Raw genomic sequence first — 129,547 nt, 5'->3', positions numbered from 1 at the left:
TATATGCAATTACATTAATTTAGTTTTTTTTTGTTTTCTTCCCTCCACCTAAAAGATTTCAGTTTGTTTTTCAATTGAGTGGTAGAGTTTATTGGTCACATTAAAGGTGGAAAAAGTTCTGAAATGATTTATCTTTGTCTCATTTTTTTACATCACAGAAACCTGACATTTTAACAGGGGCGTGTAGACTTTTTATATCCACTGTATAATGTATTACATATTAACATAGTTTATAAGGTCGAATATAGACATCTGTCCATCCAGTTCAGCCTGTTATTCTGCAAGTTGATCCAGAGGAAGGCAAAAATAACCCTGTAAGGTAGAAGCCAATTTTCCCTACTTTAGGTGAAAACAAATCCGAATATCTCCCTGGATCAACGACCCCTCGCTAGAAGCTATAGCCTGTAATATTATTACACTCCAGAAATACATCCAGGCCCCTCTTGAATTCCTTTATTGTACTCACCATCACCACCTCCTCAGGCAGACAGTTCCATAGTCTCACTGCTCTTACCGTAAAGAATCCTCTTCTATGTTTGTGTACAAATCTTCTTTCCTTCAGACACAGAGATTTTATCTGTCTCACCCATCTGAGGTACCTGAGTGGGAAAACATGCCTTCCAGCACTGTTCACATTACACAACCCATAGATGAATACGTTAAGGGGTCTAGTTTTCAAAATGGGGTCACTTTTTTTTTTGGGGGGGGGGGGTTATATTATTCTGACAGTTATAAGCCTCTGCAAAAAAAAATTAAACTAATGTTAAAATGGTAAGTCTCCTAAATTAAAATAAAAAGTAAAAGTGCAGCCAAAATAAAGTAAAGATGTGGAAATATATTTCTGATAAAAATATTGAATAGCATTTATGTATGTATGTGAAAATAGGGAAATTGCCAATTTACAAAGTTTTTTAATAAAGATACGCATATTTTATCAGTAAAATTTTACCATCTAAGTAAAGTACAATATGTGACGAGAAAACAATGTTAGAATTACTTTGATGTGCAAAACCTTTACAAAGTTATTCTCTGCTAAAGTGACACATGTCAGATTTCCAAAATCTGGCTTGGTCATTAAGGCCCAAACAGGCTTGGTGACTAAGGGGTTAAGGATTTACAATGATTTCTGGAGCAATTTCTACTGAAGTTTTAAGCAGAGATAATTGACTTTGGTATTTCCTCATAGTGAAAAAATCGGAACTCCCATTTACAACAGTTTTATGGGGGAGTTTTATCGTCTCCCTTGCGCCAGAAAAGTGTCTTTAAAAAGTCGCAATTGAATCTTTTTACACTGCCCTTGCCACTTTTTCAAAGAAAGGGTCATGGCCAACAGCCGAGACAAAATTTATCTTTATTTATGCCAGTATTCTGGTGCAAATGAACCTAGAAATCTACGGCAGCTATGAGATGCCGCAGATTTATACTTACTCGCATGGACAACCATATGATGCACCAAATTTTTGCGCCCCGTCATAAATTAGGTACATCCTCTGGCTGTGCTGGGGATATCAAGACCAGCAAGAAATCACTGATCTTAATAAATCTCCCCCTATGTTCTGTCTATGGAGTAGTTGACATGAGACTTCCCTGCTCTGTCATTACTACGGCTCATAGATGGAATTATTTTTATTGACAGAAGTACTATGAAAATAAAATCTACTCCCTCAAAGGTGTCCCATATTATTTTATATTTATATTACAATATATTTTATATAAAAGGAACCCAAGAAATCACATAACAGGTCATTATTACTTTTAGAGTACATTTAGATAACTCATGGTATAAATGAAATACAGATTTGCTAACTTCTTGAAATTCATTTCATATCGGATTCATATTTGCCTACAAATTGGTACTGAGGTCTCATAGGACTCTTTTTGATTTTAATTTTTGTTAATGATTATTTGCTCTCTCTCTCTCCTCCACCCACCCCCCCTTTCAAGCTCTTTAACGCAATGACAGCAATAGCAAATAATGTCAGAATGACACCTATAGCTATGACTAAATGCATAGTTGACAGTGTTAAAAATCAGCCTGTTTATAAACACACTGGGCTGTTACATGTGTTTTGCTTTTTAATATTAGAAAGCTTCCAAAAATTGTTACTAATCGGGGGCAAATGGTGTTTAAACGCACACGGTGTTAATGGCGACCAAGCATACAAAAAGATGTGTTAACTGAGGTAGAATGCCTGCCCGTATTTACACACACACACAGATGTTAATTGTCATAAGAAATAGTGGCTTGGCCGTAATAAGCTTGAAAAAATTCTCCCTTAATTTGAAGCAGCAGCAGTACACTGTGGATGTGGAAAGAGTAGGGTAATAGTGCCATGTGGCAACAATAGTAGTGGCAAAAGTAGCAGCACAGCATGAAACAGACAAGGCAGTAGCTATGTGTAGGGCTGTTTAGGGTTAGTAGTAGTAGCACTGACAGCTGTATAGCAGTAATGGTAGAGGATAGGGATGAGCGAATCGAATTTGGATGAAACATCCGTAGTCGATTCGCATAAAGCCTTGTTCTAATACTGTACGGAGGAGGTTTTTTAAAGTACAAATTAATTTATGAAGCTATTGCAGCAATAACTGTGGCTCATTGGAGCCAATACTTTCTAATACTGTAGGGAGCTCCTGCTCCATACTGTATTAGAACAAGGTTTTATACAAATCAACTTCGGATGCTTCATCCAAAGTCGATTCGCTCATCCTTAGAAGAGGCAGTAGGGGCAATGGCAGTGGCAGTAGAGGAATTAGCAGCAGAGAGTAGCTCATGGATCCATCCCATCCACGTTGACAAAAGTGATGTTTTGCACAGAGGACAACTTTGTCCATTTGGGTGTTTTGATGTCACCCCCTGCTCTGAAAACCCTCTCTAAGTAGACACTGGAGGCTGGACAAGGCAGTACAGAAAGAGCAAACTGGGCTAATTCAGTCACTGTTCCAGTCTACCTCCCCTGAAGTCCATGGGGTGAGGGAATATGCCAGGGAGAAGACCACAGTCACTTAGGAGATGAGAAAATTTTAAACAATTCTTTTTTTCAAATACTAATAACATACAGCAGAATTACATTTTGAAGAAGGTGCAGAACGGGCCACATTTCCATAATGATGAGATAATTTACACTGACGCCTGCCTAGCAAAAGTCCAACTGATGGCATACAGGAGAAATCAATTTTAGAGGAGAATTAAATTTTGGTGAAGGCATGGAACTGCGCCACTAAGGACACCCGGCCAAAAGTTGACAGACAGGATATGGCAAAAACTGCAGAAGATGGGATAGAGAAGTATTCACTTTTACAGAAGAATTACATTATGGTAAAAGCGTGGAACTGTGCTACACTACGGACAACCTGGCTAAAAGTCCCAGTGATGCGATATGGTAAAAACTGTGGCAGATGATGTAGAGAAGTATTTAATTTTGCAGAAAAATTACATTTTGGTGAAGAAGCATGACTGCAATACTATGGAACCCTGTCCAAATGTCTTGGTGACGGGATATGGAAAGAACTATGGTTCATGACATACAGTAAAGAAGAATAGAATTTTGGAAAACTATTAAAGGGGTTCACCAGGAATGATTTAGGCCAGGGATGCTCAACCTGCGGCCCTCCAGCTGTTGCAAAACTACAACTTGGCTATGTTAAAGATAATACAAACGGATCCGTTCTGATGCAGACGATTGTATTAACTGAACGTATCCGTCTGTGCAGATCCATAATGGATCCGCACCAAACGCGAATGTGAAAGTAGCCTTAAAGGTCTGCCAGCAACCTGTCCTAGAATGTGAGCAGAACTGGTTGTCTCCACTCGCAGAGCTGTCTAGAGAGGCACAGGGGTTTGATCTCACTACACACTATGCTCTGGCACTTGCATATACTACATATTGGTCTTCCTGTCAGGCTGCTCAGCCATGATGGCATATCATAGGCGGGGTCACATCAATAACATCCATTGTATTGCAGTGCAGTGTGTAGTGAAGCCCAACCTCTCACCCTCCTAGGCAGCTCTGCAAGTGGAGACAACCAGTCCTGCTCACATTCAAGGACAGGTTGCTCATGACCATTTTAAATCATTCTTTGAGAACCCCTTTAAAATATGATAAAGGCGCAGAACTGCACCATTATGGATACCTGACCAAAAGTCCAGCTGATGGAATATGGCAAAAATTGCAGTTGATGACATAAAAAAGAATTATATTTTAAAAAAGGATTACATTTTGATGAAAGTTCAGAACTGTGCCACCAAGGACACCTGGTCAAAAGATGACATGTCAAAAACTGTGGCTGATGGCATACAGAAGAAATAATTTGTAAAAATAATAAAATGTTGGGGAAGGTGGGGAACTGTGCCACATTTACCACAACTGATTGGTATAGCAGCAACTGCACCACAAGCAACTTGGCCAGGTTTTCTTAATGGAACAGAGAACAAGGAGAAGGAAAAGGAGTGTCAGTGGGAGAAGAAGCAGCTGATGATGATGGCGAGTGCACTATACTGCTTGGGGATTTAACCAGGCTGCCATAAAGAAGACTGGGAGAAGAACAGACTTGTTCAGATTGAGAATGCTAACGAGTTTTTTTTTCCTACAATATCCGTGATGCCACCATATGTGCTGCAATAGAGCTCTGGTACCTATGTTTGTGTTGAATGCCATGGCTTATTTTAATCCTACAGATTTTGCACACGGCTGTGGTTTTGTGTGCTGGCCTTATGGAGAAAAAGCTGCCATATGGAAGTTGCTGACACAGAGATAGAGACAGCCAAGCTTGGCTTAGGTAATATTTTGAACTTGCACCCACAGTATCAGTGGCATAAACAGTTCCTGAGCTGACCACAGTAAAAGCAGATCTGGCCCTGCCATTTTTTTTGTTTGCAGGTTTTGGACGCACGTTGCCTCTGTTCTATTTTGCCACAGCTGCCACCACCCTTCTCATCTGGTGTCTCCGCCTTCTCCTCAGTACCCCAATCCAGTTCCCAGCTCAGATCCAACACATAATCATAATCATAGTCCTCACCCTCCCTGCCACTTTTATCATACTGCAATATGCCTTCGTGAGCTCCTTGGTCCCCTTTCCGAATTCCCTGCTCTGTAGTTGCCCCTAGTGCCACTGTCACTACCAGTGCCCCTACCGCCACCACCATAGCCACTACTATCACCATCACCAACATAGCTATTAGTAGAGTCCCTCACCACTGCCTGAACATCTTCCTCATAGCTGTAACAGCTGGTTCCAAGGTACGGTGTCAGATTCAGAGGTGATATTCACATTATCCTGTTAGAGAAGGAGTGAGTCATCCAGCTCACAATCTCATTATCTTCATCCTCAAAAATAATGTAGTGCCTGTTGGAAGGCAGGGAGAACTGTAGCCTATTGCTACTACTGGCTGAATGGCTGGTACTGCTACTACCCACATTCTGACTCTTGGTTGACAAAGCCTGGGTCTTTTGTTTTGCATTCTTCTGTTATTCATACATTTTATTATGAGGGCTAAAAAAATAAAAAAAACTCATCGGTTTGACACACAGATTTTTAAATGGTACTAGCAAAATTGCAAGTGTTTTTTTTTCTGTAATTTAAAGACAGAAGCACAATTAAATGCCCTCCCCCTTCTACAAACACACTGCACACTGGTATTGACAATTTACTTTGGTAATAATGGAATGTTTGTGGGGAAATATCTTTGAACCATGCATTCAATAACACAAGTATAACAGAGATGAGCGACAAAGTGGAATCCGATCCGAATTTCAGGAAAAATTCGATTCGCACCGAAGCCGAATTTCCTTGCACTTCGTGGTAACGAATCACATTTTCTTCCTAAAATGGCTGCTGCCATTAGTACAGGGAGAGACGTCAGCAGGTGCTAGGGACAGTGTTAGAAAAAACTTCATTGTGCTGAAATTTACAAGCGATTTACAAGTGCAGGGAAAGATTATTTAAAGCGTAGGGAAAGGATAGGGAGGAATCATTCCACAGTGTTTATGTTGAACATGTTTCAGTAGGGGAGGTTACAGCCTGGGTAATAGGAACAATCCTAGTACACTTTGCTGCACTGACTGGGGATTTGCCATTATACTGCTCTGTAATTCCAGCAAACCGTTCTTGTTATTGGGGTGCAAGTGCTTTATAATACAGCCGTTAACAAGGTTTTTTACAAGGAAATATTTATATGGCTTATTTGCCCTTGTGCAGTTATATGTTCTAAAGCATTTTTTGGCTTGTATTAGTGGGAAAAAAGGGCTTATTAGCTGTTGTGTGGTGAAGTGTGAAAATTACAGCCCTTTTTGTTGTGTATTAGCGGCAAAAGTAAAATATATTTGCCGGTCAGCGGTGCAGTTATATGTTTTAAAGCAATTTTTGCCGTGTATTAGTGGCTAAACAAAAATATATTTGCCGGTCAGCGGTGCAGTTATATGTTTTAAAGCCAATTGTGGCGTGTATAACGTAAAAAGAAAAAGTTTATTTGCCGGTTAGCCGTGCAGTTATCTGTTCTAAAGCCATTGTATTAGTGGCAAAACCAAAATATATTTGCCTTTCAACAGTGTAGTTATATGTTTTAAAGCCTTTTTTGCTGTGTATTAGTGGCTAAACAAAAATATATTTGCCGGTCAGCAGTGCAGTTATATGTATTAAAGCCTTTTGTGGCATGTATCACCGTAAAAAGAAAAATATATATTTGCTGGTCAGCGGCGCAGTTATCTGCTCTAAAGCCATTTTTGCTGTGTATTAGTGACAAAAAAATATATATATTTGCCTTTCAGCGGTGTAGTTATATGTTTTAAATCCTTTTGTGTCATGTACCACCTTAAAAAGAAAAAATATATTTGCCGTTCATCAGTACAGTTATATGTTTTAAAGCCTTTTGTGGCGTGTATTAGCGGAACAAGGAAAAATATATTTGCCGATCATCGGTGCAGTTATATGTTCTAAAGCCCTTTTCTGCCATGTATTAGTGGCAAAACAAAAATTTATTTGCCGTTCAGCGGTGCAGTTATATGTTTTAAAGACTTTTGTGGCGTCTATTAGCGGAAAAAGAAAAAATATATCTGCAGATCAGCGGTGCAGTTATATGTTGTGAAGCCATTTTTGCCGTGTATCAGTGGCACAAAAAAAGCATTTGCCATTGTGTGGTAAAGTTAAGAAATTACAGCTCCTTTTGGCATGTATTAGTGAAAAAAAAAAGGACTTATTAGCCGATGTGTGGTGAAGTTAGAAAATGACAGACTTTTTGGGGGTGTTTTAATTTCCTTTTTATTTTATTTTTTTATCTAACAGTATGTCAGACAGAGAAGCGCCAGGCCCTGCACAGGGGAGTGGCAGAGGCCTAAATGTTTCTGGCACAGGCATAGGTCGCAGCAGAGTAAGGGGGCGTGGCAGCAGGAGTCGCAGCGAGAGGCCTGAGTCGGTGTCATCTAGCTGTTGTGTCTTTTCCAGCAACCCACAGGTGTTTGAATAGTTGACTCGGTCATCCATTTCCTCCCAAGTGACATCAGACACCCTCAGCCAAGAGTTGGTGGGTTCATCAGACACAACCCTTAGTTGGCATGCCCCTGGAGCAGGCCCTGTGCCCTCACCTGTCCTCAACCTGCCTCTGCCCTTTTCTGTTCCCTTTGCCAGAGAAGTATTATATGCTGTGGGCTAAGCCCTACTATACAGCGAGGACGAGCTACTAAAGGACAGTCAGCAGCTACTGGCCAGCCAAGATGTGGCGGAGACAACCACCCACTTTGCAGGAGCCTACCTGCCCAGAAAGTAGTGATGCACGGGTTCACGGAAGCAGCGGAAGTAGCAGTCAGTCAGTGCATAGTGTTGGGGGTAAAATCACCTACTTGGCGATGTGGCAGTTTTTTGTTAAGCCACCGGAGGAGGTAAACATGGCCATATTTAGAATCTGTGGGCAGAAGGTGAAACGTGGCCAGGGTGCCAATGTTGGCACCACGGCCCTGCATCAACATATACAGCGTCGCCATTAAGTGGCCTGGGAGAACCGTGGCTCCAATGTGGTGGTCCAGCCTGCCGCAGCAACCGCTGCCTCACCCAGAGGCACGCACCCGGTTTCAGGCAGTAAAGGCTCCACCACCTCAGCCGAAGGGAGCTGTCTTCCCATCATCTGCTGGTCCTGATGCTCCTGCTCCTCATCAGTCATTCCGCCAGCAATCGATCACTGAAGCAATTGGCAAGAGACAACAGTATGCATGCACTCATCCAATGGCTCAGAAGCTGATTGTGCTCCTGTCCAAGTTGCTGTGCTGCAGTCCCTCCCTTTCCAAGTGGTGGACTCTGCACCTTTCAAGCGCAGATCCACTGGATTTGTAAAAATAAGTGCACCGCCGTGGGAGAAGCACCTACTTCATTTGCATGTGCAAAACCGTACACTGCGCGTGCGCACTCAGGGGTAGGTAGATTTTTCAGTGCAAAATGTTCCATCAGATCTCCCTACCCCTGAGTGTGCACATGCGGACACATCATCTGAAGCAGTTCAGCCTCACCACATAGCAGTTTCACGCATGCAAATGAAGTAGGTGCTTCTCCCGTGGCAGTGCAATTATTACTCTGCTGCGACCTATGCCTGTGCCAGAAACATTTAGGCCGCTGCCACTCCTCCAGCTGATTCCGGTGCGGCCGCGTCACTTCCGGGTATAGCATTCTGCCAAGGTATAGGAATCTGGCTGAACACCGAGCCAAGGTGGAAAGTCCCAAGCCATAATTTCTTTGCCAAAAAGGCAGTACCAGCCCTGCACACACATGTAGAACAGAAGGTGGGCCAGTCCTTGAGCCTATTGGTGTCTGCCAAAGTGCACAACAGCGCCGACATGTGGAGCTGTAACTACAGTCGGGGACAATACATGTCCTTTACGGCACACTGTGTGAATGTGATTCCTGCACAGCCACACCAGCAACTTGGCCAGGTGACGCCACTTCCGCCTCCACGTTCTCACACCATTGGTCCTGTGACAATTTACGCCTCTGCCTCCTCATCCTCCTCCGTGTCCTCCACAGCACTGACAATTCACAGGGCCCCTCCAGAATACTACATGTGCAGGGCACGGTGGTGTCAGGCTGTTCTGCACCTCGCTTGCCTGGGCGAACGGAGTCACACATGGGAGGAACTGCTCCGTGTCCTTCATAAAGAAATCGAATCCTGGCTTTCTCCACGACAACTCAAAATCGGAACCATGGTGACCAACAACAGGAAGAACATGGTGTCGCCGATGCGTCAAGGAGGACTGAGCCATGCGCCCTGCATGGCACATTTGTTCAATCTGGTTGTCAAGCGATTCTTGAAGTCTTCCACCCATCTGCAAGACATCCTAAAAATGGCCAGGAAACTTTGCATGCACTTCAGCCACTCATACACCGCCAAGCACACCCTCCTTGAGCTGCAGCGGCAGAATGGCATCCCCCAACATAGGCTGATATGCAACGTTTTCACCCATTGGAATTCCACCCTTCATATGTTGGACCGACTGTACGAATAGAGAAAAGCCATAAACAATTTCTTGATTATCCAAGCAAACAGGAGTACTCCTCTGTGTCTCCTTCTCATGCGTGACACCTGCCGTTTGCTCAGGCCCTTTGAGGACACCACTTTATTTGTCAGTCTCCAGGACTACAGGATAAACAACGTCATTCCACGGCTTCATGTCCTAGAACAGATGCTGGTAAATCTGGCTGGTCAGGGGACTGGAGATGTGGTGCCTCTATCTCACGGCCACATGAGCCATGTGGGGGCTGAACTGGAGGAGGACATTGGAGCACAAGCAATGTGTAGCGAAATGGGTAGTTTTTCTACACAGGTGACAGGAGATGAGGAGCAGGAGCAGCCAGAGGAGCTACAGGGCGATGAGGAAGACGAGGCAGAGGACCCAGACACACCGTGGCAGTATGCCGTGGAGATGGAGGCAGGGAGTCCCTCTGGGTCACCTGCACAAATGGTGGGATGCATGCTCACCAGCTTGTGTAGTGAAAGCCGAACTGTCACCATTCGGCAGAGGGATGACTTCTGGCTCTGCATTTTGTTGGACCCTTGCTACCAGTCCAAAATGGTGGCCTTTTTTACACCCGCTGAGAGGGAAGACAAACTGAACTACTATAGAGACATACTATGAAGTCAGTTGGCAGCTGCCTACCTGCACCATCGTCCATCCTCTCGCAGGTCTGATCGGGGGGGGGGGGGGGGCCCCCTCTATGCTCACATTCCTCTGCCATGGCTGCTGTGGCAGGGCGGGGGGGGGGGGGGGTGTAGGAGCAGTTCCAGCTCCATCAGCAGAAACTTGAGTCTAGAGTCGCTGATGAGCAGCTTTCTTCACCCGCCTAGTGAAGAAACTACTCATCAGCAGCTATACCTGCAGCAGGACCTGAACCAGCAGGTGGTGGCATACTTGGACAGCACCCTACCACCCCACATTGAAGATCCGCTGGACTACTGGGCAGCCAAACTGGATTTGTGACTGCAACTGGCAGAGTTTTCTCTGGAAAAGCTGTCCTGCCCGGCCAGTAGTGTGGCATCAGAGTGGGTGTTTATTGCAGCGAGGACCATAGTTACCCCAAGAAGAACTCGCCTGTCCACCCAAAATGTGGAGAGACTGACCTTTGTAAAGATAAATCAGGCGTGGATCAGCCAGGATTACCACCCACCAATGCCTGATGCATCAGACTAGATCATCCATGGTGCCACACCAACACTTTGACAAAAGAGACCGGTTTCTTCTGGCTACGTGCCTCAGCTACTATTCTCATGCTGCCACCCGCCTGATGCCACACATCTGATGACAAGTGCTCCTTTTTTCACCCACCATCTTCAGCGGGTACTGGTATTGCCACGCACCTCCTGTCACCTTGCCACTCTGTGGTCTCCTCCTGCTGCTGCCACCTCAACACTATGTCACCTTGCCACTCTGTCATCTCCTCATGCTGCCACCTCCATACTATGTCACATTGCCACTCTGTGGCCTCTTGATGCTGCTACCACCTCCACGCTATGTCACCTTGCCACTCTGTGGCCTTCTGATGCTGCTGCCACCTCCACACCATTTAATCTTGCCACTCTGTGGTCTCTTCATGCTGCTGCCACCTCCACACTGTCATCGTGCCACTTTGTGTCCTGCTGATGCTGTTGCCACCTGTACACTGTCATTGTGCCACTCTGTGGCCTCCTAATGCTGCTGCCACCTCTACTCTATGTCACCTTGCCACTCTGTGGTCTTCTCATGCTGTTGCCACCTCCTCCCTATGTCACCTTGCCACTCTGTGGTCTCCTCATGCTGCTGTCACCTCCACACTGTCATCGTGCCACTCTGTGTCCTCCTAATGCTGTCACCACCTGTACACTGCCATTGTACCACTCTGTGGCCTTATGATGCTGCTGCCATCTCCACTCTATGTCACCTTGCCACTCTGTGGCCTCCTCATACTGCTGCCACCTCCACAATGTCATTGTGCCACTCTGTGGCCTCCTGATGCTGCTGCCACCTGAACACTCTGTCTTTGTGGCACTCTGTGGCCTCCTGATGCTGCTTCCACCTCCAGACTGTCACCTTGCCACTATGTGGTCTTTTGATACTGCTGCCACCTCCACACTGTCATTGTGCCACTCTGTGGCCTCTTGATGCTACCGCCACCTGCAGATTCTGTCATTGGGCCACTCTTCGGTCTCTTCATGCTCATGCCACCTCCACACTATGTCACCTTGCCACTATGTTGCATCCTCATACTGCTGCTACCTCCACACTGTCATTGTGCCGCTTTGTGGTCTCCTGATGCTGATGCCACCTCCACACACTGTCATTGTGCCACTCTGTGGCCTCCTGATGCTGATGCCACCTCCATACTCTGTCATTTGGCCACCCTGTGGTCTCCTCATGCTGCTGCCACCTCCACACTATGTCACCTTGTCACTCAGTGGTCTTCTGATGCTGCTGCCACCTCCACACTGTCTTTGTGCCACTCTGTGGTCTCCTGATGCTGCTGCCACCTCCACACCATGTCACCTTGCCACTCTGTGGCCTCCTCATGCTGCTGCCACCTCCACACTGTCATTGTGCCACTCTGTGGCCTCCTTATGCTGCGCCATCTCCATACTCTGTCATTGGGCCACTCTGTGGTCTCCTCATGCTGCTGCTACCTCCACACCTTTTCATTGTGCCACTCTGTGGCTTCTTGATGCTGCCACCATCTCTAGACTTTGTCATTGGGCCACTCTGTGGTCTCCTCGTGCTACTGCCACCTCTACCCTTCGTCATTGTGCCACTCTGTGGCCTCCTAATGCTGCTTCCACCTCCACACTATGTTACCTTGCTACTCTGTGGTCTTCTGATGCTGCTGACAGCTCCAGACTCTGTCATTGGGCCACTCTGTGGTCTCCTCATGCTGCTGCCACCTCCACACTATGTCACCGTGCCACTCTGTGGCCCCCTGATGCTGCCGCCACCTCCACTCAGTCATTGTGCCACTCTGTGGCATCCTGATGCTCCTTCCACCTCCACACTGTCATTGTGCCACTCTTTGGCCTCCTCATGCTGTTCCCACCCTCCCCGCTTCATGACTAGGCCACTATTTTGCCATTCGGCCTGGCTGACATCATCATTTATTTGATGCTTCCTCTGATCTGTCAGAAGAAAGGAAAAATGAAACGCACAACGGATCCTGTCTCTGTAGCAGCTGTAAGGTCTGTATGGCCCCATTAGAATTGGCTTGTGATTTGGTAGCCAAAAGCAAGAGTGGGTACAAAACACAGAAGACATGCAAATATTCCATTCACGTGTCATCTCTGATTTGGATCCACTCCTGTTTTTTTGGGCATTAGCAATACTGATGGATTACTGACCAAATGCTGACCGAGTGACGGATCAGAGGAAGGGCAACATAATCAGTGATGTCAACACAAACCTACTGCTGACACCCTCTCCACTCTCAGTGGGGCTCTACTTGTATAAGTGTTTAATAGAAGTGTGCAGTGATTCTAAGAACGACGCCTGTCATCTGAATGTCATACTGACTCACAGTATTATTTCACTACCAAAGCAGACTCCCTATGCGTGTTACTGCAAGACACAGTGTTGTACACCACTATAAAGGCTCTCTGCAGCCAGGAAATAGCAATTTTTTAACGCAAATAAATTCCTATCGAACCAAATTTTTCCAAAAAATACTGCGAACCGGCCGAATCGAATTTTTTAAAAATTCGCTCATCTCTAGAAGTATTACGTTCAATAGCATACAGCAATGTAATGTAAAATGTCTTTGAAGTATGTGTTCAATAACACCAAAAATTGTGTTTTTGCCAAAAAATGCTTTTGCTACAATGCAACTCGTTTAATAATAATGATTTCGTGGCAGGGGCAATATTCGAATTCGCAATATTTTGCTAATATTTTGTAGAATATTCATCATATATTTGTGAATTCGCGAATTCGAGATTATATTCTTGATTGCGAAAATCGGCAATGTATTATTCGTGCAATGCGTTCGAAATACCGGCGTGGGGTAGGCAACTTTTCTACTCGTTGCTAGGAATGTTGCTAAGCTGTGACAAAGCCTTCTCATTGGCCCACAAGCTAGAAGAAGGGAGGGATGATCACTCGATATGTACTGTGCTAAAAAAAAAACTGAATATTCGTCATTACGAATATATAGCACTATATTTGTGAATTCTTGAAGTGCCGATATTCGCAAAAAAAATTGCTTTTCGAATATTCGTGCTCAACACTATTTAATAACATAGATGTAATGCAAAAAAAGTGCAATTGCTCAGTGTTTGCAGCAGAATGCTATTGGTGTGATTGCAATAAATCTATAAACTGTAGAAACTAGAATTTTTTTTTTTAAAGGCTGTCTGCTTATTCATATACATTTGTTGTGGGGTTTGTAATGTACAAGTATCTGCCAGCAGCAGCTGTAATAAATACAGTGTGACTAGCCCATCAATTTCTCAAAGCTTTCCCTAGTCAAATTCCCCCAAAATCTGCTCAATTATATCTTCTTATTCTCTCCCTATACTCTGTTTATAGTGTCTCTATCACACTGTATTAGTGGTTTTTGTCTGTAGCAGCTTTTTGGTCAGACACTGCCACATAACACTCTTCCCTGTCACAAGCTGATGACAGAATGACAATTCTTTTGTTGCCTACTCACTGCCTCCTGATTGGCTGATCCAGACTGTCTTTCAGCCTCTTAGCCAATCATGGCAATCCATGCTCCCCCCCCCACACACTTTCTACCATGTGATTGCCATCTTCTTCTTTCCTGGTATCACACTAGCAGTCCATGCCCGCCGTGGTCTTTCTGCCCCTAGCAGGCATGGACGTCGCTCTACTCTTCCTGTGTGTATTGGGATTAGAGCTCTGTGAACGTTCTCCCTGCCCCTTTCCAGGTGCTGGTTAAGTTGTTGATTAGTCTCTCTATTTAGCTGGGCTGCGGGTACACCTCCTCACCTGAGCTTTGAGATTATTCCTTGCTAGTAACCAGTGAAGGTGATCTTGTCTGGATATCTGTGTACCGAACCTTGTTTGTCTTCCAACTCTGCTCCTTGCTGCCTGCCCTGACTTTGGAACTGTGACCTGGATTACGCTTGTACTCAGCTTGGCCTGGAACCGCTATTTGGAATACTGTCCTGACTACTGGACCGTGTTCAGACTATTTTTTTACCTGTGTCGTTGGTGCTTTGCACAGGTGTCTCTGACCCCCGTGGGTCAGCAGCCAACTACACCAGGACTACTCCAGGAGGAGAAGGCAGCAACACCCTAGCGGCTTACCAAGCACAGTGCTATACATTGTATAGCGGATGTACTGTACTTGTTATTGCACTCAGCCTCATTTACTTAAATGGGACTAAGCTGCTCCAAGGCCATGTGACACATGAACGTGCATCACTCGGGCTAGGCTAAGCTGTGAGAAGGGACATGGCGTTTACAACACTGCTGCTGCCTTCTCAGCTGATCAGCGGGGGTCCTGGATGTCAGGACCCCCGATCAGATACTGATGACCTATCCTAAGGATAGACCAGTAAGAAAATGCCAGAAATCCCCTTTAATTGTATCAAAGAGAAGAGAGACGTTAACATGCTTTTCCGGGACTTACTTGTTCATGACCGCTATACTTAGACTATCGACACCGTAGTTTGCTAACATGCATTACCCATGGCCACTTAGGGGCTATGTTAGGCCCTTAGTCCTATTCCATTACACATCCCTGTGCCTTGTATAGTATTTCCAGTACACAGTGATCTACCATGTGGTATACACAACAGCCAAGCATTTGCCTTCTATGGTAAATCATTTGTTGCCAAAGGTATATGTAATGTTTTCTCCCCGTGACCCAATGCTTCCTGCATCAATCAATAAGGTTTCCCCGTTATTCTGAAGAGTCTTACAACAAAATTTTATTCTGGAAAACTGAATACAGATCTCAAGGAGACTACAGAAAGTGGAATAAGACATGGGGTTAGAATGGAAACCAAGCCAATCATCAAGCATTCATGTTGTGAACTAATGTGCTAGAGACGGGAGTCATGGCGAATGGGGTCCAATTCTGAGTTTTGCTTTAGGGCCCTATGGTCACTTGTTATACTCTTGATTAAAACAATAGGTTAGAGCCCTAAAATGAATCTTTAACAGTTTTACTATACTTCACAAGAACCCTGCAGTAAGTTTCATTTCACTCTCAGAAGTTCTGAATGTTGCATATGACGAATATGGGCAAGGAGGAGTTCTTGAGAAAAATAGAAAATCCGAGCTGATGCAATTCTTTAAGATTTAGTAGTTCTCTCTTCAAACGAATTTTCTAGCTGCAAAACAAACCAGTAGAAGCAACATGGGCCCAGCCACTTACAACATCTTCTTCATTGTCTGTGAGTATATGATCAGGGATGTAGCTTTAGGAGGTGCACACGTTGCAGCCCATCTAACACATAATAAGACACCAGTATTAGACCTTACACGTGGAAGGGGGTCTGTTACAGGTCTTGCAATTTGGCCAGGCAGTATCATGTTACCTCTCTGTATTTGATATAGTTCGCCGTGAGGACTTAAAGAGGTTATCCACCTTTGGGGCCCTTTTGGTCAAATCCCTCTATGTCACCGGGCCTGTGGAGGGAAACATATTTGCAATGTATTCAGAAAAATTTTGGGCACTTGATGTTTTTCAAATTTTGTTATGTTGCAGCTTTGTGCTAAAAATAGTCAACTTTTCACCATTATTCTGCACTCAATATCCTGTAAAAACAGAATGTTTGAAATCTTTGCTAATTTATTGAAAAGGAAAAACTAAAATATTGGATTGACATAAGAATTCAGACCCTTCACTTACTACTTAGTTGAAGTTGAAGCAACAGCAGTTACAGCTTCCAGTCTTCATGAGTATGATGCCACAAGGTTTATACTCTTGTGTTGTCTTCGCTGTGCACTTAGGGTCACTGCCATGCTCTGGTCCCCACTGGTAAACTTCCTGTTTGTTGAGGGAAGAACAAGTGGCTTCTGCTGCCAATGATGGTCTGCAGCTGTGACATGTTCCCCACATGTCATGTGACCCAATGACTTGACGCATACGGGACACACCACCACTGTGGACAGTCATTGGTTGCAGCGACTACATGGCCCCCTGTTCAACAGGAAATTTACCAATTGAAACCAGAGTTTAATAGAACGTTTCATTTATAGTTCTCATTCAGTAGACTTATGTTATTTAAGTTTTGTAGTTGAGAATGATATATGAAGGATTCTTCTTTTATAGTTATATATACATGTGTTTGTATTGAATTCTGAGGACAGACATTATTTTACTTTAAGAAAGAAAAAGATAAACAACTAGACCCGCGCTGATTGTTCAGTGCTGTATAATGATATAAAGATAATATGGATAACGCCCACTAACATATGTGAACCCTTAAACTATATATTCAGCAGTTATACACTATTAGAGATACAATGTATTAATTAGCTTTATTTTTAATTTTTATAGTGTATTTTATCAATTGTTAAGGTCTATTTTTTTCCCTGCTGCTTGATAGTAATGAAGGGGTTACACCAATTTAGGTTAGTGATCCGAGAGAAGCACACTACTTGCCTGTTTTGTTGCGAGCAGTGTTTCTCTAAACAGGAGCGGTGGCGCTATTTAGCTATAAGTTTAGCAGGTCTTCTGCCTCCACTGCCAGCGTGCGCGGTCCCGGCCGGAGACACGCGCTCGCGACGGAAGCCGTGCTAGCAATTCAATGGAGTGAATCTTCTGTGTGATGTCACACCAGGTATGGATGCCTACTTGGACCAAAACTCCTGCGATGCATTTCGGAACTGCCGAGTTCCTTCCTGTTCCAAAATGCGTCGGAGGAGCCCAAATTCACTCCATTGGATTACTAGCGCAGCTTACCTCGCGTGCACGTGTCACCGACCGGGACCACGCGTGCTGGCAGTGGAGGCTGAAGACCTGCTAAACTTATAGCCACCGCTCCTGTTTAGAGAAACACTGCTCGCAACAAAACAGGCAAGTAGTGTGCTTCTCTCGGCTCACCGACCTAAATTGGTGTAACCCCTTCATTACTATCAAGCAGCAGCAGGGAAGACAATAGCCCTTAACAATTGATAAAATACACTATAAAAATGAAAAATAAAGATAATTAATAGATAGTATCTCTAATAAGTGTATTACTGCTGAATATATAGTTTAAGGGTTCACATATTTACGTGGGAGTTATCCATATTATCTTTATATCATTATACAGCACTGAACAATCAGTGCGGGTCTAGTTGTTTATCTTTTTCTTTCTTGAATTAAATTGAGGGGTGAGGCAATTAACCCTCTCTTGAGGTACTCTTTCGAGTTTTAATTAGTGCAGCATTCTCCCTCTACTTACTACGGCAGCACGGGTACCATAGAACCTTTTAGACTGTATTATTTTACTTTAATTCCCCCAAAATGTGATGAGAGAGTGAGGAGGAAAAATACAGCTAAGCCAGCAGATGTAAGATGTGCTAATTTTCATATACTTTTCAGAGAAACGCAGAGGAGCATTGACTGACTTACAATAGTCCTCATGTGTAATCCTCATGTCCTCATGTGTAATCCAAAATAGTACCCCAACCAAGGCCTCTCAGGCAGCCTAGCAAATTTTCTTTGCTCAGCTCTATTAAAGGGTACTTACCTACTGTAGAAAGATCTGTGATCCTGATATGAAACACTCATCTTTCCTTTCTTTTTGGAAAGGTGATCAGTTTGCATGTCATGTCTCTTTTCCACACTTTATGTGGGGATACATGCATGGCTGTTGATAAAAAATTGTCATGAAAAAACAGTGACTGAACAGTTTGAGGATATCACCAGGGAAAATTTTATTATGAAAAAGCAGTGACTGAACTGTTCAATCAGTGCTTTTTGATAATACAAATTTTTATCTATTGATGTGCTTGTGCTTCATAGATCAATTTCCTCAGATTTTTATCCACTAAGTTCTTGGTGGTAGAATCGTCAAGATGTTAAATCAGTGCTTTTTCATAATAAAATGTTCCCCTGGTGGTAGCCTCAAATTGTTCAGTTAGTGTATTTGCATCATAAAACTTTTTGTTCATTGTCATTCTTGTATAAGAAAATACATAATGCTTCTCTAGAAAAGAGAAAAGCAAGCCAAAAAGAAAAGAAACCTCTCTCTTTCTAGGTAAGTACCCTTTAACAGAGCTGAGCAAAGAAAATTTGCATAGCTGCCTTAGAGGATTTGGTTGGGGTACTATTTATCTTTATGTAGAGTGCTGAGGAGAATGCATGTTTTAAGCCAGTCAATGCTCCTCTGGGTTTCTGGGGAAAATATATGAAAATTTGCATCTGCTGTTTTTCCTTATTGAAGGAATGCTAATTTGAATACCTTTCTCAGAAACCCAGAGGAGCACTGCCTCACTTACAGTACTCCACAAACCTACTACACATATTAGGCGCTCTCCATAATGAAAAAGAGTATTCTGTAGACAACACATACAGTATATATATTGCCCAGAAACCCAGAGTAGCATATTAGGCTCTCTCTCGCTCATGTCCCAGAATATTTCCAGAAAAAAAGGCCTAGGAGACCAGAGAGAGTTGTATACTAAACTTTAGGGCAATTGGAGAATATATGGATAATAATTCGCTCATCTCTAATATATATATATATATATATGGGCGAACTTTTGTATTTTTTGGACGGCAGATGAACCTGAATCTTTCCGGGTTCATTTCAGGCGAAAACACTAAAATGGCGCATAGAGCCATTTTAGTGCCCACGCCATTCTGTGCTGGGCTTTGAGAGAGGGTGTTGTGTGTGACAGTGTCTGCCAGGAAAATGATCTCAGAGAGTCATGAGAAATAGGGTAGCTGACAGACAGGGAAAGATGAGACAAGACCTGTGGATGTTCCTGCTATTAGAAGTGTAGGTGCACCTTAAAAGCAGCTACCTGCAAGCAAATACTTTCATTTTGTTTCCCCATTTTCACAGAAATCCTTTTTTTTTGTATGGTTCAATATAATTAAGCAGTGAATATATATATATATATATATATATATATATATACAGGTGAAAATGGTAGAATATTGTGCCATTTATTTCAGTAATGAAAATTAAAAGGAATTGCATTAATGCAGCTTAAAATTAGAATTTTGTGAAAAGGTTTAATATTCTAGGCTCAAAGTGTCACACTCTAGTCAGCTAATTAATCTATATCCCCTGAGCAAAGGGGACCTGAGATTGTGACTTTGGGGTTTCATAAGCTGTAAGCCATAATCATCCAATTTATAACAAAGCCATGTAAACCATAATCATCCAAATTATAACAAATAAAGGCTTGAAATACCTCGCTTTGCATGTAATGCACATATGTTAGTTTCACCTTTTAAGTTGCATTACTGAAATAAACTTTGCACAATATTCACATTTTTCGAGTTTCACCTTTAAATAAATAAAAAAAAAATAATAATAATATATATATATATATATATATATATATACATACACACACACTGTATACAGTCAGGTCCATATATATTGGGACATGGACACAATTCTAACATTTTTGGCTCTAAACACCACCACAATGGATTTGAAATGAAACAAACTTGTAAATGTGCTTTACCTGCAGACTGTCAGCTTTAATTTGAGGGTATTTACATCCAAATCAGGTGAACGGTGCAGGAATTACAACAGTTTGCATATGTGCCTCCCACTTGTTAAGGGACCAAAAGTAATGGGACAATTGACTTCTCAGCTGTTCCATGGCCAGGTGTGTGTTATTCCCTCATTATCCCAATTACAATGAGCAGATAAAAGGTCCAGAGTTCATTTCAAGTCTGCCATTTACATTTGGAACCTATTGCTGTCAACTCTCAAGATGAGATCCAAAGAGCTGTCACTATCAGTGAAGCAAGCCATCATTAGGCTGAAAAAACACAACAGACCCATCAGAGAGATAGCAAAAAACATTAGGCCTGGCCAAAACAACGGTTTGGAACATTCTTAAAAAGAAGGAACGCACCGATGAGCTCAGCAACACCAAAAGACCCGGAAGACCACGGAAAACAACTGTGGTGGATGACTAAAGAATTCTTTCCCTGGTGAAGAAAACCCCCCTCACAACAGTTGGCCAGATCAAGAACACTCTCCAGGAGGTAGGTGTATGTGTGTCAAAGTCAACAATCAAGTGAAGACTTCACCAGAGTGAATACAGAGGGTTCACCACAAGATGAAAACCATTGGTGAGCCTCAAAAACAGGAAGGCCAGATTAAAGTTTGCAAAATGACATCTAAAAAAGCCTTCACAGTTCTGGAACAACATCCTATGGACAGATGAGACCAAGATCAACTTGTACCAGAGTGATGGGAAGAGAAGAGTATGGCGAAGGAAAGGAACTGCTCATGATCCTAAGCATACCACCTCATCAGTGAAGCATGGCGTGGGCATGTATGGCTGCCAATGGAACTGCTTCTCTTGTATTTATTGATGATGTGACTGCTGACAAAAGCAGCAGGATGAATTCTGAAGTGTTTCGGGCAATATTATCCGCTCATATTCAGTCAAATGCTTCAGAACTCATTGGACGGCACTTCATAGTGCAGATGGACAATGACCCAAAGCATACTGCAAAAGCAACCAAAGAGTTGTTTAAGGGAAAAAAGTGGAATGTTATGTAATGGCTAAGCCAATCACCGGACCTGAATCCGATTGAGCATGCATTTCACTTGCTGAAGACAAACCTGAAGGGAAAATGCCCCAAGAACAAGCAGGAACTGAAGACAGTTGCAGTAGAGGCCTGGCATAGCATCACCAGGGGTGAAACCCAGCGTCTGGTGATGTCTTTGCATTCCAGACTTCAGGCTGTGATTGACTGCAAATAATTTGCAACCAAGTATTAAAAAGTGAATGTTTGATTTATGATTATTATTTTGTCCCATTACTTTTGGTCCCTTAAGAATTGGAAGGCACATATGCAAAGGTTGTAATTCCTGCACCATTCAACTGATTTAGATGTATACCCTCAAATTAAAGCTGACCATCTGCAGGTAAAGCACATCTTGTTTGTTTCATTTCAAATCCATTGTGGTGGTGTATAGAGTCAAAAATGTTAGAATTGTGTCGCTGTCCCAATATTTATGGACCTGACTGTATATAACCAAAGATAAGGATCTCAAAAGGTAGTGTTTTCCAAAATACTACCTGTACCACGAGCCACACCAGAAATGCAGCAGGGGATTAGGGAGGTTACCAAGTGGCTCAAGAACTGGTGTAGGAAGGAGGGGTTTGGTTTCCTGGAGAACTGGGCTGACTTCTCTGTCGGCTACAGGCTCTATGGGCTGCACCTCAATGGGGAAGGTGCAGCTGTTTTGGGGAAGAAGATGGTTAGAAGTTTGGAGGAGTCTTAAAAATAGGGAGTAGGGGGAGGGTGACTACATTATAGGAGGGGAAGATAGTGCAGATAGAGACCTGGGGTGAGGTAATGATACTGTGGGAGGAGTGGAAGGAGGACCAGAACAGTTTGAAAGGAAAGGTGTAGGGTACAAATTATACAAAAACCTCTTAATTGTATGTATAGTGTACTAATGTCAGAAGCCTGACTAATAAAACTGGCGAACTGGAAGTCTGAGGAGAACTATGACATACTGGCAATAACTGAAACATGGCTGGATGATAGCTATGACTGGGGGGTTAACATATAGGGTTAGAATCTGTTTTTGCTGTAGAAGCCACTGTTAAGGTAACAAGGTGTTGTGGAAATCACTGTTATATGGGGTACTGTGGAGGTCACTAATAGAGGGGCAACCGCTATGGAGTTCACTGTTAAAGGGGCGGGCTGCTGTGGAGGTCACTGTTAAGGGGGCGGGATGCTTTGGAGGTTACGGTTAAAGGGGTGGGCTGTTGTGGAGGTCACTGTTAAAGGGGTGAGATGCTGTGGAGGTCACTGTTAAAAGGGCGGGCGCTGTGGGTGGTCTCTGTTAAGGGGGCAGGGAATGGTGAAGGTCACAATTAAGGGAATGTTCCGCTATGGAGGTCAGTGTTAAGGGGTGCGGTGCTGTAGAGATCACTGTTAAGGGGGCAGGGTGTTGTGGAGGTCACATTTTAAGGGAATGAAGCTCTGTGGAGGTCACTGTTAAGGGGGAGAGTTATTGTGGAAATCACTGTTAACGAAACTGGTACTGTGGTGGTCACTAATAAAGAGGAGGGCGCTGTGGATGTTACTGTTAAGGGGGCAGGCCGCTGTAGAAGTCACTGTTAAAGGGGCGGGGTACCGTAGATGTCACTGCTCCACCAGCAGGACTACGCCTGGGGCCACGTCCCTTATTTGACGCTCTCCTCATTCTTAGCGTTTACCAACCAAACTAACAGATGGTTTATGTCAGGCGACAATGTAACCGCCAATAGTCAACAATTAAGTTCACTTACAGTAAGGCGGGGCCAGTGTCATAAAGAGAAAAATTTTCTTGAGGTCACACAATAGTGTGACAGGCGGACTTTATGCAATTACTTCACGGTCACAAAAAATGTTCATTTGTCAACCAACAATGTAACAGCAGTATTGACTGGTTGTATTGGACTGTCAGAAATGCAGCAAAGGCCGCAAATGTAGGGTCTTGCACAAAATGGGTGTTTTTTTTTTAACCAGAATATAACAGCAGTATTTAATGCTTGTATTGGACTGTCACAAATGCAGCAAAGGCCCCAAATGTAGTGTCTTGCACAAAATGGGTGTTTTTTTTTTTTTTTTTAAACTGAATATAACTGCAGTATTTAAAGCTTGTATTGGACAGTCACAAATGCAGCAAAGGCCGCAAATGTAGGGTCTTGCACAAAATGGGTGTTTTTTTTTAAACCAGAATATAACAGCAGTTTTTAACGCTTGTATTGGACTGTCACAAATGCAGCAAAGGCCCCAAATTTAGTATCTTGCACAAAATGGGTGTTTTTTTAAAACCAGAATATAACAGCGGTATGTAAAGCTTGTATTGGACAGTCACAAATGCAGCAAAGGCCGCAAAGGTACTTTTTTGGGGAAGAAATTATGATTTTTTCAACCACAATTAAACAGATGGATTTAACTGATTTTCTTTCACTATCACTAATGCATTACAGGGTGTAAATGTACCTTTTAGCAAAAAAATATATAATTTGTCCCCACAGAATCTAACAGATGGATTTACTTGGATGGTACTTTAAAGGAAGAAAAGGGAATATGTGACCCCCTGGGTCCCTGAACTCACAGACGGATTCCCTATATTATTTTCCCTTCCCCTGGTACATATGCAGTGCAGGTGCACTTAAAAAATGGGTATATGTTGCCCACTGAACTAAAAGAACAATGTTAAATTATTATCCCTAGCACATATGCTGGTGCACTGAACTTGCACAAAATGGCCACCGACACCCACCTAACTAACAGACGGATAAAACTTACTTTTCTGTGTCACTGGGCTCAGGGCAGGGTACAAAAATGTTGCACTGCACCCACAAAACAAAATCGCAGTAGATCGCAGAGTTAATAACAAGTTGCGATGTGATATCAGATAGATTATTTCTTTCCTATTGTCTCCCTCACAGTAGCAGCATCCTCTCCCTGCACTAGTAAGAGCAGAGTGACGTGTGGTGCTACGTGACTCAAGCTTATATAAAGCCCGGGTCACATGATGCACTGGCCAATCACAGCCATGCCATTAGTAGGCATGGCTGTGGTGGCTTCTAAGGACACACAAGTTAAACGCTTGTTGATTGGCTGCCCAACCTTTCAAAAGGCGCCATTAAATCGACGAACACCGAACCCGAACCCGAAATTTTACTGAAAAGTTCGGGTTCGGATCCGGGTTCCAAAAATCCTAAAGTTCGGTACGAACCCGAACTTTACAGTTTGGGTTCGCTCAACCCTACTCCTGGTTTTGGATTCCAAATGTGTATGCAGAAACCTGATCGTGTGGCTGTACCTTTAAGGTATATAGTATTTAGTAAATGATGCCCCATAGAAATTTTAGAAGCTTGTTTTTGAGATTTATGTAGAAAAAACAACTACTATAGAACTAGAAGTTACTTACTGAAGATAGTGATGCCATAGTTTCATAAGTCATGAGATGCAGTGTTGCCAGTTATATATAGTCATGTAAATCCTTTACACAGGCTATTTAGTGGGAAACGGTTGTTTTATTTTAAAGAGTGTTATCTTGTATATTACTTCACTACATATACCCATGAAATATTTATGCTGACACTGTTTGATTTCACAATTAATAAACTTCCCGTTCCCTGTTTTCAGTTCCTTTTCAGTTTTCTGATTATATAAGTCACTTGCTTTTTATCTTTCCACGGTTTACATCCTCTCCAGGGCATGATAGAAAAATGCAAACATACAAACAATATTCCAAATTAAAAATATCCAAAGCTCAAAAATGAATAAGGCTGAGTCCACATGAGCATTTAGCTTTCTGTTCTTCTGCTCCAATAGAAGAACAGAAAAATAAAGAGAATAAAATGGATCAGTTTTTTTGAGCATCAGTTAGGGTACTTTCACACTTGCAACAGAGGATTCCGGCAGGCAGTTCCATCGTAATCCAGTAATCCAGACGCAAGCATTGGTGGAATGGATCAGGATGCGGACCCGTCTCACAAATGCATTGCAATACCGGATCCGTCTTTCCGGTTGTCATCCGGAAAAACGGATCCGGTGTTTATGTTTCTCACATATTTAAAGGTCTGCGCATGTGCAGACTGCAAAACCGGATCAGTTTTTTCTGGAACATTTGGGGCTGGATCCGGCATTAATGCATTTCAATAGAAAATAATGGCAGATCCAGCATTCCGGCAAATGTTCTGGATTTTTTGCCAGAGAGAAAACTGCAGCATGCTGCGGTATTTTCTCCGGCCAAAAAACGTAAGCGGGACTAAACTGATGCATCCTGAACGAATGCTCTTCATTCAGAATGCAGTAGCATAAAACTGATCAGTTTTTTTCAGGTATTGAGACCCTGAGACAGAACTGAATACCGGAAAATAAGAACGCTAGTGTGAAAGTACCCTTATGAGCAATTTGTGTCACTTCCATCAGTGATCAGCTATTTTTGACAGAAGAAAAAGTCCTGCATGCAGTAGTTTTTCGCTGATCAAAAATAACTGAACTCTTACGGACGTGACACAAACTCAAACTGATCATAACTTAGGGTACTTTCACATTTGCAACGGAACTGCCTGCCGGATCCAGTAATCCGGACGCAAGCATTGGTGAGATGGATCAGGATGCGGATCTGTTTCACGAATGCATTGCAATACCGGATCCGTCTTTCCTGTTGTATACCGGAAAAACGGATCCGGTATTTATTTTTTTCTCATTTTTAAAGGTCTGCGCATGCGCAGGCCACAATACCAGATCAGTTTTTCAATGGAAATTAATGCTGGATCCGGCATTCCGGCAAGTGTTCAGGATTTTTGGCCGGAGAGAAAACTGCAGCATGCTGCGGTATTTTCTCTGGCGAAAAAACGTAAGAGGGACTGAACTGATGCATCCTGAACGGAATTCTCTCCATTCAGAATGCATTAGGATAAAACTGATCAGTTTTTTTTCGATATTGAGCCCCTAGGACGGAACTCTATGCCGGAAAACAAAAACGCTAGTGTGAAAGTATCCTTATGCTAAAAAAAAAGAAGGATCAGTTATTTTTAGTGCAAACTGATAGTAAGGCCTCTTTCACACGGGCGTCAGTTTTTTTGCCCGGATAAGAGCCAAGTGCGTTGCGGGAAAATGCGCGATTTTCCCGCGCGAGTGCAAAACATTGTCACCGGAGTGACGTCATCGAAGGTCCTTAAGCTCTATTTAATGGAGCAGCTCACCCCAGGTCCTGTTCATCAGCAGCGGAGACACAAGGAGATGCCGGGCTTCGCGAGCAAGTGGACTAAGGTGAGTTAAATTTTCTTTATTTTTTTTTAACCCCTCTAGCGCTGTTTTACTATGCATTCTGTATAGGGTTGCCACCTTTTATTCAAGCCAAACCCGAACAGAAGGGAGGGAGGGCCCCATTCCAAGCCCCACCCATGTCCCGCCTCCAGCCACGCCCATGTCCCGCCTACACCCCTGGTCGCTGTCGCACCGCGATCGTTATGCCCATGAAGAGGCTCATTAGCATATTATAAGTCTTTATTTTAAGAGAACGGCGGCAGCGGCAGGCAGGGCGTTATAAAACACAATGTTATGTACTGCTGACATCAGCCCATCGCTAATGTCAGTCAGCTACATAACATAACGTTTTTTCTGATGATTGACAGATTCAGAAATACCGTTATGTAGCTGACTGATATAGCGATGCGCTAATGTCAGCACTACATAACAGTATGTTTCTAACATTTGTCCCTGCAGCCGTTTTTGTAAAAAAAAAAGCACTTTTATTATATGCTAATGAGCCTCTAGGTGCTATGTGGGCGTAAAATCAGCACCTAGAGGCTCCATCCACTCACGCTTTATCCCACCCAGGTCCCCTGTTCTGTCCGCCCCGCTCCTCTTGATTGTTGGCACTGTTCCCTTCATCATTGACGAAATCCCTGCGCCGTTCACTTCTGTCTTTGGCACAGGCGCAATGAGTGAAAGCCGCTCTCCTGATGCCGGCTTCCTCACTGTGACGTAGTCGGCGCAGGCGCAGTGAGGAATCGGGCACCAGGATCGCATCATTCACTCACTGCGCCTGCGCCGAAGACAGAAGTGAATGGTGCAGGCGCGGGATTTCGTCAACGATGTGGTGGACCATGCCATCAATCAAGAGGAGTGGGGCGGACAGAACAGGGGACCTAGGCGGGATAAATCATGAGTGGACAGAGCCTCTAGGTACTGATTTTACGCCCACATAGCACCTAGAAGTCCATTAGCATATTATAAAAGTGCATTTTTAATAAAATCGGCTGCAGGGACTATTGTTAGAAACATACTGTTATGTAGTGCTGACATTAGCGCATCGCTAATCAGCTACATAACAGTAATTCTGGTGGTAGAAACCCTTTAAAAACTGTTACATTTACAGACTTCAAATGTTTTATATACCTTTTTAGATGTGACTATCTAGGACAGGTGTCAGGACTGTCTTGGTCACACACAGGTTAAAAAACCAGTCTGCAGGCAGGGCACTACTTGGGCAGGCTGCTGGAGCTGCACTGGAGAAGAAGAATGATTTCTCCCACGGAGCTCCCTGCCTCTCTCTCTGATGTCATTTCCTCTGGACCTTACTTTCTTATCAGAGAGAAGGAGGGAGGCAGGGGAGGAGCGAGGAGGAGGGAGGAGACCGGAGACTGAACAGTGAGTGAACACAGCGCTCTGACTCTGAGGCTGCGCTGCCTGGCATCACTATCACTGTAGAGGAGGGAGGGACAGCTGATCACCCGGCAGCTGCAGTGACAGCTTATGTGATCGCATCATCGGAGTCTCGGTCGGACGTCCACACTGCAGTTTGAATGAATCCTGTGCCCGGGTCTAAGAAAAGCTTGTACCCGGGCACAGGATTACAAACCCGGACTGTCCGGGACAATCCCGTACGGGTGGCAACCCTAATTCTGTATTCAGAATGCTATTATTTTCCCTTATAACCATGTTATAAGGGAAAATAATAATGATCGGGTCTCCATCCCGATGGTCTCCTAGCAACCATGCGTGCAAATCGCACGGCATCCGTACTTGCTTGCGGATGCCATCCGATTTTCACACACCCCATTCACCTCTATGGGGCCTGCGTCACGTCAAAATCGGACAATATAGAGCATGCTGCGATTTCCACTGAACGCACAAGTGATGCGTTAAAAACATCGCTCATGTGCACAGCCCCATAGAAATGAATGGGTCAGGATTTACTGCGGGTGCCATACGTTCGCCGCACGGATCGCACCCGCACGGAAAACTCGCCCGTGTGAAAGGGGCCTAACTGTGCATAACTGATGCTCAAAATAACAGATTTTTTTTTTTTTCTGTTCTTCTGATGGTTCAGAAGAACAGAAAGCTAAATGGTGATGTGAACTGAACCTAATTAACCTAGTGCCCCTCCTTGGCCTTCTTTCTATTCACATATGCAGTTGAAACCAGAAGTTTACATACACTATATAAAAGAATACATATCAGAATAAACCTTTCCTGTTTTTGGTCAATTAGGAAATTAGGATTACCATAATTATTATTATTTGCCAAATGCCAGAATAATGAGAGAGAGAGAGAGAGAATGTTTTAAGGCATTTTTATTACTTTCTGCAATGTCGAAAGTTCACATACACTAAGATTACTATGACTTTTAACAATTCCGCACGGCCCATATGATGATGTCATGTGTTCGGAAGCTCCTGTTTTTGGCAACATCTGAGTTAATTAGAGACACACCTGTGAATGTATTTAAATGCACACCCGAAACATATTGCTTCTTTGTGTAGCATCATGGGAAAGTCTAAAGAAATCAGCCAAGATATCAGGAAGAGAATTGTGGACTTGCACAAGTCTGGCTCAACCTTGGATGCAATTTCAAGATACCTGAAGGTGCCTCGTTCATCTGTACAAACAATTATACGCAAGAACAAACAAGATGGGAATGTCCAGCCATCATACCGCTCAGGAAGGAGACGGGTTCTGTGTCACAGAGATGAACGTGCTTTGCTCCGACAACCCAAGAACAAAAGCAAAAAACCTTGTAAAGATGATGGTGGAAGCTGGTAAGATTGTGTCAATATCCACAGTGAAATGAGTACTATATCAACATCAGCTGAAAGGCCACTCTGCCAGGAAGAAGCCTTAGGCCTCTTTCACACGGGCGTCTTATTTTTGGCCCGGATAAGAGGCGGGTGGGTTGCGGGAAAATGCACAATTTTTCTGTGCGAGTGCAAAATATTGTCATGCGTTTTGCACTCGCGTGAGAAAAATTGTGCATGCTTGGTACCCGAACTTCGTCACAGAAGTTCGGGTTTGGGATCAGTGTTCTGTAGATTGTATTATTTTTCCTTATAACATGGTTATGACGTAACTCCGGTCATCACATGGTCTTTTACCATGGTGAATCACCATGGTAAAAGATCATGTGACGTACCATGTGATGACCGGAGTGACATCATCAAAGGTCCTTTACCTGTATTTAATGCTCACCACAGGTCCTATTCAACAAAGGAGACACAAGGAGATGCCGGGCTTCGCGATCAAGTGGACTAAGGTGAGTTAAATTATTTTATTTTTTTAACCCCTCCAGCGCTGTTTTACTATGCATTCTGTATTCAGAATGCTATTATTTTCCCTTATAACCATGTTTTAAGGGAAAATAATAATGATCAGGTCTCCATCCCGATCGTCTCCTAGCAACCGTGCGTGAAAATCGCACCGCATCCGCACTTGCTTGCGGATGCTATGCGATTTTCACACTTCCCATTCACTTCTATGGGGCCTGCGTCGCGTGAAAATCGGACAATATAGAGCATGCTGCGATTTTCACTCAACACATAAGTGATGCGTGAAAATCACCGCTCATGTGAACAGCCCCATAGAAATGAATGGGTCCGGATTCAGTGCGGGTGCAATGCGTTCAACTCACGCATCGCATCCGCACGGAATACTCGCTCGTGTGAAAGGGGCCTTAGGGCTCTTTCACACGAGTTCTTTTCTTCCGGCATAGAGTTCCGTCGTCGGGGCTTTATGCCGGAAGAATCCTGATCAGGATTATCCCCATGCATTCTGAATGGAGTGAAATCCGTTCAGGATGCATCAGGATGTCTTCAGTTCAGGACCGGAACGTTTTTTGGCCGGAGAAAATACTGCAGCATGCTGCGCTTTTTGCTCCGGCCAAAAATCCTGAACACTTGCCGCAAGGCCGGATCCGGAATTAATGCCAATTGAAAGACATTAATCCGGATCCGGCCTTAAGCTAAACTTCGTTTCGGCGCATTACCGGATCTGACATTTTGCTTTTTCTGAATGGTTACCATGGCTGCCAGGACGCTAAAGTCCTGGCAGCCATGGTAAAGTGTAGTGGGGAGCAGTATACTTATCCTCCGTGTGCGTCTCCCGGGGTGCTCCAGAGTGACATCAGGGCGCCCCACGCGCATGGATCACGTGATCGCATGGAAACGTCATCCATGCGCATGGGGCGCTCTGACGTCATTCTGGAGCGCCCCGGGAGCCGCACGGACGGTAAGTATACTGCTCCCCCGCTCCCCACTACTACTATGGCAACCAGGACTTTAATAGCGTCCTGGCTGCCATAGTAACACTGAACGCATTTTGAAGACGGATCCGTCTTCAAATGCTTTCAGTTCACTTGCGTTTTTCCGGATCCGGCGTGTAATTCCGGCAAATGGAGTACACGACGGATCCGGACAACGCAAGTGTGAAAGAGGCTTTACTCCACAAGAAACATAAAAAAAGAGATACATAAAAAAGCCAGAGTAATGTGTGCATATGCACACAGGAACAAAGACCTACATTTTTGGAGACATGTTCTGTTGTCTGACGAAACTAAAATTGAACTTTTTGGCCATAATGACCACCGTTACATTTGGAGGAAAAAGGGAGAAGCTTGGAAGCTTAAGAACACCATCCCAGCTGTGAAACACAGGGGTGGCAGCATCATGTTGTGGGGTTGTTTTGCTGCAGGAGGGACTGGTGCACTTCACAAAATAGATGGCATCATGAGGAAAGAAGATCATGTGGAAATACTGAAGCAACATCTCAAGACATCAGCCAGTTAAAACTTGGGTGTAAATGGGTCTTCCAAATACACAATGACCCGAAACATACTGCCAAACTGGTTACAAAGTGGCTTAAGGATAACAAGTCAATGTTTTGGAGTGGCCATCACAAAGCCCTGCTCTCAATCCTATTGAAAATGTATGGGCAAAGCTGAAAAGGCAGGTGTGAGCAAGGCGACCAACAAACATGGCTCAGTTACACCAGTTTTGTCAGGAGGAATGGGCCCAAATTCCAACCAACTATCGAATGCTTGTGAAAGGATATCCAATATACGTTTGACCTAAGTCATACAGTTTAAGAGCAATGGTAGCAAATAATAATGAAATGTATGTAAAAATTAGACTTTGCAGAAAGTAATAAAAATGACATTTTCTCTCTCGTTATTCTGGCATTTGGCAAATAATAATAATTATGGTAATCCTAATTGACCAAAAACAGGAAAAGTTTTTTCTGATTTTATGTCAGATATTGAGAAAAACATTCATACGTGTCTTTTTATATAGTGTATGTAAAATTCTGGTTTCAACTGTTCAAGTTGTGGCTATTAAGTTACAGATAGATAGTGATGGACGCAGCCAGTTTTGACAATAAAGTGTCACTGAGCTTTCACAAAACTTTTGATATGTCAAAGGTTTTGATTGGTGGGGGTCTCAGCATCTCCTAATTTAAGGGATCATGGGGGTCTCAGCACTCAGACCCTCACAAATCAAAATTATTGATATGTTGCTATAGCATGTTAGAAGCTTTTTGAAAGCTCAGTGCTCCTATAAGGGCACAGACCCTTTTTTGTATATTCATTTTATAAACAGTAGACCTTCCCAAAATATCAAACCTGTTAGTAAATTACATTCATCCTAATTGACTATTGAGCCAAAAAAGGAGATAAATAAACAGGCGGCATTATAAGGTGGAATTAAAATATTTAGAAGTGTTCCGTTTTGTTTATTTTAAGGCCCATAATAGGTAGTAACTCTGAACAGAGGTAATTATATGTTCCATAATGTATTATTGACAAATTGTAAAAGTTCAGAAATGTAAGGTGCGGTAGTGCCCAGTTTTTATTTAGGAGAACCTAATACCCTTTGTTTATCTATGTCAGATTTATTGAATCAACGTCTATTCTATAACACGCACAGCCCCTCATAGTGTATAGTGTACAACACTCTGCAGTATACAGTGTAATACCCCACAGTATACAGTATATAACACCGCCCAGCATACAGTACCCCATAGTAAGCAATACACAGTATACAGCACCCCACAGTATAGCACCATATAGTATATAGCACCCCACAGTATGCAGTATAGCCCCCTATAGTATACAGCACCCCACAGTATGCAATATATAGTATAGCACCCCACAGTATGCAGTATAGCACCCTATTGTATACAGTACCCCACAGTATGCAATATATAGTATAGCACCCCACAGTATACAACACCCCACAGTATATAGTACCCCACAGTATGCAATACATAATATAAGACCTCACAGTATGCAGTATAGCATCCTATAGCATACAGTATAGCACCCCACAGTATACACTAGAGCAGTATAGCACCCCACAGTATACAGCACCCTACAGTATACAGCACCCCACAGTATAAAGTACCCCACAGTATACAAAATACAGCACCCCACAGTATACAGCACCCAGCACCCCACAGTACACAGTAGAGCAGTATAGCACTCCACAATATACATACAGCACCCCACAGTATACAGCACCCCACAGGATACAATAGAGCATTATAGCACCCCACCCTATACAGTAGCTTACAGTATATTAGCATAACAGCTCCTGTCACCTTTTCCTGATGTAATCTTCACAAAAAAAGCTCCACAATTATGGCAAACTTCTCCCGCAGCAACACTCCTGATAGAGAGAAATGGACCCTTGATTACCTCATAGCCATGTGAGCAGTAATATTGATATATTACTGGTCGCATGGTGATGATGTCATCAAAGGTCCTTTCTCCTAAGAGAATCACAGCTCTCCTTCGTTGCACAGACATTGGGACAGGCGCTGCTGCTCAGGCAGCACCCCCCTGTATAGCTGACAGCCTGACACCCGGGGCGGACCGCCCTTCCCTAGGCACGCCACTGGCCGCAAGGCTGCAGCCGGCATTTCCTCCCTGACACCGGAGCCCACATCGAAACACCAAGTGGGTGAGAACACCAAGTGGGTGAGGGGAAACAGCTGGCTCCCCTGCACAAAGAGGACCCCTACCAAAGCAGCGCCGAGTACCTGGTTCGTCCTGACCAGCAGTGCCCGCACACACAGCCACTGCATCGAGGAGGGAGGATTTGGAGCTGCAGTTCTGGAGGTGAGGTGGTCGGCTCAGTGCCAAATGGAGGGGTTCGACACCCGATCCCCCTCGGGCTCCGACCTCTATTAGCTGGGAGAGCGGCTATTCAGAGACCTGCCGCCGCAGATAAGAACGGGACATAAACTCCTGCCACAGCGGCCATATTGGCCACGAGCATTCCCACAATTAAAGATAAAGGGGACGATTTATCTGCAGACCCACCACTCTAACTGGAACACACAATATAACTTAGTGGCAAAGAAATAGCAGCCATTCTGTGGAGACGCCAATCTGCGACAGTTATCTTGTTAAACAGGACGGCAAAAACACTGAATCTATCTTGCTGAACCTGTCCTGCAAACACATGCTGTACACTCCCTAGAAGGGGTGAAGTTCGGCTTCCCAATGGAGCCAACTGACTCTCTTACGGCCCCCTCGACCAATTGCTTTAACCCTTTCGGATCTGGGCACAGGAATGGACAAATTCCTTATGGTACCCCAATTGCAAAGACAGCAGCACAAAACGCAACCAGCCCTAACGGCATCTAAATCTCAACCACCTAAAGCTCTCAACAAAGCCACGATAAGGAACACACATACATTCTCAATGACCTGGGCAGACGAGCAAGTTCCGGAATCACAGCTCTCGCCACCTGAAATGTTATGGACGATATGCCCCCAAATCTCTCGCCTCCACATAGCCTGCCGCTTGCTGCTACCACTTTTTAACAAAAGATTCGACATCATGCATGCCTCCATTAACTCTGCGATGATTTTGATCACCGCCAACGCGCAAAAAATCACGGACCTAGAAAATAGAGTGGTCGCAGGGGAAGCAAGCATGGAGATGGTACTGGCCTCACTACGGCAACGCAAAGCCACGGAGACACTGCTCAGAGAAAAACTGGAATATCTGGAAAACAGAGATAGGAGAAACAACCTCCTATTTGTAGGAATCCCAAAGTCAGTGACTGGGGAGGCCCTGATGGCTTTCCTGGTGATCAAAATCCCACAGGCCCTAAATCTTGAATTGCCAGCAGATCCTATGATAATAGAGAGGGCACACCGAATAGGACAACCCAGGGATCAAAGGGATGCCGCCTGCTATTGCCAAATATGTTCACTGAGCCACAAAGGAGAAAATGCTATATAAAGGCCATAGCCACCTCTTTGATAACCCAGCGGACGCTAGAAGATTCTTCGGCCAGCAGGATGCGGGATGGCCTTGAGTTAGAATTTGGGGGAGCGAACTCCCAACCTCAAGTTGCTTTCTTGCCTTTTACTCCTTAAACTGCACTTGAATGTCTCATTGACATCTAGTGATGTTTAACCTTGTTTATTACAAGTTATGTTTTAGGTTTCTGGTTCATAACTGTGATGCTCGGAAGGGGCGGTGCATGAAATTATGCCAACACAAGCAAAGCTACATTTTTGCCCCCCTCCCCTTCCTCGCAGCTCACCTGGCCACGGTCCCGTCTGCAGCAGCTGGCTTCTCCTCTGTGTGGTCCTGGTATGTTCTCTCTGCCTTAGACAATCGCTGGTTTGAGGACCGTATTTTTCGCACTATAAGACACACCAGCCCATAGGCTTTAGAGGAGGATAATAAGAAAAAAATATCCCATTACACCTCAGGTCAGACCAGCAATCAGACCCCCAGTGTTAATCAGACCTCAGCTCACAGCCCCAATCAGACCCCCAATGTTAATCAGACCTCAGCTCACAGCCCCAATCAGACCCCCTATTTAGACGCAAACATCACAGAGGAGGAGGTGAACCAAGCTATTTCCGGATCATATAACTGTAAAACGCCAGGACCAGATGGTCTAACCGCAGAATATTATAAAATGCTATCACCAGAGATCATTCCCACCCTGACATCTCTGTACACCCAAATTTATAGAGGGGACACAGAAGTGCAGAAGTTGAGTCCAGAGTGATTGTGCTTCCCAGACCAAATAAAAAACACGATCTGCCACAATCCTATAGACCAGTAACCTTAATGAACCAGGACTATAAATTCCTAGCCAAAATCATTGCCAATAGAATGCAAACCTTCCTTCCAGCCCTGATTCACCCCACTCAAACGGGTGGTGGTGGCTACGGTCGCAGCCCAGGATCCCAGGCAGCCCCAGGTGCTTCTTCTCAGCCTAGATGCTGAGAAGGCATTCAACAAGGTGTCCTGGCCTTTCCTACACACAACTTTAGATACCTGTGGTTTCGGCAAATGGTTTAGATAGTTCATAATTAACATGTATACTGATGTAACAACGATGATAACCATTAACGGGAAAAACAAGGGTCTTAGATCTCTTCAGGAGCACGAGGCAGGGATGCCCCCTATCCCTGATTCTATTTAATCTAGTCATTGGACCAGCTCTTGTACCGTCTTCATGCCACACAAAGTTTCCGTGGGTTGACGATAGGTAACAGTGAAATAAGAGCAGCAGCGCTTGCGGACGATGTCTTGATGATTTCAGGGTATCGCTCGGGAAGCTGCTAGCTGAACTCAGGATGTTGGCTCCCTATCAGGATACCCCATTAATTTGGATAAAATGGAGGCATTACTTCTGAGCGGGCCCAAGAGACCGGCATCGACTAGGGCTTTTCCATTTTCATGGCAGGATGGGGCCATAACATACTTGGGAGTCTCAATCCCTAAAAAACCTTTCTTCACTAGAATCTACCCTCACGAGCTGGAAATACTTCTCACTATCCTATGTAGGGAAGACAAATCTCCTTAAAATGACTGAGTTTCCCAAGTTACCATACATGCACCAAATGTTGCCTATCTACCTTGAAACTAAAAACGAATAAAGTACCGATATAGAAAATCTATCTGGAACGGGAGACGCCCTAGAATGGCTTGGCATATACTGCAGCAGCCCAAGTTAAACGGGGGCTTAAACTTCCCTAACATTAAATTGTACAACATTGCAGGCCTGATGAGAGTGGTGCGGGATTGGCTACACTCCTCATCGAGATATACCTCGGTGACGTTAGACCAATCCTTCCCTCTGCACATAGCACTGCCAAACCTATTGCATACCCCGCATGGGAATTCGCCCCAAACGGTGAAAGATAACCCACTCCTCATGACAACATGGCAAACGTGGTGCAGGTCAAGGGGTCTGCACAAATTGCACTCTCAGTACAATTAACGTTGATATTGAACCCTTCCTTTCAGAATGGGTCTACACATCCAATCTTTACTCCATGGCAAACACAAGGTATCACTAATATAGACAAACTTATAAATACACAAACTCAATCAGTTAGACCAATCCATGAAAACAACAACAAAGGGAATACCCAAATATAGTATTCCCCTTTCTCCTGTATTTGCAGGAAAGAGATACATTACTAAGGTAATTTATTTTATGCTGGATACCGAGTGGACTCCATATTTGAAGAAATGGTATATGAGTCCAAGTGAGGGGAATAAACAAATATCGGCCAATTACTAATTCCTACATGTACCTTTTGATTATATTACATCTACAGTCCCTATGACTAGGTGGAAATCTGTGGTGCCACAGGCCACCCCCTCTGTGATACTTAGGGCAGTGGAGCTCTCCTACAAGCACCTGCCCATGCGCGCTATGTGGAGATGGTCCTACAAATATGCCATAGATCCTTTTTGACTCCAAGGAGGGGATTTCCGATGGGTATTTGTGACTCCACTGCTTATGGGACTGTCCACGAATTAGAGAGTTCTGGGATAAAGTCATCACATTCACCTACACACATCTATCTAATTTTACCCCACATGACCCCATCTGGGCTATATTTGACTACCTAGACAAAGATAAGTATAATTGTACCCTGGGTTGCCGGAAACTGTTGTGCTTTGTAGCAGCGGCAGGTACTAAGGCGATCTTGCAAGTCTAGCTAAACCCTACACCTCCCCCTTTCAAACTATTCTTGGAGAAACTTTCCTATATTGGGTTGAGGCATCACAGAAAAAAAATTAAAAAGTGAAACATTTCTTTCAGGTGTGGGAAAGCTTTATTAACATATTGACGTTACATATACGCAAGGCTATACATGAATGCTTTTCTGGGACCGCTTGGTTTCTGGAGCAGGTGTTGCTGGCCTATTCTTCTGACCTGAGACAGGGGGGGAGGGGCAGACAATCCCGAGCAGCCTTCCTTTTTCTGCTGTTTTTGTATTTTTTATTTTATTTCTTTTGTTTTTCATATTCAAACCATACTTGATGTCTAAATTACGAGAAAATGTTACAGTAAATAATTTGTGAGTTAAAAGTGAACTATATAAGTCCATAACACTATGGACTAGTGATGAGCGAGCATGCTCGTCCGAGTACTTGTTCGGCTCGAGCATCGCTATGCTCGGCACATGGCGGTACTCCGCCAAGTACCACATATGCTCGAGCGCCATGCTCGAGTCTCCTCCCTGCACATTTTGCGGCTGCTAAGCAGCCAATAAACGTGCAGGTAAGTACTGCCATCACTGTAATGCCAGTAGCCATGTTGGCTGCTGGCATTATAGTGATTGGCTGGCTCATTGAGAGTCAGGGAGAGCTGTGCTTAGGATGGGAAAGATAGTGTAGGGAGTTTGTGATTGCTATTTATTTAATGTAAAAATGTTTCAAAGACCCAAAAGTCCTTTTAAGGACTATTGTGTGTGGTGGCAGCAATTTAATTGTGCAAAGTTGTACTCCAACTTTTTTTTAAATACTTTTTGAAATAGCGATTATTTTTCTATATAGAGGGTGTCTGCAGTGACTTGTGACATCTGTGCAGCAATACCTTCTGTGTGCCAGGGGCAGAGATAGGAAGAATATTAGCGAAAATATATATTTTTCCCATAATCCACATTTTTGCTGTCAAGTGTGTAATCCGTGAATTGTGTTATCTGCGCTTCAAAACATTGTGTGGTTGTCAGGCCCAGATATAGTGAAAAAATTTAAATGCAGAAAACAATTTTTCTCCCATAATCCATCCACATTTTTGCTGTCAAAGGTGTAATCCGTGAATTGCGTGATCTGCGCTTCAATACATTGTGTGGTTGTCAGGCCCAGATATAGTGAAAAAATTATAATACAGAAAACACAATTTTGTTTCCAATAATCTATCCACATTTTTGCTGTCAACGGTGCAATCCGTGCAGGGGCGGATTAAGTGCATGATAGGCCCGGGTCTGTCTACCCAACTCGGGCTCCACCTCCCTCCATTTTAGTTTTAGTTTTTTTTTCTGTTATGAAGAGGCTGCGGTGCTTCTTAAGCGCCAAAGTCTCTTTCTAGGCCATATGACATTGTTCACATGGTCTAGGTGTAGCTCTGTCTCATCTGAGTAATTAGGTCTGAGCTGTAATATCAAGCGCAGTGCTATCAAATGGACAGCGCTGTGCTTGGTAAGGAGCAAAGAGGCTGCAGCGCTAACTTTAACATCAGCGGTCTCCTCAAACAACTGATTGGTGGAGGTGTCAGGAGTCAGACCCCTACCATCTCATAACTCTCTGAGTATAGATGTCATAGATGTTACCTGCAGTCCTATGTAAAAACCCACATAACACAGTGAACTATTGTGTTATATGGGGTGTTACATAGGACTGCATGGAACATCTACTACATTATCTGTACACAGAAAGTTAGCACTGTTATCTGGGCTGTTACATAGGACTGCAGGTGACACATTTTAATTTTAGTTGCCAAATTAAAAATACATACGATTATAATAAAAAAAAGACTTGGAGGAGAAGATGAGACGCAGATCACAGTGGTGAGCCAGCTCTACATATAGGAGGATACAGCACCACATACTTGTTACATCCAGTGACATCTCCTGTCATGTAGACCTTCTCTTTCCTCTTCTCCTCCATTTGACCCAGACAGCCATGACAAATTCTTTCAGCCGCATCTTGTCTCTACAGAGTTTGTTACACAGACACGTTAGATTTCTCATAATTGGGGTCATTTATCAAACTGGTGTAAAGTACAACTGGCTTAGGTGCCCATAGCAACCAATCTGATTCCACCTTTCATGCTCCAAAGGAGCTGTGAAAAATGAAAGGTGGAATCTGTTGCTATGGGTAACAGCATTACATCACACAGGATGATCTCCACAGGGCTATTCCGTTATACTACATATCATTTTGCAATTACAAAATCCCTAACTGTGCAGTACAATAAACAATCACAGTCCTCAGTCAAATATAAAGTATATAAGTATATAAAGTGCATAGTGCCTCAACAAAAAAATGACACAGGGAAAATACATGCAATACAGGTAAATACAGACCAAGCAGTCCTGGATCCCAACACATGTTTCGCGGTCGCTTTTTCAAGCGACCGCGAAACACGTGTTAGGATCCAGGACTGCTTGGTCTGTATTTACCTGTATTGCATGTATTTTCCCTGTGTCATTTTTTTGTTGAGGCACTATGCACTTTATATATATTTGACTGAGGACTGTGATTGTTTATTGTACTGCACAGTTAGGGATTTTGTAATTGCAAAATTATATGTAGTATAACGGAATAGACCTGTGGAGATCATCCTGTGTGATGTAATGCTGCTTATATATACGGACTTCTATGTTTTTTACAAGTGTATATCCAATAAAAGATTTTGTATTTTGATAATCTATGCTGTTCTGAGTTTGGTTTTGGTTTATACGTGATTGGTCCAGGACAGCAACAATACCGGGCGTTTAATCGCTTGCGATTTTGGATGGGTAACTAACCCAGTTCTACTTTACACCAGTTTGATAAACTACCCCAAAGGTCCCTATAGTGTCTACAGCAATTATAATGTCCCCTAGAGTGCCCCCAGTAATAATAACACCCTATATTGTGCTCCAGGTAATAATGCCTGTATAGTGTACCCAAAAATAATGTCCCCTAATAGAAACGCCCCACAATGCCCCATATAGTAATTTCCCCCACACTGCCCCATATAGTAATTTCCCCCACACTGCCCCATATAGTAATTTCCCCCACACTACCCCACAGTAATTTCCCCCACACTGCTCCCATATAGTAATTTCTCCCACACTGCCCCCATATAGTAATTTCCCCCACACTGCCCCCATATAGTAATTTCCCCCACACTGCCCCATATAGTAATTTCCCCCACACTGCCCCACATAGTAATTTCCCCCACACTGTCCCATATAGTAATTTCCCCCACACTGCTCCATATAGTAATTTCCCACACACTGCTCCATATAGTAATTTCCCCCACACTGCTCCCATATAGTAATTTCTCCCACACTACCCCCACACAGTAATTTCCCCCACACTGCTCCCATATAGTAATTTCCCCCACACTGCTCCCATATAGTAATTTCCCCCACACTGCTCCCATATAGTAATTTCTCCCACACTACCCCCACACAGTAATTTCCCCCACACTGCTCCCATATAGTAATTTCGCCCACACTGCCCCACACAGTAATTTCCCCCACACTGTCCCATACAGTAATTTTTTCCACACTGCCTCCTATGTAGTAATTCCCCCACAAAGTAATTTGCCCCCCACACTGCCCCATCAAGTAATAACCCCACACACTGCCCCCATTAGAAAATTTGCCCTGACACTGCCATCCATTAAGTAATTTGCCCCGACACTGCAATCCATATAGTAATTTTCCCCCACACTGCCATCCGTTAAGTAATTTACTCCGACACTGCCATCCATTAAGTAATTTGCCCCCACACTGCCCTTTATTAAATAATTTACCCCGACACTGCCATCCATTAAGTAATTTGCCCCCACACTGCCATCCATTAAGTAATTTGCCCCCACATTGAACTTTATTAAGTAATTTGCCCCGACACTGCCATCCATATAGTAATTTGCCCCCACACTGCCCCCATTAGATAAATTGCCCCGATACTGCCATCCATTAAGTAATTTGCCCCCCCACACTGCCCCCACAGTATTAATTTCTCCACACTGCCCCCACAATATTAATTACTACCATGAGGGGAATTAATACTGTGGGGGCAGTGTGGAGAAATCTTCCCCCACAGTATTAATTGTCCCCCACACTGCCCCCAAAGTACTAATTTCCCCCACACTAGTAATTTGCCCCCACATAGTAGTTTGCCCCTCACTGTCCCTTCAGTAATGTCCCCCAAAGTTGGCACACAATTATTATTTTTTAAATAAAAGCTAATACTTACCTGTGTCCTTGTTGTCGCTCACTCGTCGATGATACAGGTGCACTGCGCACACACGTCGGTGTGCTGCGTCCGGGCACAAGCGCGGCACGATGACATCATCTCGCCCGCCTGCGCCAGGATTTTACTACCACATAGGCTTCAGGCCTACTAGGCCTTAAGCCTATGGCGGTGATCGGCGGACTGCGGCGGGGCAGGGAACTATGTGTTCCCGTGCCCCGCTGTAGTTTGTGGGCATTTGTGTCGGCGTTGGGCCCCCCAGCGATGCTGGGCCCAGGGCAACCGACCCAAATGCCCCAATTATAATCCCCCACTGAATCCGTGAATTGTGTGATCTGCGCTTCAATACATTGTGTGGTTGTCAGGCCCAGATATAGTGAAAAATATAAATATAAACTACATCAGCAAACAGTGTCTGTACCGCAGATTCAAATAATCTCCGCCTAAAATAGTGTCCACATTCTGTCACATATTTGACAAGAGAGGAGCTGTTGATTGCTCAGCATTGCATCTGGGTGGCAAACCTGCCATGGCCGGAACCTCTGTGGACACTTGGGAGGGGACAACCCACCACTCCTCCTCTTCCTCATCTGAGGGACTTTCCTCCATTCCCTGAGCATGAGAAGGCGGGGGTGCCGCACACCGGCTTATCAAAATTGCAACGTCTTAACATATTACGGTGTAAGTTCCGTGAGGGTCCCCCTGTCCCTACTGGCTCTGCCTCATAGACCGGAATAGCAGGGTCTACCCTTCTCTTCACCGTGTATAGAACAGCCTCCCACCGTCCATCCAACTTCTCAGACGACCGTTTGGCTTTGACCATCACCCGATCACCAGGGACATACCCATCTTTCTGCACTGGTCTTGGGTTAGGGTGTACCACTTGTCTCAGGTGCTCCCCCACTACCTTGTGGACCGCTCTCAGCCGGTGGCGGTGCTCCTGCACCCATGCGGTGGTACTTCTTGGTGGGGAATCCATCGGGTTGGGCATGTGGAGATCTTCAATCTCCCGTCCGGCTCGTCCAAACATGAGCATATGTGAAGAGTATCCGGTGGTACTGTGTACTCTGTTGTTATAGGCCCACATCAGCTCAGGTAGGTACGCGGGCCACTGGGCTTTTTGACTGTCTTCCAGAGTCCACAGCATCTGAAGCAGGGTGCGATTGAAGCGTTCGCACGCCCCGGGTGATACGAAGTGGTGCGGGAGCATTCAATCCTATACAGTTTTTACAGTTCATTTATTATAGTACCCTGAAGGCATGCTCCCTGGTCAGAATGTATCCTCCGTGGACACCCGAACACCTGTATAAAGTGTTTACAAACAGCTTCGTGGCCGACTCTGCGGTTTGGTTTCTGGTGGGCACAGCCACCGCATACTTGGTAAAGTGATCTGTCATAACTAGACAGTCCAAGTGTCCCGAGGTAGAGTATCCAATCTGTAGATAATCGATCATCAGAAGTTCTAGGGGCACTGAGGTGCGGATGGTTTGCACAGGAACCCGCTGTTCAGTACTCTTACTCAACCCACAGGATCGACACTTAAGACATGCCGCGGCCACCATGTCGGCCAGATCTGAACAGTATACCAGTCGTTGGAGCCACTTGAACGTTTTCTCGCTCCCAAAAAGAGCTCCCTTTTCATGAGCTTCCCTGGCGGCCTCCGGTACCAACGACAGGGGAATGACAATCTGTTGCCGGTACTGCAGCTCTGACTGTAAGTATATGATACGGCACAGGAGGCCCTGGGTAATTGTCAGTTTATCCCACTGCCTCAACAACTTCTGACCCTCTGGGGTCAGGCAGGCTCGTTCTTCTGGCTGAGGCCAGATCTTGCTCCGAACCCATTCTTTCACTTTCCACAAGTCTCGGCAGCTATCCTGGACTCTCTCACAATCAGTCAACGTCTTCCCCAGCACCAGAGTCATTCCAGATGCCACCCCACTTGAATGTGCCACATCCGGGAACAGAGGTAAGCGACCAAGGTCAGGAGTTTCAGTATCCTCTAACTCTTCATCGGCTCTCTGAGTTGACTGTCCTACTGGAACTCGAGAGAGTGCATCGGCGTTGCCATTCTCCCTACCAGACCAGAACTTGATGCGGTATTGGTACTTAGAAAGTCGGGCCAACCATCTTTGCTCGAGTGCACCGAGCTTGGCATTCTCTAGGTGTGCCAACGGGTTGTTGTCTATCATCACGGTCACTTCTGCACCAGTCAGGTATTCTACAAACCTTTCGGTCATGGCCCACACCAGTGCCAGCAGTTCCAGTTTAAAGGAGCTATAGTTATCAGGGTTGCGTTCTGACTCTCTTAGGGCCCGGCCCCCATAGGCGATGACTCTCTCCCGTCCATCCTGGACTTGGGACAATACGGCCCCCAGACCATGTAGGCTTCCATCAGTATACAGCAGGAACGGGGTATCAAACCACGCGTAAGCCAGGATCGGCGCATTGGTCAGTGCCTCTTTCACCGCTTCAAAGGCCTCTTGTTGTCAAGGCCCCCAGTCGACGGGGCATTTCTTTGGGCCCCCAGCAGTGCCTCTTAGCAACTCATTCAACGGACCCACCAGATGAGCGAATTTTGGTATAAACCTCCTGTAGTAGCCAGCCATTCCAACGAACGCCCGTACCCTCCGTAGCGTACTTGGCCGGGGCCACTTCTGAACAGCCTCCACCTTGCTAAGGGCCAGTTTTACCCCCTTCTGGGTGACCACATGTCCTAAGTACTCTATCTGCTGTCGGAACAGCTGGCATTTTTTTGGCTTGATCTTGAGCCCATGGTCTCGTAGCCGTCCCAAGACTTGTCGCATCTTCTGGAGGTGATCTTCAAAGAAAGCCCCAAACACTACTATGTCATCCAGGTATATCAATACCGATTTGAAGTTGAGGTCCCCCAGACAGTGTTCCATCAATCGCTGGAATGTCCCCGGAGCATTGGAGAGGCCAAAGGGCATCTGGTTGAACTCGTAGAGTCCTATAAATAGAATGAAGGCCATCTTGGCTTTGTCCTTCTTGGCCACCGGCACCTGCCAGTACCCACTAGCCAAGTCAAGAGTTGAGAAGAACTTTGCTTGGCTTAGGGCTGATAATGACTCCTCAATCCATGGAAGGGGGTAGGCATCCCGGACGGTCTGAGCATTCAGCTTCCGATAATCCACGCAGAACCGGAGACTCCCGTCTTTCTTCCGCACCAAGACTACCAGAGCAGCCCACGGACTTTGACTCTCCTGGATCACCCGGTTCTCCAACATGCTGGCCACCATGTCTTTCACCTCCTGATACATCTTAGGTGGGATCTGGCGGTAACATTCCCTGATCAGCGCCGCATCGCCGGTTGGGATTTCATGTTCGATCGCAGTAGCACACCCAAAGTCCTCATCATGTCTTGAGAAGGTCTCCTGAATTCCCAGAGGGTGTCTTCCAGCAGATTTTGTTCCCACGGGGTCAGGGTTCTGCAGTCCACCCCCATACGGGCCATGATCACTTGACCGTTCCACTCCACTGTCGGGGTTTCCCTTGAATGGATCTCCACAGCATAGGTCCAGGCTGATCTCCTATCCAGCTGCAGCGTGAAGCCCCTTCGTCGAGCTATACCCCCTTCGGACACATAAACTTTGGCCAGCAGGGTGTTTGCAGGGATGGTTAATTTGCAGATCTCAACATTACAGCAACGTATAGGCACACATCCGTCCTTCACAACGGCGAGGGCCCGGGCTACCAGTGAGCAAATCTGCATTTCTTCTTGATAAGCGGGCTCGATCAGGACCTCCAGTCCATTCAGTCGTCGCCCAGCCCCCACTGGCAGCATCAATATTCGCTCCTGTCGAGGTGGGATCTTCAACGGAGTCCTCTGTAGCACCCTCACGTCTCCAATGGCCCGTCCGGACAGGTTACTCTTTTGCAGGCTACAGTTCCTCACCATTTGTTGTTGGACCTTCTGGGTCGGCTGGTGTGCAGTGGCCCTGTTGCCAGTACTTCGGCCCTTCCTTGGCATAGAGTTGATGGTCTAGAGCTCTAAGTATATTCATGCCCAGGGTCACGTACATTCCTTTCCGGGACGAGTGGTCCACCAGCACGACCCCTTTCTTGCCGATGTCTTGCTCAAACAGTCGGACATAGTCGGGATAGCCAGACTATCCCTCGAACATCCATCTCTCTATTATCGTCAGCCGTCAGGCTTATGACGCTTCCATCTTCGGGCTCCATCATATGCCCAAAGTGTCTCTCGAAGAACTCCAGAGGCATTAGGGTGCACTAGGCTTTATGAGTGTAGGAGTCTCACTACCTGAACAATTGCACCACAATGTGAATTAGGCCCTGTAAAATAGATTTTTTTAGGGGGGTTTTGTGCATATTTTTGTCAGTCTGTAAAAGTGGTGTACAACTTGGACAACATGGTTCCCAGCAGCGACCTGGGTGTCCAAGATGCCCATATACCCATGTACAGTACTTTATGTTAGTGGTAAATTTTAGTCAATACATTTTGCTTTTATTTATTTTGAAATCTAAAAATAAAGAAAAAAAATGCAATGTTCAAAATTTGAACAGATAATTATACCATGGGGGTCATTTCTTAAACTGGTGTCAAGTAGAACTGGCTTTAGCTGACCATGGTAACCAATCAGATTCCACTTTTCATTTTCCAAAGGAGCTGTCAAAAATGAAACGTGGGATCTGATTGGTTGCTATGGACAACTAAGCCAGTTCTACATTACACCAGTTTGATAAATGACCTCACATTTATCCACTTTATATTGCCATCATTTTACAAATGTACTTTTTTTTTGGGGGGGGGGGGGGGGGGAACATTAGTAGTCATATACTTTTAGCAGAATTTTTTAAAAGGGCTCTTGTACAAAAAAGTGTCTTGTCCCCAGTGCCTTCAATAACAGCAGAGGTAGTCAAAGATCTATATAAAGATACATAGACATGATGCACAAAAGCCATATACATTAGAACATACTGCAAAAAAGTTGCTCGCTCTTCGGACACAAACACACTTCTCACTCTCAGAACATATGGTGCACACAGGGTTGGACTGGCCACAGACCCTACAGGGAAATTTACCAGTTGTCCAATGCCCAGGGGTCCACCCAAGCCCTCCTCATGGCCGCCAGCCAGGTACATAAAGAGCTGATGCTCTCAGCATTAATTAATGTAGGTGCATCAGACACTCCTGAACGCAACTGTATTGCCATCCTAAGGATTATGATACAGTTTCCCTACTGTGTCGTGGGCTGCAGAATGTTGTGCTGCACTGTGGTATTTGGTTCTTCTGGGGTGGTATTTTGCTCTGTACTACAGTATTGCTGGTCTCCCCCTACTTCTGTTGTCCCTGTCTTCTGTCAATTTGGACCTTCTTACAGTATGGGGTCACATTTTTTTTTTCAGGGCCACTTTAACCACTTCAGCCCCGCTAGGTGAAACCCCCTTCATGACCAGAGCACTTTTTACACTTCGGCACTACACTACTTTCACCGTTTATCGCTCGGTCATGCAACTTACCACCCAAATGAATTTTACCTCTTCTTTTACCTTTTCTTCTCACTAATAGAGCTTTCATTTGGTGGTATTTCATTGCTGCTGGCATTTTTACTTTTTTTGTTATTAATCAAAATGTAACGATTTTTTTGCAAAAAAATGACATTTTTCACTTTCAGCTGTAAAATTTTGCAAAAAAAACGACATCCATATATAAATTTTTCGCCAAATTTATTGTTCTACATGTCTTTGATTAAAAAAAAATGTTTGGGCAAAAAAAAAAAATGGTTTGGGTAAAAGTTATAGCATTTACAAACTATGGTACAAAAATGTGAATTTCCGCTTTTTGAAACAGCTCTGACTTTCTGAGCACCTGTCATGTTTCCTGAGGTTCTACAATGCCCAAACAGTAGAAAACCCCCACAAATGACCCCATTTCGGAAAGTAGACACCCTAAGGTATTCGCTGATGGGCATAGTGAGTTCATAGAACTTTTTATTTTTTGTCACAAGTTAGCGGAAAATGATGATGATTTTATTTTTTTTATTTTTTCTTACAAAGTCTCATATTCCACTAACTTGCGACAAAAAATAAAAAATTCTAGGAACTCACCATGCCCCTCACAGAATACCTTGGGGTGTCTTCTTTCCAAAATGGGGTCACTTGTGGCGTAGTTATACTGCCCTGGCAATTTAGGGGCCCAAATGTGTGAGAAGAACTTTGCAATCAAAATGTGTAAAAAATGACCGGTGAAATCCAAAAGGTGCAAGGTGCACTTTGGAATATGCGCCCCTTTGCCCACCTTGGCAGCAAAAAAGTGTGACACATCTGGTATCGCCGTACTCAGGAGAAGTTGGGGAATGTGTTTTGGGGTGTCATTTTACATATACCCATGCTGGGTGAGAAAAATATCTTGGTCAAATGCCAACTTATAAAAAAATGGGAAAAGTTGTCTTTTGCCAAGATATTTCTCTCATCCAGCATGGGTATATGTAAAATGACACCCCAAAACACATTCCCCAACTTCTCCTGAGTACGGCGATACCAGATGTGTCACACTTTTTTGCAGCCAAGGTGGGCAAAGGGGCACATATTCCAAAGTGCACCTTTCAGATTTTGCAGGCCATTTTTTACACATTTTGATTGCAAAGTACTTCTCACACATTTGGGCCCCTAAATTGCCAGGGCAGTATAACTACGCCACAAGTGACCCCATTTTGGAAAGAAGACACCCCAAGGTATTCCGTGAGGGGCACGGCGAGTTCCTAGAATTTTTTATTTTATGTCACAAGTTAGCGGAAAATGATGATTTTTTTTTTCTCTTTTTTCCTTACAAAGTCTCATATTCCACTAACTTGCGACAAAAAATAAAAAATTCTAGGAACTCGCCATGCCCCTCACGGAATACCTTGGGGTGTCTTCTTTCCAAAATGGGGTCACTTGTGGGGTAGTTATACTGCCCTGGCAATTTAGGGGCCCATATGTGTGAGAAGTACTTTGCAATCAAAATCTGTAAAAAATGACCGGTGAAATCCGAAAGGTGCACTTTGGAATATGTGCCCCTTTGCCCACCTTGGCATCAAAAAAGTGTCACACATCTGGTATCGCCGTACTCAGGAGAAGTTGGGGAATGTGATTTGGGGTGTCATTTTACATATACCCATGCTGGGTGAGAGAAATATCTTGGCAAAAGACAACTTTTCACATTTTTTTATACAAAGTTGGCATTTGACCAAGATATTTTTCTCACCCAGCATGGGTATATGTAAAATGACACCCCAAAACACATTGCCCAACTTATCCTGAGTACGGCGATACCAGATGTGTCACACTTTTTTGCTGCCAAGGTGGGCAAAGGGGCACATATTCCAAAGTGCACCTTTCGGATTTTGCAGGGCATTTTTTACACATTTTGATTGCAAAGTTCTTCTCACACATTTGGGCCCCTAAATTGCCAGGGCAGTATAACTACCCCACAAGTGACCCCATTTTGGAAAGAAGACACCCCAAGGTATTCCGTGAGGGGCATGGCGAGTTCCTAGAATTTTTTATTTTTTGTCGCAAGTTAGTGGAATATGAGACTTTGTAAGGAAAAAAGAAAAAAAAAAGAAAAATCATCATTTTCCGCTAAATTGTGACAAAAAATAAAAAATTCTAGGAACTCGCCGTGCCCCCCACGGAATACCTTGGGGTGTCTTCTTTCCAAAATGGGGTCACTTGTGGCGTAGTTATACTGCCCTGGCAATTTAGGGGCCCAAATGTGTAAGAAGTACCTTGCAATCAAAATGTGTAAAAAATGGTCTGCAAAATCCGAAAGGTGCCCCTTTGCCCACCTTGGCTGCAAAAAAGTGTCACACATCTGGTATCGCCGTACTCAGGAGAAGTTGGGGAATGTGTTTTGGGGGGTCATTTTACATATACCCATGCTGGGTGAGAGAAATATCTTGGCAAAAGACAACTTTTCCCATTTTTTTATACAAAGTTGGCATTTGACCAAGATATTTTTCTCACCCAGCATGAGTATATGTAAAATGACACCCCAAAACACATTCCCCAACTTCTCCTGAGTACGGCGATACCACATGTGTGACACTTTTTTGCAGCCTAGATGCGCAAAGGGGCCCAAATTCCTTTTAGGAGGGCATTTTTAGACATTTGGATCCCAGACTTCTTCTCACACTTTCGGGCCCCTAAAAAGCCAGGGCAGTATAAATACCCCACATGTGACCCCACTTTGGAAAGAAGACACCCCAAGGTATTCAATGAGGGGCATGGCGAGTTCCTAGAATTTTTTTTTTTTTGCATAAGTTAGCGGATATTGATTTTTTTTTGTTTTTTTCTCACAAAGTCTCACTTTCCGCTAACTTAGGACAAAAATTTCAATCTTTCATGGACTCAATATGCCCCTCACGGAATACCTTGGGGTGTCTTCTTTCCGAAATGGGGTCACATGTGGGGTATTTATACTGCCCTGGCTTTTTAGGGGCCCTAAAGCGTGAGAAGAAGTCTGGAATATAAATGTCTAAAAATGTTTACGCATTTGGATTCCGTGAGGGGTATGGTGCGTCCATGTGAGATTTTATTTTTTGACACAAGTTAGTGGAATATGAGACTTAGTAAGAAAAAACAAAAACAAAAACAAACAAAAAATTTCCGCTAACTTGTGCCCAAAAAAATGTCTGAATTGAGCCTTACCGGGGGGGGGGGGGGGGGGTGATCAATGACAGGGGGGTGATCAATGACAGGGGGGTGATCACCCATATAGACTCCCTGATCACCCCCCTGTCATTGATCACCCCCCCCTGTAAGGCTCCATTCAGACGTCCGCATGATTTTTTACGGATCCATGGATACATGGATCGGATCCACAGAACGCATGCGGACGTCTGAATGGAGCCTTACAGGGGGGTTATCAATGACAGGGGGTGATCAGGGTAATCAGGGTGATCACCCCCCTGTCACTGATCACCCCCCCTGTAAGGCTCCATTCAGACATCCGCATGATTTTTTACGGATCCATGGATACATGGATCGGATCCACAGAACGCATGCGGACGTCTGAATGGAGCCTTACAGGGGGGTTATCAATGACAGGGGATGATCAGAGTGATCACCCCCCTGTCACTGATCACCCCCCCTGTAAGGCTCCATTCAGACATCCGCATGATTTTTTACGGATCCATGGATCGGATCCACAAAACGCATGCGGACGTCTGAATGGAGCCTTACAGGGGGGTTATCAATGACAGGGGGTGATCAGGGTAATCAGGGTGATCACCCCCCTGTCACTGATCACCCCCCCTGTAAGGCTCCATTCAGACATCCGCATGATTTTTTACGGATCCATGGATACATGGATCGGATCCACAGAACGCATGCGGACGTCTGAATGGAGCCTTACAGGGGGGTTATCAATGACAGGGGGTGATCAGGGTAATCAGGGTGATCACCCCCCTGTCACTGATCACCCCCCCTGTAAGGCTCCATTCAGACATCCGCATGATTTTTTACGGATCCATGGATACATGGATCGGATCCACAGAACGCATGCGGACGTCTGAATGGAGCCTTACAGGGGGGTTATCAATGACAGGGAATGATCAGGGTGATTACCCCCCTGTCACTGATCACCCCCCCTGTAAGGCTCCATTCAGACATCCGCATGATTTTTTACGGATCCATGGATACATGGATCGGATCCACAAAACGCATGCGGACGTCTGAATGGAGCCTTACAGGGGGGTTATCAATGACAGGGGGTGATCAGGGTAATCAGGGTGATCACCCCCCTGTCACTGATCACCCCCCCTGTAAGGCTCCATTCAGACATCCGCATGATTTTTTACGGATCCATGGATACATGGATCGGATCCACAGAACACATGCGGACGTCTGAATGGAGCCTTACAGGGGGGTTATCAATGACAGGGGGTGATCAGGGTAATCAGGGTGATCACCACCCTGTCACTGATCACCCCCCCTGTAAGGCTCCATTCAGACGTCCGCATGATTTTTACGGATCCATGGATACATGGATCGGATCCACAGAACGCATGCGGACGTCTGAATGGAGCCTTACAGGGGGGTTATCAATGACAGGGGGTGATCAGGGTAATCAGGGTGATCACCCCCCTGTCACTGATCACCCCCCCTGTAAGGCTCCATTCAGACGTCCGCATGATTTTTACGGATCCATGGATACATGGATCGGATCCGTAAAAATCATGCGGACGTCTGAATGGAGCCTTACAGGGGGGTGATCAATGACAGGGGGTGATCAGGGAGTGTATATGGGTGATCACCCGCCTGTCATTGATCACCCCCCTGTAAGGCTCCATTCAGACGTCCGTATGCTTTTTGCGGATCCGATCCATGTATCCGTGGATCCGTAAAAATCATACGGACGTCTGAACGGAGCCTGACAGGGGGGTGATCAATGACAGGGCGGTGATCAATGACAGGGGGGTGATCAGGGAGTTTATATGGGGTGATCATGGGTGATCAGGGGTTTATAAGGGGTTAATAAGTGACGGGGGGGGGGGTGTAGTGTAGTGTAGTGTGGTGTTTGGTGGGACTGTACTGACCTACCTGAGTCCTCTGGTGGTCGATCCTAACAAAAGGGACCACCAGAGGACCAGGTAGGAGGTATATTAGACGCTGTTATGAAAACAGCGTCTAATATACCTGTTAGGGGTTAAAAAATTCGGATCTCCAGCCTGCCAGCGAACGATCGCCGCTGGCATGCTGGAGATCCACTCGCTTACCTTCCGTTCCTGTGAGCGCGCGCGCCTGTGCGCGCGCGTTCACAGGAAATCTCGCGTCTCGCGAGAAGACGCGTATATGCGTCCAGGAGGAATAAAGCAACCACCTCCCGGACGCATATACGCGTACAGCGGTCGGGAGGTGGTTAACCTCTTCAGGACACATGATGTACTGGTACGGCATGTTGTCCTGGAACTTAAGGACACATGACGTAGCGGTACGTCATGTATAGTTATGATCACCGCAACCCGGCGGGCGGAGATCGGAAACCGGTGCCTGCTTAAATCATTGACCCCCCCGTGTCGGCAATTCACCTGTGGTTTGCGGCTTTCACCTGTGGTGGCGGCGGTGATTGGAGGGGCCATCGGGTCCCCATGCGGCTATAGGGGGGACCCGATGGCATGGAAGGCAGCGCGATCTTCCGGTGACGAGCCTGTGAGATCCAGGCCGGAAGCTGTATGAGTAATACTCACTGTATTACTCATACAGCCAATGCATTCCAATACAGAAGTATTGGAATGCATTGTAAAGGATTAGACCCCCAAAAGTTGAAGTCCCAAAGTGGGACAAAAAATAAAGTTTCCCCCCCAAAAATTTAAAGTTTCAAGTAAAAAAAACAAAAACGTAATTTTCCCCAAATAAAGTAAAAAACAATTGGTAAAAAATAGGGGGGGGGGGGGGGAGTATACATATTAGGTATCCCCGTGTCCATATCAACCGGCACTATAAACATATCACATGACCTGAACACCGTAAAAAAATAATATAAAAACTATGCTAAATAAACCATTTTTTTGTCACCTTACATCACAAAAAGCAAGCGATCAAAATGGCGTTTTCCAACTAAAATAGTACCAATCTAACGGTCACCTCATCCTGCAAAAAATGAGCCCCTACCTGAGACAATTGCCCAAAAAAAAAAAAAATATGGCTCAGAATATGGAGACACTAAAACATCATTTTTTTGTTTGAAAAAAGATGTTATTGTGTAAAACTTACACAAATAAATTTTTTTTTTACATATTAGGTATCACCGCATCCGTATCGACTGGCTCTATAAAAATATCACATGACCTAACCTCTCAGATGAACACTGTAAAAAAATTAAATTAAAAACTGTGCTAAATAAACAATTTTTTGTCACCTTACATCACAAAAAGTGTAATAGCAAGTGATCAAAAAGTCACACGCACCCCAAAATAGTGCCAATCAAACCGTCATCTCATCCCACAAAAATAATACCCTACCCAAGATAATCGCCCAAAAACTGAAAAAATTATGGCTCTCAGTCTATGGAAACACTAAAACATGATTTTTGTTTTGCTTCAAAAATGAAATCATTGTGTAAAACTTACATAAACAAAAAGAAAGTATACATATTAGGTATCGAAGCATCCGTAATAACTTGCTTTATAAAAATATCACATGATCTAACCCCTCAGGTAAATACCGTAAAAAAATAAAAAAACGGTGTTAAAAAAGGCATTTTTTGTCACCTTACATCACAAAAAGTGTATTAGCAAGCTATAAAAAAGTCACATGCACCCCAAAATAGTGCCAATCAAACCGTCATCTCATCCTGCAAAAATCATACCCTACCCAAGGTAATCGCCCAAAAACTGAAAAAATTATGGCTCTCATTATGGAAACACTAAAACATGATTTTTTTTGTTCAAAAAAAGAAATCATTGTGTAAATTTTGTAAAAATTTTTTTTTGCAAATAACGAAAAATAAAAACGGTGCCAAAACTGCTTTTTCTTGTTACCTTGCCTCACAAAAAGTGTAATGTAGAGCAACCAAAAATCATATGTACCCTAAACTAGTACCAACAAAACTTCCACCCTATCCCGTAGTTTCTAAAATGGGGTCACTTTTTGGGATGTGGTGTCAAAAAAAACTGTCCAGCAAAATCTGCCTTCCAAAAAACAAAAGGCATTCCTTTACTTCTGCGCCCTACCATGTGCCCGGACAGCAGTTTACGGCCACATATCAGGTGTTTCTGTAAACTACAGAATCCAGGCAATAAATATTGAGTTTTGTTTGGCTGTTAACCCTTAGGCCTCTTTCACACGACAGTATGTCCATTTCAGTGTTTTGCGGTCCGTTTTTCACGGATCCGTTGTTCCGTTTTTTGCTTCCGTTGTGGTTCCGTTTCCGTTCCGTTGTTCCGTTCCGTTTTTCCGTATGGCAAATACAGTATACAGTAATTTCATATAAAAAATTGGGCTGGGCATAACATTTTCAATAGATGGTTCCGCAAAAAACGGAACGGATACGGAAGACATACGGATGCATTTCCGTATGCATTCCGTTTTTTTGCGGACCCATAGACTTTAATGGAGTCACGGAACGTGATTTGCGGCCAAATATAGGACATGTTCTATCTTTCAACGGAACGGAAAAACGGAAGTACGGAAACGGAATGCATACGGAACACATTCCGTTTTTTTTGCGGAACCATTGAAATGAATGGTTCCGTATACGGACCGTATACGGACCGCAAAAAACGGCCCGCAAAACGGAAAAAAAAAACGGTCGTGTGAAAGAGGCCTTAAATTGTATCTCTATTTTCCATTAATTCTTGTGGAACACCTAAAGGGTTAACAAAGTTTGTAAAATCAGTTTTGAGAACCTTGAGGGGTGTAGTTTCTTAGATGGGGTCACTTTAAATGAGTTTCTACTCTAGGGGTACATCATGGAGGCTTCAAATGTGACATGGTGTAAAAAACAGTCCAGCAAAACCTGCCTTCCAAAAACCGTATGGCATTCCTTTTCTTCTGTGCCCTTCCATGTGCCCGTACAGCAGTTTACGACCACATATGGGGTGTTTCTGTAAACTACAGAATCAGGGCCATAAATATTGAATTTTGTTTGGCTGTTAACCCTTGCTTTGTAACTGGAAAAAAAATATTAAAATGGAAAATCTGCCAAAAAAGAACAGCAAAATGTAAATGCCAGGGCAGATGTGATCAATTCATGCAGGATTGAGGAGGGTAGGTTAAAACTTAGGTGCAGCAATGCAAGCCAGAAGAGTATTCAATTAACTGATTAGAGATTGTATTGTTTGTAAATGGCTAGGTGGTAACCTGAAAAACTGCATAGCTATTAACATTGAACACTGAATAAACAATTAGTTTCTGTAGCTCACATGGCCACACAATTCTCATAACGCGCAGCTGCATATTGCCCCCTTTATACTTGCATTACCCATAAATTCTGGAGCATGTTTTCTGAATAAGTATGGTGCCACTCTCTTGTTAGTTCTCCTGGAAATATATAAATTGACAACTAGGCGTAACCTAATAATAGGGGCATGTCCTACACACTCCATTCATCTATTAGTTCTGACAGTGTTAGGCCTTAGTCACACATCTGTGTCTGTTTAACATCAGTTAAAGAACAGTTAGTATTTCATCCGTTAAAATATCTGTGAAGGTTCCATATTCGATCCATGTGCTCCTTTTTTGTCCTCCCTGTATCATCCATTTTTCTACATGCACCGCTAGGCTGGGGTAAGAGGGCTTTTTCCTAGCGTTTCCTAACAACAGTCAATGAAATATGGAATGAATACTGATGACATGCGCGTTCTGTCCGTGGTTTTCAATGACCTACAGAATTCTCTTGGCATTTAGTCTGCAAAACGTACCAACGCAGTGCATATGTCCACTGCTTCTCTACTGATCCACTGTTGGTGTAAAAACAAGAATATGTGAATAGACACAAAAATCATACATTCTATGGATTAGGTAGAAGGTAATTTCCAGGTGTCAATGTAATTATACATTTCCAGAAGGAATAACACAAGCAGCACAACCAGAGTTCTTGTTATTTTAGGGGTATAAAGTATTCATTAAAACAGACAGAAGAGAAAAAAGGTTCTCTTTAAAATGCAACTTTGGTCATAAAATACCTTTATAATTGTTGCTATATTAAGGGTGCCGCTGTACTAGTCTGAAATTAACTTTCTAGGAGCCCAATTGTGAACAAGTAATACATAAGTTGAAGAACTAGGAGAAATACTATTGACAGTCGGCATAGGAAATATGTACATAATGCACATACATAAAAATCTATACACATACTATATAAAATACAAATGGAAAAAAAATTCTAATTGAATTATGACTTATTTTCCTGAACAAACAGAAAAGTTTTATTTTATTACTTCTTCATATAACATTTCATTTTTAATGCAACCAGAGCCACGATATCGAATTGAAATTATACAGCTTCTCCTCATAGTCCTATCTTCTGGCTAGTTTTGTTGGATTTATCTCCTTTTTTCTGTCCTAAGTGACAAATGAAAGATTTCTCTCTTTTCATTCATCCATCTGAATTGTCATTTTTCACGTAGGTTTTATATGTTATCATACATTCAAGTATGAGTTTTTTATGTATTACAAACCAATATAAAGATCAATTTCTTATGTTTTAGGTTATATTTTTGTGAGAACACGGAGTGGTGTACTTGGTAAGTAGCATTAAAAAAAAAGTTAACTATATATGATGTGAGTGGACTGCCTTTTTGGACATTTGTGCTGTGTTCATGCGCCAAGCTCAGAGAGGGCCTATAGACCAACTGTATTGACCGACCACAAGTGTATCATGACTGGTATCATAGTGGTTGTTTAGGGACACAGACCACTCTCAGTTCACTAACAGACACCCCTTGATTAATAAAGTCATCATGCAGTGACAGATTAATTAAAGGGGTTTTCCAACTTTTTTATGCTGATGACTCAAGATAAGCAAATTTTTCAAAAATTGGATTAGGCGTGCTCGCCAAATTTTTCGAAAAAATTAGATTCGATATGAATTTATTTGGGCAGTTAGGGGGCCAAAACTGACCAAATTACTCAAGTATAAACTCAGCCTTACAGGTCGATGTTAGCGTCAAGAAGAAGTACACTCCTTTTACACTGTCGTCAGCTGATTCCAAATAGATGTCGCTTAGAGCCCCCCCAACAGAGTGGAGATGGTGTCAGCAGTAAGTATCATAAGTAGAGTTGAGCGAACACCTGGATGTTCGGGTTCGAGAAGTTCGGCCGAACTTCCCGGAAATGTTCGGGTTCGGGATCCGAACTCGACCCGAACTTCGTCCCGAACCCCATTGAAGTCAATGGGGACCCGAACTTTTCGGCACTAAAAAGGCTGAAACAGCCCAGGAAAGGGTAGAGGGCTGCAAAAGGCAGCAAAATGTAGTTAAATCCCCTGCAAACAAATGTGGAAAAGGAAATGAATAAAAATAAAAATAAAATAAATAAAAATTAACCAATATCAATTGGAGAGAGGTCCCATAGCAGAGAATCTGGCTTCATGTCAGCAGAGAATCGGTCTTCATGTCATAGCAGAGAATCAGGCTTCACGTCACCCACCACTGGAACAGTCCATTGTCATATATTTAGGCCCTGGCAGCCAGGCAGAGGAGAGAGGTCCCATAACAGAGATTCAGGCTTCATGTCAGCAGAGAATCAGTCTTCATGTCATGGCAGAGAATCAGGTTTCACGTCACCCAACATTGGAACAGTCCATTGTCATATAATTGAGGCCCCGGCACCCAGACAGAGGAGAGAGGTCCCATAACAGATATTCAGGCTTCATGTCAGCAGAGAATCAGTCTTCATGTCATAGCAGAGAATCATGCTTCACGTCACCCACCACTGTAACAGTCCATTGTCATATATTTAGGCCCCGGCACCCAGGCAGAGGAGAGAGGTCCCATAACAGAGAATCTGGTTTCATGTCAGCAGAGAATCAGTCTTCATGTCATAGCAGAGAATCAGACTTCATGTCACCCAACACTGGAACAGTCCATTGTCAGATATTTAGGCCCCGGCACCCAGGCAGAGGAGAGAGGTCCCGTAACAGAGATTCAGGTTTCATGTCAGCAGCGAATCAGTCTTCATGTCATAGCAGAGAATCATGCTTCGCGTCACCCAACACTGGAACAGTCCATTGTCATATATTTAGGCCCCGGCACCCAGGCAGAGGAGAGAGGTCCCATAACAGAGAATCTGGTTTCATGTCAGCAGAGAATCAGTCTTCATGTCATAGCAGAGAATCAGGCTTCATGTCACCCAACACTGGAACAGTCCATTGTCAGATATTTAGGCCCCGGCACCCAGGCAGAGGAGAGAGGTCCCGTAACAGAGATTCAGGTTTCATGTCAGCAGCGAATCAGTCTTCATGTCATAGCAGAGAATCATGCTTCACGTCACCCACCACTAGAACAGTCCATTGTCATATATTTAGGCCCCGGCACCCAGGCAGAGGAGAGGTTCATTCAACTTTGGGTTGCCCCGCAATATAATGGTAAAATGAAAATAAAAATAGGATTGAATGAGGAAGTGCCCTGGAGTACAATAATATATGGTTAAGGGGAGGTAGTTAATGTCTAATCTGCACAAGGGATGGACAGGTCCTGTGGGATCCATGCCTGGTTCATTTTTATGAACGTCAGCTTGTCCACATTGGCTGTAGACAGGCGGCTGCGTTTGTCTGTAATGACGCCCCCTGCCGTGCTGAATACATGTTCAGACAAAACTCTGGCCGCCGGACAGACCAGCACCTCCAAGGCATAAAAGGCTAGCTCTGGCCACGTGGACAATTTAGAGACCCAGAAGTTGAATGGGGCCGAACCATCAGTCAGTACGTGGAGGGGTGTGCACACGTACTGTTCCACCATGTTAGCGAAATGTTGCCTCCTGCTAACACGTTCCGTATCAGGTGGTGGTGCACTTAGCTGTGGCGTGTTGACAAAACTTTTCCACATCTCTGCCATGCTAACCCTGCCCTCAGAGGAGCTGGCCGTGACACAGCTGCGTTGGCGACCTTCTGCTCCTCCTCTGCCTTCGCCTCGGGCTTCAACTTGTTCCCCTATGACATTTGGGAATGCTCTCAGTAGCGCGTCTACCAACGTGCGCTTGTACTCGCGCATCTTCCTATCACGCTCCAGTGCAGGAAGTAAGGTGGGCACATTGTCTTTGTACCATGGATCCAGCAGGGTGGCAACCCAGTAGTCCGCACACGTTAAAATGTGGGCAACTCTGCTGTCGTTGCGCAGGCACTGCAGCATGTAGTCGCTCATGTGTGCCAGGCTGCCCAGAGGTAAGGACAAGCTGTCCTCTGTGGGAGGCGTATCGTCATCGTCCTGCGTTTCCCCCCAGCCACGCACCAGTGATGGGCCCGAGCTGCGTTGGGTGCCACCCCCCTGTGACCATGCTTCATCCTCATCATCCTCCACCTCCTCCTCATCCTCGTCCTCCAGTAGTGGGCCCTGGCTGGCCACATTTGTACCTGGCCTCTGCTGTTGCAAAAAACCTCCCTCTGAGTCACTTCGAAGAGACTGGCCTGAAAGTGCTAAAAATGACCCCTCTTCCTCCTCCTCCTCCTTCTCCTCCTTCTCCTCCTGGGCCACCTCCTCTTCCATCATCGCCCTAAGTGTTTTCTCAAGGAGACACAGAAGTGGTATTGTAACGCTGATAATGGCGTCATCGCCACTGGCCATGTTGGTGGAGTACTCGAAACAGCGCAACAGGGCACACAGGTCTCGCATGGAGGCCCAGTCATTGGTGGTGAAGTGGTGCTGTTCCGCAGTGCGACTGACCCGTGCGTGCTGCAGCTGAAACTCCACTATGGCCTGCTGCTGCTCGCACAGTCGGTTCAGCATGTGCAAGGTGGAGTTCCACCTGGTGGGCACGTCGCATATGAGGCGGTGAGCGGGAAGGCCGAAGTTACGCTGTAGCGCAGACAGGCGAGCAGCAGCAGGATCTGAACGCCTGAAGCGCGAATAGACGGCCCGCACTTTATGCAGCAGCTCAGACATGTCGGGGTAGTTGTGAATGAACTTCTGAACCACCAAATTCAGCACATGCGCCAGGCAAGGGATGTGCGTCAAACCGGCTAGTCCAAGAGCTGCAACGAGATTTCGCCCATTATTGCACACCACCAGGCCAGGCTTGAGGCTCACCGGCAGCAACCACTCATCGGTCTGTTGTTCTATACCCCGCCACAACTCCTGTGCGGTGTGGGGCCTGTCCCCCAAACATATGAGTTTCAGAATGGCCTGCTGACGTTTACCCCGGGCTGTGCTGAAGCCTGGGGCCCAGCTGCCACTACATTTACCCAGTGTGCAGTTAGGGAGATTTAGCGTCCCTGGCCGTTCTTACTGGTCCACGTATCTGTGGTTAGGTGGACCTTTCCACAGATGGCGTTGCGCAGTGCACACTTGATTTTATTGGATACTTGGTTGTGCAGGGAAGGCACGGCTCTCTTGAAGAAGTAGTGCCGGCTGGGAACAACATACTGTGGGACAGCAAGAGACATGAGCTGTTTGAAGCTGTCTGTGTCCACCAGCCTAAATGACAGCATTTCATAGGCCAGTAGTTTAGAAATGCTGGCATTCAGGGCCAGGGATCGAGGGTGGCTAGGTGGGAATTTACGCTTTCTCTCAAATGTTTGTGAGATGGAGAGCTGAACGCTGGCGTGTGACATGGTTGAGATGCTTGGTGACGGAGGTGGTGCTGTTGGTGGTACATCCCCTGTTTTCTGGGCGGCAGGTGCCAACGTTCCTCCAGAGGCGGAGGAAGAGGCAGAGGCGGCAGCAGCAGAAGAGGCCGAGGCGGCAGCAGCAGAAGAGGTAGCAGGGGGAGCCTGAGTGACTTCCTTGTTTTTAAGGTGTTTACTCCACTGCAGTTCATGCTTTGCATGCAGGTGCCTGGTCATGCAGGTTGTGCTAAGGTTCAGAACGTTAATGCCTCGCTTCAGGCTCTGATGGCACAGTGTGCAAACCACTCGGGTCTTGTCGTCAGCACATTGTTTGAAGAAGTGCCATGCCAGGGAACTCCTTGAAGCTGCCTTTGGGGTGCTCGGTCCCAGATGGCGGTGGTCAGTAGCAGGCGGAGTCTCTTGGCGGCGGGTGTTCTGCTTTTGCCCACTGCTCCCTCTTTTGCTACGCTGTTGGCTCGGTCTCACCACTGCCTCTTCCTCTGAACTGTGAAAGTCAGTGGCACGACCTTCATTCCATGTGGGGTCTAGGTCCTCATCGTCCCCTGCATCGTCTTCCACCCAGTCTTGTATCCCTGACCTCCTGTTCAGTCTGCACACTGCAGAAAGACGCAGCAGTTGGCACCTGTGTTTCGTCATCATCAGAGACGTGCTGAGGTGGTATTCCCATGTCCTCATCATCAGGAAAAAGTGGTTGTGCGTCAGTGCATTCTATGTCTTCCACCGCTGGGGAAGGGCTAGGTGGATGCCCTTGGGAAACCCTGCCAGCAGAGTCTTCAAACAGCATAAGAGACTGCTGCATAACTTGAGGCTTAGACAGTTTCCCTGGTATGCATGGGGGTGATGTGACAGGCTGATGGGCTTGGTTTTCAGCCGCCATCTGTGCGCTTTCTGCAGAAGACTGGGTGGGAGATAATGTGAACGCGCTGGATCCACTGTCGGCCACCCAATTGACTAATGCCTGTACCTGCTCAGGCCTTACCATCCTTAGAACGGCATTGGGCCCCACCAAATATCGCTGTAAATTCTGGCGGCTACTGGGACCTGAGGTATTTGGTACACTAGGACGTGTGGTTGTGGCAGAACGGCTACGTCCTCTCCCAGCCCCAGAGGGTCCACTAACACCACCACGACCATGTCCGCGGACTAGCTACAGCAATAACCACAGATTTAGCTGAATATAAATTTGAGGCCTATTATTTAGGCGCTGGGTGACAGGTATACGTTTGCGGACAGAATTAGACTTGGATATGCACAGTAGCGTGTGTGTGAAGTTATTGAGAATGACCCTATCAGCACCTTGAATCTAATATACCCTTTTAGGGATAGATTTAAAGTAGGCCTGATACAGAAGAAACCACTAATTTAGAGAATTGCTAAGTTGGGAATTGTATTTCAACCCAGAACAAAAACTGTGCTTTGACGGACACAAAATAACTGTCACGGCTGAGGACGGGGAAAATCCTCAGCCGTGCGATGCCAGATGATGTTAACCCCTGCTCGGCCAGGACGACAGAATTAGGGATCAGTTCACCTCCTATCACGTCCCTAAACTGACCCTGACTCCTTTCCATATGAGTCAACCCTGAAGGTGGGAGGACTGATACACCGGATGTCTTGGGGTCCCTACTAGCCCTCAGGATTGCCCTGGAACAAGGAGCAGGGTAAGACGACCTGTTCCATCTGGACACGAAGGAACAGGAGTCTCAATGGCCAAGCTGCAGGGAAAGGAACATAAACAGTCTATGGATATGGCAGGTGGCTGAAAAGCACTTCCACACCTACCTGCCACAGACACTCAGACTGGATCCCGTGCAAGAGAGCAAGTGTCCACACCCAAACACAAGTGGTCACAGCACACACACAAACACACAGGAACCCATATCCATAGGATAACCTAACAAGGACAACATCACAAGGACATCACATAAACTTCAGAATCACAATTAGTTTGTTTGTTTTGTGACCACAAGGGTGGCCCTCACTGGCAGATGGTATTCACAGGAGGCTGCTCCAGCTAAGCATGGCTGAAGCAACCCACTGAGCCATGCCAAACACAGAGGCTTTATAGGCCAAAGTGGCCACACCCACACAGACACACACAGTGTCTTACACACACAGAAAGGGAGTTAACCCTTCCATCACCAGGGAAGGGAAAACACCACTTAAAGGGGAAGTGCACACAATACATAATACACAGTGCACACCAAACATAGAGGTTGTCAAGTGTAACCGCATGCCACTGCAGCAAGCTGCCTAGCACCGCTCAGGCTGCTCTGCTGACACATACATAACACAACTAGTTGCCCGTGGCAACCACAAGTGAGGCCACACACCAGCGGCCCTCACCTGTGGTTGAACACCAGAACTAAACCGCAGGCAACCGCATGCGGTTAAGGAGTCACGGTCATAGCCATGGCCGTGGTAATAACTTGACCAGCTACAGCAATAACCACAGATTTAGCTGAATATAAATTTGAGGCCTATTATTTAGGCGCTGGGTGACAGGTATTCGTTTACAGACAGAATTAGACTTGGATATGCACAGTAGCGTGTGTGTGAAGTTATTGAGAATGACCCTATCAGCACCTTGAATCTAATATAACCTTTTAGGGATAGATTTAAAGTAGGCCTGATACAGCAGAAACCACTAATTTAGAGAATTGCTAAGTTGGGAATTGTATTTCAACCCAGAACAAAAACTGTGCTTTGACGGACACAAAATAACTAGACCAGCTACAGCAATAACAACAGATTTAGCTGAATATAAATTTGAGGCCTATTATTTAGGTGCTGGGTGACAGGTATACGTTTACGGACAGAATTAGACTTGGATATGCACAGTAGCGTGTGTGTGAAGTTATTGAAAATGACCCTATCAGCACCTTGAATCTAATATACCCTTTTAGGGATAGAGTTAAAGTAGGCCTGATACAGCAGAAACCACTAATTTAGAGAATTGCTAAGTTGGGAATTGTATTTCAACCCAGAACAAAAACTGTGCTTTGACGGACACAAAATAACTTGACCAGCTACAGCAATAACCACAGATTTAGCTGAATATAAATTTGAGGCCTATTATTTAGGTGCTGGGTGACAGGTATACGTTTACGGACAGAATTAGACTTGGAAATGCACAGTAGCATGTGTGTGAAGTTATTGAGAATGACCCTATCAGCACCTTGAATCTAATATACCCTTTTAGGGATAGATTTAAAGTAGGCCTGATACAGCAGAAACCACTAATTTAGGAAATTGCTAAGTTGGGAATTGTATTTCAACCCAGAACAAAAACTGTGCTTTGACAGACACAAAATAACTTGACCAGCCTCAGCAATAACCACAGATTTAGCGGAATATAAATTTGAGGCCTATTATTTAGGCGCTGGGTGACAGGTATACGTTTACAGACAGAATTAGACTTTGAAATGCACAGTAGCGTGTGTGTGAAGTTATTGAGAATGACCCTATCAGCACCTTGAATCTAATATACCCTTTTTAATGAATAGATTTAAAGTAGCCCTGATACAGCAGAAACCACTAATTTAGCAAATGGCTAAGTTGGGAATTGTATTTTAACCCAGAACAAAAATATATCCTTTGCCAGACAGCAGACAGTATTACAATTGGCTGACCACAGCTGAAACACCAGATTTAGGGTACTGCTATTTTGGCTATTGTATTTCACCACTCAATAAAATAGCAAGCATAGCCAAGCCCCTGATGTAAGATATAGCAAAAAAATAACCACACTATTGATGGTTAAATGGACTTGGTGACAGCTTGCCCCTGATGTAGGATATAGCAAAAAAATAACCACACTATTGATGGTTAAATGGACTTGGTGGCAGCTTGCCCCTGATGTAGGATATAGCAAAAAAAGTAACCACACTATTGATGGTTAGATGGACTTGGTGGCAGCTTGTGCTGGCGCACCACAAGACACAAAATGGCTGCCGATCACCCCAGAAAAAAGTGACTGAAAAACGCTCTGGGCAGCCTAAAAACAGTGAGCAATTGAATAGCAGCAGTTCAATGATCCACAGCTGTAGATCGATCACTGACTTAAGTGTTTTGGAGGAGTTAATCACTGCCTAATCTCGCCCTAACAGTCGCAGCTGCAACCTCTCCCTACACTGATCAGAGCAGAGTGACGTGCGGCGCTACGTGACTCCAGCTTAAATAGAGGCTGGGTCACATGCTGCACTGGCCAATCACAGCCTTGCCAATAGTAGGCATGGCTGTGACGGCCTCTTGGGGCAAGTAGTATGACGTTTGTTGATTGGCTGCTTTGCAGCCTTTCAAAAAGCGCCAAGAAAACGACGGACACTGAACCCGAACCCGGACTTTTACTAAAATGTTCGGGTCCATGTCACGGACACCCCAAAATTCGGTACAAACCCGAACTATACAGTTCGGGTTCGCTCATCCCTAATCATAAGCCAATTCTGATGGCACCATACAGGCCTTACAGCTGCTACACAGACAGGATCTGTTGTGCGTCTCATTTTTTCTTCCTACTGACATATCCAAAGAAGGGTCAAATAAATGGTGATGTCATCCAGGCCAAAAAGGCAAAATAGTGGCTCAGTCATGGAATGGGGATGGTGGGAAAACAGCTTGAGAAGTCCACAGAGTGGCCCAATGACATAGTGGTGAGATGGCAGCAGCAGCAGCATGAGGAGGCCACAGAGTGGCACAATGACAGAGTGTGGAGGTGGCAGAAGCAGCATGAGGAGGCCACAGAGTGGCAAGGTGACATAGTGTTTAGGTAGCAGCAGCAGCAGCACAAGGAGGCCACAGAGTGGCACAATGACAGAGTATGGAGGTGGCAGCAGCAGCATGAGGAGGCCACAGAGTGGCAAGGTGACAGTGTGGAGGTACAGCTAATTTGGAGAGATAAACGGGAAACAAGGCGCTCATAGGGTAGTAGTTTCTGGTAGATAGTGTTAGATAGAGTATTGTATCAGTAGTTCCACTCACCTTCTGGTGTTTGTGCTTGTGTCAGCACAACACTTGCAAAGGCGGGGGATAGAAATCCGATCTGGATGAGGTATGCTGCCGGTATCTTTCTCAATCCTTGGAGTCGCCAGTACTCCAGAGGAGTGATGTAGAATGCTAAAAGAGGGCTGTGTACTGGCTTGTACACACTGTGATACCTTTTGGCGCAAAACCACAATAGCACATGTCGTCTTTTTTTAGAAATATTTATTTGTTCGGATGACAACGCGTTTCGGAGTAAAAACACTCCTTTATCAAGTCTAAAAGAAACAGTAGTATGTGAAGTGATGGTATCAGGGGATAATACATAAGGATAAAACATATCAAAAGAACAAAATATATATATATATATATATATATATATATGTATAGGTATGTAAATAACAATAAAAGTAGATCATAACAATGATGGGTCAGATAGAGGTAAAATTTGCGGTATAAAATATACGGTAAAACAATTTAAAAAAAAATGCGAACGGGAGCCATGGTTGAAGCGGTGGCCTAGGTACAGAGAGGACTGATGGACTAATATAAAGTAATGCATAATAAATTAAGGATAGAGAATATATTGAAAATAAACTGAAATAAAGCTGTAATTTTGGATGTGACTGTGGGTGCAACTGTCAGGGGATTCATAGTTGATTGTATTATTGTTCCAGTTGTGATTGGGCTAACTACAAATGTACTTTTGTTTGAACGATGATACGTATATATACACGCATATACACACACACCTGCATGTGAAAATAGGAAGCAAACTTAAACATCTAGATACTTAAATACACATGTACAGTAGTAGAATATGTGATGGTATATGTGGGTGGTAGGGGGAGGCAATGGGGGGGAAGAAGATGGAGGCAATTACCTTATGGACCGGGCAGACACGGTTGGCAGGGCTGGTCCAATTGCTGTAGTTAAAATAAGGGGAAAGACATTATTATCCAGGTGGGTTAAATGTTTGGATTGGTATGGGTGGTTAGTTTAAATGATCAGATTTAGTGGGATCAGATTCAGTGGGATACATGGTGTGGTATTGGTCCGCTTGTTACCTGGTGCCTGGTCCTGTCCTTGTGTAGCGCAGCTTGCCATGTGCGTGCAGGCGCGCGCTTTAAGAGCCGAACAAGGGGAGGAGGTGTGGCAGTGTGCCGGCATGTGATTGGAGGATGTGAGGAGGCGGGGGGCGGGGTTGTTCGCGGACTGCTGCGGTGGAGTTCCTTAGTGTCTGTGCGCTCTGGGGAAGGTGTGGCAGCTTGCTAGCAGTTGATTGGTGAAGGCAGTTACCTGGGGCGGAGCTATTCTCGGGCTGCTGCGGTGAACTCTGTTGATGTCAGTGCGCTGATGTTGTTGCGCTGATGTCGGCGGTTAGGTGCTGATGTCGGGGAATAGGGTGTGTGGGTGTAGGCTGTATGCATAGGATCAGTAGTGTGGGTGGTGGGTGAAACCTGGGTGGACAACAATTAGGGTGAGATGAGGTTGATTATGGGGGCAACATGAGGTTAATGAGCTGTGGTGGTGAATAGTGGGTGACTATGGTGATGATGATAATGGCACCTCTGATGTTAATGATGATTGTTATAGTGGTGGTATAGGGGATTGGTTGATGCGACTACATGGTTGATAATTAATGTGTGATGGTGTAGGTGATGGTGTATGGTAATATTGAAGGTGATGGACCGAATTGCGTACTCACCTGTGTATGTGTATGTGTGTGTGTATGCACAAACGTGCATGCGGACACTGGTGTGAATGGATTGGGTAACTAGATAAAATTACAAAGTTGGAAAATTATATTATTAATACTTATATATGCGCATGTTCATACATACACATACACAAGTAACTGCATGTAAATGTTAATGTGAGTGTGATTGGTATTGTTTTTGGAATGTGTGTTTTGACGGAAAGGGGGGGGGGGTTTGGCTGTTAGAAGCAGTTGCTTTCGAGGGATTCGTTAAGACCATACGGCTCTATTGTCTGTAGTTTGAATATCCAAAACATTTCTTTTCTTCGTAATTTTTGGTACCGGTTGGTACAGGTGGTCGGGATTTGCTCTATTGGTGTTATTGAGAGGTCCACAGGATTTTTGTTATGGCAATTGAGAAAATGTCGCGAGACTCCATGTTTTATGAAGCCGTTAGTGATATTCCACCAGTGTTTGTTTGTTCTCTCTCTGAGAGTCATGGTAGTGCGGCCTATATATTGTAATCCGCAGGTGCATTCAAGCAAGTAGATGACATAGGAGGACGAGCAGTTTAGGAAATTTTCGATTTTGAATTGTTCTCCGGTGACATTGCTAGTGAAATTGGTGACCCGGGAGGAGATGTTATCGCAGCATTTGCATCGGCGGTGTCCGCACTTGAAGCTTCCAAGGACTTGGGGGAACATGGTTGCCGTAGATGGTTTGTGTGTCTTTTGGGACCGTAAACGACTGGGGGCGATGAGATTCTTGAGGGTTTGTGCTCTTCTGAAAGTTATTTGGGGTTTTGATTGGATATGTTTATCCAATCAAAACATATCCAATTTTATCTAGTTACCCAATCCATTCACACCAGTGTCCGCATGCACGTTTGTGCATACACACACACATACACATACACAGGTGAGTACGCAATTCGGTCCATCACCTTCAATATTACCATACACCATCACCTACACCATCACACATTAATTATCAACCATGTAGTCGCATCAACCAATCCCCTATACCACCACTATAACAATCATCATTAACATCAGAGGTGCCATTATCATCATCACCATAGTCACCCACTATTCACCACCACAGCTCATTAACCTCATGTTGCCCCCATAATCAACCTCATCTCACCCTAATTGTTGTCCACCCAGGTTTCACCCACCACCCACACTACTGATCCTATGCATACAGCCTACACCCACACACCCTATTCCCCGACATCAGCACCTAACCGCCGACATCAGCGCAACAACATCAGCGCACTGACATCAACAGAGTTCACCGCAGCAGCCCGAGAATAGCTCCGCCCCCAGGTAACTGCCTTCACCAATCAACTGCTAGCAAGCTGCCACACCTTCCCCAGAGCGCACAGACACTAAGGAACTCCACCGCAGCAGTCTGCGAACAGCCCCGCCCCCCGCCTCCTCACATCCTCCAATCACATGCCGGCACACTGCCACACCTCCTCTCCTTGTTCGGCTCTTAAAGCGCGCACCTGCACGCACATGGCAAGCCGCGCTACACAAGGACAGGACCAGGCACCAGGTAACAAGCGGACCAATACCACACCATGTATCCCACTGAATCTGATCCCACTAAATCTGATCATTTAAACTAACCACCCATACCAATCCAAACATTTAACCCACCTGGATAATAATGTCTTTCCCCTTATTTTAACTACAGCAATTGGACCAGCCCTGCCAACCGTGTCTGCCCGGCCCATAAGGTAATTGCCTCCATCTTCTTCCCCCATTGCCTCCCCCTACCACCCACATATACCGTCACATATTCTACTACTGTACATGTGTATTTAAGTATCTAGATGTTTAAGTTTGCTTCCTATTTTCACATGCAGGTGTGTGTGTGTATATGCGTGTATATATACGTATCATCGTTCAAACAAAAGTACATTTGTAGTTAGCCCAATCACAACTGGAACAATAATACAATCAACTATGAATCCCCTGACAGTTGCACCCACAGTCACATCCAAAATTACAGCTTTATTTCAGTTTATTTTCAATATATTCTCTATCCTTAATTTATTATGCATTACTTTATATTAGTCCATCAGTCCTCTCTGTACCTAGGCCACCGCTTCAACCATGGCTCCCGTTCGCATTTAAAAAAAAATTGTTTTACCGTATATTTTATACCGCAAATTTTACCTCTATCTGACCCATCATTGTTATGATCTACTTTTATTGTTATTTACATACCTATACATATATATTTATATATACATATATATATATATATATATATTTTTTTTTTTGTTCTTTCGATATGTTTTATCCTTATGTATTATCCCCTGATACCATCACTTCACATACTACTGTTTCTTTTAGACTTGATAAAGGAGTGTTTTTACTCCAAAACGCGTTGTCATCCGAACAAATAAATATTTCTAAAAAAAGACGACATGTGCTATTGTGGTTTTGCGCCAAAAGGTATCACAGTGTGTACAAGCCAGTACACAGCCCTCTTTTAGCATAGTGGACTGCTGGAGGTGGCAGCAGCATGAGGAGAACACAGAGTGGCAAGGTGACATAGTGTGGAGGTTGCCGCAGCAGCAGCATGGTGGACAGGCGAGTCCTCCTTGGGGTAACTATGGCCGCCGCACTAAACATCTGATGCCACACTACTGGCCGGGAAGGACAGCTTTTCCAGGGCAAACTCGGCCAGTTGCGGCCACAAATCCAGTTTAGCTACAGTAGTCCAGCCGATCCTCAATGACGAGTGGCAGGGTGCACTCCAAGTATGCCTTCACCTGCTGGTTCAGGTTCTGCTCTATATCTAGCTGCTGGTGAGTAGTTTCTTCACTATGCGGGTAAAGAAAGCTGCTTATCAGCTACTCTAGACTCCTGCCCCCACCCAGCAGCCATGGCAGTGGAACATGAGTGCAAAGGACCCCCCATTCAGACCTGCGAGAGGATGGATGATGGCACAGATAGGCAGCGGCCAACTGACTACATTGGATGTCTCTATAGTAGTTCAGTTTGTCCTCCCTCTCAGTGGTTGTAAAAACCCATTTTGAACCGTTAGCGAGGGTCTAACATGGTGGAGAGCCAGTAGTCATCCCTCTGGCAAATGGTGACAATTTGGCTGTCACTACGCAAGCAAGTGAGCATGCATCGGGCCATTTCCAAGTGACTCTGAGTGACTCGGGACTGGCTGCATCCATCTCTACTCCATACTGCCATGGTGTGCCTGGGTCATCTGCCTCGTCTACCTCATCTCCCTCTTGTTCCTCCGGCTGCTCCTGCTCCTCCTCTCCTGTCACCTGTGTAGAAAAACCACCCATTTCGCTACACATTGCTTGTGCTGCAATGTCCTCCTCCTCCTCCAGTTCAGCCACCACAGGGCTCATGTGGCAGTGAGATGTAGGCGCCATGTCTCCAGTCCCCTAACCAGACAGATTTACCAGCATCTTTTGCAGGATATGAATCAGTGGAATGACATTGTTCATCCTGTAGTCCTGGCGACTGACAAATAAAGTGGCCTCCTCAAAGGACAAGAGCAAATGACAGGTGTCACGCATGAGCTGCCACTGGCTAACATCGAAGTTACACAGGGGAGTACCTCTGTCTGCTAGGATCATCGAAAAATCTTTATGGCTTTTCTCTGTTCGTATAGTCGGTCCAACATATGGAGGGTGGAATTCTAACGATGGAAACCTAGCGTATATTCCTATGTTGGGAGATGCCATTCTGCCGCTGCAGCTCAAGGAAGGTGTGCTTGGCGGTGTACAAGTGGCTGAAGTGCATGTAAAGTTTCCTAGCCATTTTTAGGATGTCTTGCAGATGGATGGAAGACTTCAGGAACCGCTTTACAACCAGATTGAACACTTGCACAATGCGGGACGCATGGCTCAGCCCTCCTTGATGCAGCGCCGACACCATGTTCTTCCTGTTGTTGATCACCATGGTACCAATTTTGAGTTGGAGAAAGCCAGGATTTGATTTCTTGATAAAGGACACGGAGCAGCTGCTCCCCTCTGTGACTCCGTTCGCCCAGGCAAACGAGGGGTAGAACAGCATGACACCGCCGTGCCCTGCACATGTGGTATGATGGAGGAGCACTGTGAATTGTCCCTGCAGTGGAGGCTGAGGACACGGTGGAGGATGAGGAGGCAGAGGCGGACATTGTCGCAGGACCAATGGCGTGAGAACGTGGAGGCGGAAGAGGCTTCACCCGGCCAAGTTGCTGGTGTGGCTGTGCAGGAACCACATTTACCCAGTGGGCCGTAAAGGACATATATTGTCTTTGACCGTAGTTACAGCTACAGACCAATTTTCCCAAAAAAGGCTGTATCACAAAAAATTTCACCACGGAATGACTATGTAAATTCACAGTAGAACGGCTAATAACATACTTATTTTTCCCATGAATACACCCCAACAATGGCTGTATAACAATGTCGGTTCACTGCAGACCGGCTAATAAGACAAATTCTTTTTTTTCATATTAATACACCCCAAAAAATAAATATAACAATCACAATTCACCGCAGAATGGCTAACAGGACTTATGTATCTATTCTATTAATACACCACGTAAATGGCTGTAGTACAATGGATCTTCACCGCTGAACGGCAAATAATATATATTTTTTTCCATTAATACATGCCAAAAAGGGCTTTAATTTTCTCACTTCACTACACAATGGCTTAAAACCCCTTTTTCTTTTTTCCCACTAATACACGCCAAAAAAAGGCTTTAGAACATATCATTGCGGCCGTGGACGGCAAATGAAGTTTTTTTTGCCACTAATACATGCCAAAAAGGGCTTTAATATATATTTGATATAACTGTGGCCGTGAATAGCAAATAATATTTTTTTTTGCCACTAATACACACCAAAAAGGCTATAATTTTCTCACTTCACAATACAATGGCTAATAAGCCCTTTTTCTTTTTCTCCACTAATACACGCCAAAAAAAGGCTTTAGAAGATATAACTGTGGCCATGAATGGCAAATAATATATATTTTTTGCCAGTAATACACACCAAAAAGGCTATAATTTTCTCACTTCAACACAATGGATAATAATCCCTTTTTGTTTTCCCCCACTAATACACGCCAAAAAAGGCTTTAGAACATATAACTGTGGCCGTGAATGGCAAATAATATTTTTTTCCCACTAACACACACCAAAAAGGCTATAATTTTCCCACTTCGCCACACAACGTCTAATAAAAAGCCCTTTTTCTTTTTCCCCACTAATACACAACAAAAAAAGGCTTTAGAACATATAACTGCAGAATGGCAAATAAGGGCTGTAATTTTCTCACTTCACCACACAACGACTATGGGTACTTTCAGACTAGCGTTAAAGTTTTTTGATACTGAGTTCCGTCATAGGGACACAATACCGGGAAAAAATACTAATCAGTTTAGTCCTAATGCATTCTGAATGGAAAGCAATCTGTTCAGTATGCATCAGAATGTCTTCCGTTCCGTCCCTTTTACGGTATTTGGCCAGAGAAAATACCGCAGCATGCTGCAGTAATTTCTCCGGCCAAAATTCTGGAACACTTGTCGGATTGTATTGTATTGAAATACATGTATTATATTCAATACATGTATTGAAATGTATTAATGTCGGATCCCGTTCTGCGCATGCGCAGACCTTTAAAAATGTGAAAAAAATAAATACTGGATCCATTTTTCCAGATGACACCGAAGAGATGGATCCAGTATTTCAATGCATTTGTCAGACGGATCCGGATTTGAAAGCAAATGATATCCGTTTGTATACGGATTTTCGGATCTGAAAGGCAGTTCCGACTATGGAACTGCCTGCCGGAATCCAACAACGCTAGTGCGAAAGTACCTTAACCACTTCAACCCCGCTAGCTAAAACCTCCTTAATGACCAGGCCACTTTTTACACTTCTGCACTACACTACTTTCACAGTTTATCGCTCGGTCATGCAACTTACCACCCAAATGAATTTTACCTCCTTTTCTTCTCACTAATAGAGATTTCATTTGGTGGATTTCACTTTCAGCTGTAAAATTTTGCAAAAAAAACGACATCCATATATAAATTTTTCGCTAAATGTATTGTTCTACATGTCTTTGATAAAAAAAAATGTTTGGGCAACAAAAAAAATGGTTTGGGTAAAAGTTATAGCGTTTACAAACTATGGTACAAAAATGTGAATTTCCGCTTTTTGAAGCAGCTCTGACTTTCTGAGCACCTGACATGTTTCCTGAGGTTCTACAATGCCCAAACAGTAGAAAAACCCCACAAATGACCCCATTTCGGAAAGTAGACACCCTAAGGTATTCGCTGATGGGCATAGTGAGTTCATAGAACTTTTTATTTTTTCTCACAAGTTAGCGGAAAATGATGATTTTTTATTTTATTTTATTTTTTCTTACAAAGTCTCATATTCCACTAACTTGCGACAAAAAATAAAAAATTCTAGGAACTCGCCATGCCCCTCACGGAATACCTTGGGGTGTCTTCTTTCCAAAATGGGGTCACTTGTGGCGTAGTTATACTGCCCTGGCAATTTAGGGGCCCATATGTGTGAGAAGTAGTTTGCAATCAAAATCTGTAAAAAATGACCGGTGAAATCCAAAAGGTGCACTTTGGAATGTGGGTCCCTTTGCCCACCTAGGCTGCAAAAAAGTGTCACACATCTGGTATTGCCGTACTCAGGAGAAGTTGGTGAATGTGTTTTGGGGTGTCATTTTACAAACCGGATTCCAAAAAAGTTGGGACACTATACAAATCGTCATTAAAAACTGAATGCAATGATGTGGAGGTGCCAACTTCTAATATTTTATTCATAATAGAACATAAATCACGGAACAAAAGTTTAAACTGAGAAAATGTACCATTGTAAGGGAAAAATATGTTGAATCAGAATTTCATGGTGTCAACAAATCCCCAAAAAGTTGGGACAAGGTCATTTTCACCACTGTGTGGCATCTCCCCTTCTTCTTACAACACTCAACAGACGTCTGGGGACCTAGGAGACCAGTTTCTCAAGTTTAGAAATAGAAATGCTCTCCCATTCTTGTCTAATACAGGCCTCTAACTGTTCAATCGTCTTGGGCAGGCATGTCCAAACTGCGGCCCTCCAGCTGTTACAAAACTACAACTCCCAGCATGCCCTAATAGCTGTAAGCTATCCAGGCATGCTGGGAGTTGTAGTTTTGCAACAGCTGGGGGGCCGCAGTTTGGACATGCCTGGTCTTGGGCCTTCTTTGTTGCACCTTCCTCTTTATGATGTGCCAAATGTTCTCTATAGGTGAAAGATCTGGACTGCAGACTGGCCATTTCAGTACCCGGATCCTTCTCCTACGCAGCCATGATGTTGTGATTGATGCAGAATGTGGTCTGGCATTATCTTGTTGAAAAATGCAGGGTCTTCCCTGAAAGAGATTACGTCTGGATGGGAGCATATGTTGTTCTAGAACCTGAATATATTTTTCTGCACTGATGGTGCCTTTCCAGACATGCAAGCTGCCCATGCCACACGCACTCATGCAACCCCATACCATCAGAGATGCAGGCTTCTCAACTGAGCGTTGATAACAACTTGGGTTGTCCTTCTCCTCTTTGGTCCGGATGACATGGCGTCCCAGATTTCCAAAAAGAACTTCGAATCGTGACTCGTCTGACCACAGAACAGTCTTCCATTTTGCCACACTTTATTTTAAATGATCCCTGGCCCAGTGAAAACGCCAGAGCTTGTGGATCTTGCTTAGAAATGGCTTATTCTTTGCACTGTAGAGTTTCAGCTGGCAACGGCGGATGGTACAGTGGATTGTGTTCACTGACAATGGTTTCTGGAAGTATTCCTGAGCCCATTCTGTGATTTCCTTTACAGTAGCATTCCTGTTTGTGGTGCAGTGTCGTTTAAGGGCCCGGAGATCACGGGCATCCAGTATGGTTTTACGGCCTTGACCCTTACACACAGAGATTGTTCCAGATTCTCTGAATCTTCAGATGATGTTATGCACAGTTGATGATGATAGATGCAAAGTCTTTGCAATTTTTCGCTGGGTAACACCTTTCTGATATTGCTCCACTATCTTTCTGCGCAACATTGTGGGAATTGGTGATCCTCTACCCATCTTGGCTTCTGAGAGACACTGCCACTCTGAGAAGCTCTTTTTATACCCAATCATGTTGCCAATTGACCTAATTAGTGTTAATTGGTCTTCCAGCTCTTCGTTATGCTCAAATTTACTTTTTCCAGCCTCTTATTGCTATTTGTCCTAACTTTTTGGGGATTTGTTGACACCGTGAAAATTTGAATCAACGAATTTTTCCTTTAAAATGATACATTTACTCGGATTAAACGTTTGATCTGTCATCTACGTTCTATTACAAATAAAATTTTGACATTTGCCATCTCCACATCATTGCATTCAGTTTTTATTCACAATTTGTTTAGTGTCCCAACTTTTTTGGAATCCGGTTTGTACATATACCCATGCTGGGTGAGAGAAATATCTTGGCAAAAGACAACTTTTCCAATTTTTTTATACAAAGTTGGCATTTGACCAAGATATTTTTCTCATCCAGCATGGGTATATGTAAAATGACACCCCAAAACACATTACCCAACGGCGATACCAGATGTGTGACACTTTTTTGCAGCCAAGGTGGGCAAAGGGGCACATATTCCAAAGTGCACCTTTTGGATTTCGCAGGCCATTTTTCATACATTTTGATTGCAAAGTACTTCTCACACATTTGGGCCCCTAAATTGCCAGGGCAGTATAACTACCCCACAAGTGACCCCATTTTGGAAAGAAGACACCCCAAGGTATTCCGTGAGGGGCACGGCGAGTTCCTAGAATTTTTTATTTTTTGTCACAAGTTAGCGGAAAATGATGATTTGTTTTTCTTTTTCCTTACAAAGTCTCATATTCCACTAACTTGCAACAAAAAATAAAAAATTCTAGGAACTCGCCATGCCCCTCATGGAATACCTTGGGGTGTCTTCTTTCCAAAATGGGGTCACTTGTGGCGTAGTTATACTGCCCTGGCAATTTAGGGGCCCATATGTGTGAGAAGTAGTTTGCAATCAAAATCTGTAAAAAATGACCGGTGAAATCCGAAAGGTGCACTTTGGAATGTGGGTCCCTTTGCCCACCTAGGCTGCAAAAAAGTGTCACACATCTGGTATCGCCGTACTCAGGAGAAGTTGGGGAATGTGTTTTGGGGTGTCATTTTACATATAACCATGCTGGGTGAGAGAAATATCTTGGCAAAAGACAACTTTTCCAATTTTTTTTTAAAACAAAACTATTATACAGAGCCAATTGAATTAAATATACAGACACCTTCTTATACCAGCGTCTGGTTCAGCGGGAAACTAAATACAGAGACAACATCTGGTCATTGAAGTCCACCCCTCCCATGTGAAGGTTATAGTCGTGGACTGAGAGGGGCTTTTCAATGACACGGGTTGCTCGCTCAATTTGTATTGTCGTGTCTGCGTGAATGGAGGAGAGCATGTAAACGTCACGCTTGTCTCTCCATTTCACCGCGAGCAGTTCTTCGTTACACAATGCGGCCCTCTGCCCCCTTGCAAGACGGGTGGTAACGAGCCGTTGGGGGAAGCCCGCGCGACTAGTTCCGTTCTAGAAACAAATGCCTAAGGAGGGCCACACTTGTGTAGAAATTGTCCACATAAAGATGGTACCCCTTGCCGAATAAGGGTGACACCAAGTCCCAGACTGTCTTCCCACTGCTCCCCAGGTAGTCGGGGCAACCGACCGGCTCCAGGGTCTGATCTTTTCCCTCATAGATCCGAAATTTGTGGGTATAGCCTGTGGCCCTTTCACAGAGCTTATACAATTTGACCCCATACCGGGCGCGCTTGCTTGGGATGTATTGTTTGAAGCCAAGGCACCTGGTAAAATATATTAGGGACTCGTCTACGCAGATGTTTTGCTCTGGGGTATACAAATCTGCAAATTTCAGGTTGAAATGGTCTATGAGGGGCCGAATTTTGTGGAGCCGGTCAAAAGCAGGGTGGCCTCTGGGACGGGAGGCGGTGTTGTCGCTAAAGTGCAGGAAACGCAGGATGGCCTCAAAACGTGCCCTGGACATAGCAGCAGAGAACATGGGCATGTGATGAATTGGGTTCGTGGACCAATATGACCGCAATTCATGCTTTTTAGTTAGACCCATGTTGAGGAGAAGGCCCAGAAAAGTTTTAATTTCGGAAACTTGGACTGGTTTCCACTGGAAAGGCTGGGCATAATAACTTCCCGAGTTGGCGGTTATAAATTGTGTGGCGTACCTGTTTGTTTCGGCCACAACTATGTCTAAGAGCTCCGCAGTCAAGAACAGCTAAAAAAATCCCAGGGCCGAACCGATCTGAGCTGTCTCAACCCGAACTCCAGACTGGGCAGTGAAAGGGAAAACTACAGGTGCGGCTGAAGTTGGGGACTGCCAATCAGGGTTTGCCAGCACCTCTGGGATTCTAGGGGCTCTACGGGCCCGTCTTTGCGGTGGCTGCGACGGGGTCACTACTGCTCGTGCCACCGTACCAGCTTCAACTGCCCTTCTGGTGCTCGCCACTTCACCAGGTTGTACGGCAGTGCTGGTACTAGGTCCAGGGAGGGCTGCGCTGCTGGTGTATGCCTCACCACGTAATCCGACAGCACCAGCCCCACTCTGCTGCTCTTGAAGCGGATCCTGCGCAACCTGTGGTCTAGCGACACGGGCCGGGTACGCCTGGTGCTATCAGGGACCTCAGCCTCCTCGTCCGAACTTTGGGTCAGAGAGCCACTGCTTTCTACAGGTTCGTATTCTGACCCGCTAGATTAATCAGATGAGGGTTCCCATTCCTCATCCGACTTGGTCAGAAGCCTGTAGGCCTCTTCAGAAGAATATCCCCTGTTTGACATTTGGGCAACTATATTTAGGGGTATTCCCTGAGACTACCCAAGAAAAAAAGCAAGCCTGTCTTACAAAGGGGAGGCTAGCGAAGTACTGGAGGCCGCTGCGGTTGATAAAAAATATCAAAACGGATTTTTTTATCGCCGCAGCGCGTGTAAAGTGAATGTGCAGTGATAAAAAAAAAAAAAAATTTTGTCACTGCGGTGGGGCGGGCGTGGGTGAACGCACGTGTGGGCGACCGATCAGGCCTGATCGGGCAAACACTGCGTTTTGGGTGGAGGGGGAACTAAAGTGACACTAATACTATTATAGATCTGACCGTGATCAGTTTTGATCACTTCCAGATACTATAAAAGTACAAATGCTGATTAGCGATACGCTAATCAGCGAATCAGTGACTGCGGTGCGGAGGGCTGGGCGGTAACCGATCCCTAAACTACCTAACCAAGGGACCTAAACTATCCTAAAACCTAACGGTCAATACCAGTGGAAAAAAAAAGTGACAGTTTGCACTGATCACTTTTTTCCTTTCACTAGTGATTGACAGGGGCGATCAAAGGGGTGATCAAAGGGTTAATAGGGGTTCAGGGGGGTGATCTGGGGCTAGTATGTGGTGTTTGGTGTACTCACTGTGTAGCCTGCTCCTCTGCTGGATCCAACCGACGAAAAGGACCAGCAGAGGAGCAGGGCAGCCATATAACAGATCATATTTACTAATATGATCTGTTATCTGGCTTCTCATTGGATTTTTTAAAAATCATCAGCTTGCCAGCCGTGATCATTGGCTGGCAAGCTGATGACGCGACCCCCCTTGATGAAATGCTGGCCCGAACTGCGCATGCGCGGGCCGGCAAAGCGCGTAATCTCGCGTCTCGCGAGATGACGCGTATATGCGTGACTCTGCGCAGCGCTGCCGCCTCCGGACCGCACATCTGCGTTAGGCGGTCCGGAGGCGGTTAATAAGCCATTTTTCTTTTTCCCGACTAATACACGCCAAAAAAAGATTTTAGAACATATAAGTGCTCACTTTTCTCACTTCAACAAACAACGGCTAATAAGTCCCCTTTTTCCCCACTAATACACGACTAAAAAAGGCTTTAGAACATATATATATATATATATATATATATATAACTGCACTGCACAAGGGATAACAAGACCCCAATAACAAGAACAGTTTGCTGGAATTACAGCGGTATTGCAAACCTGAAATGAGCAGTAGTATAATGGCAATTTGAATCCGCAGTCAGTGCAGCAAAGTGTAATAGGATTGTAAACACCCCTATTAAACCCTGTTCTGCTTCAATACTGTTTAATAATTCCTTCCTATCCTTTCCCTACACTTCTAATGCTCTTTCCCTGAACTTCTATTGAGCAAAATATAAGTTTTCAAGTCTTTCCTAGCACTGTCCCTAGTGCCTGCTAATGTCTCTCCCTGCACTAAGTACACTGGAGAATGGCTGAGGCTATTTATAGGGCTGTGACATCACAGGTCTGGCTGGCTGCTGATTAGCTGCATGCATGGCATTGTGGGTGATCCCTCATTCCCAGAGTTCCTTGCTCCATGTCCTAACATGGGCAGCAGCCATTTTAGGAAAAAAAGCAATTCGTTACCACAAAACGTTAGAGAAATTCGGATTCGGTGCGAATCTAATAATTCCTGAAATTCGGATTGAATTCCACTTCGTCAGCTTCGATTTGCTCATCTCTACTGATGACCTATTCTCATTGGCAAGGGCCTAACACCTGGGACCACCACCGATCAGCTGAGACCACCATGCTCCAGTAAGCATTGCTGCTTGCTCACAGCTTACCAAGCACAGCGCCGTACATTGTATAGCTGCTGTGCTTGGTATGGCAGCTCAGTCCTATTATCTTGAATAGGACTGAGCTGCGCCTAGGCCATGTGATGAATGTGAGGTGGCTGGCCTAGAGCAAACTGTAAGAAGGCAGTGGCATTAATAGGAGTGCCTCAAACCTTCAAAAATAGCTGAACAGTGGGGGCCCCAGGTGTCGGACCCCAATTAATCACATACAGATCATCAGTATAAAAAAGTCTGAAAACCTCCTCTATTGTGATATTCACAATGTCAGTGTAGAACATAGCAATCCACTCTATTTACAGTTGCAAGAAAAAGTAAGTGAACCCTTTGGAATGATATCGATTTCTGCACAAATTGGTTATAAAATGTTATCTGATCTTCATCTAAGTCACAACAATAGACAATCACAGTCTGCTTAAACTAATAACACACAAAGAATTAAATGTTACTATGTTTTTATTGAACACACCATGTAAACATTCACAGGGCAGGTGGAAAAAGTATGTGAACCCTTGGATTTAATAACTGGTTGAACCTCCTTTGGCAGCAATAACTTCAACCAAATGTTTCCTGTAGTTGCAGATCAGAAGTGCACAACGGTCAGGAGTAATTCTTGACCATTCCTCTTTACAGTTTCAGTTCAGCACTATTCTTGGGATGTCTAGTGTGAATCGCTTTCTTGAGATCATGCCACAGCATCTCAATCGTGTTGAGGCCAAGACTGACTGGGCCACTCCAGAAGGCATATTTTCTTCTGTTTAAGCCATTCTGTAATAGATTTACTTATATGCTTTGGGTCGTTGTCCTGTTGCAACACCCATCTTCTGTTGAGCTTGAGCTGGTGGATAGATGGCCTTAAGTTCTCCTGCAAAATGTCTTAACCAGCTCAGCTCCCCTAGCTTAAACCCCCTTAATGACCAGACCACTTTTTACAATTCTGCACTACACTACTTTCACGGTTTATTGCTTGGTCATACAACTTACCATCCAAATGAATTTTACCTCCTTTTCTTCTCACTAATAGAGCTTTCATTTGGTGGTATTTCATTGCTGCGGACATTTCTCCCTTTTTTTGTTATTAATCGAAATTGACCGAAATTTTTGCAAAAAAATGACTTTTTTCACTTTCAGTTGTAAAATGTTTCAAATAAAACTACATTTCTATATACATTTTTCTCTAAATGTATTGTTCTACATGTCTTTCATTAAAAAAAATGCAATAAGTGTATATTTATTGGTTTGTACAAAAGTTATACCGTTTACAAACTATGGTACAAAAATGTGAATTTCCGCATTTTGAAGCAGCTCTGACTTTCTGAGCACCTGTCATGTTTCCTGAGGTTTTACAATGCCCAAACAGTAGAAACACCCCACAAATGACCTCATTTCGGAAAGTAGACACCCTAAGGTATTTGCTGATGGGCATAGTGAGTTCATGGAATTTTTTATTTTTTGTAAAATAAAATTTTACATTAACACACCATACCCCTCACGGAATACCTTGGGTTGTCTTCTTTCTAAAACGGGGTCACTTGTGGGGAATTTATACTGCCCTGGCATTTTAGGGGCCCTAAAGCGTGAGAAGAAGTCTGGAATCCAAATGCGTAAAAACTGCCCTGTGAAATCGTAAAGATACTCTTTGGAATTTGGGCCCCTTTGCGCACCTAGGCTGCAAAAAAACTGTCACACATGTAGTATTGCCGAACTCAGCAGAAGTAGGGCAATGTGTTTTGGGGTGTATTTTTACATATACCCATGCTGGGTGAGAGTAATATCTCTGTAAAAGACAACTTTTCCAATTTTTTGGTACAAAGTTGTAATTTTACAGAGATATTTCTCCTTTTAGGAGGGCATTTTTAGGCATTTGGATTCTAGACTTCTTCTCACGCTTTAGGGCCCCTAAAATGCCTGGGCAGTATAAATACCCTACATGTGACCCCATTTTGGAAATAGGACACCCCAAGGTATTCCGTGAGGGGCATGGCGAGTTCATATAAGGTTTTTTTTTTTTGGCACAGAACTCCTAGGGAGAGTAGCAGCAGTGCTGAACTTTCTCCATTTATAGACAATTTGTCTTACTGTGGACTGATGAACAGCAAGGCTTTTGGAGATACTTTTATAACCCTTTCCAGCTTTATGCAAGTCAACAATTCTTAATCGTAGGTCTTCTGAGAGCTCTTTTGTGCGAGGCATCATTCACATCAGGCAATGCTTGTTGTGAAAAGCAAACCCAGAACTGGTGTGTATTTTTTATGTGGCAGGGCAGCTGTAACTGACACCTCCAATCTTATCTCATTGATTGAACTCCAGTTGGCTGACACCTAACTCCAATTAGCTCTTGGAGATGTCATTAGTCTAGGGGTTCACATACTTTTTTCAACTGCACTGTGAATGTTTGCATGGTGTGTTCAATAAAAACATAGTAATATTTAATTATTTGTGTGTTATTAGTTTAAGCAGACTGTGATTGTCTATTGTTGTGACTTAGATGAAGATCAGATAACATTTTATGACCAATTTGTGCAGAAATCCATATCATTCCAAAGGGTTCACATACTTTTTCTTGCAATGGTATGGTTTAATTCCTAGAGTACTGTAATTTGCTTGGGACACATGTGAGCCTGTGGTTACTGACTTAGTACCTGATCATTGGTTCCCTCATGCCCAACAATGTTAACCCTGTTGTAAAAGTCTATACTCACTTATAGAGGTTTTCCAGGAGTTCAGTGCTGATGGCCTATCAAGATAGGTCATCAATATCTGATGAGTAGAGGTCCAACTCAAGGCACCTCTACTGATCAGCTGTTTGGGGAGACTGTGGTGCTCTGGTGAGTACAGTGGCCTCTTCACAGCATATCAAGCACTGTGCTGTACATTGTATAGTGTGTGTGCTTAGTATTGCAGCCAAGGCCCTTTTCACTTGAATGGGACTGAGCTGCTCATAGGCCATGTGACTGATGAACATGACATTACTGGCCTAGGAAAAAGCCACAGCTTCTTTATACAGCAGACTAGTGGGGGTGCTGGGAGTTGGACCCTCATCGATCAAATATCCTGGGGATAGGCCATTTATATTGAACTCCCGGAAAACCCCTTTAACATGTTAGACTACTCACATCCACTTACCCCAGTAAATGTTTTATTAGGGGACCTAGGCATCTAAGAAGTTTAGAGAGAGGGAGCTCCCTCTGTCAGGCCTCAGCACCCTTGCAAATGAGATTGCTGGGTGCCAATGTTTTAGCATGGCAGCCAGGAGCCTAATGATGGCCTCAGGACTGCCTGGAGTGTATGCCTATCAGGATGCTGCTCTCTGGCATAGGCTGATAGTGCCTGTCACTAGACAGTACAGTGTACTATAGAATCAATCAGATGATCGCCCATTAATCTCCCTTTGTGAAACTAGTAAATGGTTAAAAAAATATTAAATAAATAAAAAAATAGCAAAAATGAAATCCCTTTTATATATTTTGGTATTGCGACATCTGTAATGACCCACAGTGCACAATTATAAAGAATAAAGTTATCCCGCACGATGAGTGCTGTAAGAAAAAAAAAAAAAAGAAAAGCATTGCTGTTTTTTTGCTACCTGAAAAAACTGAATAAAAAGTGATCAAAGTGTGTTATGTACCCCAAATTGGTACCAATGAAAACTACAGGTCATCCATAGAAAGGTCTTGGGTTCAGCAATGCAAAAACATTTAAAGAAAAAAAAAGGCTTTTTATTGTGCAAAAGTAGTAAAACATAAAAAAACAAACCAAAAAACTATATGTATTTGGTATTGCTGTAATCACACTGACCCAGAGAATAAAGTTAAAAACTCAGTGGCAGTAGTGTTACTTTTTTCCCATCCCTCCTCCAGAAAGAGCTAATAAATCAGTAAGTTATGTGTACTACCAAAATGGTGGCATCAAAAACTACATGGCCTCTTATGACTACATTGAAAGAAAAATAAAAAAGTTACAGCTCTTGGAAATGAGACAATGAAAAAATGAAAAAATTAAAAAATGCTTGGTCACTGAGGCCTCAAAAAGGGTGGTCACTAAGGGGTTACAAAACTACTTGGATCCAAAACAGAGGTAGTCTTAAAGATATGATTATGTGGCATCTTCTGAATACTTCAGTATCTGATATGGTAATGCCCACTACCCTAACAGATGGTTAGGCCACTGGTTCCATAAATGGTAGGCCATTATAATGGGTACCATAGCTCTTTTTTTTATTTTTATACAGAGCTCCAAATCCAATTTCCCTTCAAACAGTCTAGTCTAGGAGCTCGCAGAAGATTGAGTTTATAGCATACATTTCATACAATAATAAATCTTTATTCATTAAGCTCTTTTTCTCCCCGTAGTGGCGGTTATTGGCAGCTAGAATTTAGAATTTTCACTTTCATTCATCTTAGTTTACATTTATAGCTATATTACAATTTTTAAGCAACTTTATTTTTTCAAAATAAATATTAACCATTTTCCATTATAGTATGCTTATGATATTTCTCATCACCAACATGTTTTGTACTTAATGTGGTTTTGTTGCTTTTTGACCTAGGAGAACTGCTTCAGCCCATATTAGAAATAGATACAGAAGATCCAAATGACGTCAATATGATTGGTAGCACGGCCTATTTAAATTGCACAAATTCATTAAATGCACAAAAATTCTATTTGAGAAAAGATGGAAATAAGGATGTAATGAATGAACAAGTCACTCCAGTGTTTACAATGACAAACTTAAATGCCAAAGACAGCGGACTCTATACCTGCCAATACAGCAGGAATTCAGAATTCTCCAAGCACAGCAAGCCTGTACACCTATATGTAAGCGGTAAGGAAATTCTATATTTTAGTTTAATCAGATGCCTAGAGCAGGGCCTGCTGTGGCCCACATCTCGCCTTCTAAGCCCCCTGCTCAATATCGTAATCAGAGATAACTGGAGGAGGAAGAGGACAGAATATGGCAGCTATTGGAGACCACTGCAGAGGGCTAGCTTTTGGGGCAACATATTGTGCTGCGCTGTGGTATATGGTTCTGATGGGACTGTATTTTGTATATTTAAAGGCTGCTGGTCTGTAGTGTAAGAACAGTGACGCACTGGCTGCTCTGTGACTATAACAGATATGGCATAATAGGCCTGTAGTTAATGGGTGACGATAGATATATCCCACTAAGACGCAGTAAATAGGAGCCATGTGGCACTAGAACGTGCATTAGCACACCAGGCTCCAAACAAGCCAAGATGTCTGGAAGTCTAGGGAGGCAGCAGGCAAGGCTTTATCTTACCCGAGACAGGTCCAGGGTGGAAGGACTGTGCCTTCATATTAAGTGATTGTAAGTGCAAGGTTTGAACTAAAAGTGGCCCCATGTTATAGGGGAGTCCAAATTGACAGAAGGTGGGGAAACACAAGTAGGCAAGGAAATAGAAATAAGCAGAGCCAGCAATACCATAGTCCAGAACAAAATTCCTCCTCAGCAGAACCAAATATCACAATGCTATAGTATTCAATTGTATCATTGTCCCGCGGTAGTCCGCCATTATGTACCCTGCTGGTAGCCATGAGGAGGTTTTGGTTGGTAATCAACCAACCGGGAAATTTCCTGGTAGGTTCAATGGCCAGTCAGCCCTTAAGAGTGTGGCCACCCAAAAAAAAAAAAACTCACCTGTTGGAAGTCCCGACCCCCATTGTTCCCATTGGATCTGGCGTGATCATAGCACATGACCACAGCAGAACATTTTTGCTAGCCTCAGTGGTTACATGTGCAAGAGCAGCACATCACAGTAGAGGATATGTGACTGCTGAGGCCAGGGATTAGATGCAGGGGTCACATGACTTCATGAATTCCAGTCGGAGGGGGGCTCAAACAGGCAGGGTCAGGAACTGTGAAGCTGGAAGAGCAGGCCATTCAAAAGGTGACTTTTTTGGTGAAAACTTTCTGCCAAGTGATTAATTTTGTAGTTAAATATCAGACAACTCCTTTAAGCTTTTTACATAAAAAATAAGAAAAAGCAATGTATCCTATAATATTTTCTATAATGTCTTATAATGTTTCCGTGACTTTATACAGACAGATACCCCCCACCAACAATCACTGCTGAACCGAAGAGCATCGTCCAGCCGGGACAGAATATGAATATAATATGCTCTTCTCCATATCCAGACATCATTTTTACCCTTTTAAAGGGTTATGCTCCAATAGAAGAAAGTGATAACAATCCATTCACCTATGTTATACGCGGTGCAAGTAAAGAGCATGCTGGGCAGTATTCTTGTAGGTACAGGAGGCTAAGCCTCCTGTCCGATTTCAGCTCTCCACTGATGATTGATGTTAAAGGTAAGAATTTATTTTAACTTCTAACTCTTAAAGGGAACCTGTCTGTAAGATCTGGCTGCCCACGCTGTAGGGACTATGGGGGGGTCATTTATTAGGACCGGCCCCTTCCCTGCCCACGTCATGCCCCCTTTTTTTAAACCTGTCGTGAGCGGGGAAAACTGGCGTATATCAGTTAGTAAATGACCCCCCATGACTTTTGATAGGTCACACTCGAGTGTTCCCGCATGTTAGGGAAAACATAGCATTGGGTTGTAGACAGAGTTATGTGCCAGTTTGGGTAAAGTGTGTCTCCCCTCCAGCCAGGAAGATTGACAGGTCTTCTCCTTTACACAAATAGAGAGACACACAAATAGATGCGGATAGCACACAGCTTGCTGTCCACACCTTTTGAAGCCCCATTGAAAAGAATGGACTAGCAAAAAATGTGGATTGGATGTTGGCCAAAAAATACAGGTGTGTGCATGGGGCCTAATATTGAGCCAGATGGGAGACACTTCTGACAACAGTCGACTAGCAGTATTTAATTTCTTTAAAGGGCATCTGTCAGTGGATTTGTACCTATAAAACTGGCTGACCTGTTGCATGTGCTCTTGGTAGCAGAAGACATCTGTCTTGATCCCACATTGCTGAGAAAAATGAGATGTTTAAATATATGCAAATGAGACTCTAGGAGCAATGGGGGCGTTGCCATTACCCCTAGAGCCTCTGCTCTCACTGGAGCTGCCACACCCTCTGGTCAGGGCCAGTTGTGATGATGGTTACACTGCCTGGCCCTGTCAATCAAAGTGCAGAGGGCACAGCAGTTGCAGAGAGAGAAGAGCCTCTGGGTGTACTGGTAACACCTGTATTGCTCCTAGAGGCTCATTTGCATATATTAAAGCTTAATTCTTTTCAGTATTGCGGACACATATGAACCTGGGACCAGCACAGATGCCTTCAGCTTCCAAGAGCACATGCAACAGGTCAGCCACGTACAACCCTGTTGACAGATGTCCTTTTACTATACCAAAGCCATATAAGCCTGCTCTGATGGATGTTTTTTTTTTTTTGTCTGTGGTGCCACATGGGACTGAACAAAGAGTTGCTATAAATCCTTATTACGGACCTGTGGACACTCCATGCCTCCTGCAACCCAACACATTTATTATTACTGGTGTAAATTCTAGCTGAAGTATATGCCAGAAGAGAGTGTATGAAATATCAACACCCCCCCCCCCCATCTTTGTGTGATCTATTTATCACACCTAACACTCAAGATGTTTGCTGTTTTATATTATTATATGGTGTTATATGTTATAGGTAACATGCCATTGCATTGCTTTAGTTTATTACATTCCTTATTGGCTTATCTTGTACTGACCTTGAGTTGCAGCCTCCAGAGCTGCATTCACAATTCTGCTAAGTGTTATTGGGAACAGTCAACATGCCTGTTGACAGACTTACCTCGAACAGCTTAGCAGAGCTCTTAGGATGCTGTAGGATGACTAGAGGACGACTGTAAAGGGCCTGGTGTCAAGACTACACTTCCCAGACTGTATATCACCAGCTCTGTGACACGGAGACAGAAAGGGGTGCTGGGAGAGCTTATGTGGGCACCTTTGGACTATCATACAGGGGGTAAAAGTAGTTTGCAATTTGCACATCTTTTTGCATGATCATTTAGGGTATTTACCATCCAATCTGATGATGTCATTTCTGTTCTCCATGTGTTATATTTCACAGCTCTTCCCAAACCTTCCATCACTTTGGAGGAGATTCAAAAAGTAGAGCTGAAGATCAGCTGCATGGCACCCGAGAAAGAGAAGAAGATGTGGTTTCAGCTATTCAATGAAAGCAAAGATGTCATACATGAAATAAAAGTTGTCAATAAAAGTCAAGTAGATTTTATAGTACCGTACCCCAATCAGTCTGACCCGAGATATTACTGTATGTATCGCATTCGGATGGGAAGTGACTTTGCAGATTCCTTCTTCAGTGATGCAGCCGTCATATGGAACGGTAGGATTAATAACTCTTTCTAGAACTGACTAACTGAGCTGGGGCCCTATGCAGCTTCCTGTAAGACTGAGCCAGGATTAATAACTACGGCTGGGCCATCCATACTCATCTAAGATAGGTATAATACATGGCACAACAATACATGACATAACATTACATGACATAACCATTTGCAGATACCCCTGCTCTAGGGTACTGCACAAGGACAGGCCAAAGGGTGCAGAATATATTAAAAGTGATACGCCTCTTCATAAATTCTGTGCATCTTAAGATTTATATATGAAACGCCACTCTTATTAAATAGTGTCTACCTATCAAAGCGGGACACCTATGGGTTATTTTCTCACACATGCCTGTATAGTTGTATCATTTTGAATAAAACTAAAAATCACCAGGGTATAGACATTTTTAAGGTCTAAATTGTTTCACTTTGTTAAAGGGGTTGTCCAGGTGCTCCGATGCTTTCCCTTGCCCCGTGCTGCATCGCACAGTTTTGTTTTGTTTACATTGTCACACTGCTAGGCGGAGGCTTCGGCCTAGCAATGATCCTGGTGACATCACCAGCACTATTAGGTGGTATATAGCGCTGACCTAGGCTGTTTTACAGGCTATGGCAGTGCTAAAGACTGCCTATTATTGCTGGTGACATCACCGGGATCGCTGCTAGGCGGAAGCCTCTGCTTAGCATACTGTGAGAAAGCCCAGTGCGTCACTGGTAGTGAAGAAAAAGCCCTTGCCCTGCGCAATGCAGCGCAGGGCAAGGGGGAGAATCGGAGCAAAAAATGCTCCGTTGTTCTACTCATTCATTCTGAATGAGGGAAGAAGAGGTTATGTCCGAGTTCAGAGCTGAACCACTTTAAATTGATTAATGATGATGATGTTTTCTTATTTTCTATTTCTAGAGCCTTCAGGAACTCAAGACTATACAATAGAAAATATTTTTCGGCTCCTTCTGTCAGCAATAATCCTCATTCTCTTAACTGTTATTTTTGCGAAACATTTCAAAAGTTCTGACGAATGTAAATCACGTCCTTCTGAACCATCAGCCCCCCGGAAGAAACTGGCGGTTGACTCTGAATATACACAGGTATAAGTCAACTTTTTTGCTTTCACTTTTCATATGCATGTAAATATTTTTAATTTTGACTGAGGGCTCATTCAGACGGCTGTATCCTATCCGCAAAAATGCAGATCCGTTTTTTTGCGTGTTAGCTGCTGATGACCCATTCACTTCTATAGGGCACTTTTCTATTTCACGGTTCCGCAGAACAAATGAAACATGTCCAATAATTGTCAGTGAAAATCAGGAGATGGCCCCATTGAAGTCTATGGGTCCGCAAAAATACTGAATGCTATCCGTTTTTTTGCAGATCAGCAAAAAAACGGATAGCATTCAGTATTTTTGCAGACAGCATACGGCCGTCTGAATGAGCCCTAACAGAGATGACTGAAGTTTTAAAAAAATTGATTTGGCAGCTTTGCTGAACTTCAACAATAAATTTTATTCATTACAAATTACTTTGTCGCGATCGCGCCGCCCCCTTCATTTAACCCCTCAAATGCCACGTTCAAAGCTGATCGTGGCATCTGAGACTCACATTCAGGTGCTTAGGGGTTAATCCGGGGTTTAAAAAAACAATTATACTCACCTCAACCACTTGATCGCAGACAGGCTGTCCGCTCCCATCTTGATTGAAGAAAACCCGCCAAAGGATCTGCGGTGAGCGTGATGACCTCACCACATGATCACGCTGGACGCGCACGGTGACATTATCGGTTACCACGAAGTGCGAGGAATTTCCGCTTTGTGGTTAATTTCATTTTTCCTGAAATTCGTATTGAAGCCCACTTCAGATACTTCGAACTCATTCAACACTAACAGACAGATTAATTGCATGACAAATATGAGATGTGAAATGTGAAATAATGATGATGGATGGATCAATAGATGCATGTGCAATACCCCAGAACTGGGGAGTATCTGTAAAATGTATTTTATTATTTAATGTTTCTAATGTTAATACTATTTACTGCATGCCAGTGTTAACAATCCTGGCCCAGCCCTCTCTGGAGCTCAGAGTATGGGCTGGCTTCACCCCCTGGTTCCAGAGGATTCCAGTCAGAGTAACTGTAGAGAGGGAGGAGGTAAGGTGCGGTTTCCTTGTGCTCCCCTCCCATATACTTCAGCTCCATGCCCTGGAGCCTCAGTCACCTCCAAGAGCTCCAGGAGATACAAGCAAGCAAGAACTAAAGGAGGATGATTTGCATGGCTACACCGAGAGAGAGACAGCAAGGTAACCCAGCTTAAAGCGATACTGACACTGCTGTTGCAGAGGGATAACAACTTAAAACACCCTATGCCACCCCAGACTAGTGGACACTACTTCCACTATTGCCAGATTGTAGTTGTTAGTCAGAGATCTAAGTAACAGAGATTTTAGCAAGAGAATGAGTAACCAGAGGGTTATAGAAACATAGAATGTGTCGGCAGATAAGAACCATTTGGCCCATCTAGTCTGCCCAATATACTGAATACTATGAATAGCCCCTGGCCCTATCTTATATAAAGGATGGCCTTATGCCTATCCCATGCATGCTTATAGGGAACCTATCACCGGGATTTTGTGTATAGAGCTGAGGACATGGGCGGCTAGATGGCCGTTAGCACATCTGCAATACTCAGTCCCCATAGCTCTGTGTGCTTTTATTGTGTAAAAAAAAAAACATTTGATGCATATGCAAATTAACCTGTCCCTGACTCATCTCACATACAGGACTCATCTCAGGTTAATTTGCATATGTAACAAATCATTTTCTTTACACAATAAAAGCACACAGAGCTATGGGGACTGGGTATTGCGGATGTGCTAGCGGCCATCAAGCAACCCATGTCTACCCAGCTCTATACCCAAATCTAGGTGACAGGTTCCCTTTAAACTCCTTCACTGTATTTGCAGCTACCACTTCTGCAGGGAGGCTATTCCATGCATCCACTACTCTCTCAGTAAAGTAATACTTTCTGATATTACTTTTAAACCTTTTCCCCTCTAATTTAAAACTATGTCCTCTTGTAGCAGTTTTTCTTCTTTTTAATATTCTCTCCTCTTTTACCTTGTCGACTCCCTTTATGTATTTAGAAGTTTCTATCATATCCCCTCTGTCTCGTCTTTCTTCCAAGCTATACATGTTAAGGTCCTTTAATCTTTCCTGGTAAGTTTTATCCTGCAATCCATGTACTTAGTTTAGTAGATCTTCTCTGAAGTCTCTCCAAAGTGTCAATATCCTTCTGGAGATATGGTCTCCAGTACTGCGCACAATACTCCAAATGAGGTCTCACTAGTGCTCTGTAGAGCGGCATGAGCGCCTCCCTCTTTCTACTGGTAATGCCTCTCCCTATACACACAAGCATTCTGCTAGCATTTCCTGCTGCTCTGACATTGTCTGCCTACCTGTAAGTCTTCTGAAATAATGACCCCTAAATCCCTTTCCTCGGATACTGAGGTTAGGACTGTATCGCTGATTTTATATTCTGCTCTTGGGTTTTTATGCCCCAAGTGCATTATCTTGTGCTTATCAACATTACATTTTAGTTGCCAGATTCCTGCAATTAACTGCCTAGCTCATGCCTAGATATCTGGGAGGAATTGACAATGTGTACAGATAACTGTTGGCTCTACTACATCTATTGTTGACTCTCTCAGAACCATGCGATGGCCATTGCATTTCTCTGCCTACACCCACATGGACATTAATACCATGGGCAGTCCCAAACTACCATCAGGCAGGCAGTCCACTGCTACAGGGACTGGTCCAAGGGAATATCCTCCTTCACTTCACCAACCCCAAGGAGCGATGGCTTGAGGGAGTACACAACATGACACATCATCATCAAGGCCACTACCATTTATATTCCTCAGCTCCAACCCCTCAGGGAATCGCTGCAAATGTGCTAGGAGGCTACCTTTACCCTTATGCCCAGGCTCAGTCACACCTTTTGCCATGTTCAATACAGTTAAAAGGCATCTGTCAGCAGTGTTACGTGTGCATATGTGTTGGTCCCATATTCATATGTGTCCACGTTCCTGAGAAAAATGATGTTTCAATACATGGAAATGATCCTCTAGGAGCAATGGGGGAATTGCCGTTACACCTGGAGTCTCCGACTTCACTGCAACTGCCGCGCCCTCTGCACTTTGATTGACAGGACCAGACATGATAAGGTTTACACATGCGTGGCCTTGTCAATCAAAGTGCAGAGGATGCAGCAGTTACAGAGAGAGCAGAGCCTCTGGGTGTAATGATAACAGCTCCATTGCTCCAAGATGCTCATTTACATATATGAAAACATCATTTTTCTCAGCAATGTCGGCACATATGAACATGAGACCAACACAGATGCCTTCAGCTGCCAAGCGCACATGCAACAGGTCAGCCAGTTTTATAGATACAAATCTGCTGACAGATGCCCTTAAAATTTTTCCACTTTCAGCAATGTGCTTTCCACATACAGTCCATAACACAGACCACGCAGGGCAGTTCACCACCCAAATGAGACCTTCCAACCACGATGCCCATCAATACCCAAGGTATATGACCTATAAAGTATTGGTACGCCTTCACAGGCTACCTCCTGCCATGCTTTAATACTCACACGGCGTTCCTAAGCCATGCACATAATATCTGGTTTCTTTGTTGGTGTCTCACAGCAGTTTAAATTCACATTACATTACATGACATAAGACAGCATATTAACATGGCTTATAATATATGGGTGCTGCTATAATAGCATGCATAAACTTAACATTTACAATGCTGGTGTGTCCTCAGCAACAATCATAGTTCAACTTTCATCATTAGTGGAAAACCTTTGATCATCTGCCAATGGAAAGACAACCTCAAGATAGCAACCTCCATTATCAGACTGCTGTCATCCTCACCCTTCAGAGTCTGGACAAGATTTATGCAGCACAATGTTGGCGCACCAAGCCTATGGCACCATGAGGAGTTACTACCCCTTACAATAAATTGGCAGTTAGGAAAATTGCATTTCCTAATAACTAAACCATCTGCATAACAGTTCCACCTATGTAGCAGGGGAGTCCTAGTCCGCAGTACGGGTGGAAGCAGTGGCCTAACTATAACTGACTGGGCCCCATAGCAAATGTTTGAATGGGCCTTCCCTCAGCAAATTCTTCACGACCCCCAGCTCACGTGCAACCCCCCCCCCCCCCCCTCCTGTGGCTAGTCAAGATTGCTCTCTCAGACAAGGCCTGGCAGCTGCTCTGTTTCCTACAGTGTCACTGTATATAATGTCATTGTATAATACTGTTGGGGGGCCCTGACAATAAAATCTTTTACTCTTCCTCGTGAGGGGGCCCCTTGTGGGGCCTCAAAGTAGCCGCTTCCCCTGCTTCCCCTATAGCTGCGCCCCTGGGTGGAAGGTAATTAGGCCTGAGGTCAGTGATAGGATCGATGCTCTATACACAAACATACAGTAGGGCCTTATTCGCACAGTCAGTGTTTGGTCAGTGATTTCCATCAGTGATTTTGAGCCAAACCCAAGTGCGGGTCCAAAACACAGAACAGGTGCAGATCTTTCCCTTCTACCTTATGTCTGTGTAGGATCCACTCCTGGTTTCTGCTCACAATCACTGATGGAAATCACTGACCAAACACTGACTGTGTGAATGAAACCTAAGGCCCCTTTCACACGGGCAAGTTTTCCATGCGGGTGCGATGCGTGCGGTGAACGCATTGCACCCGCACTGAATCCTGACCCATTCATTCTATGGGGCTGTGCACATAAGCAGTGATTTTCACGCATCACTTGTGCGTTGAGTGAAAATCGCAGCATGCTCTATATTGTCAGATTTTCACGCGACGCAGGCCCCAAAGAGGTGAATGGGAAGCGTGAAAATCCCATAGCATCCGCAAGCAAGTGCGGATGCAGTGCGATTTTCATGCACGGTTGCTAGGAGACGATCGGGATGGAGACCCGATCATTATTATTTTCCCTTATAACATGGTTATAAGGGAAAATAATAGCATTCTTAATACAGAATGCATGGTACAATAGGGCTGGAGGGGTTAAAAATAAATAAAAAATAATTTAACTCACCTTAGTCCACTTGATCGCGAAGCCCGGCATCACAACACAAGGAGATGCCGGGCTTCGCTATCAAGTGGACTAAGGTGAGCTACATTTTTTTTTTTAACCCCTCCAGCGATGTTTTACTATGCATTCTGTATTCAGAATGCTATTTTTTTCCCTTATAACCATGTTATAAGGGAAAATAATACAATCTTCAGAACATCAATCCCAAGCCCGAAGTTCGGGTCTGGGTACCAAACATGCGCGATTTTTCTCACACGAGTGCAAAACGCATGACAATGTTTTGCACTTGCCTGGAAAAATCTCGCATTTTCCCGCAACGCACCCGCCTCTTATCCAGGCAAAAAAACTGACACCAGTATGAAAGAGGCCTAAGGGTACGGCCACACGGGCAGGTTTCCTGAGGCAGTTTTGGAAGCCAAATTCAGGAGTGGATCATAAAAGGAATAAAAGTATAAAGGACAGATACGACTTCTCCTCCTTTTCTTAATTCCCTCCTGATTTTCTTCTAAAGGTGCATCAGGAAACCTGACCATGTGGTCGCTCAGTCTCATCAGCATTACATGGCAGCTCCAGATTGTTTTGTACAGCCGCATGCTCTCTTTACTAGCCTGCCCCATAGTGTTTCTCTAAGCTGTTGCCTCAGGGCCTCTGCTATTCTCCTGTAGCTCTATCAGCAGAACTCACAGGAGCCACACTTAATCTGCCACTGTGCCACCTTTCTATCAGTTCCTGCAGCTCAGGTTCCTTGGCGCATCATACACTGGCACATATCTTTTTTGTTCCATAGTGCTAAAACTCCAACATTTACAGCTTTAGTTCCCCCATCATGAGGAGCTATACAACCCTCTACTAACCTCGTAACCTGCTGATCGAGTCATTTGACTGCATAATCTCCTCACATAATACAAAAGAGCTATTCAGTTTTGTCACTAGGTGGCAGCAAAGCCCTACATTTCTATACACATACTCATAGGAGGTGCTGTCACATAACAAGGTAACAGGTATGAGTTAAAGTTACTTTTAGGGCACAGCCACACGGTTAACCAAAATCAGGAGTGGATCATAAAGGAGAGAAAGTATAAAGGACAGATACAACTTTTCTTTTTTGAATTCACGCCTGTTTTGGCTTCCAAAACCACATCAGGGAACCTGAACCAGACAGACTTAACTAAGAAACCACTAAATCCAGTTTTTTTTAAGCTTGACCGAAAGATAATTACTAAACAGTGTGGTCTCAATTAGTTAACGAGATCCAGGTGTGGCCTGTAAAGTCACATGGTACTCGGCCGCAGTCCAGCCACGACACAAACGTGGCATATGGCTGTAACCTTTAGAGTTCATTCACACGTCCGCAGTGTTTTGCGGATCCGCAAATTGCAGGTCCGCAAAACACTGGGCCGACACTCCAATAGAAATGCCTATTCTTGTCTGCAGCTGCCAAGAATAGAACATGTTCTATTTTTTTTTACGGCGCCGCGGACTGGAAGTTCAGGGACGCACACCTGAAATGCGGACAGCACACTGTGTGCTGTCCACATCTTTTCCGTCCCCATTGACAATGAATGGGTACGCACCCGTTCCGCACAATTGCCCATCATGCGGACGTCTGAATGGACCCTAACTATGACTTTGTTTTTTTAAGTTCCAGTCACAAAATGTCTCCAGTAGAGAAGTAAAAAAAACGGCTGTAGCATTTCTAGACAAAAGTGTTAGATTCAAAGATGTGCCAAATATAACAATGTAAAACATTTGCTAAATTTGGCACAGGTTATGTCAATGCTGACTGAAGCAAATCTGACCAGAAATTCCCCCCAATGTATTTATATAATATGACATACGGTAGTTACATAACCTGGGAATATTGTGAAAGATGGGCATATGAAAGAGGAACGCCCTAACTCTTGCTCTCTTTTTTTATAAGCAGCTTATGGAGGAGAAGAAGAATGATTCAGCGGAGAAAAGCTTGGTCCCGACTCCACCAACCACAACAGTGTCTGATGTGAAAGAGAAAGTGAACGAGCAAGAGGAGCAGCAAACGTCCATGTAGACGGAGAGGATGCACAATAATTATTCTATGTAATCGTAAATGTATTTACTAAGCAATAACAGGAACGGATTAGGGCTGGATTATCAAACATCCTACCTTAAAGAGGTTCTCCCGGACTACGAAAACATGGCTGCTTTCTCCCAAAAACAGCACCACACCTGTCCATAGGTTGTGTTCGGTAGTACAGCATCAACCCCATTGACTTCAAAGGATCTGAGCTGCAATACCACACACGTTCTGTGGACAGGTGTGGTGCTGTTTGTGGGAGAAAGTAGCCATTTTGTGTAGTCCTGGAGAACCCTTCTAATGCACATTTCTGCTTATTTGTAGAGAAAACTGACCGCTGGGCATTAGGGCAGTGGTTGAGGGCTTGTGGTAAGTGCTCCTCAAATACAATTCTTTAACCTAAACCTGGTTATAGCATTTGGTAAGAGGACCGTGACCTTTAATACCTAGATGCCCAGATCACTATCTTTCCAACCCAACTCCAGACCATTGATGAAAATAATTTCCTGTACTAATAGAAAGTATACTGTACTAACCAGAAGAAATGTATTCTTACCGCTACAAAATATCATACTATGCATATATTTCCATGACTTGGCTAGAGTATAGGACAGTGGTGGCGAACCTATGGCACGGATGCCAGAGGTGGCACTCAGAGCCCTCTCTATGGGCACCCGCACCCTGGAAAAAGTCTATGATGTACCAATATGCCTTATACTTTTCCTGCCATTTATTAGTGCAGGGCGCACTATGATCAGCACAGGCAGCGCACTGAATGTAGGCAGGCTATTATAGCTAAGGCTACTTTCACACTGGTGCGTTGGTTTCCGTTTGTTCAGGGCTCTCACAAGCGGTCCAAAACTCCAAGCGGTCCAAAACTGATCAGTTTTGCATTCTGAATGAAAAAGGATCCGCTCAGAATGCATCAGTTTGCCTCCGTCTCCATTCCGCTTTGGAGGCGGACACCAAAACGCTGCTTGCAGCATTTTGGTATCTGTCTGACGAAACTGAGCCACACGGATCCATTCTGACATATAATGTAAGTCAATGGGGACGGATCCGTTTTCACTGACACAATCTGGCACAATAGAAAACAAATCCGTCCTCCATTGACTTTCAATGGTGTTCAAAACGGATTCGTTTTGGCTATGTTAAAGATAATACAAACGGATCCGTTCTGATCGGTTTGTATTATCTGAACGGATCCGTCTGTGCCAATCCATGACAGATCCGCACCAAACACGAGTGTGAAAGTAGCCTAAATGATAAAGTACATGGAAGACATACTATACTGGATTGTAGTATTCAGGCTAAATTGCTGTGTTGGCACTTTGTGATAAATAAGTAGGGTTTTGGGTTGCAGTTTGGGCACTTGGTTTCTAAAAGATTTGCCATCACTGGTATAGGACGTTAATTGGACTGTATTAGGGAAGAAGTCAAGTGTCTCTGCCGCTCAGAGGTGCCGGACAGCATCCTGTTCTCAGAAAGAGGAAGAGTGAGATCACCATGTGTCAAGGACAGCTGTCTAGATGTGTCAGGGTACAGTTGGTGATTTCTGTGACTGCAACACCAAAAACGTATGTGTGAATACTGTGTGCACCACACCCACACACTTTATATAAAGCTGATTCATACATTACTGGAAAATGTGGCACATATGAAATAAACTTTGCTTTTCAACTTTTTACAACTAGAACGTCTCCATTCATTTCAATGCAGGGTGCAATCCGCACAAAATTCACAAAGAAATCTGGATCTTGATCCTCACATAGAAATGTTCTGCCGTGTGTGAAGGCTCCCTAAGATAACACCAGGGGAAGCGACTGCAGCTATAGTGGAAGCAGGGGAAGCGACTGCAGCTATAGTGGAAGCAGGGAAAGCGACTGCAGCTATAGTGGAAGCAGGGGATGCGACTGCAGCTATAGTGGAAGCAGGGGATGCGACTGCAGCTATAGTGGAAGCAGGGGAAGCGACTGCAGCTATAGTGGAAGCAGGGGATGCGACTGCAGCTATAGTGGAAGCAGGGGAAGCGACTGCAGCTATAGTGGAAGCAGGGGAAGCGACTGCAGCTATAGTGGAAGCAGGGGATGCGACTGCAGCTATAGTGGAAGCAGGGGAAGCGACTGCCGCTATAGTGGAAGCAGGGGAAGCGACTGCCGCTATAGTGGAAGCAGGGGAAGCGACTGCAGCTATAGAGGAAGCAGGGGAAGCGACTGCAGCTATAGTGGAAGCAGGGGAAGCGACTGCAGCTATAGTGGAAGCAGGGGAAGCGACTGCAGCTATAGTGGAAGCAGGGGATGCGACTGCAGCTATAGTGGAAGCAGGGGAAGCGACTGCCGCTATAGTGGAAGCAGGGGAAGCGACTGCAGCTATAGTGGAAGCAGGGGAAGTGACTGCAGCTATAGTGGAAGCAGGGGAAGCGACTGCAGCTATAGTGGAAGCAGGGGAAGCGACTGCAGCTATAGTGGAAGCAGGGGAAGTGACTGCCGCTATAGTGGAAGCAGGGGAAGCGACTGCAGCTATAGTGGAAGCAGGGGAAGTGACTGCAGCTATAGTGGAAGCAGGGGAAGTGACTGCAGCTATAGTGGAAGCAGGGGAAGTGACTGCCGCTATAGTGGAAGCAGGGGAAGCGACTGCAGCTATAGTGGAAGCAGGGGAAGCGACTTCAGCTATAGTGGAAGCAGGGGAAGTGACTGCAGCTATAGTGGAAGCAGGGGAAGCGACTTCAGCTATAGTGGAAGCAGGGGAAGCGACTGCAGCTATAGTGGAAGCAGGGGAAGCGACTGCAGCTATAGTGGAAGCAGGGGAAGCGACTGCAGCTATAGTGGAAGCAGGGGAAGCGACTGCCGCTATAGTGGAAGCAGGGGAAGCGACTGCAGCTATAGTGGAAGCAGGGGAAGTGACTGCAGCTATAGTGGAAGCAGGGGAAGCGACTGCAGCTATAGTGGAAGCAGGGGAAGCGACTGCAGCTATAGTGGAAGCAGGGGAAGTGACTGCCGCTATAGTGGAAGCAGGGGAAGCGACTGCAGCTATAGTGGAAGCAGGGGAAGCGACTTCAGCTATAGTGGAAGCAGGGGAAGTGACTGCAGCTATAGTGGAAGCAGGGGAAGCGACTTCAGCTATAGTGGAAGCAGGGGAAGCGACTGCAGCTATAGTGGAAGCAGGGGATGCGACTGCAGCTATAGTAGAAGCAGGGGAAGTGACTGCAGCTATAGTGGAAGCAGGGGAAGCGACTTCAGCTATTAGTGGAAGCAGGGGAAGCGACTGCAGCTATAGTGGAAGCAGGGGAAGCGACTGCAGCTATAGTGGAAGCAGGGGAAGCGACTGCAGCTATAGTGGAAGCAGGGGAAGCGACTGCAGCTATAGTGGAAGCAGGGGAAGCGACTGCAGCTATACTGGAAGCAGGGGAAGAAACTGCAGCTATACTGGAAGCAGGGGAAGCGACTGCTTTGGGGCCGAACTCTGAAGGGGCCCGCCCAGGAGGAGGACCAAAAGATTTGATTGTCAGGGCCCACTCAGCAGTATTATAAAATGACATTATATACAGTTACACTGTAGGAAACGGACGGACTGGCTGCCAGGCCTCGTCAAGAGAGTGATCTTGACACTAACCTCAGGAATGGGGGTTGCACAGAAGGAGGGGGTTGAAAAGTAGTTACTGGGGGGGGGGGGGGGGGAATTCATTCAAATATTTGCTGTAGGGCCGGTTCAAAAATTTGCTGTGGGGCCCAGTCATTTCTAGTTACGCCACTCTGATCTCTACTTTTTGTCAGTGAATGGAAAGCGGTCCCAGCTAATTTGTGGCAAATTTTTATATACTCTCTGTGGAATGCCACATTTCTCCTGTATGGGAATTAAGGTTAGGCGTCATGCACGCAACCGTATTTTTGGTCCGTCTTCGCATTTCTTTGCTGCCCGCACACGGACCCATTTATTTTTTTAGGGCCACAGAAAAACAGATAACACACAGATGTCATCCTTGTTCTGTCTGCATCCATGTGGCCGGGTCGAAAATATAGAACTTGTTGTGTTCTTGCCCGATTGCAGGATGCACATAAACCACAATCGCATTTTCCGGATCTGCGATTTGCAGACTGCAGAATGGAGACAGTCATGAGCCTTAGTTGGCCTCTTCTTTCAAAATCAACTGATCATTGAAGTCCTGGCAGCACAATCACCTGTCTTGTGCCTTTCATTTGGGGACCTTTTATGTAGGATATAGGATTCATTCATTATTGTAAAAGATTATAATCCTATGAAGTTTTTTTTAATAATAATCCTATGAAGGTAAAACCATATCATCTTTATCCCATATAGCAGGACTCAGCACCCTCCGGCGCTCCAGTTGTGAAACTACAACTCCCAGCATGCTCTATTCACTTCTATGCTAGTTGTGAGAACAGCCAAGCAAGTGTTCATGCTGGGAGTCGTAGTTTCACCACACCTGGAGTGCCGAAGGTTGCTGATCTCTGCCATATAGCAGAGATGATGACAATGATGCAGTGATGTATGGCAGCCATTCTGATCTGTATTACCTTTTTTTCTTAATACAATGAGTCAACAAAAATTGCAATGCATCTTCTCATTATTATGTCTCATACACATTACACAGTCAGACTGGTGTACAACGACATTTACCGTAAGCGCCAAAAGTATAACCATAGTATAAAGAATGAAGCACCGCACACTATATAAAACTGGTGCCCGCAAGGACCTGGTAGTCAGTAATCAGTAGTATGAAATTGCGGCACTCAGGTTATTCTTTTGGAATTACATCCAAAGTATAACCATATAGATTTGTACGATTTGTATATTCCACATACACTATATGTTGTGTTGTGAAATATTTGATACTTAAGCAAACCCTGACCTAGTCATGACAGATACATAGGTGATAAGACTGAAAAAAGAAAAGGTCCATCAAGTCCAACCTATAATTTTACTGTGTAGATTCAGAGGATGACAAAACCCCTGTAAGACATGCTAGTTGTTCAATATTAGGCCTTCCCACCTCCAAAAATGGTAACCAGAATACATCCCTAGAGCCACTTTCGATCTCCAGAAATCTAGTACCCATAATTTGTGATACTATCACATTAAAAAAGACCCTTCTTGAACCTGTACAACACGTCAACCATCACAGTCTCCTATGACAAAGAGCTCCATAATCTCTCTGCTCTTACAGTAAAGAATCCCATCCACGTGGATGATGAAACTGCAGAGGTTGACCACTTGTAATGGTAACAGGTCTAGGTATAAAAAGTTATTTGTGATTAGATCTCGTTTTCTTGGTACTTTATGGATCTAAAATAAATGGATCAATATGGATCCTTAATATCTGCCATGGATCCCGTAAATATGGAGGCTGTGAAACCAAGGTGAACAAAACCTTACTCCATTAATAGATGGCTCAATATTTGAATACGTTATAATGACTACAGCAAATCTTGCTTTCATCTTTCATTGGGGATGTTCTAACATTAACTATAACTAGGTAAAAGGACATCTGCAGGTAACATCAGACCAAAGGTCTTCCCCCTTTCTTAAGCAGAAGGAAATGGACATCACAAGGCCTGTGTGTCACGGACGGTGTACAGGAAACAAGGCAAAGCAACATGTATAAACGACTCGCTGGATCCAAAAACTAAGGAACCAAGGGAGACCCCTGCAGAAGACCTGGCACTTTCCCTGGCTGCTCAGCCTATGCAAAGATCCGAATGGTGGAGGTTTGCATATCCACGAACCTTGACTATAAAGCCCTGAGCACCCTACAATAGTGAGGGGACACGACCACCGGCTCCCTACACAAGATACGGAGGGAGTCAGGGTCACCTGGGATCCAGCAAACAGATAATAACAGATAAAGGTACAACACTTAGCTTTGAAGCAAACAGGAGGACAGAGTCAGCGTGCACACACACTCCAGGAAGTAGTATAAGCCGCTCAGAAAAGCCTTCTGGGGAAGAATTTAAAGGGAAGCAATTAGTCCAACACATGACAGCTGAGAGAGGCTGACGAGAGGAGGAGCTGAATACCACAACACAGAAACTCAAGGAGGAGGTTCTGAAAGGCCTCTGTCAGAGCTTCTCAGCTGTCTGGTTGTGACAGTACCCCTCCCTCTACGAGTGGACTCCGGACACTCAGAACCCACCTTCTCAGGATGGGACCTATGGAAAGCCCTGATGAGACGAGAGGCCTTAATGTCCGTCACTGGGACCCACAACCTCTCCTTAGGACCATACCCCTCCCACTGAACAAGGTACTGAAGAGAACCGCGGACAAGACGAGAATCCACAATCCTAGAGACATGAAATTCAAGATTCCCATCAACCATAATCGGAGGAGGAGGCAAAGGCGAGGGTACAATGGGTTGAACATAAGGTTTCAATAAGGACTTATGAAAAACATTATGGATCTTCCAAGTCTGAGGAAGATCAAGACGGTATGCAACAGGATTGATGACAGACAGGATTTTGTAAGGCCCAATAAACCTAGGACCCAACTTCCAGGAGGGAACCTTCAATTTGATATTCTTGGTAGACAACCACACCAGATCACCAACATTCAGGTCCGGACCAAGCACACGTCTCTTATCAGCCACACGCTTATATCTCTCACTCATGCTCTTTAGATTATCTTGAATCTTTTGCCAAATAGATTACAAAGACGAGGAGAATCTGTCCTCATCAGGTAAACCAGAAGACCCCTCTCCCGAGAAAGTCCCGAACTGTGTATGAAACCCATATGCACCAAAAAATGGTGACTTATCAGAGGACTCCTGACGACGGTTATTTAAAGCAAACTCAGCAAGGGACAAAAAAGAACACCAATCCTCTTGATTCTCCGCCACAAAACAACGCAGATATGTCTCCAGATTCTGATTGACGCGCTCTGTCTGGCCATTCAACTGCGGGTGGAAAGCAGAAGAGAATGACAACCGAACCGCCAAGCGAGAACAGAAAGCCTTCCAGAATCTGGAAACAAACTGCGTGCCCCTATCAGAGACTATGTCTGAAGGAATACCGTGCAATTTGACAATGTGATCAACAAATGCCTGCGCCAGCGTCTTAGCATTGGGCAAAGCAGGAAAAGGGATGAAATGCACCATTTTGCTAAAACGGTCCACCACCACCAGAATCACAGTCTTCCCCGAGGAACGAGGCAGGTCCGTTATGAAGTCCATGGACAGATGTGTCCAAGGACGGGAAGGAATGGGTAAGGGAAGGAGAGGACCTGATGGCCGTGAATGAGGGACTTTGGCACGAGCGCAAGTCTCGCAGGCTGCCACAAAACCCTCAACCGACTTACGAAGCGCAGGCCACCAGAATCTCCGAGCGATGAGATCCAGTGTGGCTCTTACCCCCGGGTGCCCAGCAAGGACCGTATCGTGGTGTTCTTTAAAAATCTTGTGTCTTAAAGCGAGAGGCACAAACAACCTCCCAGGAGGACAAAGATCAGGAGCCTCTGACTGGGCTGCCTGCACCTCTGCCTCCAATTCAGGAAAAAGAGCAGAGACCACCACACCTTCAGCCAAAATGGGACCCGGGTCTTCAAAATTCCCGCCTCCCGGAAAACAACGTGACAGGGCATCTGCCTTCACATTCTTAACTCCAGGGCGGAACGTGACAACAAAATTAAACCTAGAAAAGAACAACGACCATCTGGCCTGTCTCGGGTTCAGACGCTTGGCTGACTCCAAGTAGGCCAGATTTTTATGGTCAGTAAATACGGTAATAGGGTGTCTGGCTCCCTCTAGCCAATGGCGCCATTCCTCAAAAGCCAACTTGATGGCCAACAATTCCCTATCTCCCACATCGTAATTTCTCTCTGCGGAGGAGAGTTTTCTTGAGAAAAAGGCACACGGTCGCCATTTGGCAGGAGAGGAACCCTGAGACAAGACCGCCCCCACACCCACCTCAGAAGCATCAACCTCAACTATGAAGGGTAAATAAACATCAGGTTGCACCAAGATGGGAGCGGAAGCAAAACTCTCCTTGATATCAGAAAAAGCCTTACGCGCCTCTACTGACCAAGAAGAAAAATCTACCCCCTTTCTGGTCATATCAGTGAGTGGTTTAACAATAGAAGAATAATTCAAAATGAACTTCCTGTAATAATTGGCAAAGCCCAAAAAACGCATCAGTGCCTTTTGATTCTCAGGAAGCTCCCACTCAAGCACAGCGCGGACCTTCTCGGGGTCCATGCGAAAACCAGAAGCGGAGAGAAGAAACCCCAGAAATTGAATTTCTGGAACCGCAAACACACATTTTTCCAGTTTCGCATAGAATTTATTCTCCCGCAGGATGAGCAAGACCTGACGTAAATGTTCCTTATGAGTTTTGAAATCGGGAGAAAAAAATCAAAATGTCATCCAAATACACCAATACAAATTTTCCCATCAAATGATAAAAAATGCTGTTCACGAAATGCTGAAAAACGGCTGGGGCATTCATCAAACCAAAAGGCATAACCAAATTTTCAAAATGGCCCTCAGGGGTATTGAAGGCCGTCTTCCATTCGTCCCCTTCTCTGACCCTGACCAGGTTGTATGCCCCTCTTAAATCTAATTTGGAAAAGACTTTAGCCCCAACAACCTGGTTAAATAGGTTCGGGATCAGAGGAAGCGGATAAGGGTCACGAATTGTGAAATTGTTCAGCTCCCTGAAATCCAGACAAGGTCTTAAAGAACCATCTTTTTTCTTAACAAAGAAAAAACCAGCGGCAACAGGTGACTTCGAGGGTCGTATGTGTCCTTTTCTCAGACTCTCAGAGATATAAGCACGCATAGCGATCCTCTCAGGTTGGGAAAGATTGTATAAACGAGATTTAGGCAGCTTGGCGTCTGGGATGAGATTAATAGGGCAATCAAATTCCCTGTGCGGGGGCAAATCCTGAACTCCACTCTCAGAGAAGACATCCGAAAATTCAGAGAAAAAAGATGGTACAGTCTTAGTAGCAACCTCAGAAACAGATGTCATGAGGCAATTCTCTCTGCAAAAGTCACTCCAACCATTTATTTGCCTCGCTTGCCAATCAATGGTGGGGTTATGCTTAGTGAGCCAGGGCAGCCCCAACACCAGAGGGATGGGTAAACCGCTAAGGACGAAACATGACACATCCTCAACATGAACATCACTCACAATTAAACGGATATTGTGAACTATGCCCTTTAATGATTTTTGAGAAAGTGGAGCGGACTCGATAGCAAAAACAGGAATATCCTTTCCCAAAGTGCGCACCTGGAAACCATGAGTTATCGCAAATTGATTATCAATGAGATTAACCGCTGCTCCACTATCCACAAAAATCTCACAAAAAATGTTCTTGCTCTCTAGCGCCACCCTAGCCGGCAGGACAAAACGGGAACTACAAGCAAATGGAAAACCTTCAATTTCCGCCTCAACCCTGCCAATAGTAACAGACGGAACATTTTTAAAAGATTTTTTCCTGTTTGTTTCTTTATTACTCCCAGAAAACTGCCTGAATCTCCTAGAGGGACAAATATTTGCCAAATGATTTATACCTCCACAACAAAAACAAACCCTCCCATGCGAGCTGAATCTTCTATTGTCAGAAGCAATCAACCCCAGCTGCATGGGCTCCTGCTCAGAAGGGGCTGACGGCGACTGACACCCCTGCGCACAGAGCGGGACCGCTGCACTGTCCTGGACTGCGTATGACAGGAAGGAGACATCTCTCCTCTCTCTCTAAGACGCCTGTCAATACGAACGGCCTGAGACATAGCAAAGTCCTTAGAAATAGGCCTCTCATGAAAGGCAAATGCATCTTTCAATCCCTCTGAAAGACCATGGCAAAATTGACTTCGGAGCGCAGCATCATTCCAACCAGTATCAACTGCCCATCTCCGAAATTCTGAGCAGTATATTTCTGCGGATTGTTTACCCTGGCATAATAGACGTAGTTTAGACTCAGCCAGAGCAATACGATCCGGATCATCATATATCTGACCCAGGGCTAAAAAGAATTCATCCACTGAACGGAGAGGCCGTGCCCCCTCCGGCAGCGAAAAGGCCCAGGACTGAGCGTTACCTCTGAGCAGCGATATAATGATCCCCACCCTCCGTTCCTCATCACCAGAGGAGTGGGGAAGAAGGCGAAAATTGAGTTTGCAAGCCTCTCTAAAACGCACAAAATTCTCACTACCCCCGGAGAACGTATCCGGGAGCGAGATCTTAGGCTCAGAACAAACTCCATGAACGCAAGCTGAACCGGTCACTTGAAGCTGAGAAAAAGTCTTACGGAGATCAGCTACCTCCAATGAAAGACCCTGGAAGCGTTCAGCCAAAAGTGAAACCGGATCCATGCTTGAGACGGTTATGGCGGCTTATAATGTCACGGACGGTGTACAGGAAACAAGGCAAAGCAACATGTATAAACGACTCGCTGGATCCAAAAACTAAGGAACCAAGGGAGACCCCTGCAGAAGACCTGGCACTTTCCCTGGCTGCTCAGCCTATGCAAAGATCCGAATGGTGGAGGTTTGCATATCCACGAACCTTGACTATAAAGCCCTGAGCACCCTACAATAGTGAGGGGACATGACCACCGGCTCCCTACACAAGATACGGAGGGAGTCAGGGTCACCTGGGATCCAGCAAACAGATAATAGCAGATAAAGGTACAACACTTAGCTTTGAAGCAAACAGGAGGACAGAGTTAGCGTGCACACACACTCCAGGAAGTAGTATAAGCCGCTCAGAAAAGCCTTCTGGGGAAGAATTTAAAGGGAAGCAATTAGTCCAACACATGACAGCTGAGAGAGGCTGACGAGAGGAGGAGCTGAATACCACAACACAGAAACTCAAGGAGGAGGTTCTGAAAGGCCTCTGTCAGAGCTTCTCAGCTGTCTGGTTGTGACACTGTGGTTTCTCTGACTGCATTTCTGAAAAATTGCTACAAAGATTATTTCTTCTTTTCGGGGTGCAGCATTAACAGTGTAATGCAATAAATGTTGAATTACCGTAAATTAGCGCAATGGACAAGATTTATCAAGACCCATGTGTCTGAATTGTGATGTCAAAAGGTGACAAATGATTGAGCACGCTTTTAAGAAATAGTTTGCAGCTTTTTGCACCTTTGTCCCCACGCTCTCCTAAACTGACCAAAACATTTACCATTATTTGCAGTAGTTTTCTGGTTTAAGTAATGTCTGAATCCTATGCCAGCTCCTAGCTGATGTAGACTATAGATTTTGGGGGACATTTATCAAATTTGTATAAAGTAATACTGGCTTAGTTGCTCATAGCAGCCAATCAGATTCCACAGATTTTCCAAAGGTGAAATGAAATGTGAAATCTGATTGGTTGCAATGGGCAACTAAGCTAGTTCAACTTTACACCAGTTTAATAAATGTCCCCCTTTGTCGCGCTGGTCTGTGGAGATGCACCGTAATTTTGGCACATCTCACACCATATCAAACTATATCAAGACCGGCATTACAAATCTCCCCCAATATATTCAATACATAACAAATAAAAACATATAAAACCATAAAAAGATAAAGTTGTATAATAAAAATACAATAAAATAATCCCTATACCAAAATGTCCACGTACAGAAGATATCAAAATTGGCAGCTGTGGGAAACTTGTTGTATGGACTAATGACATGTACCAGGCACCTAAACTGATCAAAATGACTTATCGTGGGCAATAGCTGTATTTATATATGACTAAATAAATATCCGTTAGTGTTTAGATCTAATATGTAATCGGAATCACAGTCAGCAATGATACAGTAAACTACAATTGCCTAATTCAAATGGGGGGCATGGCTTCTCCTTGAGGTCAGACTCCCACTAATTTTACAGTTTTCACCTTTCCAGCGGATAGGGATAATTTCTTGTTACCTGAATACCCCTGTTTTCTGAATACTAAAATATTATCTGCCATATCAGCACCCACTAAGGGGTGGGGGTGGGGGGTGAAGGTTCACACATGAGCTCTAATTGACTTTAATGGGATCTTTATAAATCCTCATGCAGTGAGTGTCCCCTAGAGGAAGCAACATATTATCATTCACTGTGTAAAGACTGAGATAAATAATCAGTACTGAATGTTGGACCTATGTAGACATAAAAAACCTAACATACTGAAAAAGTGACATTAACCACTTTAAAGGGATTGTCCAGGTGGATTGTAATATTAATAGGCCATCAATATCTGACTGGCAGAGGTCTTGATAACTGTTTTCAGAGTAGCTCCGACTCCGGAACCCAACAAGTCAAAAATGTTGGTGGAAATAAATTGGCCATTGCCTTCATTTGTTAACTTGTACTGTTAAAATTTAACAACCAATAACTTCATAACTAATAACCAATAAACCCAAAAATTTATACTCAGCGTAATATGATGATGAAAGCGATAATAATAATCACAATAAACATAAGCTTTAGCTTGTATAAAGGCGATTCACACCAGGTCAGCTTAAAAGACCTTGGCAAGGAGAATAAAAAGTAGGGGGAGGGAGATGAAGAATCTTAAATTCGGACAATGAGGTAAGACAGATCCTGCATATTTATACCCCACATTGCTCTACTCATAGCCAATAATACTCTGTTGCTGGGGGGAGAAAACTTCTCCAGACCTCAGAATCTTATTGGTCAAACTCAGAGACAAATCATTCCCTTGTTACCACCCTTGTCCAAATTCTGCTCAAGTGATGTCGACACCAATCAGCATAGCGTTACCATCACAGGCTATCTGCTCAGTGATTGCGAACATGAACTATTTATTCCTGCCAAAAATACAAAGGGATCCACAATAGAGATGAATCAAAAAGGAACAGCTTCAAAGTGCAGTATCCAAGTAGCTACGACGGGTGGGACCTATTACGCTTATGGAGTAACTTTTAATATGGTCAGATTAAAATTGCTGGTGCAAACGTGCAAATAGACCCGTGACAACAATAAAGAAAATTAGGAGGGGAGGGGGACGAGTATTGGTACCTAGTACAGGGCCGGTGCAAGGATTTTTGCCAACACAAGCGAAGCTACATTTTGCCGCCCCCCCCCCCCCCCCCCCCGACGGCCCTGGCCCCATCCATGATCACATCATTACCCCCCGACGGCCCTGGCCACATCCATGTTTACATCATTACCCCCTATTGTGTCACATTTTACCCCCCCAGGCCTCATGGCACATCATTCCCCCCCCGGCCGATTCTTCCTGGCGGCCTGGCCCCATTCCCATGTCACATTCAGTGATATACTCACAGTACAGACATTTACATTGTCCCGCCGGCCCTCCCTCCAGGCTCCATCATGTCACCGTCACACAAACTAGCGCCAGAGCAGAGGCGCTCAGGCTTAGCATGGCATCAATATTAATGATTGTTGTCTTGTAATTAATTTTTTTAAACACGTCATTGATGCCGTGCTAAGCCTGAGCGCCTCTGCTCTGGCGCTAGTCAGTGTGTGCGCTAGGTAGCCTAGCGCTTTGCGCTCATGGGCGCTCATCTCATCATATTAAATTACTATTAAATCAAATGATCATATTAAATTAATTATTATAAAATAGCATTCAAAATTCTATTGGGACCTACCCTAACAAGTCCTGACCAGTCCTGACCACGTCTCCTGCTGTTGCTGGCTGCCAAAGTGCGTGTGCGTCTACGGTCTAACTCTGATCTGAATGACTGAATCAAATCAGATTCTGATCTAATCTTACTGGCGGGCTCGGCTGCCTGTGTCTGAATCAAACACAATCAGTCAGCTCGAGCCTCGCCTATGGTACCTGGGGCTGCCACTGCACTACCCGCCGCCGCTCTCACACACCAGTGACACCACAAGTCAGTCACGCCCCCTGTGCAGCCAGGTGACTTGAGGCAGCCTGAGCGGCGGGCTGAGCCTAATGAATCTGCCTATGCCCTATCTCACCTATCTTTGAAACTTTATTCTGTTGTGTACTACTACACTACTGTTGCCCTGACTACGACGGCCGGCACAGCCGGCTGGGGGCGGGCCGTAGGCAGGTCTGGTGGTATTCATAATCCAATGATCTGTTGCTCTGTTGCCCTGACTAAGAGTCCGACGAGCGCTGCGGCCACCAGCCAGCACACGCAGGGCGGGTTCAAGTAAGTGAAAAAAAAAAAAAAAAGAATCCATTCATTCTTCCGCCCTGCGCAGGGCGCGCCCTAAGGCAGCCGCTTGGTCTGCCTTATGGTAGCGCCGGCCCTGACCTAGTACCCTCCACAGAACAAACAAAAAGATCCGCTTGGACAAACCAGAATACAATAACACGGATAGGTCTTACCAGTCCTGTCGTCTCAGTAATACTTTTGTGCGGTGGAGACTGGAGAACCCAGATCTGGTTCCTGTAGGAATTGTAGACAGGGTCCTTGGCGGCAGACCATGGCGAGTGATACTATAAGGGTCCATTCACATGTCGGTAGGTGTTTTGCGGTCCGCAAATTGTGGATCTGCAAAACACGGACACTGGCAATGTGAATTCCACATTTCGCAGACCGCACATCGCTGACACTAAAATAGAAAATGCCTTTTCTTGTCCACAGTTGCGGACAAGAATAGGACATGTTCTATTTTTTTCGGGAACAGAATTGCAGATCCGGAAATGCGGATGCGTACAGCACATAGTGTGCTATCCGCATCCGTTTAGGCCTTATTAAAAATAAATGGGTCCGCACCCATTCCGCATTATGCGGATCTGGACCATTCATACGGACGTGTGAATGGACTCTAAGGCAGATTAATATGGAATTACTAACCCTATGACACCCTAGCAGATGAACCAGGGAAGGGGCCTATCTCCTCCCTGCCTAGCAGATATAGAGCACCCACCCCAATAGGAGGACCCCGTCAGTAACCTGACACTGTCACGGCCAAGTCCCTAAACTAGTCCATCACACCACTCCCAACACTCCATGTTTCAACCCGTATTTGGGGACTCATCAGGAGAAGTATGGTGCCCAGAAGGAGACTAATGGTCTAAGAAAAAGAACAATCAATGTCCCTGCTAGTAAATGGACATGAAGTAAATCGTGGGCCCCATTAGATGAACAAGGGATCACGATCAGCTAATCAGTAAGGAAAAATAGAATGCACTGGAAACATGGCATATTCAAGGCACATTTCTTTACTTTTGGTACATATTTGTGTCAGTTGCATTTTTTTTTTCAAACACAGCATGCTTTAAATGTGACCAATAAATAAAACTACAAAAAAACCTATGTGTGAAAAAAAAAACTTTGTGACAGAAAGCACCACCAGCTGCAATTACTGTACTCCCCGTTAACAGTCATTAATTGAAGGGGGTGGTATTCTACATTTTGCTATTTCCCTTAGTAGTGGATTTTCTGTGGACTCTGTAATATTAGTTGGCTTAGTTATAACAAAACACTCTCAGTATTTTATTATTGGTTTTCTCATCATGTATTTCTACCCATAGTGACTCCACATGTTCACTACCCTCACTTACATCCTCCTGGAGTGTGGGATTTAGGCAGGACGCCTCCCCTCCCCCTTATTGTTTTTTTTATGATCATTTCTTAACAGACTATAATCCTGAAAATTAACCTCAAAGTCATAGCTATCCTCCAGCCAGGTCACAGTTATTCCAACTACGAGGTATGTCATAGTCCTTCTTAGACATTACTAATTCCTTTTCACCAGTTGTACTCCAAAAGGCTGTATAAGTAACAGTTGCCAGGTGGTGGGCTAGCTCCACTTTCTCCTGGCTAGTGAGTTGTTGAGATACGAGGGAAAAAAAAGAGGGGATTAGTCACAGACCCTTTTTGGTGTAAAGAGTCTGGGATATCCAGGCAGGGCGCCAAAAAGAACGACCGTTAGTGTATGATGTAAAATTTGGGTATAATACAGATGTGTTTAATTACTGGAGAGGTGGTAGGCAGCCACAGGTCTAATGTCCAGACAGGGGTAAACCTGAAGTGGACAAAAAGCAAGGATAGGACAAAAAAACTTAAGAAAAACGACTTGTATAGGGCGCCAATTGCCTCAAAAGTAATCGCCTACTTGTGGTAAAAATGGTTGATTAAGGGGTAACTTTGGTAGGATTGTTTAAAAACACAACGTTTATATAAACGTGCAGAGTTGCCTTTTAAAACAGTAATAGTAGTTGATTAAAATAGCAATAAGAGTATAAAAAAAGAAATAAAAGAAATAAAAAAAATTTAAAGTAAAAACTCACTTCACCGAGGAGGGGCAGGGTGGGATAAAGCACATAACACCCACTCTGCTTCCTCCTGCGCCTGGATCGCCTGTAAGATTGTCAGGAAATAACGGCAGTCACAATTTGAACACCTGGTTGATTTCCCTTTTTATTGTATTAGCACAGGGTAGGGGTAGGAGTAGGCTCAACGCGTTTCGGGGTCACTGGGATCCCCTTGATGCTCCTGATGAAGGGGATTGTGATTTTAATCAACTACTATTACTGTTTTAAAAGGTAACTCTGCACGTTGTGTTTTTAAACAATCCTACCAAAGTTACCCCTTAATCAACCATTTTTACCACAAGTAGGCGATTACTTTTGAGGCAATTGGCGCCCTATACAAGTCGTTTTTCGTACGTTTTTTGTCCTATCCTTAGTGAGTTGTTGGCAAGAAGGCCAAAAGAAAGAATGGGAGGAATTTATCATAAGGGGAATTTTTAAAGTAAGTTTTGCCACATTTATCAAATGTCTAATGTTGTTTGGTAAATTTGTCTTATCCTTAAACCTAATGCCTCATTCACACAGTGTTTTGGTGAGTGATTTCCATCAGTGATTTTGCACCAGAACCAGGTGTGACTCTAAACACAGAACAGGTGCAGATCTTTCCATTATAACTTATGTCTGTGGAGGCTCCAATCCTGGTTTTGGCTCAGAATCATGGATGGAAATCACTGACTAAAACACTGACGTATAAATGAGGCTTAATACTTTTGTCCAGAAAAGCTACTCCAGTTTTCCTACTCAATATCCCTACTGGAGTGAGATAGCAACTTTTTTTGTGGCTTTTTAAAAAAAAAGTCTCAATGATAAATCTGTAATGAAACTCTTTAACATAGCTGACCACACCCACTTTCCCACCCATATATCAAAAAAGTCGCAAAAAAGCCCTATTTTGTGACTTTTTGAAGCCAGAATTCTGGAGTGAAGGTGTCATAAATAGTGCCAAGCAAACCCTTGGAAGTTCGGGTTCGCCAGATTCAGACGAACTTCAGGTCAAAGTTTGGGTTCGGGACCCGAACTTGACCCTAACTCGAAGTTGATAGGAACCCAAAGTTCACTTTATTATTTTCCGTTATAACAAGGTTATATCGGAAAATAACATAATTCCGTCATAATAGAAGTCTATAGGAGCATAACGGATCCATCCTGGTTTCCATTATACAGGAGTCCTTTTTGAAGGCTTGCACAGTAAAATATCAATTTTTGCAGATGACACTAAACTGTCTAATTAACACGGAAGAGGACAGTATACTGCTACAGATGGCTAGATTGGAATCTTGGGCAGAGAAGTGGCAGATGAGGTTTAAAGGGGTTTTGCAATCTCAGACACTGGGGGCATATCGCTAGAATATGCTCCCATTGTCTGATAGGTACGGGTACCACCTCTAGGACCCGCACCTACAATGAGAACGGAGCGGGGAAATGAACGGAGGGCACACTGCGCATGTGCAGCTGCCCTCCATTCTTTTCAATGGGTCCACCGAAAATAGCCGAGCCAGCTGGCTCGGCTATTTCCATCTGCCCCATAGAAATGGATGGGAGCAGGGGCTGCGTGTGCGCTGAGGTGCGCTCCCATTCACTTCTATGGCAGCAGCGGGGAGCAGCGCTTGGTGGTGGACGAACCCCGGGGTCCTTCAGCCACAGCTCTCCCCGCTCTGTTCTCCTTGTAGGTGCGCACCTATCAGACAATGGGGGCATATCCTAGCGATATGCCCCCATTATCTGAGACACTGACAAATGTAAGGTTATGCACATTGGAAGGAATAATGCAAGTCACCAGTACATACTAAATGGTAAAACACTGACATGGTAAAGGACAGGAATTTTAGGGAGAAGAAGGGAGAAGGGAGAAGAAGGGGAAGGGAGAATGGAGAAGAAGGGGAAGGGAGAAGAAGGGGGAAGGGAGAAGGGAGAAGAAGGGGGAAGGGAGAAGAAGGGGGAAGAGAGAAGGGAGAAGAAGGGGGAAGAGAGAAGGGAGAAGAAGGGGGAAGGGAGAAGAAGGGAGAAGAAGGGGGAAGGGAGAAGAAGGGGGAAGAGAGAAGGGAGAAGAAGGGGGAAGGGAGAAGAAGGGAGAAGAAGGGGGAAGGGAGAAGAAGGGGGAAGAGGGAAGGGAGAAGGGAGAAGAAGAAAGAAAAAGAAGAAGAAAGAAAGAAGAAGAAAGAAATAAGAAGAAAGAAGATCCCTTTATTGTCCCTCAGTGGGGAAATTTTGGCATAACAGCAGCAATCACATTCTCAACAGGAGCAAAAATAAGAGTAATTAGAAATTAAAGAGTACAATACAAGAAAAACATAACACAGAATTTACTTAAAAAATTCACTACTGGGTTTCTGGGAGCAGTGGTGGTTATAAATCCTAACCGCTGCTGGGAGGAAGGACCTCCAATAACGTCCCTTCGTGCACCTAGGATGCAGCAGTCTGTCACTGAAGGAGCTCTCCAGCTCCACAACAGCTTTGTGCATGGGGTGGGAGACATTGTCTAACAGTGATGTTAATTTTGCTAGAGTTCTTTTGTCACCCACCTCCTGGCACTGGATCAAGGGGACAACCTAGGACAGAGCTGGCCTTCTTAATGAGTTTACAGATAAGTCTAACAGTGATGTTAATTTTGCTAGAGTTCTTTTGTCACCCACCTCCTGGCACTGGATCAAGGGGACAACCTAGGACAGAGCTGGCCTTCTTAATGAGTCACAGATAAGCTACTCCCCCAACAAACCACACCAAAAAATATGGCTGATGCCACCACTGAGTCAAAGAAGGTCTTTAGGAGCGTCCCCTGCACTCCAAAGGACCTCAGTCTCCTCAACAGATAGAGTCTGCTCTGACCCTTTTGTTATAGCTCAGTCCAGTTTGTTGTTCAGGTGAACACCCAGGTACTTATAAGAGTCCACCACCTCAATGTCCGTTCCCTGTATGTTCACCGGAAGCAAAGCAGAGGGCCTGTGTCTGCGGAAATCCACCACCAGCTCCTTGGTTTTTCCCGCGTTGATCTGGAGCTGGTTCCTCTGATACCAGTCCACAAAATCCTGTGTCCCCTGTCTGTACTCTGAGTCATCCTCACTTGTGATAAAGCCGACAATGGCAGAGTCATCAGAGGACTTCTGTAGGTGGCAGCCTGGGGAGTTGATGGAGAAGTCTGCAGTGTAGAGGGTGAAGAGGAACGGTGCCAGCACCGTTCCCTATGGTGCCCCCATATGGCAGATCAGCTTGTCAGAGACACAACCCTGAGATTTAACAAACTGTAGGTGTTCTGTGAGGTAGTCAAGTATCCAATGTGACATGTGGTGGTCCACTCCTGCCATCTCCAGCTTGTTCCTCAGAAGTCCAGGTTGGATGGTGTTAAAAGCACTGAAGGAATCAAAAAACATGATCCTCACAGTGTTTACAGGCCTCTCCAGGTGAGTTAGAGCACTCACAAACTGTAGAAACCAGTGTCAGGCAGCTGCTGCCAAGGCCAATAAGATAATAGGCTGCATCAAAAGAAAAGAAAGATTATCAAAATTATAGTTATTCAGTTTAGAAAAAAGACGACTGAGGGGAGATCTAATTACTATGTATAAATATATCAGGGGACAGTACACAGGTCTCTCCTATCATCTATTTATCATCACAACTAGTGTTGATCGGGAATATTCTAATCGCAAATTTTTATCGCGAATATTGGCACTTCGAGAATTTGAGAATATCTGGAATCTAGTGCTATATCTTCATAATCGGGATTATTCTAGATTTTTTAAATCAGTACCCATGATCCCTCACTGCTTCTTGCTTGTGGGCCAATGAGAAGGCTGCAATATCTTTGACTTTAGGAGTAGTGTTGATCGCAAATTTTCTTTTGGCAAATTTTCGATTGGCAATTTTCGCAATCAATAAAATAATGACTGGAGATCTCGAGTTCGTGAATATATGACGAATATTCGCCCAAATATCGCAAATTCGAATATTGCCCCAGCAGCTCATCACTGATCACGACTGTGACGAGGAACATCCTCTGCATCTAGAGGAAAGAAGGTTTGTACGTACACAAACATAGAACAGGATTCTTTACAGTAAGAGCAGTGAGACTATGAACTCTCTTCCTGAGAAGGTGGTGATGATGAATCCCCTAAAAGAGTTCAAAAGGGACCTGTATGTATTTTTAGAGTGTAATAATGTCACGCTTCGGTGTGGGAGGGAGACACACCACACCGAGCGTAAGAGGGAAGGGGGGAACCGGGAATCAGGCCTGAGAACTAGGGAAGGAAGATGGACACCTCCTAGTAACACCCTAACCACAATCCTGACTGACTACCAGTATGAACAGACCCCAGAGGTAGGTGTGTTCATATGCAGAAATACCTAGAGTCCTAATAAGCCCTAAAGGACCCTGGTACTAATGGCTGGGACAAGACTACCTGTTTTTCCAAAAGGAAGGGCGAACAGGAGTCTAATTCAATCAATAGGGAAAGACAACACACAGGACCCAAACAAAGGTAAAGAGAAAGATAAGGACTTAACTTCAATGAGGCAATGGAAGCAAACACACCACACATCAGCAAACCACAAATGAAGCAGTCGCTATAAACCGCACTGCAAGGTGAGAGAAGCAGCTATAAATAGTAAGGTTAAATGACCACACAAGCAACACCTGGATGCAAGGGGTGTGGCCATACCCAGAAACAACACAGAAAACCTGTCAGATCCAACCACATGTCACCGATCTCCTGCCAACTGTCACGGGAACGTCTGTGACAAATATTACAGATTATAGTTGTTAGATTTCTCGAGATGTGTCATTGATCCAGGGAGTTATTGGCTTCTACCTCACTGTTTGTTTGTTTTTTTTGCCTTCCTCTGAATCAACTTGCAGGAGAACAGGTTGAACTGGATGGACAGATGTATTTTTTCAGCCTTACAAACTATTTTACTAAGTCTAAGATGTGACCTGAGGGGAAGAAGGGTTGTGCCCCTCTATGGACAGCAAGCCTGGAGCAGGGTTAGCCACTGGAAGGACTACAAACACCTTCATTGCCAACACTACCACCTTCTCCACTTCCCGTATGCCTTCTCTGCAGGCAGACACTCTACTTACTGACTTGAGTTGAGGCTACCAATGAATATGCCCTGGCTGTTGCAGCCACATTGGCCATGGTATTTAGATAGAAAGCTTAGGGAATCAAAGTGAACCACTGCCCCATGTAAAGGAAAGTAAAGATAGTGCTGTCTGTGCACGTATGTTAAGCTTGGACCTTCTGCTGTTGTAACACCCCGGAGTGGTGTTACCATTTCTACACCCTGCTACTGTCTCTAATGGGCTAACATGCCATTTTGTGTATTTCTTTCCAGGTCCTTTACATTGTGCAATGATATGATTGTTATGCAACTGTTATTACTTGTATTATTCCCGGTTCACCAGCAAGTGGCAGAGTAAATGGCAGAGCTATACCTAGAGAGAATGGAATTCGCCATTCCATTCTCCCTCCTCTGGGCAGAAGTGGGCCAGTCTTGCTTCCAACCAGTAGGGAGGGGCAGCAGTTCTAGTTAGTTCTAGTGCGAGTTGGAGTTCTAGTCTGGACAGGAGAGGAGTAAGGTGTGGCACGCTCACAGCCTGATGTGCCTATGTCAGCCAGAGCAGCCTAAGCTCTGCTAACCATGGAAGCGGATGTCTAAAAGCCATAGGGACCTGAGAAAATCGTTCTTCGGTCACCATAAGAGATATCAGCAAGAGGAAATGTTCTTCAGCTGAAGTTATTTACTGAGTGTCAGGAGGAGAATAACAGCCCAAGGCACCTCATCCAAGGATACCAGAACAGACCTAAAGTACAGAAACCAGACACAAGCAGAGTTTAGTGTAGCCTAGAGAAAGAAAGCAAAGTATTTAAGCAAGCCTGTCAGCACAGCAGAGATAGAAAGAAAGCAGAGTTATTGAGTTTGCCTGTCAGTTTATGCCAAAGCCTGCTGGAGCCAAGACAAAGCTTGAAAAGCGTTTGGATGAAAGCTTATTCAATTAAAGCTGCCACTGAATTTCATATCAAGGTCTGGACTCAAGTTATTTATTCTTCACCCCTCAACTATTCCCCTATTTAATGCTACGGAGCCTAAGCCTGGAGTCCCACTGTATCCAGGTAGGAGCACCATGACACATATAGGCCGCACCACACCACTCAGCATTTCCAACTAAACCTGGAACGCATAGGGCCCTGGGGAGGTGGCTCGTTGCACCATACCTCCCACTGTCTCAACTATCATATCCCCAATATCTCCTGCCTTGCTGCCCGCTATTGTCTCCGCCAGATGTGGCTGGCGCATGCCTGCCAGACGCATCCTCCGACCACGCTGCCTCCATGCTCTATCTCATGCTGGTGTCCCATAGGGCCGTGCGGCCATCGCTTTCTGTCATTTATGCTTCCCGGGCAGCATGCTTCCTGCCTCCCAGCATGGACCCAGGGCAGGGTTACAAGGTTAAATAGCAGCGGCCTCTTCCAGGAAGTTGTCTGAGCTTTTAGTTACTTTCACTAAATCAAAGGTATTCTGATCTGATATCCTGTGTTTGAGCCAGGGTGTTTGACCATTCTGTTTGCCTGCTACCTGCATTGAGTTCTGACCCTGAGCCTGTCTGATCCTCTGCACCACGCTATTCTCTGATACTGGCTTCTGACTCCTGACTTGTCTCTGACCACGCTTCAGTTTCTGCCTCTGACAATCATCATCATTACCTGCTCCCTTACTCCTGTCTTCTCTGCAATACCACTTCTCACCACCGTGTCTGCTATTAGACTCAGTTCCCACTAACTGCGGTTCTTACTGCAACTTGAGTTATAGGACTGTTACCTGTTGTCTTACTCAGTGCAGTGAGTCAACTGTCAACCATATTAGCTAATCCTGTAGGTAGTGGTTCAGTTTCTCTCTTGCTGCGTTCAGTCTTGTCCCCTGTAAGAGTGCTGAGTAACACCCTAAGGCCCTTGCAGACGACCGAGTGTCTCGCTGCAGATTCACAGCGAGGCACCCGTCCTGAACTCCCAGCACTGCCGGGGTCACATAGCATTATATTGATTTGTGAAGCTATTAAACCATTAGTATAGATGGCGTTGCGGTTCGCTCGGCGGTCGTTTCGCCGCAAACTTTGCTCGTTCGCGGTTCGCCGAATGGGCGAACATATGGCGATGTCCACCGGCGCCATATTCTTTTACATTGTGAAGAACTTTGACCCATGACACATCCATCAGGTGGTACAGGACAGCCAATTGAGACGTTTTTAGCACATGGACATGCCACCTACCTTATAAATAAACCCAATCTGGCCGCCATTTTATATTCAGTCTTTTGCTAGTGTAGGGAGAGGTTGCTGAGTGGAGCAGGGACAGACTGTTAGGGACAGCAAAGGCTAGCTAACAGGGCCACAAAAGTCCTTTTAAGGACTGGTATAGGTGTGCTCTTGATAGGTGTGACTTACTGAGGGGTGTAATATACTTATAATATACTTTCTAACATAGAAAGCATATTATAGTGCATTTGTATTGTGCAGCAGTTGTGTGCATTTCTGCTGCGATACTGCAGCTATACAGAGGGGCAAACGCTCCTGGAACAAATAATTTCAATTGGTGTGATATACCAGTTGCTCCCCCAAAAAAGTGATTGAGGCAAGGGTTTTATATACTAATAATATAATTTCTATATAGTGCATTTGGGTAGTGCAGCATTTGTTTGCAGTTCTGCTGCGATACTGCAGCTATACAGAGGGGCAAACGCTTTTGGAACAAATAATTTCAACTGGTGTGATATACCAGTTGCCCCCAAAAAAATCAGATTGAAGAAGGGGTGTGAAATACCAATAATATACTTTCAATATAGCAGGGGCATCCACAAGAAGCCACACCCCCACCCCATGAAGCCACACCCTCATCACCATCGGTGGGGGGCCTTCACAGTAGTTATTAACCCCTTTCAGCAGTCTCCCCTTCAGTGAAAGGGGGAATGCTGAATGGTGTTAATAACTACAGTGAAGGGCCTAGCCGTCTGGGCAACCCCACAGATCATCCATAACAGTGCCATCCACAGATCCCCATAAGTGTGAAAAACAGATCCCCCATAAATGTCATCCACAGATCCCCCATAAGTGTCATCCACAGATGCCCCATAAGTGTCATCCACCACAGATCCCCATAAATGTCATCCACAGATCCCCCATAAGCGTCATCCACAGATGCCCCATAAGTGTCATCCACCACAGATCCCCATAAATGTCATCCACCACAGATCCCCATAAATGTCATCCACAGATCCCCCATAAGTGTCATCCACAGATGACCCCTCCCCGCCCAGCGCCGCCTCCTAGCTAATTTATTTACTTTACTTGCCTCTGTGTAATTCCAGAGAAGCGCCTTAATCTCGCATAAGCGCACTGGTAGAGGCATCATCGAACGAGGTGCATGCACACTTCGCTCGACGATGCCTCTGCCAGTGCAAGTGAAGTGAATAAATTAGCTAGGAGGTGGCACTGGGGGCCGGCCCTGCATTTGGGGCACTGGACAAAACATCCGGGTCTCCTGCCCCAAATGTTTTGACCTAACGACGCCCCTGCTATATAGTGCATTTGGGTAGTGTAGCATTTGTTTGTGGTTCTGCTGCATTACTGTAGCTACACAGAGTGACAAACTCTATTGGAACAAATAATTTCAACTGGTGTGATATACCAGTTGCCCTCCCCCAAAAAGTGATTGAGGCAGGGGTGTGATATACTAATAATATACTTTCAATATATTGCATTTGGGTAGTGCAGCATTTCTTTGCTGTTCTGCTGAGTTACCGCAGCTACACAGAGTGACAAACACTATTGGAACAAATAATTTCTACTGGTGTGATATACCAGTTTCCCCCCAAAAAAACTGATTGAAGCATGGATGTTATATACCAATAATATACTTTCTATATAGTGCATTTGGGTAGTGCAGAATTTCTTTGCGGTTCTGCCGCGTTACCGCATCTACAGAGGGACAAACGCTATTGCAACAAATAATTTCTTCTGGTGTGATATACCAGTTGCCCCCCAAAAAAACTGATTGAAGCAGGGGAGATATATACCAATAATATACTTTCTATATAGTGCATTTAGGTAGAGCAGCATTTGTTTGTGGATCTGCTGCGTTTCCGCAGCTACACAGAGTGACAAACGCTATTGGAACAAATAATTTCTACTGGTGTGATAAAGCAGTTGCCCCCCCAAAAAACTGATTAAGGCAGGGGTGTGATATACCTTCTTCCACAATTACTGCTCTTCTATAGGGACTTTTGTCACAGGGACATTTTGAAAATGACAGGCAGAGGAAGAGGCAGCCCATTCCGCAGGGGTGGCAGGCAAGGACGGGTGCACCAGGCCGGAGCCTAAGTGGGAAATCGCAGAAGGTGCGTACGATTACGTCAAAGGACGCACTAGAGTTGGTTAAGTGTCTCACTCAGCCTTCCGCTTCTGCACCCTCCTCATTCTCTCTATCTGCACCCTCTTCACTCTATGCTGTGTGCACCCCCAAAGACACCACCACCACCACCATATCCCCTCCGCTCGAATCAGAGGAATTATTTTCCCATCCATTACAAGACCTTACTGATGCACAGCCATTCTTGGCATCGGATGAGGAAGAAGAGGTATCAATGGTCCCCACCCAGCAGTCTGACGACAGTACCTAGATCAGCCCAAGGAGGGTGGTCCCCGCTGTTGCTGCCTACTGCTAGATCTCTAATGTCAGTGGTGGTGAAGGTGACGATGATGACATGTCAATGGACATCACATGGGTGCCTACAAGAGAGGAAGAGGAGGGGAGTTCAAAGGGAGAGATGGAGCAGCAGATAGGGAGGAGAAGGAGGAGAAGCAGGCAGAACTTACAATGCTCAGGAGGAAAAAAGCAGACTGCTAATGTATCTGGAACGAGCCATCCACCATGCACAGTCACATCTGGCGCTCCCAGGACGCTGGCACATGGTTTTGCAGTGTGGGCTTTTTTTAACATGTCCACTGCTGACAATAGTGTTGCCATCTGTAGCCTGTGCTGTCAACGCATAAGTCGCTGTAAGCCCAACACTCACCTAGAGACGACCGCCTTAAGAAGGCACCTGACCTTCCATCACCGAGCCCAGTGGGAGCAACACTATCAGAACCCACAAAGCCACACTGCCGGCCTTCCACGTCCTTCCTCTTCTCCTTCTCCTCTCTCCTCCCATTTGTCCTCCACTCCACCTTCCACCGTGCCATCGTCACGTTCATCTGGCAAAAGCCAGGCTTCCGTGGCCCAAATGTTCGAGTATAAAAAGATGATAACCCTCTTGCCCAACAGCTGACTGCCGGCTTGTCGGAACTGCTAGCCTGCCAACTACTACCATATAAACTGGTGGACTCGGAGGCCTTTAGAAAATTTGTGGCCATTGGCACACCGCAATGGAAGGTCCCCGGAAGGAAATATTTCTCCCAGAAGGGCATCCCGGAGCTATATGGCCACGTTCAGCGGCAAGTGAATGCATCTCTGGCACACAGTGTAGGTGCCAAAATACATCTGACCACAGACACGTGGACTAGCAAACACGGCAGGAAAGGTACATAACTTTTACTGCCAACTGGGTGAACCTTCTGACGGCTGTCAAGCATGCAAACCGTGGCACCCATGTGTATCTGGTGTTACTGCCACGGATTGCATGCAGGCCTGCCTCTTTTTCTCCTCATCCTACTCCATCCTCTATTTCCACTGCTACTGCCTCTCCCGCTGCACCTCCCAAGCTCCCCAGAACCTATTCGACGTGCCAGGTGAGATGTTGCCATGCTGTGCTGCGGCTGTTGTGCCTGGAAGCCAAGAGCCACACCGGTCCTGCACTCAGTGGCTAACACCACTCAATTTGACAGTTGGTAAAGTGGTGTGCGACAACGGTGCCAATCTGCTGAGCGCGCTGAAACAGGGCAAAATGACATACTGCATGGCACACGTCCTGAACTTAGTCGTGCCAAATACCCTCGGGTCCAGGCTGTCTTGCTGCAGGCCAGGAAAATCTCTGGCCATTTTAGAAGATCTTACACGGCCATGGCTCACCTTGCTGACGTTCAGCGGCGACACCACCTGCCCGTCAGATGTCTGATTTATGACTGGCTGACGTGCTGGAACTCCACCTTGTATATGCTTCATAGGCTGCTCCAGCAGAAACGTGCAGTTAATGACTACCTGTACGAACTTTGCAGCATGATAGGTTCTGGGAAACTTTTCTTATTTTTTTCTGTGGCTGCTCATGAGCGACGCATGCAGACTTCTGCGGCCATTTGATGAGATCACCAAACTGTTCAGTCACAGCCAGGGCATCATCAGTGACATTGTACCTTACGTCTTCTTTCTGGAACGGGCATTGCGTTGTGTCATTGATCGAGCCGTCGAGAAGCAGGAAGATGAGGATGTCGCAATCCTGGATGAATTCCCAGGTGGGGCTACTCCATCTGAGATAAGTCAACAGTAGTCTGAAGAGGAGTCAGAGAAGGATGGTGCTGGGCAGAGGAGGAGCAAGAAGAGCATTATTTAAACTTTTCTGGGATCCCTGGTGTTGTCTGTGGCTGGGGGAAGGAGACCGAGGACGACATTCTCCTGGAGGATGAGCAGGAGCTAGCCACTCCACCGCTTCCATGTTCCAGTGTTTGAAGAGGGACCCCCGTATAAAAAGCATAAAGGGCAAGGACCAGTACTGGGTGGCAATGTACTTAGACCCCCATTACAAAATGATGGACATGTTACCAGCATCACAGAGGGCTGTCAGAATGCAGCACTTCCAAGCCTTGCTGCAAGAGATGCTGCATTCTGCTTTTGCGGGTGCTGGCAGAGGAATTTCCACTCACAGAGAAACAGTTGCGGGTACCAATCCAACAGTGCATGCAAGAAGAGGGCGGTTTGGGGGCGGAGCCAGCGCCGTCCTGAGATGGTCGCCTAGTTCTCTGCTCCGTCAAGCCGACCGTCCCTAGCACCAGCTATAATCAGCACCAGCGAGGGAGAATGGTGAAAATCTGGAACCCCAAAACCGGTGCTCACCCCGCGACACCCAAAGACCAAATCTCAGGCGGTGATATGGATAAATTCCTGAAAAAAGCGGCCGCAACGGTCGCACCAAGAGAGCCCAAGATGGCGCCGGTTCTGCAGCCTAAGACCCTGAAGCGCGTCCCCGCACAATATGAGGGAGACAGCGATACTGAAGATCACCTACCTGGCTCTGACTTGCCACTTACCAGAAGATACCTGGACCGGGCACTCAGCAGAGTTATGGAGCCCATCCTCACCGAACTCTCTACCTTCAGGCAAGAGGTGAGACACATAGGGGACCGGGTGGAAACACTGGAAAATCACAAGGCCGCATCCCTGAACCACCAGACAGCAGTCTCCGCCTCACTCCGCCGGTGCACGGCACACCTTAATGAGCTACACAACGCCCTGGAGGACCAGGAAAATAGAGGGCGCCGCAACAACTTAAGATTTAGAAGGATCCCCGAATCGGTACAGCCGGGAGAGATTACAACCACCATTATCTCCATCTGCAACTCCCTCCTAGGCCCTGACTACCCGCAAGAAATTACCATCGAACGCGCACATTGGGCGCTTCGCCCCAAACCCAAACCGTCCGAGCCACCGCGCGACATCATTTGCAAATTTCTGAACTTTCCAGTCAAGATGGCCATCCTGGAAGCTGCACGCAACCATGCTGATCTCTCTTATGAAGATGCCAGACTGGAAATATATCAGGACCTTGCCCCCTCTACTCTCAAGAAGCGGAGAGCTCTGAAGCCCCTGACCGACTGGCTTCGGTCCAAAAAAGTCCTATATCGCTGGTCCTACCCATTTGGACTTTCATTTTCCATAGCAGGCAAGCATTCTAACATCTCATCCTTTGCCAACATTGCGCCGATCCTTGAAGAATTGGATATATCCACGTTACAGATTGAAAATTGGGAATTATATCACGACCTTGGAGACCTACCAGATCTTCCGAAAGTCTCACCGTTTGAGGTCCAGCGAACCCCCAAATCGTCTAGATCCAAGAGAAGAGGTCACCAGCTTACACCCAGGAGCCTCTCCCAGGAACCTTGAAAAGTCCCAAGCTTCAACTCACCTGCTTGCCTACCATCTCTTAGATGAACCGCACTGCAGCTATCCACTGTCACTCCTGGAATTTTTAAGTATTGCTCTTGCTCCTTTCTCCCTTCCCTATATATATATATAGTGAATGCTAGTCTCACCTTCACCCGCTACCCTATGGCTCCAACCAGGTGCTATACGGTCAGTTATATGGTCGCTTGACCTACTACCCCCCTATGCCTAAAGTATACTTTCGTATGCTAGTCTCATATTGTTGTTATTTTGACCTGTTCTGTATTTGTTATCCTTTCTTCCCTACCCCCAAGGTACTTGTCAATTCCACCAACATGCTGTGAGATTCTCACCACTCTTTTCCTACATCCTGGTCCAGATGATATCACTCCTCTTCATCACTGCGCTCTTCTGGAGGACACACCATTGGCTATAAGGTATCCCACCACACATAGTTTGCAATGGCTGACATCCATGTAGCCTCATACAATGTAAAAGGCTTCCAATCCCCCTCAAAGCGAAGTCAAATTTTCACTATCCTTAGGAAAGCCGGGGCTGATGTTGTGTTCCTACAGGAGACGCATTTCCGCTTCAACCATTATCCAAATATGCATTTTTCCCACTACTCTGAATGGTTTCACTGCGGGGGAAATACCTCAGCCTCCAGTGGAGTCAGCATAGGGTTTCGGAGGAAAATCCCCTTTTCTTATACTAACCACATACAAGACCCTGATGGGAGATATATATTAGTAAAGGGCTCAATAGGACCGCAAACATACACCTTTATAAACCTCTATGCTCCCAACTCTAACCAATCCCGGTGGTTTTCAAATATCTGCCCACTCATTGACTCTTTTAAAGAAGGGATAGTAATTCTAGGAGGTGACCTAAATTTGTCCCTACACCCACAAATAGATACGTCCTCCAAAAAATCACATCACTCCCTTAAATCCCTTAACAATTTTCGAGACACTCTCTGGTACCTCCAATTGATTGATGTGTGGTGATCCCATCACCCTAATACATTAGACTACACATTCTTCTCCCCAATGCATGGCACCTACCATCGCTTAGATTACCTTCTAATTTCAAAGGAACACTTACACCTTTGTAAAGAGGCCTCAATAGGTTCCATGCACCTCTCTGACCACTCCCCAATTTCCCTCTCCGTAATGGCACCAAATAGTAACCCTACATGCTATAACTGGAGACTAAATGAATCTCTGCTAGGACACCAATCTACGATTGACTCAATCTCTAAACACATCAAAGAATATTTCTCATTCAACGAATGCCCTGACCTTTCAGCTAATACCCTTTGGGATGCACACAAACCCTTCATTAGGGGCCAATTCATCAATATTGGTTCCTACCAGAAAAAATAGAGGGAAAAAGCAATTGACGAGACTCTCAAAAACATCCAAAAACTGGAATCCCTTCACAAAAAGAGTCTCACTGATCTCCATCTCCAGGAACTATCAAATGCCAGAGCAGAACTTAAAATCCTTCTCCAAGCTAAAACGGCCAAATTTAGTATATGAACTTCCAGCATAAATAATTTGCTTATGGCGACAAGGCCACCAAATTCCTAATGAGCAGGATAAAAACTAGAAGAACCGCAAACTATATCCATCAGCTCACCTCACCCACGGGTAAACCCGTTTTCTCTGCCCCTCAGATAGCCGCTCAGTTCAGATCCTTCTACGAAAACCTTTATGACCTCCCCCCTAGTGTAACCCCAGAAAATAGGGCCTCCATATTATCAACTTTCTAAGATTCATCAAACATTCCTTCTATATCTCCAGACCAAAAGTTACAATTAGAATCCTCCTTTACAGCACCTGAACTTTACAAAGCCTTGAGTCAAATGCCGAAAGGGAAGAGTCCAGGCCCAGACGGTCTCCCTGTTTCATATTACAAAACCTTCCACAAAATACTCCTTCCCCACCTTCTTGAGGTCTGTAACCTAACTCTTAAGGGTGTTCCGCTATCCAGAGATATGACTGCGTCCCATATCGCTCTCATTCCTAAGGAAGGGAAAGATTCCAAGCTGTGCTCCAACTATAGGCCCATATCCCTCCTGAATATAGACCTCAAACTCCTGGCCAAAATGCTAGCCAACAGACTGGCTACTCTTCTTCCTCACCTTGTCCACAGGGATCAGGTCGGCTTCATCTGCAACAGAGAGGGCAAAGATAATACATTTAGAGTTATCAATGCACTCTGTCATGCCAACCATACTTCCTCTCCCTTGCTTCTCCTCAGCAACGATGCTGAGAAAGCATTTGATAGAGTTAATTGGATGTACCTTAAGCAAGTTATGCTCAAGTTTGGCCTCCCTGATCCCTTTGTTCAAGCTACCTTTGCCATGTACGCTCAAGCAATAGCACTGGTCATGGTCAATGGGAATCTATCCTCCCCATTTGCTATAAAAAATGGGACACGTCAGGGCTGCCCTCTGTCCCCATTATTGTTCATCTTAGTTTTGGAGCCTCTCTTATCTATCATAAGGTCAGACAGGAAAATTGAAGGTCTATATTTAGGAGGCAAAGAGCAGAAAATCCCTGCCTTTGCTGATGACGTTCTCTTGATGACAATAAACCCGGTGGTCTCCCTACCCTGCATTCATTCCCATCTTAGCCTTAAGAGCGAGGTTTCAGACTTCAAGATAAACGCCAGCAAATCCCTAGTCTTATGCTCAGGTATCCCCCCCCCACCACCAGACAACGCTTAATGGAAAACTCACCCTTCAATTGGTCCTCTCCTACCATTACTTACCTGGGCGTTATAATTAGTCCTGAAATAAAAGATCTATTCTCTCTCAATTATGTACCACTACAGTCATAAATTTTTAGAGCCATAGACAATCTTAACCAATCCAACCCTACACTGTCCTGGTTTGGCCGTAAAAACTTACTTTCCTCCTTAATCCTTCCCCGTCTAACTTACCTTCAACAGGTTATCCCGATTCCTATACCCAAACATTATTATACCACAATGCAAAAGAAATTCAGATCCTTCATTTGGAACGGGAGGAAAGCTGGATTGGCATTCTCCACTCTCACCAAGCCTAGACAAGTCGGGGGTATAGGCCTCCCAAACCCGGAGCTCTATGGCAAGGCCATACTACTCTCCCGAGCAGTAGCTTGGTTACGTCCTACTATGCAATCATCCACAGTAGAAATGGAACTTGAGATACTAAATATACCAATCAGAGCTCTCCTGCTACGACGTCAAAATATCCTATCTGCGTCACTATCCCACTATCCAATTGTCAGGGCTACCCTTGAAGCCTGGAAATGGCTATCCACATCCCACTGCTCCATTCCCTTTCCCTCTCCACTTTTAACAATAAAAGACGCGATAGACACGGCTCCCTTAGCCCTGAGAATGGCTACCTCTCAGGGGCTAACTTCCTCATCACTAACGTTATCTTTGTTAATGAACCAGTCTGGTAAATTACTAGATCTGGAAGCTATGA

At 44.8% G+C, this 129,547-nt stretch overlaps 1 protein-coding gene across 2 annotated transcripts; it reads left to right on the top strand.

The window, feature by feature from the left end:
- Positions 1-15,579: 15,579 nt before the first annotated feature.
- Positions 15,580-97,488, top strand: LOC122926705 (immunoglobulin superfamily member 1-like). Of its 2 annotated transcripts, none has more exons than XM_044278174.1 (7): positions 15,580-15,850; positions 56,810-56,845; positions 84,835-85,110; positions 86,350-86,616; positions 88,339-88,614; positions 89,517-89,701; positions 96,651-97,488. In XM_044278174.1, exons 1-7 carry the CDS (start codon positions 15,814-15,816, stop codon positions 96,774-96,776), a joined length of 1,203 nt encoding a protein of 400 aa, XP_044134109.1. In that variant the 5' UTR covers positions 15,580-15,813; the 3' UTR covers positions 96,777-97,488. The 2 variants fall into 2 exon arrangements, with proteins under 2 accessions (XP_044134109.1, XP_044134110.1); XM_044278175.1 differs by having other exon boundaries at positions 15,627-15,850; positions 96,654-97,488.
- Positions 97,489-129,547: the final 32,059 nt, after the last annotated feature.

Source organism: Bufo gargarizans, chromosome 2 (assembly GCF_014858855.1).
Source record: "Bufo gargarizans isolate SCDJY-AF-19 chromosome 2, ASM1485885v1, whole genome shotgun sequence".
NCBI lineage: Eukaryota > Metazoa > Chordata > Amphibia > Anura > Bufonidae > Bufo > Bufo gargarizans.
This window is presented reverse-complemented; position numbering and strand designations above follow the sequence as displayed.

What these genes read in the sequence shown, in the direction of transcription:
- LOC122926705 (XM_044278174.1), top strand. Translation starts at nt 15,814, where the DNA reads ATGGGCCCAGCCACTTACAACATCTTCTTCATTGTCT. An exon ending in CAACATCTTCTTCATTGTCT is followed by an intron (nt 15,851 to 56,809) that starts GTGAGTATATGA and finishes CTTATGTTTTAG; the next exon opens with GTTATATTTTTGTGAGAACA. An exon ending in TTGACTCTGAATATACACAG is followed by an intron (nt 89,702 to 96,650) that starts GTATAAGTCAAC and finishes TTTTTTTATAAG; the next exon opens with CAGCTTATGGAGGAGAAGAA.